Here is a 127,011-nt window from a genome sequence, read left to right on the forward strand (position 1 = left end):
AGATTAATACTTGTAAATATATATTTTAAAGTAGCGCAAAACGTAGATACTCAAGAAAATACTTTAGAAATTGTACTTGAATACAGTACTTGAGTAAATGTAGCTACTTTCCACCACTGCTAGGACCACACTAACAGTTATAAACCCGTTCTGTCATTCAGTGTGTTCCTGAGGGATGTAATGACATTTCTTCTTCAGCTGTTTCTATTGCAGCCGCTGTCACTTTGACCTTTTCAACACAGACACATCAACAGCCTCTTCACCGTCACACACACATTACACACACACTCTCTTCATACCTCTAAACACACTCATCTGTCCTCTCTCACACCAGTGACTGTCGGTCTGGGTCTGTTTCTCCTCGTGGGAGTATGATGATGAAGATGAAAGAAAATCTCATAGATTTAAGTTTAGGTAAACAAATGTCAGTGCCGCGTCATGATGACATCATAGTGTTAGCTGGAGGCAAAACTAAAGAATGACTGTCGTTAGAGTGAAACAGCAGCTCATATTGTAGGTCACTATTGTGGAGGAGCGTGTGTCTCTATATATAAATATAGAGGGAATATTGAGGTGTCTGAGCAGCGACGGGCTTGTTATTCCCTAATGACAGATGGATGGGTGGACAGGTCTGTCAGCACCAGGGCGATTTAGCACAACAGTCATCAGGTTTCCTGCCAGAGGATTTTGAAACAGTCACTCATTGTCCCTGAGTATTGTTTCCTAGCTTGCATACACACACATGTACAGTTAAATTGACCTTGTGTTGAGGAAAGGGAGTGTTATGTGTTTTAAATACTCTCTAAGTCCTGACAGCAATCAATAAATCAAATGCTCGGAAAAAAAACAAGTAGAAAAGACTATTATTAGTTTGTACAATATTTTCATTTGTTCTGAAGTTATTGTGATGACCAGTCTTCCATAACTGCTAGCTTGAAAGTTGTGAGTACCAGTGGTGGAAGAAGTATTCAGAAGCTTTACTTGAGTAAAAGTATACATCGTGTCAAAATACTCCATTAAAGTAAAGGTTCTGCATTCAAAATCGTACTTAAAGGTCCAATGTCATGCTTTTCCGGTTATTACCCGTCTCCTTGTGTGTTATGTAGCTTTTTCTGCATGTAAACGGTCTGCAAAGTCACAAACCCTCAAAGTACACCCTGTAGCGAGTAAAACTCTAACACAGAAAAGACCTGTCTATGCTGCCCCAGAACGCCTCGTTGGAGATTTCTCTTTTTCTTCCTGGGTACAGTGACGTGACCATATCCAAATGGACCCATTGGTCCAAATGGTCCGTGGAGCTCCTCACACACACACACACACACACACTCTCTCAGCGGCGAAACTGTGACGCGCTGGGGGGGGGGTGCTAGTGGAGCCTCGCAGCGCGAAACTGTGGCACGCTTACACTGTAGGTGCGCTGCGTTTGGGGGTGCGGGTGCTAGTGGAGCCTCGCAGATGGGGGTGCTGCAGCCCCCTCAGCAACCCCCCCTTCCCGCGTCCATTCACACTGTCTCGCTGTCTCGCAGACCCCACGCAGCAAGCAGGAAATTAACCCAGCTCACACTGTCCGCTCCTCGCAGCAGCGAGCCGCGCAACGTCCCGCCAACACGGCACCCAGACCCCACGCAGCATTCTCATCTGTTTGTCATTACTGGTGTCATTTTCTGGTTGCTAACAAACGCCATTGTAACACATAATCACTGATGTTCCGCTGTAACGGGCCGTCTCCACGGCAGCGTTAAAAAATCTTGAAACGCTTCTGCCCATTCACTTTGAATGGGGTGACGTCACTTTTTTTCGCTTTCGCCGAAATGCATTGTGGGCAGGCGAGCGGAGATTCTCAGGATTTTCAAGATCCAAAGTTGAACAATGTTCAACTTTTGAAGCTGAGGAGGAAGCGTCAGCCAATCAAATCCCGTGTACGCAAATCTGACAGTTCAAGCTCTAGCCAATCAAACGGCGTGTATGCTGGGAGAGAAATACCGCAGGTCATTTCCTCATATTCCAAAAAATGGAGGAGAAATTAGCGGTAGCGAATCAATCACCCGGTGCTTTATGACCAGACCTACCGGGATATAAACCGGAGGAGCCAGGCATGGAGGGAGGTGGCAGAGACAGTGGTAGGTTTTCGCCTGTTTTGGGGAGTTTATATCCAGTTTACTTCGGGCTTTTTTGCTTCGTATGTCGCGGGCGGGAGATTCATGTGATTGGTTGCTCGCAAAAAATCCTCAAGCTTCAGATACGCCCACCTCCAAGATTTTTTTAACGCTGCTGTGGAGACGGCCCGTAACGGTGGTGGACTCATCAGAACAGAGGGGGCGAGCTGACCAATCAGAGCACAGTGGGCTCACAGGGAGGGGGGGGCAGGAGCTCCAACAAGCCGTTTAGGACAGAGAGTGAATACACATACTATACAGAGATGCTGTATGAGAAACCAATGTGAGTTTGGAACATTGAACAATGTAAATCTATTCTAGTAGACCTCAACAATGGAATTATGATCACTAGAAATGGCCATGACATGGGACCTTTAAGTAAAAGTACAAAAGTGTTATCAGTCAAATGTACTTAAAGTATAAAAAGTTCAAGTTTAAAAAAAGTAATTATATATATGTAATTATATGTATATGTGAGATTTTTAGATAATAATGTTTCGTGAAGAAGCATTTTACTGCTGAAGACAAACAAAGTTCTGATTTAAATGTTGTAATATATTTAAATAATTTGACTCTTTTATCACTTACAGAGTTAGTAGACTAGTGACATTTTTTTTTGTTAAAAGTAGCTGCTAAAGATGTTTAATCAATGTAGTGGAGTAAACATTTATTATTTCCTTTTAAATGTGGTGGAGTAGAAGTATAAAGTACTGTAGCATTAAATGGAATTCTCAAAATGGTACTTAAGTAAAGTACTTGAGTTAATGTAGTTAGTCACTTTCATGTCTGGTTAGTACAAATTGAAGCCATGTTCATTGTTTATGCTCATTATGAAAAGTTAACGTTCATTATGATAGTTTTTTGATGCCCGTGGGGATGGGGCGTTTTAGTCTTAGTTTGAGCGACTCTTGGAGCTAGTGCTGCTAGATTCTTCCATGGGAAAGAGTTGGAAACACTGGGCTTTGTTTTTTGTTTGTATACTTTAGAAAATCTACCTTAGGTGGTTTCCAATGTTGCCCACCTACGCTTTAAGATTTCTTCTTTATACTGTCTATTTAAACTCAACAACCAATGACAAACTGATCACAAGACATTGTTTCATGTGTTTGTTGTGACTAATGCTTATACTAGAAGTGTATAGTCTGGAAAAGGATAGTGGGCTTTTTCTTTTCTTCTTACTGTATATATAAAAGTACAAAAAAGCTTAGAAAATGTGAGTTACAGGAAAGAGGAGAAAACAATTAAATAGTGAAAAAGCTGAAGGAGATATAACTATTTTATGAGTGTGACTGAGGAGGATAAGGAGGAAAATACAAAATTGAGCACAGGGACGACTGATAAGACTGTTAGTACTGAGATAATGATGATGTCACCGGGTGGAGCAATGAGATCATCCACTATACGTCTGTGTGTGTGTGTGTGTGTGTGTGTGTGTGTGTGTGTGTGTGTGTGTGTGTGTGTGTGTGTGTGTGTGTGTGTGTGTGTGTGTGTGTGTGTGTCTGTCTGTGTGTGTGTGTGTGTGTGTGTGTGTGTGTGTGTGTTCACTCCCTTTCTTCCTCCCACACTTACTCAGAAAAGTTAGAAACAACATCTGTTCTTTCCCATCAATCACGTGCTCTCATTTCAGAATAATCGTCACTACTCCGTCAACAAACTGTTGTCTTACCTCTTCAGAGTCACTTTACTGCACAGGAAGCACTGCATTTTGTTTTCAAGCTAAATGACGTGAAGCAGGACATCATTTTCCTGGGAGATTGAATTTTTTTGGTGGAATTTCCTAAAACAGCTGGTCACTGTAGTATTTAACAGACAAACTAGATATAGAGAATTTGTTGGGGACTATCTCTACTCTGGCCACCCCTGGCTCAGTGCTTTCAGGTTAAGTTTAGGGGTGATGTTGGATAATTAAACTCAAAAGTTTTCACACTAGCTTTCACTGGCTTCACCACCCGAAGAAGTTGGTGAAATATTTTATTAATCTAGTTTTTCAGAGTCAAAAATGAAGGTGCAGGTTTTGTATTCACTTTCACTTAATCTAAATTGGCAACAGATTACTTTTCAACCTTTTCCCATCAAGCGTTCACATGTGGTATTGTTGTTTGGGCCAACACAGTCTCACTCCCTGAACATCCAGGAGCGACGCTTGGTCAAGGTCTTACTCTTTGAAAGTCATCACATGAATGCATTGTAATAAATGGTTCGGCTGCATTAAATATTACACATCTGTCGTAGTTCTTTATTTATCTACAGAGATCGGGCCTCAGAATGGACCGGAAACTATTCTTTTACCGTTCTGTTTTAATTTCACAATAAAGTTAGTAGTAATAATTTGTTTTGATATTATTGTTTTTTATTAACTACTAGACCGCTGGGTCATGTTAAGACCATCTTTTCTGTGTTGCTATGGGTTTTTTACATCGCTTTTGTGTTACAAATATCAAAACAATAACAGAATATATCCGTCGTAAACTAAACCAGAAACAGCAGTATATTTGATTTTGTTAACACTGTAAACTTGACAGCTTTTTAACCCGCACCTCCTACTGGTTAAAGCACGTTATTACACGTTTAGAGTAATTGCAATGCAGGTAGATTGTGTTGCTTTTTAATGACTGTTTTAAAATGCCTTTTTCTTAATGTCTTTCATTTTTGTAAAGCACTTTTGAATGTGTTATATGTGTTGTTGATGAAAACATTTAAATATTAAGAGTACACAAGGGTGTAACTTTGGTTTGAGAAGTGGGGGGGACACAAAACAGGGGGTCCTCCGCAATGAAATATTTTCTCAATTTAATTCCATTTCCTGCCTTTCTACAAATATATTAGGGACTATAGTGTTAACAAATCCAAGAAAAATGTGTAGTGTATATAATGAGTGTGCACACTTATCTAGTATCCTATCCATGTGAACCTGTTTTATTTGTGATTACCTGACATCCTCTAGGGGGGTCCGGGGGCATGCACCCCGGGAAGATTTGTTTCTTTAAATTGAAGTTGAATGCATCAATCTGGTGCACTTTGAGGGCAACATTAAGAGATTTATGGATACAGTTCTCAACACTCATATGAAACAGAACTGTATATATTTCAATAATCAAAAAGCCATTAGAATATGCTCACAACCAATAACAAATCATTGATAAACTCCTCTCTCCTATCTTTATCTTACCTAGTCTGCATTTTTTTATTTTATTTATGCATATTTGACTAATCACTCCCCTTTCAAACTGTGTTTTTTATTTTTGTACTGACCTATAGTACACATTGGAAGGATTTCTTAACTTATTTTATATACAACTATATATTACATAGATGGAAATATTTGTTTACATAGATGACCAAACCGTTTGAGACCCACTGAGATAACTAGACTAAAGTTTACAACCTAATCACTCAGAGAGTCCTTTACCTCCCTGAGCTGACGTTATCTCTCTCAGTCCGACAGGAGAGGACTCTCCCTCTCCTTATTGTTGAAACAGCTTCTAATCTCCGTTAGCTCCGAGCTAGCACCAGATGCTAACAACAACCCACGTAACTCTCTCAGTCTCTCTCTCTCTCTCTCTCTCTCTCTCTCTCTCTCTCATCTCTCTCTCCTCTCTCTCTCTCTCTCTCTCTCTCTCTCTCTCTCTCTCTCTCTCTCTCTCTCTCTCTCTCTCTCTCTCTCTCTCTCTCTCTCTCTCTCTCTCTCTCTCTCTCTCTCTCTCAGTCTCTCAAAGTCCGACTGGAAAGAGCTCTCCCTCTCCTTATTGTTGAAACAGCTACTAATCTCCATTAGCTCCGAGCTAGCACCAAATGCTAACAACAACCCCCGTAACTCTCTATGTCTCTCTCTCTCTGTCTCTCTCTCTTTTTATCTCTCTCTCACAAGATGCACTCGTGCCACACACACACACAGACGCTCCTCCGTGACGATGACCGCTTGCGTAAATTAAAAAAAAAAAATAAAATTAATTAATTAATTAAAAAGTGGGGGGGACACAAATGGGATTTTGAAAAGTGGGGGGGACATGTCCCCCCTGTCCCCAGTGGAAATTACGCCCATGAGAGTACATACAAAATAGTGGGAAAGTAGAAGGTCAATGATAGAAATATAGAATAGAAAATATCAAGAAGATACTGTAAATGATCACTAGAATAAGTGCCTGATAGGAGGATGTGCAAAACAGACAAACTAATAAGGCTTTATTTAAACATTAAAGAATACTTTAGGTTAAGGTCTTCTTTTAAATAAGAAAAAAGCTTTGGGGGTATCTACAGATAAATATTAAGCCTGACAAAGTACTTAAAGTCTAATATATTGCATGGTTTGTTTTGGAACTTGACAATCAACTTTCCTGCAATGTTAACTATGTTGAAGCACTTATTTGAACCGATATTATACATATTTATTATACTCTTATAAGATGTACGTAGATAGAATAAGAAATGTGCAGAATATGACAGTTTAATGGTGGAGGTATACACACATATTGATAGATGTCTTGTAATGCACTGTTGAGGAACCTCTGACCCAAGTTTTTCATTCATTGCATAACCACACCGTAGTTGTGTATATGATATGTCAATAAACCTTAGAAAATCTTGAAATCTTGAAAGGGATGTGCAAAATAGCCATTATATACAGTCTTTAATGAACGATTAGAGAATAACGAGTAATGAATATGCTTTATAGGGATCTGCAGATAAATATTTAGTCTTCTCAAGCACCAACTATCAAATATCTCGCCTGATTGTTGGCACTTGACAATCACCTTCACTGAATTTTACTCAGGTGTAACTAAAGTCTGATTTAAGGGTTGTTTATATTTCACATCATTAATCCAAATCTGTAAAGTAACTAAAATAAATGTAGTGGAGTAAAAATACCAGGTTAACCTTAAAGAAAGCCCTCAGGATTATAAAAGACCCCCATCACCCCAGCCACAAACTGTTCTGTCTGCTGCCGTCTGGCAGGCGGTACTGCAGCATCCGGACTAAAACCACCAGACTCAGGGACAGGGTAGGACTCGTTCGATTCCTGTTTTGAATAGTGTGCCGTCGATGGGTTTCATTCCATTTCAAAGTGCTGTTTGACGCTCGGCGTAAACTTCGCGCACTGCCACTCCAACATCCAATCACAGAGCTTGAGGACTAATCACGGGATTTGTCAAGCAAAGCACATGGTGTAGTCCCAAACGATAGCTGAGGATTCTGGGTAGTGTAGTGTCTTCTGCCACCCTAAACTCAGAAAAAATATTTGTTTCTCCGAATCGAAGGGGAAAAACACAAAAGCATTGTACACAATTTAAACCAATCAATGTTGTTTAATTAACAAGGATAATCTGGTGTTTTTGAGTTGATGAGTGGTGCAGATATCACTGTAAAATCAATCGACAGTAAGGAGAATACTTACTTCCTGGTGTAAAATCCTCCGTTATCCAATGGGAATGGACGCTCACATTGCCTTTAACTGCCGCAGACATGGACCGATGCGGTGCTTCCCTGAGCGTCAAATACCGCCGCCGATGGGAATACATTGCAATCAGTTGAAAGCTCTTTGCGTCCGTTTATGAAGCTGAAGGAGACTCGGCGCGTCACAACTGCACGCCAAAGGACCCTGACCAAGCGTCGCTATTGGAGTGAGACTGTGTTGTTTGGGCTGATGTTGCAAAGAAAAACCAAACCACTATCTGTTTCCCTCAGCCCCTACTGGCTACATCTTTTGTAGAACACCATCGACTATTACTGACTTTAAGCGATCTGTGGAGCTATCTATTCTAGCACTAAAATACTTGAAAACATTTTTCTTTTTCATTTAATCGTTTATTTGAATAGGGACAATGCACATTGATGAACACTTTAGACAAATAATGCTTCAAGTGTAAATATGCCGGATTTTAGCTTTGAGCTAATTTCCATCCGTAGTCCCGTCACATACAACATATAAGAACATGACATTTGTAAACATAGCAAAAAATAAATACATGATATGCAGAAAGAGCATGAGCAGCACACACAAGTATTTACCACATGGCAGTACAATATAGCAGCAACGACATATTAAGTGCAAGAGATGATACAAGAGATGCATAAAGTGCGAGAGGAGTTACCCCTGTATTAAAGTGCATTTAGTGGTGATTGCACGTCTGGTTGTTTCTCAACCATTCTTTGAGTTGACCTTTGAAGCTATTGAGAGTGGCACAATCCCGTATCTCAGTTGGGAGGCTGTTCCACAATGAGCTGCCTTTAATGGAAAGTACATTTTGTCCAAAAGTGGTCCGTCTACGGTGGATTTCACAGTCTCCTCTGGTTTCTGACCTAGTGCAGCGTCCAGTGTGTTTTCTGTGGATGAATTCCCCTAAGGGAGGGAGGGGGGGCCAGTCCATGTAAACATTTATAAAAAAAGCACATACTTTTAAAAGACTTAAAATTGTCAAAACTCAAGAAATTGTGTTTTTCTAGGATGGTACAGTGGTGGTATGAATAAGGCTTTCTGTCAAACACCTTGATAGCTCTCTTGTACAGCTGTTCTATGGGTTTCAGGTTTGTGGCACAAGCAAACGACCAGTTTGCAAAACAGTATTCAACGTGGGATAGAATCATACAGTGGAGGTATGACTTTGCAGCATTGCCAGTTAAGAAAGGTCTGATTTGTTTAAAATGTTGCAAGTTGAATTGAAAACAATGCAGAATAAGCACTGCATTTTGTTTTCCGGCTTTGTGCTGCATATCAGGCCTTTATTTTCATTTAGTTTTTGTAATTTCAATACATTTAAAGGGATTAAGTCAAATAGAAAGCAGAATATGTGTGTTCATGTCACCTAGTGGAACAGTGTGGCTTGTTGATGTGTTTATTTGAACATCAATGGAGCTCTATGGCACAGAAGATCAGGTCTTTATACATACCCTCACTACAGTAATAAAAAGTAGATTATCCCCAGACTCATACCTTAAAAAGTCAAACACTTTACACATTTCAATTATGAGATAAGTGTTTCATTATTTTTGACTTATGGAAGAAAATATTTTTTATTTTCATCATTCCAACACTTTATTTTCCTGCTGTACACATATTTTGGACCTTAATTTAGGCTTTTTTCAGGTTCACTTCTGATCTTAGATGTTCTCACTTTAGGTTTCTTATAAAGTAGAAACCTAATGGACTGTACCTCACAGGATCAGAGTTAGCCTCAATAATGATAATAATATTAATAATTATAGTATTAACCTTTGAAAATGAGTTATGAAGTGTTTTACAAAGACATAAAGAGAACAGACAATACAAAACATGTAATGTATTCAGTAATAATGACAAGTGAGGTATGATAAAGAACAGGAAATACAAGAGATTCAAGAGAAAGCTATTCTGAAAAAAGGGTTTTTAAAAGAGAGGTTTGAGAAAACAATGTGTATCATGATGGTGTTTTTGTTTCAGATGTCTATGAAGCAGAGTACAGCAGGGGCAGCCGTCTGCCATGTATGTGAGGCGGGCTGCTCTGGATACCAGCCACATTCCTGGAGGTATACTGCTTTTTATTATATTATAATTTCTCTCTGCCAGGAACCACAAGAGAGAAAAAAAGAATGCTGAACACACTCTTTGTGGTTTCTCTTCGCTCTCTCAACGACTCTCTGCTATTAAAGGAAGTTGTTGGTGGTTTTGCATACTTCTATCCCGTTGAGAGGATGAAGTGAGAGTCTGCTGTTCTGCACCAACAAGCTTAGACTACATGGACAAAAGAAAGATGTCTGTTTTCTTACACCAAAACACTAACTGTCTGTTTCTACAGATGGAAAGACCATGAGGGATGATGTCCCACTTATTTGTTTACTGTTAGCTCCATCAGTGTTGCACCACTTTCTTAAAGTGGACCTATCATGCTATATTTGAATAATATAGTGTAGGACCATACCTATATAAGGCATATTTATACTTTTTTTTTTGCAAAATACCAAACAGATCATGCATTTTAGCCATGTTTGTAAGGGCAGATAAGGGCAGAACAGCACCATCTACAGGCCTGGCATATGTACTACAGCGTCTCCAGCGCTTTCGAACGGCAATGGCCGTGACTGTCTCCTCCTGATTGGTGGAGTTGGCCCAATAGCCGTAGCGCCACTGTCCTGACGTCAGTAAAGTGTTCAAATCTGGATCAGTTTTGATCAGATCCGTTGCAGCCCCTTTTTTAGAGTTTTGGGTATGGAGGAAAATAGAGAGGGTTGTGTTTTCTGACACTTGGTGAGTTCCCTGGAACACCGGGGACACATATTCATGTATAAAAGACGTACAAAAGTGCATTTTGCATGATAGGTCCCCTTTAACTGAAAACATAATTTCCCTATATTAAAGCGATTTGGCTCCCTGACAAACCCCTAAGTTTACGAGTTTATTTCTTGTTACAGAATTTCCAATTTCTTTTTCAGACCTCATTACCTCATCCCTGTTTTTTTAATAAAAACCTACATTGGCTCTTATTCGCTTCCTTAGAAAACCCTTTGCAAGTCGCTGAATTAACATTTTCCTTAAATATCTTTCTCTACTTATTCTTCATTTACCTGTGCAGAAAAGCCTGTATCAGCTGTGGTTGTAGCGCGGTGGACCATGCTCCGGGGAGTGACCTTGAAGATGACCAGCGAATGGGACGCCTGCTCTCAGACTCCCCATGCTCCCACCTGACAGCGAAGGTCAAAGGAGGCGGCGGCCTTCGCATATACAAGAGGAACCGCATGATCGTGACCAATCCAGTGGTGTCGCGTAAAGACCCGACCTTCAACACCACGACGTACGACTGGGCGCCGGCCGGCCTCCACCAAACACTGGTGAGGATCCGTGGGAAGATCAGGAAGTTGGATGCTCTTGTGAAGTTGAGAAAGCTTGTAAAGTCACATTTTCTATAGCAGATTTTCTTTGAGGCTGAGATCTGAGGACTTTGCAGGACAATGCTTTGTGTTTAAAATAAATCAGTTTGTTAAGTAACTTCAGCTACGGATATAACATTATGTGATATTGTAAATCAATTTTGATATAATGTCTCACAAATGAACACACATTTTATGAAACTTATAACATTTAATGCAATAGCAAGGAGTAAAATGTCTATAACCCAACTTCAAAACGGTTGCAGGACTTGCATCCCCACCACTCAGCTAAAGGCACACTCATCTTCCACATGATGACGTTAGGCAGTCTCATAGTTCACTATGGGGTATTTACAGACAGATTTCATGTCGTAGAACAAAACGTTAAAATCTTTTCAGCTTGTTTAACCATAGACCATGTTTCAGGCTGCTAACCAAAAACACTTACTTAAGACAAAGCAACCCGGGGGGCTGAAAATGCCAACTCATTTCAGGTTTTAGGGCTCATTCCTGCACCACTTTATTGGTATTCTAATTACTAATCAGTAACTGGAACAAATGTAAGACCAGTCCTCAGTTCCTTGTCTTTTATGTTTGTTTTTATCCTACTTTGTGCATGCACATGCTCACAAACAAACATAAACAACTTTTTTTTCCCATCCTAGAGGTTTACCAATGGGATGTATCACTATACTCATTAGTATGGTTAGTTTCTGCAGCTCTTCGTGTGTTGAACAGTGTAGGCCGTCTGGTTGTCATTAGATAGACGTTTCATGTTTCACATCTATCATTATAAGGATGACAGTGGTTATTGAGAGCTGCGGTCTGGAAAACCTTCCCCTAAAAACTAAATGTTGTTTGCCTAATGTTTTTCCACTTTAAATGATGCTGCTAGTAAGAAACCTAGTCTAAAAATACTTCTACTTCATCTCCTGCTACTATACTGTATGTCTACTAATTCTCAGAGGCAAATATTTTTAGTTACTTACTTATTATAATACAATATTAGCACCAATGAGTCATTTGACTTTCATACATTTACTAAAGTAAACTTTTAAATGCAGGACTTTATATTTACTTATTTGTAACAGAGTATGTAATTCATAACTGCTTTCTATGTAAGAATGTGTAGTTGCTTGTCCACCTTTGTTGCAGCTGTAGACTGTTAGTCATTATCTTAAGGACAACCCTCAGCTATGTCACTGACAACACCTAAATCTCAAAAAGTATTATGAACATTTCCTCAAGTCAATCTGAAGTCAACAAGCCATGTTGGCAAGGGCTAGGCAGTCATATGTCTTACAGTATGATTTACAGACTGCAATAGAAGTATACATGTCGATAAATTGAACTTGTGAGGTAGAGGTTATTTAGTTTACATATTTCCTTTTTTTCCATGTTCTATATTTATGATACATTTGATGATGAATTTGCCATTGAAAGTTCATCAGACAATTCTTAACTCAACATACTAACAACTAGTGGAACATGCAAGCTGCTGTAAAATGAAAAGCTACAGTAAAACTAACCCAAAGTAAACTGCCCCTGATCCTCTTCAGGCCATGCAGTACATGGAGCTCCTCCCGGAGAGTCTTCGTTCCGTCTCGGGGACAGACGGAGCGTTGGAGCGGCGCAGGCAGCTCCTCGGTCAGCTCCCTGCCTACGATCAGGACCCCATGAAGTGTCAGAGCCTCGCCACCGAAGAGGAGGTACATCACTCCAAACACTATTTATTTCTTAAGCTGTATGTAAACTAACCAATATACCTTAAAGGAATACCTTAACCCTAGGGTGATTAGTTTAGATGGTTTAGGATCATTTAAATTGTTATCCTGGCTTCTCTGACTCCTGCAAACTCAAAACACATCATCATCTTGAGGTGATGAAGCTTCATGGAAAACAATAAAAGTGAAGAGGTACCAGCGTTGTACTTGTTGCTTTTGTGCTTATCTGTGCTAGCACGTCTGTCAATGGCATATTTTTCTTTGCTGCAAACGTCCGCAACGCAATGACACAACATGCAAAACATCATGGAAGTCATCCCTTTAGGATGGTTTGCGATGAATCCACGCTCATTCAACCGCAGTTTGACCTACAGCTAACTAGTTTGACCTACAGCTAACTAGTTTGACATGACTCATGAGCTTCATGTGCCACAGTGCCGTGACGCCAAAAAGCACATGGCTAATTTGGTTTATGAACCAATGATTACAACATATGTATTTGACACCCCTTTCAGCTAATGATTTGTAAAAGTATTAGGTGATGAATATTTGCACACAGCTTCTCTTTTTATTTATTTATAAAAAAAAGAAATTAGTTACTAAAAAGGAGAACCAGAAATCAAACATGTTGGTGTAAGGTATTCCTTTACATGAGATCTCTTACTTTCTGATGTCCTCCTGCAGATTTCCGCCATGCTGCTGTTTGTGCAGAGCTACAAGCAGGAGGTGCTGGGAGTCGGCGAGGTGGCTTTACCTGGCGAGGGTGGAGCTCTGAGGGAAGCGTCCAATCAGAGGATGGCAAAGGAGGCCAAGGACCGCAGCAACAGCGACAAGAAGGATGCTCTGAAGCACCAGGACCACGGCTCAACCAACAAAAACATCTCAGATGACGGCTCCACTAACGGAACAGATGGCAGCAAGAAGACTGGATATGTAAGGAACATATCCAAAGTGTATCATTTTCTTCCATCGGTGTCTGCTTATTACTACAATTAGATAAGACAAGGTTTGGTGACATCTTTAAGTAGCTTGGGATCATGGGAGTTGTTGTTTTCAACACCATCATTGCAGTTAGCTTTTTCCCAGTTTAAAGCCCTTCACTGTTTAATGTTAGGATGTTTTGGTTCTGACCTGGAGCTGAATTATGTACATACGTATCCTCCTCTCAAAAACTAATGTACGCAGTGAATAAAACTGGTAAAATCACGTTAAAATCTGTGTTTTTCAATTGCTTTTTTGCAGACAAAGTACAGAGCATTTTGACTTTAATCCTTCATACAGTTAAAATATATTTTAAACTACCAGAATTTAAAAAAGGAGTGGCCTTAGACATGCAAAGGAGATAGGACACGGACCATGATATAACAAAAACCAACAGATTACTCTAGGTTTAAAAGGTGTTGGAAACATTTGGGATAATGTAAGTACACAACTCACAACAACAACAACGACAAAATACTTACATAAGTCTCGCGTTTTTAGAAAAAGCTTCATTTTGTATATTGAATCATATGTTGTTGCAGTAATGTGCTTCACAACCTTCTCTTCTCACAGCAGTGCACAGGTTGCCAAGGTGACGTTACCATGGAGAGTCCGGCTGTTTACGCTGAGCGAGCTGGTTACCATGACGCCCTGTGGCACCCCACCTGCTTTGTGTGTGCGGAGTGTGGCCAGGGGTTGGCAGACCTGGTGTACTTCTGTTCCAATCAGAAGCTGCTCTGCGGACGACACTACTGTGAGACGGTGTGGCCGCGGTGCTCAGGCTGTGATGAGGTGAGACCCTTCACGTACACTTCCTTTCCCCCTACATAGTCAAAGAAAATTAGATTTTGTATCTGGTTAGATACCTCAAATAAGGTCTGTGGTTAACACAAGAGAAGAGATTTTCACATTTTGCCCTACAACATAAAATGTGTCAGTAAATACCCCACTGGTGAATGTCTGAAGCTTTAATGTCATTAAAACGGCGGTTGCTACCAAATGACTAAAAGAGACTGCTAAAACATCATCACACAGACAGTTAGCCGCCTTTAGCTTAGCAGTGGTGATGTAACGTGGTGATGGTAACGTTAGCCATTTACTTCTGGCGCTTGCATTTACGCTTCAAGAATCATAAAAGTGATGTTATTATGTACAGATTATCCTGCTGAACAAAAATTGTTACCATTATAAATGGGTCTTTAACGCTTTTATCCACAACGACTTATAATTGCTATCAACCACGAGGATACAAATACAGAAAAGCAAGAATTATGCAGCTATTAACTATAAACAGTAGTGGCCCGTGAAAATGCTGATGTCATCGTACGCCTGCTAGATGGCCCTAAGGATTGACCAATCACCATAATGTGATTGGTCAATGCAACAGTTACGTTGCCATTTATTTTAAGCTACAAGGCCCGTCCTGTTGATTCTGAAGGCCTCAGGCTGGTTTATTTGACCCTGCAACACATTCTGACTTATATGTGATTGGATAACAGCTCCAACATTACCAACCATTACTGGACGCAGCCAGGGCCGCCCCTGGCCAACTTGTGGCCCCACGCAAAGTTATATGATGAGGCCCTCTGTGTCGCGAGCGTTGACGGGGGGACGGGGGGACGGGGTGCTAGTGGAGCCTCGCAGCGGCAAATCCGTGGCACGCTTAGACTGTAGGTGCGCCGCATTTGCGCTTCAGATGAGGCTTCCTCCGCAAAATGAAGAACCTTCCGCAAGATGAGGCCCCCTCCGCAAGATGAGGCCCCCTCCGCAAGATGAGGCCCCCTCCGCGAGGTGAAGCCCCACGCAGTCTGCGTGATCGTCCTGTAGGGAGGGGCGGCCCTGGACGCAGCGCAACCGCACGAAACACAGAGAAAAGCCATACAATGAAGAGAATAGACTATTGGAAATCATTAAAAACTTGTTAATGAAAAAACGATATTAAAAGATTAGTTAGTGATTCTGACCGTGTTTAATCCAGGAGAGAAGGCCTTGCTTGCCCTGATGGCCCATTAATATACATTTAAACAGGCTATTGGAACAGCTACAGTTATATATACTGCTCATTAGGAGTCTTAACTCTTTTCTCAAAATGAAAAAACATTTTTTTTTTTTTTTTAAATGTATTTGTTCTTATGCCTGGTTCAAACACTGAAGAATTCAACTGTAATCTTGACCTTAACTTTATTCTCCAATTGCAAAATAAACGTATCTGTTTTGTCCTGTTTCTCCTCCCTCAGTTGATCTTCTCTCAGTCTTTTCACACGGGGAAAGATGGAAGAACTTGGCATCATCAGCATTACTGCTGCTGGAAGTGCGGACAAAACCTGGATACACCCTGTCAGCACTGAGACACAGTGTTAACTCAATATGGTGATTTAAAAGATTTAGCACTGCTCAAAAACAGAATTATAGGGTCAAAAGACAGAAAAAAACTAAACTGTAAATATGATTTCGACTGTGGTGGTTTGCCTGTTATATACAAATACATGAAATGAGTAACACAATAATACAGAATTAGTAACGCTTAAAGTCATTACATTTTATTTTCATTTGACAAGTATTTAAAATACTCCAGATGATGTATCAATGTTTAACATACTTAAGATGTCTAGCTGACGTTTAAGCACTCTCAGTCGAGCCTACTGCTTTAAGTACTTAAGGGAATGTTTAGTTGACACAGAAGTGTTTAAAGTACTTACTGGTGGATTTATTATAGCACTTCAAGAACTGACAGTGACTGGAGCCAGATGGTTTTAGATAAAAACAGAAGCAGAAGCAGATTTGTGTGTCATTTTAGGAATGATCCAATTATTTGACTTAAAACTTAGGGAACTGGACAGGCAGAAGGCAGAGAAATTAACAGAACTGTGCTGGACTGTTTTTATTTGTGTTTATCAGTGTAGATTTTGACCCTTTGTTTGTACAAATAGGAAGTATGGATTTTACTTTTAATTTGCTATTTTATTCATTTTCCTCTCTTTTTTTTGACGTGTTGTTTTAGTCAAGCTTAAGATTCACTTATTATTTTGAGTGAGGTTTTGTATCTCTCATCACTAAACAAGGTTTTGTTTCTGTGAGGTTCACCAAGTATTTTGTTTTCAAAGTTAGAATTCAAAACTAAAAGTCATACAGCATCTAACCTAATATAATAAATACATTTGCTTAGTTTTTATCCTTCAAAAACGTTTTTAAAGCAAAATGCCAATTTTTTAGAAACAAGGAAAATATTGTAGCTAGTAGTGTTACTAGATAAATATGTTGCATATAGAAAAAAATACTGTTGAATACAATGTACAATGAAAATAAAGAATAGATGCAGATTCTTATGGGAACAGCATTTTCAGGTGACAGGGTTGCAAGATGATGCAGTGAAATATAACAAGGAATTTCATATTTAAAGTTTTAATTGTGTGTGTCAGTTTGAAATGTTTAGCCTAGTTTAGCACAAAGACTGGAAGTGTGAGCCTAGCTCGGTAAATTATGAAATAATACAAGTTTTATATGAACACGAAATGAGCTGTTAAACTTTGTCGGGGTAAAATGACAATCAAGGATTTCTATAAGTTTGTGAACAAAAAATCTGTTTTTCTGAAAAGATAAAATAAGGAATTCCCAGATAAATTATGAACGGTGCTGTTAATATAAATTACAGCATTACAAAATTACACTTATAACTGAATTTCACAGTAAAACTGTGAAAAATATGAATTAAATGTTACTGTATTAAAGAGGCCCTATTATACTTTTTTGGTTTCCCTTTCCTGTAGTGTGTTATATAGGTTTGTTGCATGTAAATCGTCTGCAAAGGCTACAATCCCAAAGTTGCCTCCAGGGTGTTACCAATCAGAGCAGACTGGGTGAAAATAGGTGCAGCAGCACAGGCAGTATGAGAACAATAAAGAGCTTTTTGAACATTAAAGCATTGAAACATGTCACAGTAGAGACACTAAATACAATTATGAACATGAAAATGAGCAGAATAGGTCCTCTTTAAATCAGAAGTGATTCTGTTCATGAAATAATTAAATGTCTTCACCCGTAGGGATTAAAGATAATCTCACACCAGGTTATAGTTGCATGGCGTGTTTTGTTTAAAGAGAGAAGAGAAAATGAAGAGATTTTTGCGTATGATCATGTTTTGACAGCTGAATAAAAGCCATTTCTGATTGAACTTCCTGTTATCTGTTACCATTTTTGAAATAGAGTTGAATCTGGAAATCACTAGTTCATGTTGAATGTATTCAGGCGACCCAAACCTGAAGCAGAGCTCTTTTTTAAAGTTTTACAAAGAGTGTGTGTGTGTGTGTGTGTGTGTGTGTGTGTGTGTGTGTGTGTGTGTGTGTGTGTGTGTGTGTGTGTGTGTGTGTGTGTGTGTGTGTGTGTGTGTGTGTGTGTGTGTGTGTGTGTGTGTGTGTGTGTGTGTGCGTGCGTGCGGGTGTGGGTGTGTGTGTGTGTGTGTGTGTGGTGTGTGTAGCAGGTATGTGAAGTATTTCTTGTTTCCCGGCCAGCGTTCCGCTGTAGTTACATCACCCGGCGGACCGTCTGACGGCACTTCTTGAACCATGAATAAAAATCCAGAAAAGGATATTTTGAGTCCCACTATTTGGTCTGCAGAGTCTTATGGCCTTTAATAGCACCCAGCGTCATCAGAGGATATGCAAGACTGAGATCATTTCCTCTGCTTCTATAACCAAGCAGACTTCATTACCTAATCATATTACATATGGTTAATCATGTTATATACATACTCAATTGACATACACCTGCTGATTGTGTTTTATTGCTATGCTTGTTTTAGTTTTAAAGATCCTACATATTGTTATTTCATGTTTAATTTTCTATTTATTTCTGAATTTTTCTATCCTTGAGCCCTGGTGACAAATAACTGTGGCCTCTGAGAACCAATAAAAGTGTCTCAACACTTTGATAATGTTTGTAATGTTCATCTGTTTATTGTTAGACTATAAACAATTTGACAAAGGTAATGAAATATTCGGATATGTTACCAGTTAAAATAGTGATACCACAGTTTAGAAATACTAAACAACTATAAAAGTCCTGAACTTAACTTAACGTAAGAAATATTACAAATCTAATCAAAGTATCAAAAGCACTTATCATGCAGAATTACATAATAAAAATCATATTATTTGACAATGAATCTTGATGCATTTACGTTACTTTAAAGGTGGGGTAGGTAAGTTTGAGAAACCGGCTCGAGATACACTTTTTGTTATATTCCATGGAATGCTCTTAACATCCCGATAGCAATGAATATCTTAAGTGCTTTGACAAAAAATCCATAAAAAAATGTCATCTGTGGAAGCCGTAATACTGTAAAAAGTACAACCAATCATTTTAGCCGGGCCGGCTAATGATTGGATGGCCTACCTGCCTGTCAGCTTTCCATCTGTGCACAAACTTATCTCGTGCCCTCATTGGTCATGTGCACGTTCGTGTGTGTTGGAGGAGGGGCTCTGTAAGGAAGTGGCAGATTTGTTCCGGCTGTGTATTTTCAAATTCTAGCGCACTCGAGCTGGGCTGCAGTCGAATAGTCCATTTAGCTTAGGAACCTTCCTAACCGAGTGAAATGACCCGGAAGTCCCTCAGTGGCAGCCATGATAAGTGCCGTTCGAATTCTCTAGATGATAGGAAAGGAGGTTTCAAACTTCCTTTATAACCTCCTTTAGCTTAGGAACCACTGGACCTCCCTCGCCGAAAGGAGAGGAGAAAATGCTGCCCCACAATGCCTTGCAGCCGCAGTATTTTTGCAGTCGGAGGTTGCGGTCGAATAATCAAAAAATCAGCTCCTAAATTCTAACCCTATCGTCTATTCCTTGACTTCTGAGTGAAACGTCATGGGGTTAAGGGATAGTGGATAGGAGAATTCAAAAGGATTTAGGAGAAGAGACTGCGGTACTTTAGAGAATCCGACTGCACTTTCACTATCCGACGTGTTTATGATGCGCCAGCAGACGTCATAAATGTGCGTCTGCTGCTGTGGGAAAACTATGGAAACTACAGTTTTCTATACAGCGGACTACAACATGGATGTATAATAATAACGACGGACAACTGTAAACTCATCTAGAGACTCTACACCGTGCTCTGATGCTGTTGTTTTATGCTTTATGAACGGGGACAACAGAGAAACATATTCTTCATGTTGAGGTTGTATTGCACCTGGTCTCCTTTCCAGGATGTTTTCAAGTTAAATTATAGTTCACATTTTCTGTGGCTGTACTTAATTTAGAATTTGAAGTTAAAACGATGCAACAAAAGTTCTATGAAAAATTTGACAAGATGCCCAGGTCCCCCCCTAAATGTTATTATTTCATTCCGCTGGATGTTTCAGCAAGAACTGAAGCTTCAACTTTCAAATGTAAATGTGAAGCAGACCTCGAGTCGGAGCCCTCATGTTGAGGCACTCAGTCATTTTTACTTCACTACAATTTCGGGGGAAATATTGTCATTTTTACACCACTGAATTTATTTGACAGCTTTGAAGATTCTAATTAATAATATAAAATAAAACCAACAAATTCTATTTTATGTTTTATTATACATTAAAGGGCCCATGTCATGGCCATTTCCACTGATCATAATTACATTGTTGAGGTATACTAAAATAGATTTATACTGTGCAATTTTCCAAACTCACATTGGTTTCGCATACAGCATCTCTGTCAAGCATGTGTATTCAGCAGTATTCACTTTCTCCACTAAACGACTCGTTGGAGCTCTTGCCCCCCCCTCCCTGTGAGCCTAGTGTGCTCCGATTGGTCAGCTCGGCCACTCGTTCTGATTAGTCAACCACCAGAGAGGCTGCGCCCATGTCAGTGCTTTTCCCGGCTGCTCTCAGCGTAACATCAGTCTTATCATGGCGTCGGTACAGCGGTATATTTTATATACATATATATTTTTAACTGTTGTTATAGAAGAGTGTGACGGCCCCAGGGCCTTTGTCTTACGATGGGGTGGAGCTGAAGAGGCTAATCAGCACGATCACGGACACCTCCGGACACAGTCTCTCTCCAAAGCGTCTGCAGGAAGACTAACTCTGCGATCCTCTCAACCACCTCTCTCTGCATTTACCACAATAAATGTGCCGTGGTTTTGTAAACTCGTGTATGTCTCCTTGTCTTTCCGTTGTGGCCTACGAGCTACTCTCATAACAAAGAGTAAGTTATTTTTACCCGTTATAAACTACTACTGTTTGATGAGAAATCAAATCATGGTTTGCTATATATGAATTCAGGGAAGAAAGGATAGGCCTACTAAGTATTTCCATTAAACTTTATTTTTAGAAATGTACAAAATGAACATAAATATACATATATACACGGTATATCATTCATTCCTCCTCCTCGCATCTTGCCCGTGCACAGTCGGTGCGGTGCCTTTTAGCACGAGCCCTCAGTAGTAGTCGAAGTCCCTTCCCCGTCATGGATTGTCCGCCAGGATCTGGCTGGACGAAATCAAATGCAAATCACAAAATATTAGAGAAACTTAGTTGTTTTAGATTCGTTAGTAGTAGTTGTGTAATGAACAGCTTGCCTGCTAATATGCTAACCTAGCTTTGTTTACCTTGGTAGCTAACACGATATGAACGTTAGCTTGGAGGAAAGGCAACTATAATGCAGTGTAATAAAACTACTATGAACAAAAGCTAGTGGTTCATATTAGGCTAGCAATAACGTGTTTATAATTGCAATCGTATACGGGTATTCTGCTACCATACAATGTAACTTGCATGAATACATTGTTTTGCGCTAGCATACAGCTAGCCTCGTTAGCTACATGCAGTATATGTACGGTCACAATGTACGGTAAATCACAGTACAGTATACTGTATGAGTATTCCGTGTGTGTGACTGCAGACATTCTCCTGCCATGACAAACATGTAAGGCCATCTGCTGACATTGTAGTTGATATATTTAAACGCTAGCAACGTAGCATCACAAAAATGTTTTTCCGACCAAAACTAGCTCTAGCTCCGTGTGTTAGATCGCTACGCCAGCTATAATGTAATTAAGTTTCGCGACTGACCGGCAAATCACCCGGAATATACTGTCAATAGGTATTTTGTGTGTGAATGCAGACATTCTCCTGCTATGAGATACATGTATGCAAGGCCATCTGCTGATATTAGAGTTGATATATGGAAACTCTAGCAACTTAGTTAGCACAGTTAGCACTGTGTCAATGGCTTAGCAGTCCAACACAGTTTACACATTTAAACAGTCTTGTTTGATAAATACACAAATAACAATGCAAACTTACAGGTTGTATACCCAGATCTTCCCCTGCTCCAAACGGTCCAAACAAGCTGTGCATATCCGGCCTCAAACTGGGCAATGTTTTGGAAGCTTTCGTCTGTGAAATGCCGGTTCTTCGAACCTCTGGAGGAGGAACACGCCGCTGCTGGTGTGGCCATAGCTCTTCGGGATTGGTCCATTTCGTTCCGGGTACCGCATGACATCAGGCGGTACCCGGAACTAAATGGAAGACTCAAATGGGCAGTGACGTATCTCCAACGAGGCGTTTTGGGGAGGTATTTTCTGTGTTAGAGTTTTACTCGCTACAGGGTGTACTTTGAGGGTTTTGACTCTGCACACCGTTTACATGCATAAAAACCTTCATAACACACAAGGGGACGGGTAATAACCGGAAAAGCATGACATGGGAGCTTTAAGATAACGTTATGGATCCATTGGAAAAATTCACAAGCTACCCAGCAGTATTGTAATACCTGTTAAAAAGTAAAACACATGCTCCAACGATAAAGTGATGAACACATCAAAACATAAATTATTAAAATTGATATATATAATAATAATACTATATATTTATATATGTGTTGTTCAAATACTATAAATACAAACAGAGAAATGGGTACGCTTTTATAAAGTTTAAAGTTTATACTTTTATAAATGAAGAATATCCAGTTAAAATGGTTAAAATGCAACAGTTGTTCCATGTTAAACAGGTATAATTTAGATGTGTGATATTTCCGACGGTGCCTAAACGCAGCACAGGACTTTCCCTTTAAGTGAGATGATAGGTTGTTGTGTAATGTGGGTGAAAGAGGAGGAGGAGGAGTGCATGGAGGACTTCAGGCGGTGACAGAGCGAAGAGGACTCGGACAGGTACAGTACGGTGCTACTTCCCCTCAGGTGGTATAAACATGCTGTATGATATTAATGTTTCATATGCAGACGCTGGCTGTGTTATTCCTAGTGTTGGTTGAACCTGCATGCTGTGAACCTGTTTGAAATGTGAGGTTTTCAAAAGACACTCATAACCAGGAGACCTGTCAGTTCAAATGTAATATTTGTTGCGGCTTTTCAAAAAGACAATTCATTTCCCCTACCGTCAAACCTTATGTATAAAATATGGAAATATGTATTTTGAAACTTAAAGGAAACCAGCGTTGTTAAAGGGAAGTTCGGTCTTCCGCTACTTTACTGTACACCGCCAGGAAAAAATAACTTTAAATACCGCCGTCTGAGTTCATTTTCAAGTTGAATAAGCAATACAGTAAAACAATCAAAGCAATATATAGGTCAGTATGAATACAACGTGAATAATGCCAGGTTAACATAAAAAAATCCTTTTGGTAAAATCATGAAATTATGAGCAGTCTCTAACAACTATTAAGCTCTTCTCTTTTTGAGATCTAATCTATTCATGCAAGGTTCTCATTTACTAAAGACCAACCTTTTTAGTTTTTTGCTCGTGTTATTGTCTAAATATACATGTCCAGTGTTTTCTTAAAACAAAAAATGGTGATTTCATTTGATTTTTTTTCTAAATGCACAGAGAAGAAACTGCTTCTCGTCTGATTGCATTTAAGCTAATTGTTATCACTTTATAAGAATTCATTTTAGAGTTGATCAAAATGGTGTATACCGTAAGAATGTCACAACATTTGATGTGATAACAACATAGCAAAGAAACCGTAGGGTTTAGTATTGGTGCTTTCACAAAATATTTACCCAATGAGATTTTTGATAAATAAGTATCAGTAATGTGATTTAATGATAAAGTGGGTACAGACAAAAAAATAACAATTGTAAAATGACATCTCCCTTCTGTTTGCAGCCTTTAGAAATCAGAAAAAGACAACAAATATGCCATATTATAGTATTTGGAGATCAAAAATCTAAACGATATCCTGTTTCATATCATATATTGATAGGCTACAATGTAGATATATTGACCAGCCCTTTCTTTAATGGTGTATAACACACACTGGTCAATGTTTATAGAGACAGATTTATGACTTATGAGAGCCAAAATTATAACTTACTGGGTTTACTGAACTCAAATGCTTGTATTGATGATGATGTATTTGTGTGTGTTTTATTTTGAAAGGGTGTGCAGCCATGGAGATGATAATGATATCAGGATGTATTCTGGTTCTCCCAGTCTTCGCGTTCATCTACTCCTTCATGTTCTGGCCTGGATCCCTCCTTAAAGCTTACAACTGGTAAACACACTCACACACACTGGTTAGACTGGTCATTGGTGTAGAGTCTGTTGATTGTTATGTTATGTAACTGCCTAGGGACTGCAGATGGAAATGAGCTAACAGTTAAATCTGACATAACTAAAAAGGTAAATAAGAACATTTACTCATAAAAAAACAGGATACAATTTAGACATAATGCATCACTAAAGATTAAACCAGTGGAATAACTATTTGAGGTAAAACAAAACGGTAAAGTTATCCAATATAAAAAGTTAAGAAAAGAAAATCATAAACATGAATCAAGAGAACTTTGTCTACAACAGTTAAATATTGCTCTGCAACAACATTAATTATTACAAAATAATGTTATATTTATATAATAATTAGGGCTGTCAAGTTAACGCGTTAATAACGCGTTAACGCAAAAAAAGATTAACGCCACTAATTATTTTAACGCGATTAACGCATGTGTATTTTTTGTCCTCGGCCGCCGTAGTTTCAGAGCGCATCGAGTGTAAAATACCATCTACAAGCTGATGCTGACAGCCCCGCTCCTGCCGCCCGCTTGTGGCAGACCACACTTCCACGCTCACTGGCAGGCCCGGACTGGCCATCGGGAGAACCGGGAGGGAGTGTGTATGTGTGGCGCGACTCGCGCGAGCGAGGCACACCTTACGTGTTGTTGTTGTTAGCATCTGGTGCTAGCTAGCTGCGCTAACGGATATAAGGAGCTGTTTCAATGACATTTCGCCGACAACTGCGCCGAGCACTTGACTTGATGCAGCTCGCCAGACAGTGGGACATTGTACGAAAAGTCAGCACACTCAGCACGGATAGTACGCGCAACATGATTGCAGCGTCCAGGCAGCTCCCATTCGAGCATATATGCCTTGAGCTGCACATAGCTCCAACGATCATCCACAGTGTCTCTCTCCACACACACACACACACACACACACACACACACACACACACACACACACACACACACACACACACACACACACACACACACACACACACACACACACACACACACACACACACACACACACACACACACACACAGTATTATTGTATGAGAGAGGTTCCAGGTTGAATTGAGGCGAATATTTGTAATGTTCAGGTTGTTGTGTTTAATATTCATGAGGATATTTGTCATTGTTCAAATGATAATAAACAAACATAAAGCATATTTGTCCACTCGTATGTTGATAAGAGTATTAAAAACTTGAAAGATATCCCTCTAAGGTACATTTAGAACAGATAAAAAATGTGCGATTAATTTGCGATTAATCGCGATTAACTATGGACAATCATGCGATTAATCGCGATTAAATATTTTAATCGACTGACAGCCCTAATAATAATATATTCACATGGTGGCGATTTTTTGTTGTTGCAGAATAAGTCCTTTTACTTGTGATACTATGATCACATGTTGCTGATAATTGTGTACTTATTATATTACCCCAGTGTTTTCAACCATTTCGAAACCTAGGGAAAGCCACACTTATAATCAAAGGAGCCATTTGTTACATTTGGTTGTCTCTAGTGGCAACATATTTTCACGCGTTGTGGTTTTTGTCATAAATTTACTTTTTACACGGTGGTGAGACACAGTCCAGCAATTAGGTCTTGGTTGTTGGATTTTTTCATTAGACATCTAACTTAAAGGGGACCTATCATGCAAAATGCACTTTTGTACGTCTTTTATACATGAATATGTGTCCCCGGTGTTCCAGGGAACTCACCAAGTGTCAGAAAACACAACCCTCTCTATTTTCCTCCATACCCAAATCTCTAAAAAAGGGGCTGCAACGGATCTGATAAAAACTGATCCAGATTTGAACACTGTCCTGACGTCAGGACGGTGGCGCTACGGCTATTGGGCCAACTCCACCAATCAGGAGGAGACAGCCACGGCCATTGCCGTTCGAAAGCGCTGGAGACGCTGTAGTACATATGCCAGGCCTGTAAGTGGCGCTGTAGTCTGCCACAAAAGCAGTGAAGAAGACTTGGTTACCATGGTTACCCTTCTGTTTATTCTCCGCTGTGGCTTTCTTTCTCCCTCCCCGAGGCAAGCGTTTGCTCCCGCTGCAATGCAATCCCTCCCCGTCGAGGCAAGCACTGTAATTCTCTCCGGTTAGTCCACCAGCAGATGACAAACACCCACCTCTCCGCCTCTTCCAAGGAACGAGGGGACCGTGCGGCAGAGTTTCAGTTTCAGTTTGTTTCGCCGGTCAAGATGTCCGTTAAAGTTTAAATCTTCCGGACGAAATTAGAAAAGTGCCGGTCAAAGGTCTTCTTTGTTATTTATTGAGCTTTAAAACAAATGAATAACGACTCTATATAATAAAACACGGAGATCTCCCCCTCTTCTGACAGCCCAGCAGCTGATCAGAGCACGGCTCACCTCTCCTGCAGGGGGGCGTGGTCAGCAGAATCAGACCCATAGACAGCAAACAACACATAGAGCGAAATGAGGCATGGCTAAAATGCATGATCTGTTTGGTATTTTGAAAACAGAAACGTATAAATATACCTTATATAGGTATGGCCCTACAATATATCATTTAAATATAGCATGATAGGTTTCCTTTAAGTTGTCAAAGAAAAAAAGCGGAGCTAATGTTGCAGCCAAACACAGTTGGAGCAAAAAACAACAAGATGAAACTGCTTCATTCCGTATTTTTACAGGTTTTAATCAGGGGTCCTTCCAAGATCTGATAGTAACCTGAGGATTTGTACATTTTTCCAAAACCAGCACCTCTGTGTTCAAGGGTTGCATCATTGGACGCATTATGTTTAAAGGACGACCATCCCATTCTTGTGAACATAATATCTCAGGATTGCCTTCAGGGTATTATTCACATACATCCTCTTGGACTCAAGGACAAACTGATTAGATGTTGGTAGTGAAACGTCAAATGGCAAGGTCACTGTAACATCATAATGTTATTTAGATATAACATCTGAATCAGAAATCATTCATTTGTCCAATAGCGGGGAGGTTGACATTGTTACAGCAATGGGGCAGGGCAAACAAAAAGCAAGTACAATTTATAAAATGAAATAAGTAAACAACCATGGTTAAAAGTAGCCAGTAACAACATAATACATATTTGTAAAGTATATATTGCATATAGCAGTGTTGTTACAGTAAAGTTCATTTTCTATTGTTTTTTTTTCCATTTATTTTATTATATATACATATATATATATATATATCATTTTTTTATATTATTTGTTTTTGTATTTTTCTTCGGGTAAAGAATTTCAATTTGAATGTCTATAACTCAAAGTTCATTTGTTATCAACACATCAGAGCTACAGTATGTGTAAGCATAGGTCAACCACATCTCATCCCGAGGGTAAACGTTTTCTTTCCTTCCTTGCTCAGAGGAGTTTCCAAAATCACCCCAAAGATACAAATTAAAACTTGAATGTTTGTGAATGTACTCTCAAACTTTCAAAATAGTTTCTAAGAAAAGACAGTCTGTTCCTCACTGGGATCCTTCTCATCAACATAGTGACAACACACGCAATAACAATTTACATAAAATATATTAAAATACCTAATATAATAATATATTTTTAAGTTAATATTAACATTTCCCATTTCCAACATAATGGATTTTATATTTAAATAAATAACAATAAGTAAAAAATATTATAATAGGCAAGGCAAGGCAAGTTTATCTATACAGCGGCTTTCAACACAAGGCAATTCAAAGTGCTTTACAAAAATGAAAGACATTAAGAAAATGGCATTTAAATTAAAAGAAAAAATACATGGATAAAAGTTACAGTGCAGTTTAAGATATGAATAGTTCAATTAAAAGCAGCGGCAAAAAGAAAAGTCTTCAGCCACTAGAGTGAATCTGTCCGGATGAAGCCTAAAGAGCAGATATGTTGGTGTGCCTTGGCCTAACGGACTTTGTCAAAGCTGTAAAAAAGGAAACAAAATACTTGTTGGTCGGATTGGCAGTGCTCTTTCACCCAGTTACACACACACACACACACACACACACACACACACACACACACACACACACACACACACACACACACACACACACACACACACACACACACCCACACCCACACCCACACCCACACCCACACCCACACCCACACACACACACACACACACACACACACAGTGCTGAGTCACAGTGATGTAATAGGGGTTTTTGTGACGTGAATAAAATGCTCGGTTACAGAAAACTGTAACATTAAATCAAATGTAATCAGGCTTTAAATTATGTAATCACAATTTGACTAACAGGAAAAACAAAAGATGATACAGGAGAAGTTTAGATTTCCTCAGAGATACTAGGTACTTGTGCATTTATTTATTTATTTCCTTCTCTTTCTTTCTTTCTGTCTTAACTTTTTCTAAACTCTTTGTATTTCATGTGTTCCCCCGTCACTCGTTTTCATGTGTTTTATGAGTGATAATGTAGTTTGCTTTTTAGCTTGTGTCTTGTCCTGTGTTGCTGTTGTTTTCATGCTACATCAGCAGAACTAATCCCCCCTCAGGGACAAATTAAGAACTTGAACTTTGAGTTGCTGTTTACTGCTAGGTCTCTAGCTAGAGGGGCAGATTCAGATGACAGATAATCACTGCCTGTGATCCTCCTCAGGTACATGCGCCGCAGGCTGGGGCTGGTGATCCGGTACTGTAAGAGCGGAAGTTACCGCTTCTGTTACAGCAGCCGCGGGACGCCGGGGGGGGCCACGCCGTCCCTGCTGCTGTTGCACGGCTTCTCCGCCTCCAAGGACATGTGGCTGCCCATCGTCAAGGTATCATACACACATACAGGGACACAGTTCTTCTCTTGCACACACAATAAAAAGGGATCTATTGGCAGAAATGTAATATGACAAACATAACATGCTTTCATGAATGTTTTTGTAATTTGAGTCACTTGGACATAAGCTACTGCCCCCTTTTTTCGGCGGCAGTAGCTCTGTCTATGGGGACTAGGCTCGGTAAATCCGGAAACCTTAACACCCATAAAAAAAACTCAGATTAACCACATAGCCTAGTTTTACCCCCACTTCCTCCAGTAATTCCAGCACAGATTTGTACAATGAATTGTATTGCAGTTAAAAGGCAAAGAAAGCAAATGGCACAAACTACATGTATGGCACGACTGGAGACCACTAGACATCAGTAAGAACCCACACTCCCCCGCTGTAACGGCACACCTGATCCATGACTAATGTTCTGCACTTGTTTGCTTTAGGTGTGGTGAAAACAGGGGAAAGGCATTTTGCTAAAGCATGTGTCAGTTTGTTGAAATGGTTTAGTATAGAAGTGATAGTGGACAGTCACCACTGTAGGAGCAGATGGAGCGAGCACACATTATACAGAGGGCACTCACAGAGGCTCTCCGTAACAGCGGCTTTGTAGACGCTTTAGCTACGTTTTGGAAAATGGTCAGACTTCATGCTAATAATAAAAAAATCTGAAATGTTAAAAATAAAGTAAAAATGTCCCCCAATGTCTTTTACCAGTTTGTCATGCATGACATTATTACACAATGTCTCCACTTGTTTACTTGTATTTTGGGGGGGAGTTAAAACAAATACACGTAATCATGATTAATCACAGATTGTTTGTGTGATAAATGCAATTACATGTTTGAATCGATTGAAATGGGTTTCCCGCGCAGAAGAAAAACCATCTGTTCTCCATGTAAACCCATAAGCATTTATAACGCTGGCCTGGAGGCTAACTCTTCTTCACAGGACGTCAGAGAAACTTACCACGTTCACACTTGGTCAAAGAAGTTCTCTATCTGATTCATGTTAGAGAAGCAGAGATATAAAGAGCATAGCTCCCGGGATAGATATTTATAACCTGGGAATAATCTAATCAAATGATGCATAATGTTTTCCTGATCTTAGTGTTTTAAACACTGCTAAACAATTTAGGAATTGTCTATACGTAATTAATTCAATTTTTTGTATCTTATTTTTACATATTTGATCAATGTTTTGTCCCGTGTGCGTCTTGTTTCTGCACTCTATATTTCATTATATATAAAGTATTATCTTTTCATTTATTTTATAATTGGGTGCGTGTGTGTTCTCTTCCAGCATCTCCCCAGAGGCCTGCATGTGGTGTGTGTGGACATGCCCGGACACGAGGGGACAACTCGCACCGGGGCCCAGGATTACTGCATTCAAGGCCAGGTCGCCAGAATCCACCAGGTGTGTGTGTGTGTGTGTGTGTGTGTGTGTGTGTGTGTGTGTGTGTGTGTGTGTGTGTGTGTGTGTGTGTGTGTGTGTGTGTGGTGTGTGTGTGTGTGTGTGTGTGTGTGTGTGTGTGTGTGTGTGTGTGTGTGTGTGTGTGTGTGTGTGTGTGTGTGTGTGTGTGTGTGTGTGTGTGTGTGTGTGTGTGTGTGTGTGTGTGTGTGTGTGTGGTGAAGATGATTTACGGGAAGTAAAAATAGAATGAGACGTATAGATAGATATCCCTAGTTTGTGCGCCGTAGCTGGAGTCAGGACATACTGTTGTTAGCTTAGCATAACAACTAGAAGATTGGGAACACAGCTAGCCTGGCTCTGTTAAAAAGATACACCTATCAACACTAAAAGTCACTAATAATCAGATGTGGTCTTCCACGTGGTGTTTCCCCATGCTATACTTGTTCATTTGGCTCTTCCTCTTGGATATGTGCTTGCAATCTGGCATCTGATCACAACGTTTTTAAATAGTTTAATGCCCAAAAATGTCCTAAACAAAGCAAAATGGACTACAGGGAATAATAGCTCTTCAAATGGCTTTATAGAATCTTAATCTGTAATAGAAAATACATTATAGTCCATATATTTGTCTTCTAAATTGCACTTTTTACACATGTAAAGTGGCACATTTCTATTGCATTAAAAGAGAAGACAATTAATGATAAGGTATTCTTCTTTATTACTGTTTTCATCCACTGCACACCTGGGCCCACTCTCTGTATTCAGCTGTAGAGGCTGCACAGAGGCACTGAGCAGATAGTGATCCCCTCTGTCTTTGTGTCTCTCCCTGTGCAGTTTGTGAAGAGTATTGGTTTGGACAAAAGACCCTTCCACCTGGTGGGGACGTCGATGGGGGGGAACGTCGCTGGAGTGTACGCTGCCCATCACCCTGCTCACCTGTCCGGCGTCACCCTGATGTGTCCGGCAGGTAAACTCAGCACACATCTGATCTATGTGATTTCTCCAGGATTCAAACCCCATACTGATCGGTGTATGTGAGTGACAGAAGCTCTCCTCCTCTCTGTCCTGCAGGTCTGGTTTTTCCCACAGAGTCTGAGTTCATCGTTCGCCTGAGGGAGATGGAGAAGACTCCGCAGCAGGGGTCCATCCCTCTGATCCCCACTACTACTCAGGAGCTGGAGTCCATGTTGAAGCTCTGCTGCTTCACCCCCATCAGCCTCCCCAAGCAGGTACAGAGACAGCCGTGGTACTAGGGCCTCAGTCCAGATGTGCACAACAACAGTTTCTATATATCTCTGCAGCTACTATTAGTATACTCTACAACTATTACTATTGCTGCTGCAGTATAAAGTGTAAACCAAGAAAGAAAAAGAAGATTGGATTTGAAAGTGTGTTTTGAAAAGTAAACTCTGTGGCAACAAAAGTTGATGATTCTGGCAAATCTTCTTTATCAAGACTTTTATGAAAACCTAACTTGAGGCTGATTGTAATTTGATTTTGCAAGCTTAACTCCTCTACAAAAGCCTTTCATCTTTGTGTGACACATCTACAAGCTGGACAGTTTCAGTAAGAAATGTTTTCAAGAGCTCAGGTCTGAAGGGGCCTATTCTGCAGTTCCTCTACTGTGGCATGTTTCCATGCTTTGATCCTTATTGTTCTCATACTGCCTGTGCTGCAGCACCTCTTTTCACCCTCTGTCTGAAACCAGAGCCCAGTCTGCTCTACGTCTTAGAGATGTCCCGCCCCTTAGTTTATTTAGGAAAATGTGTTGGAATGCTAGCCTATGGAAGTGTCCTCATTATGTTACAGAAGTAAACAAAGGAGTCCAATGGAGGCGTTTCAGGCAGGGGGGGAGTGTGTGTGAGAGAAAGTCCCTCTGGAGGGAACACAGGGATTTGAGCCGTTGCAGACCATTTACATGCACCCAAACCTCTAGAACACTACAGGGAAGGGACAACCCCCAAAAGCATAATAGGGCCCCTTTAAACACAAAAGGGCTGTTAAGTAGAGGAGTCTCTGTCTTCAGCTTTGCGACAGACTTTTCATTTTTTGGTTGCAAACATGCTTTTTCATATCTGGCGTAAAGGAATCATTAGTACAGTGCACTGTGTACCCATTGATGTGTGTGTGTGTTTTAACAGCTCCTGCGAGGTCTCCTTGACAACAGGTTGCCCAACAATGATTTCTACAAAGAAGGTCAGTCTGCTCCTCTCTGAACTCCTTCTCTCCTCCTCCACTAAGCAGTGCACGTTTGAAAAGAGTCCTCAAAAGAGCCTTATTCCAACATAGGAAATGCTTAATTCCCTTCTTTTTGCATTAAAACTACACATATTTGTTTCTGATCTGCTTGTGCAAATTCTGAATACCGTGCTTCTTCCCATTTATTGCTGGTCAAATGAACCATAACACTTCCTGCAAAGGTTGTTTCACATTAAAAGCAGCTCTAGAAAAGAATCCTTCCCATCTCCATGGGGATCCAAATAAAGATCCAAGTTTGGAGTTTTATTGACAACATTTTTTAATTTAATTCCCAGGATTATTTGATGTCTTTAATTATTGTTGTTTCATGTGTTTTTGTAATTTGCTCCTTTTTAATAATTGTGTGTGTGTGTGTGTGTGTGTGTGTGTGTGTGTGTGTGTGTGTGTGTGTGTGTGTGTGTGTGTGTGTGTGTGTGTGTGTGTGTGTGTGTGTGTGTGTGTGTGTGTGTGTGTGTGTGTGTGTGTGTGTGTGTGTGTGTGTGTGTGTGTGTGTGTGTGTGTGTGTGTGTGTGTGTGTGTGTGTGTGTGTGTGTGTGTGTGTGTGTGTGTGTGTGTGTGTGTGTGTGTGTGTGTGTGTGTGTGTGTGTGTGTGTGTGTGTGTGTGTGTGTGTGTGTGTGTGTGTGTGTGTGTGTGTGTGTGTGTGTGTGGTTCAGTGTTCATGGAGATCGTCGGGGAGAAGTCTCGTCACTCGCTGCAGGAAAGCTTGCACCTGATCACATCCCCGGTGCAGGTGATCTGGGGGAAGGAGGATCAGGTACACATGAATCATTTGGAGCCTCGGACTCACCGACTGATCTTAAACCGCTCCTCACTGCCTCTCCATGTGTCCTGTTTTATATGATTTTATTCAACTCTTGGCCCTACATATTTGATCTCTTATGTGTTCTCCTTTAAGCGGTCTATGTTTCTTTGATCTAAAGCGCTCTAATAGAGTTAGCTGTGTTTTTAAGTTTATTTATATATCACTCTGGGTGGCGATAGCTCAGGGACTTGGCGCAGGAACCAGTGGGTCTCTGGTTCAAGTCCCAGAACGGACCAAGGACAGAGAATCTGGTACTTTGCAGGGCACTAGCGGCCCACTGCTCTTTTCCATATGCAAAATATCTACACAGTAGTAGATGGCAATGAAAATGTTAAGGCTCGTCCAACAATGCAACAAACAACTGACTTGAGGTCAGGTGAGGGGTGTCCGGCACACATTTCCAAAAAGCATGTGCTGAGATGTTTAGTTAAACAAAACAAAACAAATGTAAACATCAACTTGACTTTCCAGAAATGTAAATCATAATCCAAATACAACGTCAACTGAATTTGTGATCTAATGTCTAATGATGTGATCGGAGATGAGTTTTTTCTCCGGCATGCAAGCAAACAAAAGCACTCCCTTGTCTATATAAAGCCCATACTGTATATCCGCAGTTCCATTATGAAAACATGATTATAAAAAATGGAATTACAAAAAGTAGATTTCCAGTTATAAATTATCAGACTTTTTAGAATCAAAATACTTTATTTATTAATTCATTTGTTTTCATTAAGATATTTGGTAATTAGTTATTTTATTTATTTATCCCTGGGAAAATTGTGTTTCGTGACAGTTGCTTTTCCTCCAGGTGGTGGACGTGTCGGGGGCAGCGGTGCTGCAGGCGGCGCTGCCAAACTGTCGGGTGGAGTTGATAGAAAACTGTGGTCACTCTGTGGCGTTGGAGCGGCCCAGGAAATCTGCCAATCTCGTCATGGACTTCCTGTCTAAGAAGGAAGTCAATGGTGGAAACGCTAAGAAACTTTCCTGAAGCAAACTTTATAACCCTATGACTTCAGAATGGACGATGAAGGCTGTGAATTTGGTTTGATGCTCTTTTGTAGTTTGGTATAAGAGTTTGGCTATGACAGAGTTTATATCTGTAACATTTTAATATTCCAAATATTCCTGACGTTTTTAGACACGCAGCACCAAGCAGGAAGCTGTAGTCTCTATTTTAGATAAGTGTTGAAAGAAAACATTCTGCTTCGGGATTTTGCACATTTCTCTTTCAGAAACCATGTTTCTCAGTGTCTTGTTTCATGTGAAAATACGTTTTTTTTTGTGCGTGCTGCATAATTTAACCTCATGAAAATCATTCTTTTGGAAATCACAATAAAATTGCACTGAAAGTGAATCGAGTTTGATAGATGAGGTGATGGAGGGATGCCAGCTCATGTACAAATAGATTGGGAATACAGAAATAAATATTCTGCTGGAAAAATATCTTGTTTTATTGAATTTTTGGAAACTCCTCTGCTCTTTTTTGTTTTTGCATGTAACTCAAAATCTGACCGCTGGGGGGCAACACATCTTTACAGCGTTACCATTTCTGTCAAAGAGTAGATAATTTATTCAAGATACCACTCCAGAGCAGAAGTCCCTTTGGTGTGCAAATTATTATATTTGCTGAGAAGAATTACACAAGTAACTTGACATTTGCAACAAAAACATGAAGATAAAATAATTGAAGGATAAATAATACTGATTGTTGATAATTTTCAGATTGTCTTCATGTATATTTTGGCTTGGGGTATATTTCGGTCAAATTAAAGATATTATTGTTGACTCAATTTATGCCTATTGTTAGATTATTGAAATTCTGCACTTTCTGAGATTGAAACATCATATTTGTATTTCTCATGTAAGCATTGTTTTTACATTTCATGTATTTAACACCATGCCGGAATGTTTATTGGTTTTTATCTATATATACAGAGTCTATGGTTTTTATTCGATTTATATCTAGATAGTCATCTCTACTATCCACTTTTCTTTCACAATATCATAAATGGATCGCAAATGTAAAAAAATGAAATGATAGCCATTGTACTTTTGCTTAAACTATCACACTTTTCTTTTAGTATACCTGACATTTATCACCGTTACTGTATATTTTGCGATTCCTGGTATTTTGGACGGAGTGAACCATCTTACTATTGTGTACTCTTTGAGATATCCGTCTGTGATGACTGCGCATGCGCTGACTCCAGGGGCATGCTACACTTCACAACACGCTGAACTCTCAATGTGGATGTAGTTGGTGAGTTAAATGCTTAACAACTGAATTCTTAATAAACATTTATCAAACCAGAAACTGCATTTACTTTACTCTTAGGTGTTTTCAGCTGTCAGTGTAGCAGCTACGAACTAGAGTAGACTTACAAGCCAGTTCACCTAGTTTAGCTACTGTAAGCTAGTTCTAGATTCAGGTTGTTCTTTATACATATTTTTTAAATGTCTATAATTGCATTCATGTTTCTGACATTTTCGTGACGAAAAGGTTGTCTGTCAGACTTTAAATGTAAGGGTTATTTATTATGTCAGATGTTACGTTTAATGTAACAGCAAGTTTTAATTGTGACTTAGAGGTTAGCTGGCTATGTTGTTAGCTAAGTTTATTATTTGCTTGTGTGAAAAAACATGTTTGCTATAAGAGTGCAGGAACACCATTCTAAACGTTTTTTGAAACAATATATTGTGCGCTTTTGTTGCATTACAACTAAAACCGGGGCTTTTATAAATGTCTTTCAGTCTCCTGACCTTCATAACCTAACGTAGGAAAACAGAGATGTACTTAATTGATCCTAAATAGGGAAATGATTGTGTTACAGCATGCATTACACTGGAGTAAAAACTACACAATAAATATATGGAATATCTGATAAACTATATATAAATATAAAGAAATAAGTTGGAATGCACGATACAGTAATATCAAACTAGTACAACTACATTGAGGTAGAGTGTAGGATGGAGCAACACAGAGTAAAGTCTGGTTAAAAAAGAGAGAGGACAAAATATTATGTTATGAGTTTAGTAATAGGGATGCACTGTTTTACCCTTTTCACCTAAATAATACATTTTATTTTATTTTATTTAAATACCTAACTTAAAGGTGGGGTATGTAATTTTGGAGAAACCAAATTCGCTAGAATTTGAAACTACGCAGCCGAAAAAAATCTGCCCCTTCCTTCAGACTTCCTTACAGAGCCCCTCCTCCAACACACACGAACGCGCACATGACCAATGAGGGCACGAGATAAGTTTGTGCACAGATGGAAGGCTGACAGGCAGGTAGGCCATCCAGTTATTTTAGCTGGGCCGGCTCAGATGATTGGTCGTGCTTTTTACAGTACTACGGCTTCCACGGCTTCCACAGATGAATTCAGTGTTTCTGAAATAAATTACATACCCCACCTTTAAGGTACCAGCCAGTATTGATCCTATACCAGTTATCACAAACTTCAATCTGGTGTTACTGGCAAACTTTTTGCAAATATAGTTGAATTTCTTAAAAACAGCATGTCACTGTAGTTGAATCAAACCTTTTTCACACCAGGACGTATAGCTTTAGTTGGGGACTATTTCCAGCTGTGGATTTAACCACACATGGTTCCCTAGTGAGCTTTTCCAGAAGTCACAGTCTACAAAGTGAAATGCATACATTTATTTAAAATAAATCATGTTGAGTTTAGTTGATGACTTTTTAATCTTGAATAATTTGCTTTTATAGTCTGAGCTGATTACTATCTGTTGGAGTTCCCTGATGTTCCCTGATGCTTTAATATAATGAGCTGCGCCGACACAAAAGACAAACCTGCGCTCTACCAACGGGTCGTGTTGAAGAACGCCTCGCCGTACCACTACATGAAGGTCTGCCTGTAAGTCTCTCTATCTCTTTTTTAATACTGTTTATAAATACCGATGTATTGTTTTATTAATTGGCTCTTCATTAACTCTTTAAAGATGATCATATTTATTTTTGTTTTAGGGTGCATTAGGCTCAGGTAAAACAAAAAGTTTACAATTGGAAGCTGGGGGAAAGGGGGTACAATTTACAAGATAACATTTATGAGAAATAAACTCAAATATTATTTGAGATTAAAGTTGTAAATTAATAAGGAAATATTTCAAATGTACAGATAAAAGAAAATTCTGAAATGACAGTCACTAATTTACAAAAGAAACATTGCAAGGTAGGATCAACCTCACCACACTGCGAGCGATTTTATAAAAAAAAAGAATCTGTAAATAAAGAATACATATTTTAAAAAGTGGGGTAGGTAAGTTTGAGAAACCGGCTCGAGATACACTTTTTGTTATATTCCATGGAATGCTCTTAACATCCCGATAGCAATGAATATCTTAAGTGCTTTGACAAAAAATCCATAAAAGAATGTCATCTGTGGAAGCCGTAGCACTGTAAAAAGCACGACCAATCATTTTAGCCGGCCCGGCTAAAATGATTGGATGGCCTACCTGCCTGTCAGCCTTCCATCTGTGCACAAACTTATCTCGTGCCCTCATTGGTCATGTGCGCGTTCGTGTGTGTTGGAGGAGGGGCTCTGTAAGGAAGTGGCAGATTTTTTCCTGTGGGTGTTTCTCAATCTCGAGTAAAGCTGCTTCAGAGCCACTATTTCAAGCATACTACGTCATCGAGTGCCGCCGAAGTACTGTTCCAATCTCCAGCATACTTGGAAATCTACCGAGCCCGGCGTACTCCGTTTGGAGAAATTTCGAGGCTGCACATGAGTAGACTCCGCGGTCTTAAAATCCCCACAATGCTTTGCGCACAGACCAATTTCCCCAAATCTGTGGCGGAAGATGTAAGGCGGGGCCTCTCATATGACGCACACCTGCACACTTGCTAGCCTGTTCCACTTTTTGTTTTCCGAATGGCAGGAAGTATTCTTGCCTCGCTTCTGAAGCAAGATGCTCGGCAGACATGTGCTACCAAGCAAGCGTACTCGCGATTGAGAAACACCCTGTGTATTTTCAAATTCTAGCGCACTCGAGCTGGTTTCTCCAAAATTACCTACCCCACCTTTAAAATAAGATGAAGTGCAATATAAAGGTATAAAACATGTTACCTGTGTCTCTTTTTATAAATTATAAAAACAATATACCACAATTTACTACTTGTATCTTTATGGTTAATTGCACTTATTGTCAGTTGCTTTGGATCAAACGGTGTCTAATATTGTGGTGTCTACAACATGATAATATAGTTGCATCTTTACCCATGACATCTGTACCCTGATCCACATGATGTATTCTGTGTGTAGCGTTCTGGAGGATGAGTCTACCCGACTGAGTGCGGTCGATCTGAAGCAGTTCATCATCTCAGGGCTGGACAGTCTGTATGGAGAGGTGAGCTCACCAACACTGGGTCAACGGTTCAATTCCCACAGCGGGATCTGCTCTGATAATCCATGAAATGCTGGTTCAAGTTTAAATGTACTTGACAAACCTTCTTTATTTGTTGATGACTACCAGTTAACCTCAGGAAATTATAATGGGTGTTTTCACTATTATTTACATTTTAAAATAATCATTTATCAAAAAAAAGTTTTGGAGGTTTGTCTTAATGAAAAATATCTCTGAAGTTATATAATATAATTTATACAGATGTAGAATAAATACAATACTCCGATTTAAGTAGAAGGCCTGCATTCACTTTTTTACTCAAGTAATATTACAAAAAGATATTTATAGTACCAACAAGAGTACTCATTATACAGAATGCCCCATTTCAGAGTCATAAATAATATATATTACTTGATTTATAGTTAGTGATATACACATTTGCATGACTTTCATGTTGTAGCTGATAAAGGTGAAGCTAAACATTTATTTTACATTTTTTAATTAAGATATAACCTGGGCAATAAATACATGTAGTAGAGTAAACAGTGCAATATTGGCTTCCAAAATGTAGTATAAAGTAAAATTAATTACCTCAAAACTGTACTGAAGTGCAGTATTAGAGTAACTATACCTATTTAGCTTTTGTGTATGTGTTCCAGGTGGGAGCAGCGTTGAACTTTGACCTGTTGAAGTACGATAAAGACACCCTCACTGCCTTTCTGCGTGTTTACAGCAAGTGAGTTCAGCAGCAGCACAATGGAAAACACATTTTCACTCCTTCTACACAAGATGTTTTTTATATATGTGTGTGTGTGTGTGTGTGTGTGTGTGTGTGTGTGTGTGTGTGTGTGTGTGTGTGTGTGTGTGTGTGTGTGGTGTGTGTGTGTGTGTGTGTGTGTGTGTGTGTGTGTGTGTGTGTGTGTGTGTGTGTGTGTGTGTGTGTGTGTGTGTGTGTGTGTGTGTGTGTGTGTGTGTGTGTGTGTGTGTGTGTGTGTGTGTGTGTGTGTGTGGTGTGTGTGTGGTGTGTGTGTGTGTGTGTGTGTGTGTGTGTGTGTGTGTGTGTGTGTGTGTGTGTGTGTGTGTGTGTGTTTTTTAGGGGTTTGGTGAAGCTGTGGAGCTCCCTGACTCTGCTGGGCTCGTACCAGAAACAAGCCTGCGCCTTCAGAGTGCTGCAGGTCAGCACATCCACTCCAGATCAGTGTGCAAAAAGGATCTTTATGTTGTGCATTAGCTGCTTAGAGGCAGTTAGATATCTGAGTGGAAGTTAGAATGATACATCTTGGGCTGCACAGTAAGCTCTAGTAGAGAGCTAATAGTACTGAGGCTCCTTATGGCAGTGGATAAGGGTTCAAATCTGATCCGCAAACCTTACCAGTCCCTCTGTAATAAGGGCAAAACAGACAAATAAAACAATAAAAATAAGAGGACGCCGCCTTGGATTCACCTTTATACTGTACACCTTTGTGTATTTTGAATGTTGATTTTTTGTAAGGAAAGGAATTTGCTTGGTGTATAGATGAACACAGTAGGAGACATTCAAATGTTAAAAAATATAAAATACAAAAAAGGTAATATATAATAAGTATATCACAAATGACTGTGTATCGCATACAGTACAATTTGGAAAGGGTAGTATTGCGCAGAAATGTGCTAAATTGTCTTAGATAGATAGATAGATAGATGGATAGATAGATACTTTATTGATCCCAATTTTGGAAATTCTTGCTGTTACTGCTCTGACACCTGAATTTCCCTACAGGTATTAATAGATTTTTATTTAGGGAACCTGTGTTTTAGGACTCATTTCTCAACCTTATTTCTTTTGTTTTGACTCCAGGTGTCTCCGTTCTTGCTGGCGCTGACAGGAAACAGTCGGGAGCTGCAGCTGGACTGACGGAAGATGAGTTTCCTGTGGAGCAGATTCTTTGTTAACCCGAGGCGCTGCCTCTCTCCTCCCTCTTGTCGTCTGCTCCACGTCGGCCAGAAAGCCTCCCTCACCAAAGCGTTCTCTGCCCGAGATGTGCAGCTGTTCGCCGAGCTGACGGGCGACAACAACCCGGTCCACCTGGACCCCGTCTACGCCAGCACCACCGCCTTCGAGGCGCCCATCGTCCACGGCGTCCTTATCAACGGTCTGATCTCGGCCGTGCTCGGAACCAGGATGCCGGGCCGCGGCTGCATCTTCCTGTACCAGGAGATCCGCTTCCCCGCGCCGCTCTACATCGGAGAGGAGGTGCTGGCCGAGGCCGAGATTCGCAAGATCAAGATGTCGTTCGCCTTCATCGCCGTGACGTGCTCTGTGAAGGACAAGGTGGTGATGGAGGGGGAGGTGATGGTGATGATGCCTGAGGAGCAGCAGAAGAAGGAGTGAGAGGAGGAAGAGGAGGAAGAACATTATGTTATTTGCAGTGAATAAATAAAGTCTCCATTGCAGCACAAACAGTGCAGCCCGACTTCCCGAAATATTTTGGTTGCAGCAGTATTTTTTCATGACAGAATCCCCTCCCTTTTGTTTTTGTGTTGTAATTGATGTTCATTTTTTGATCATGTGCACAGCAGGAAGTGCATTTGGATAGAGCAGCTAGAAGAAAGAGGCGTCAGTCGCTTCATTACATTTGTTGATGTTTAATCTGCTCTTTATTTTGTTTAATGTGTGAGATATTCTGTGTGGAATAAAAACAAAATCTTTTTTTATGACAAAGTTATCTTTGAATTTTTGAGTAATTACAACCCCCTTTTTAAAAACAGACTGGGAAAACAATAAACACAAACAATATACTGCACATCACAGAATTAAAACGTTTCAAGAATCATGAAAAACATCAAAGTATTTATATGGTGTCTCAGATATTTTCTGTTTTTTCTCGTTGAGGACCGACACATTTTTTTGTTGTATATATTCAATACTGCTTTATATAAATTAAAAACACTTACACCATAAATAGATGCATAAAGATCACAAATTGGTACAAAATTCTAATTAATTATTTGAAAATAGGTGATTATGTTCCCCCCATAGAAAGCTTATTAAGCAAGACATTTATACAAATAAAAAAAACCGTTTAATCAAACTCCGTGTTTTGTTCAGTTATTGGGGTTAGGGTCAACTTCATGTTGATGATGGGCATTTCCCTTTGCAGTTCTCCCTCCGGACCAGCAGGGGTCACTGACGCTCCGTGACGTTGGTTGCGTAGCAGCGTTTCTTGGTTACGGTAAAGCTAAGCTAACAGCTAGTTTGCATCTCTCTGGCTGTTTCCTGCTCGGCTCAGCGGGGCTCCTCCTCAGTGTCTTCCCGGCGTTTTCAGTCAGTGACACACGGACGTTTACATCAGACTTTCACCGTTTATCCTCCGGGAATGTCTTACCTGGAGAAGCCGGCCCCCGGCAGGCTGCTGCTGGACGACACCGTGCCGCTGTCTGCGGTGATCGAAGCCAGCCAGAACCTGCAGTCCCACACGGTGAGTGTTTACCGGGAATAAAACGGCAGGTAACCGTTAACAACATGTAGGTTTAACGGTAACAGCTTATTTAAATGGTTAATTAGTGGTAGATGTTCATGTCTGGCTATTGGTGAGTTTACAAATATAGCTAAGTTGATTTACAAGTGGGTGTTTGAGCCTCTCGCTGCGTCACCGGTTCCTTTATCGGACACAGACGTGAAAGCTTTATTTCGTATCATTTCCTGTACATCGTTACACTAACCACCAACCGTCGTTCACAAATAAATACATAATAGTTTTAAAACAGAACAATCAACTCAAACAATACGTGTATAGTCAAATTGTAAGCATCAGTGTTGTAACATAGATCCATTATCGGACAGACAGGCAGCTGACCCTGGCTCTGTATCGCTGTCACTGATTAAGCAATTTCCTGGAAACTCTGCAAACTGCTGATATACAGGCTTTTGGAGTGGAGCACTGACAATGACTGACTGGATGAAGGACCAGGAGCTGAGACAGTGCCAGTGAAAGCCCGAGAACAGCCAGTTAAAGTTTTGCGTTGTATAAATTCCTCTTAGTTCTGACCCACAAACACTCTCTAAAACACAAACTATGGTCGGTTCGAATGTGTAATGGTCTGTTGCAACATAACATTTAAATACGTTTGTTACATGATTTATCCCTTTTACATCCTTCTCAGAACATTGCATCAAGACCACACGCCTTGTACAGATGTAAAACATTCATAATTTACAAGTGCCAAATGATGTATGCCATCTATGGTGAATTAAAGATGGAGTGGATTGTATAACTTTTTATAAACAACAAACAATTAAGTATTTTTCTCTAAAGGAGCGTGGCATCTTCAACCAACATTACAATTCCATTATGCTGGGGCTAGCCAATGTTCTGCATTACTTTGAACTGAAATGTGTACTTTAAATTCGTGTGTGCAATAAAAAAAAGACGTTAATAACAATGGAACTAGCCTTGTTAATATTAAAGCAGGACATGTGGTCTGTCCGATAACGGACGCATGTGCGGTGGTTTGTTGTTGTCAGTCCGACAGGGATCAGCTGAGCTAGCCGGTTAACCAGGCGTGCTAATGTCAGGCATCTGATCATTGTTGGTGTTAATGTTAGAGTAAAAGAAAACCATAAACGCATTGGAGAGACTAATAATGTTGGACGTAATCATTATATTCATGTATTTATTTGTATCAAAAACATTGCCTTCTCCTCATTGCTATAGACTTATTGTTTTTTCTATTAATCCTCATTGAAAATCAACCAAAACAGCCACATTTCTGTTATTCAGAATCCAGATTTCCTTGAGGCTGGATCTGTCAGATGACTTCTGAATTTCCCAACATAAGCAGCTGAAATGAATGCAACACTGTGAGGCCAGGCCCCTGCTTACTGTTACACTGTGCTGGGGAAACCCTCATTTAAAGTCGCACACAGACATTTGTATTGACACAAATTGCTAAGTGAGTGCTGGATAATAACCTTGTCGTTAGGTCAACTACATTTTTTCTAGATTGCAAATACAAGCATAATATTATTGTTAAAAGGATAATACTCCAACTCGGTTAATCTGCTGATACTACTGCACTTATTTTCCCCAACTGGGATCATTGACATGTTAAATAACATGAGGGGATTACTACAGTGAGTCTGCAGCTCGGCGGGACTGTGGCAGGGGAAAGGCCACTGAGGGCAGGCTCTCTTTTACTGATTACCCTACATATAAAACAAAAGAAGCACATGACTGTTACAGTAAACATCAACACATTATACAACAATCAGGCGAAGTGCATTAACATAAAGAACATCAACTGAAAGAAAACACATGCATTCACACTGCTCTGTCAGTCAAACGGGATTCAAATTGGTTTAACGGGATTAGCTTGTCTAATTTAACAAGCTTTCGCAGATTGTTTCAATTGTGTGCGGTATAGTATTAAAGGGCTAGTTTCCCCATCTCTGTATTAACATGATTAATTTCAAAGGCCAACTATTTTTGGGAGCTAATTAACTTTGAATTTGATTGATAGTTAAAAAGACCTAGAAGATATTAGGTCATTTGTCAAGAAGAGCTTTGTAAATGTCACCCAATATTTTGTATAAAGTCAGTACTGATGCTGAATCATGTTCCAGCGTATTGCAGCATCCCTATTGTTTAATATTTTAGTTTTTAACAGCTTCCGCAAGCCCAAGATGATTGCAGATTAAAGGTCAGCCTTACAGACTCATGAGTGGAGAGTTATGAGGATAGCAAGAAGGCAGGTTTATTATAACTGCACTATTCAAAAACAAGGCAATTCAAAGTACTTTGCATAAGGGATTTTAGTTCATATCGGCAAGACAAGGCTGGTTTATTTATGTGGCACATTTCAATGTGCTTTACATACAAACACAATAAAAGCATTAAGATAAAGTGTAACAGAAAAGCATTATAAAACAACATCTCAAATACCCGTACCTGTAAAAACATTACATTACATTACATATCATTTAGCTGACGCTTTTATCCAAAGCGACTTACAATAAGTGCATTCGACCAAGAAGATACAAACTTGAAGAAAACAGAATCATATAAGTACATCAGGTTTCATAGAGCCAAAACATTTCAAGTGCTACTCAACTGGCTTTAGATAAGCCAGTCCTTTATTAGTATATAAGTGCTTAGTTAGTATATGAGTGCTTAGTTAGTATATAAGTGCTTTGTTAGTAATTCTATCGCTCGAAGTGGAGTCGAAAGAGATGAGTTTTCAGTCTGCACCGGAAGATGTGTAGGCTTTCTGCTGTCCTGATTTCAATGGGGAGCTCATTCCACCATTTTGGAGCTAGGATAGCAAACCCACGTGTTTTTGCTGATGGGAACTTCCCATTTTACATACATAAAAAAGCCACAAATAAAATAATTAATACAAAGTTGCAGTGCAGGGTAAGATATGGAGAATGATTTGATTTAGTAAAAGGCAGTGGCACATATCTTCTGCATTTAAACAGAAGATATGTGTAAGACTTAGAAAGACATCAGAAAAGTAAAAAAGACATCAGAAAAGTAAAAATATTACACCTAAATATTGTGAAGATGACGTTAGTTATAATAAATACATTTCAAAGTGAACTTTAAATAAATCTATGGTGATATCCATTGAGTAAGTTGTCTTTGTACAAATGCTTTCCCTGATCATTTTTAATGTTAATGCATTTGTTGTTGTTGAAACTCATGGTTGCTGCTATCTTTGAGCCGGGTTGTCTTTATAAAAGAGTTACTTGATCTCAGTGAGACTAATCTCGTTTAACAAAAGTCTATTAAAAGATAAAGAAATGGTTTTGATGACCTATAATAGACACTGTCATGCTGGAAAAACCGTTTTTGTAATGCTAAATTATTGTTTAAAGTCACATTACAAAGCCTGATTTGTGAAGCTGCTCACATGTCATCTCTGCGGCAGAGCCTGGAGTCTGTCAGCAGGAAATGAACTGTACAAAGACTGAGAGGATCAGATTAAAGAAGAACAACAGACTAATACCATGGTTGTTGTTGTCATACTGAAGTTCCTCAGATTCTCCCCTGCACTATGTTATGTAAAGCGTTTATTTGGAAATGAAACAGAAAGTGAACACACGCATGATCTAAAACCTGTTTGATCTACGTGGCATTCTCTGTGCTTGTGACCTGTTGAAACTATGAGTCTATTCATCATAAAATCATGACCTTAATCTAATGATAAAGACTTACTTACATATTACAAATTCATCTTTTAATAATATAATTGCGTAATTAAAATTGTATATATCTTAATGACAATTTTTTTTAATAATACTACAACTTAGTTATTTATACAGAGTTATATATAGAGTTATTTTATGAAGTCATTCTTAAACACTGACTGAACTGTGTATGTATAATGTTATCACTTAAAACTTTCCTAAATTCCATCGTAAAACTTCCTTTCTTTGATAATAATAATGACATTTTTCACATAAATTAAATCCTTGTTTTAATATTCAAATTAAATATTTCCTCTCACTAAAATATCACTTTTTATTTTCTTGAATTACCTTTTAAAATGTGTGCTGAATGTCAGAGACACACACAGACACAGCTGTTTGAAATGTCAAGGTTTATTTCACATTTTTCACCTCTATCCTTCCCCCAGTGTTTCACAAATGTATATTTCTACTGATAGTTCAATTGTTTTATCTTACAATAAAGTGCTATATTTTCTCTCGTCTCTCAGGAGTACATCGTCAGGGTCCAGAGGGGCGTGTCTGCAGAGAACAGCTGGCAGGTAAATTACAATTTACAATCACCTGGGAGTGAATATCACCACTCTAAAAACAGAGTTCTTACGGTCATTAAAAACCTGGAAAAGTCATGGAAATTCAAAATGCTAATTCCAGGCCCTGGAAAAGTTATGGAAAACAATATTTTTCCCAAAGTTTTGGAAATGTAACTAAAGTTGCATCAAATATAATTAATATTTTATTTAATCGCCGAAATAGTAATACTATAACGATAATAAATACTGTATCGTATAGTAATGAAACGTAAAATGGCATTTAACTGACAAGGTATTTTGCTGGTGAGAGATTTGAGTTGCTTTAGCCTGTAGAAGCTAGTAAGCCTATTTGATTTGTTTTAGATAGGCACAACATGTTTCATATGCAGACCTTATTTTCCTGTTCCATGTTAAAATAAACTATTTTCAGTGGTAACACTGAGAAAGAGTACTTTTTTTGGTCATGGAAAATTAGGTAAAGGTCATGGAGAAGTCATGGAAAAGTCATTGAAAATCATTGGTGAAAAAGTGTATGAACCCTGTAAAAAGCCAATTAGGGAATTTGTTTGGCAGTAAAATGAACCTTCAATACTGTCCTTGTTTAATCATAACACCCTAAAATGATGAATGGACTGATATGTGTGTGTGTGTGTTTATTTTGCAGGTTATTCGGCGCTACAGTGACTTTGATGTTCTTAACAGCAACCTGATGGTGAGTTTAACATCTTTAGAGGGGCTATGCTATTGGGGGCTTCCCCTTTCATGTGGTGTGTTATATATGTTTTTGTAAATCTAAATAGTCTGCAAAGGCTAAAATCCATGGGTTCCCTCCAGAAGGAGTTTCTCTCCTACACCCCCCCCATCTGTAAGCCCTTGACCAATCACAACAGAGCCGGGTAGCTAACCAATAAGAACAGACTGGGCTCTGGTTTCAGACAGAGGGTAAACATTGAAAGAAAATGAGCATAATATGTCCCCTTTAAAGTTGACCTGATATTGCAATTGCAATATGATTGAGGATATTGGAAGGAATGATATATTTTACATAATTTATCTCATTATCATTGAAAGGAGTACGAAAAAAAAAATCATCCTCTGGTTCGTTGCCACACACACACCAGGTTCATCTTAGCCAACCTCCTTCCTGTTTGGAAACGCTACATGGCGGTGTGTTACAACATGTTTAAGACTTTGCTGTCGTGTAAAGATTACCCACAAGCCTGACAAACAGTCAGCTCTACTTATGTTGTGTGTCAGATTATCCCGGTTGTGACTTGTCTTCTGTTCAGGTCAAAAGATTCTTGGATAAAAGGAAGTTAGCAGCAGTTTTTTCTGCTGAGGTTTCTCCTGCTCATTTCCTTTCGGGGTCTCAAACTGACCCTGATCCTCAGTCAACCAGCAGAACTGAGCGAACCCTGTTGTCTGCTTCAACGTACACAAAAAGTCTATAGTGGATAACACAAAAGACGTTTAATGTTGATAAGAAAACGCACCTCTCCATCTTTCTCTGCAGGTTTGTGGCATCAGTCTCCCTCTGCCTCCAAAGAAGTTAATTGGGAACATGGACAGGGAGTTCATAGCAGAGAGGCAGAGAGGACTGCAGGCCTTTCTGGACTCCATTACCCAGCATCCCATGCTTTCCTGCTCCTTGACTGTAAAGAAGTTTCTGGACCCAAACAACTATTCTGCCAACTACACAGGTTTGTTTCTTATCTTCTTATTCAGAGGTGGACAGTAATATCAAGTACTTTACTTAAGTACACGTTTAGGTACATTAATGTTGCTTTATTCTACTCACTACACATGTAATGTTGTACTTATTAGCCAACTACATTTACCTCATTAAGTTTAATATAATGACTTCGGACCAGTCGGACCAGTCATTGTTATCAATCACCAGGAAATACCTTTCTATTTTCTAAAGCTAATGTAAGTGTTCTCTCTCTCTCTGTGTGTCTCAGAGATCGCCCTGCAGCAGGTCTCCATGTTCTTCAGGTCGGACCCAAAGTGGGAGGTTCTAGAGCCGCTCAAAGACAACGGTAAGAATCGGACTAATGTCATCTTTTTAACATTAAAACCGTTTGTGGTGCTAATGCTAACCGCAGGTTCCACATGCTGATGCTTGCTTTGTTATCATTGTATTCATATTTGCGTTAAAAAGGCTGCAACTATTGATACTTTTTACTATAATAATTATGTTCTTGATTAATTGATTGTATAGGAACTTAAAGAATAGTGAAAAATGGCTTGATTGAAAAAATGTATACAGAAATACTAAGTTTACTTTAAATCCCAAGATTATCAAACTGCTTTTTTTGTGTAACAGTTCTAAGCTAAATATATGTAGTTTACTTTGATCGATAACAGGAAAAGAAGCAAATCCTCACATTTAGGAGCTGGAACTCGTTTTTGATTCATTATTAAAATAGTTATTATCTTTTCTTTTGATGGACTAACCAACAACTGCCTCAGTGTTTCAGGTCTACTTGATGTATACGTTATGCAGGGGTTTTTCTAGAAAAATATAGTAAAGAGGTTCAATACTGTGTCGATGAGGGAAACACCGTTTACGCTGCGGACGTAAACAACAACGCAAGATCGGAGCTCCGTAAAAACAAAGCTATCGATGCCGTCTGACGATTTTCATATTTTCCGAGTAATTATACAGTTTTTGACTAACCAACATTTTGTTTTCTGGCATCACTTTTACGGGGAGAATCAGCATTTTGGTATGAGGGGGCATGCTGAAAGTAACAGGGTGCATAACCCCTGTTACCCGGTTTAGAAGAAGCCCTGCATTATGTATGTCATGTCAAGTTTTGTCCCCTTTAACCCTTTAACAGTAAACAGACTTTATACAGGAGAAGAGTCATTTTATTTACTAATGACTGTTTCACTCTCTGTACTGATTTAAAATCACATTTTGGACTGTTTTGTAACTCTCCATTCAAGATGAGTTTCATTGAGCCATCACAATGATCCTGAAATAAAAATAAAAGTATAATACAGCACATAAAAAGTTTCCAGTACATTTTGAAGACTGCATTTATTTGATTATGTGCTGTAATGCTTGGATGAGGAAGAGTTGTTGTCATACTTGATGAGTTGAGTGACATGCTGATTGTTTTTCAGGATGGAGGATCAGGAAGAAATACTTTTTAATAAAAAACAAAGAGCAGCCCAAAGAGCGGTATCTGCTGAGCTGGGTGAGTGACAGGAATCAAATCATGTGACACCTTGGTCTCCTTTTGACTTTAATCTTCATTGATCGAATTCACAGATTAAACACACGGTTTAAAACACACATTTGTATACATACTACACAGCCAGAAATGTAATATAAGTGTGCAACAGGAGGTTTTATCTGGGTCTTTACAAAATGAATTTAGAGTTATTTTTTAAATGTTTATGAAGTTCCAAACACTCATGATGCGCATGTAATAACATGCCCCATCATTTTGTAATGCATGCCTTTATGCACTGGGTGTATATAACGTTTTTAGTTTTGGAAATATTTATTTTTTATATCAAATTTAAGTTTTGTTTATTTTGATGATATTTATTGTATTTTGAACCAGATTATGTCGCCTTTTTTTCCAAGTATTGTAAAATCCCAACTTCCTACTGCTTGCACTCTGATGATTTCTTCATGTTGTGGTCCGTCTGTCTGCAAAAATCTGACATGTGTAATAGAAAAGCGTTTAAGGAAGCCGTGAGTTCAGAGATCAAATAGCACGTGGAAAGTTTTACTATATATATTCTTACTTGTCTTTCTCTTTCGAGGGAGAAAGAAGAAAAAGGAAGAGTGTTCCTCTTTCACTTCCATGTATCACATACTCAAAGATTTCCCACAGTCCAGAAGATTGAATTTATGTTGATTTAATCTCAATAAAATGTTATTAAGTGATGTGTAGTTTCAGTCAGAAGCAACAGATATAATTCAGTCTGTAAACAGTCTGTTTGTTCAACAGAAAACGGATTTAAAGGAATTCCTTCAGGGCCTTTTAATGCACTTAAGGATTAAATCTGTGTCTGTGTCTGTGTCTGTGTCTGTGTCTGTGTCTGGCCAAACAAACAAATATTGCTCTGTTTCAGCTATTATTGGCAGCTTAGCCGTGTGGAGAATAAGATGCTATGTGTTCCCCTAAGTGTTCTGTGCTGCTTAGCCCCGATATATTTGATTCCCTGTCTTATGTAATATAATTTGTGGAACCAAATAAAGTATTCAAATGTGTGTGTGTGTGGTAGGTGGACCTGGGTCCTGATAAGTTCCTGTCTGACAAAGACCTGCAGTCAGCCATGAAGCTGCTGACCAGCCTCTTGGTACGTGAACACAGTAACTTCACAACACACACAACTGAAGACCATAATCTGACTTTTTTTTCATGTGCTTTATATTTTGGCATAATAAGCAAACATTAATATGCTATAGAAGTGTATGTAAAATGTGTTTCTGAATTTGCAATAACAACAAAAAGGAGCCAATATGTTGTTACATTACAAGGTTATTAACATGCATCACCATCCTGCAAATTTGACAAAGATTATCTTTAAATTATATTAAAAATGATTAAATACTGAAGACAGTCCTAGCTAGTAATAGAAAATGATACTATTTAGATTTTAATACAATTATTGAATCCAGTGATGGATTTGTTTCTACTTAAATATCTGCTATAAATAATCTTCTCCCCCGCTGCAGGTCCCATACCTCTGTCCACTGCTGTTCTCCAGCACCAGCGAGTCCTCAGCTCTGCTCATCCGGCCGTTCAGTGAGAGAGGCTCCCTGAGAGACCACATCTGCAAGGTGTGTGTGTGACATGTGTGTGTGTGTGTGTGTGTGACATGTGTGTGTGATGTGTGTGTGTGACGTGTGTGTGTGTGTGCAAAGCATCTGATTGTCAGCTCAGAGATATACAGATGTGGTTTGGAGATATCTGGATATTAGTTTTGGTCTCTAACCTAATAAGTGATCTAATTTAATAACTCTCTGTAAAACTAGACGACACACCAAACACAATGTTGACGGTTTTTGTTCAAACTACATTTCCTCTCCTGCAGGGTTTGAAGAAGTACTCGGAGCTTTTACTGAAGTGTAGTGATGGGAATTGCAAATTAGCGTGGGCTCTAAATGCTGTGATGTGTGGCATTATGCTACAAACCTGTTTCTATACTAATGAACATTTAAATAAATTAAATATAGTAGCAATTCCACAGTGTAGAAAAAGTAGATACTTAAAAGTACTCATGCAGAATGAAACGCTTAAAAGTAATTTGTGTCATACTTGTGGTTCATAATTAGTGGCTGCATCATTATGTTGCAGATGGGGATAATTGTACTACTTAAAGTACTGACTGGTTACTTTATCCATAACAAAAAAGGCTATCCCACTGTTCTGAGGCAAGTAACATTTGAAAGTAAATCACCTCACATGGTGATAAAAAAAGGAGAGTTGATGTTGTAAGTAGCTATGGAGGTAACTATCTCACTTCCTTATCTCTGTTCAGAGTTGCTGATGCGGCAGCAAAACTTGATTTTATTACCACTATAAATAAATATATAAAAACATTTTGTCAAGGGTCAAGTATTAATACAATTTGGCCAAGTAGCTTTCTTACTGACTTGTGGAAAAAAAAATACAATCATGTTGAATCCTGCACAATTTATGAGTTGCTTTATGTTTTTTCAAATCAAAAATCTTTTAATTTAGTTTCGACAATCAATAAGCAGTGTTTGTCATATAGTAATGGTAAACATAATATATGCCAATGCAAATGAGCGATTGGTCTGTGCTGATTGTATGTACAAAAGGAAAAATAAAAAACAAAACAAGAAAAACACAGACAAACAATAACAACGACTAAAGTAATCCCCTATCACTGCCAGTGATCCTTATACACACGAATATATGCCAGACATATTGTTGGAGGAGTATATATACATGTAAAACAAATGCATATACACACATGCATATACACACACGCAACCTACACATACACATTTGCTGTATACATACACATACATACATACATACATATGCTGCACTTAAGCTAAACCAATAACAGAATGATTTACAGCGTTTGGATTTATAAAAGGTCCCCAGGCTTCCTGAAATGTGCTGTTTGAGTATAGAAGTGAGTATCTGATCTTTTCAAGTGTCATACAGGACATAACATCTGTCAACCACTGTAGATGAGTGGGCGGGAAACTGTCTATCCATCTAAGCAGGATGGCTCGACGAGCTAAGAGGAGAGCAAAAGACAGAGATCGCTGCCGTTCTGCAGTTAAACGCATCTCCTTTCCTATTACCTCAAATAGGGCAGCCAGAGGCTTTATGTTTTTTATTAACAATCTGAACAGTACCTAGTAACTAATGTACGGAAAAGTAGTCCCAGCAGTGTTGCCTGGTGGAAAATGAGAACTGTTGACCCTCTGTGTGCAGGCGAAGCCCAGAGAGAGCTCCCTGAAGAAGTACTGCAACCCCAAGAAGAGTCAGGGTCTGGAACTGCAGCACATCAAACTGTACGGCCGTCAGATCCTCGAGGTACGCACGCACGCACGCATGCACGCACGCACGCACACACGCACACACGCACACGCACACGCACACGCACACGCACACGCACACGCACACACACCAAAGTGTTTTTCATTATTAAAAAGTAACTGTGTTTGTGTGTCAGGGTCTGAAGCTCCTCCACGATGGCGGCCTGTTTTTCGGACACCTGCACGCGTCCAACGTAATTGTGGATGACGGTGTGTGTCGACTGATGGATGTGGAGAACGGCATGCTGGGAGTTCCCTCAGCGCTGCGACCGGCCTTCATCCAGCTCAGGAAGATCAATGTACGTAAATATTGAACAATTTTAATACATGGGGATTTTTGTTTTAGAAACCTATCCTTATTAATAATTGTAATAAGAGCAAAGACAATTCAAATGCAATACATTTAACAAACAAACAGACAATAATATTAGGCAATGACAAGACAGTAGATGACTAACATTTAAAACGGAGACCATGAAAACTAAAGTCAATTAGAGAATAAGTAAAGAGCATGATGGTATTAATGAAGTAAATTGGTTTTTAACTTCATCTGTAATAGCTTTTGCAAGAGTATTCCATCATTGTTTTGTGTAGTTAAAAAAAAAACCTACTCTGCTTTTTTCTTATCGGATTACATAACATAAAACCATTCCCATCAAAGTAACACACACAAAATCTCTCCTTCATTTTGCTTGTAATTGTTAATTTAATTAGATGATTATTAGCCAGTATATTCTTTTATTGTCTGAAAAATGGACACGATTTAAAAGAATATATATATATATTTGAAGGTGATAAATGGAGAGGAAAGAAATATTGATAAATGAGCCCGCTTTTCTATGAACAACATGGAACAAATCTACATAGGCCAAGTGATCCTGTAATGTAGCATCATACTTAGTGTGGGAGGCTGTGGCTCAGTGGATAGTGAATCAAGGGATAGCAAGTTCGAGTCCCACTGCAGTCAGCATGTCGTTGTGTCCCTGGGCAACACACTTCACCCCAAATTGCTCCTGTGGGGATTGTCCACAGTATTGAGTATGTAAGTCGCTTTGGATAAAAGCGTCTAACATGTAATGTAATGTAATGTGTGTGTGTGTGTGTGTGTTTGTGTGTGTGTGTCTGCAGACCACAGAGAGCATCGACGTCTTCTGCTTTGGACATTTACTCTACGAGATGACGTACGGCCGACCCCCGGACAGCATCCCCGTCGAACAATACCCCGATGTCCCCTACACTGCTGTGGGTGAGTATATTTAAACACACACACACTCGCAGAGATTACAACTTATGCTTACAGATGCTGTCACATGTCAATGTGTACATCCTGACATTTAAACCTGAACCATAGTTTACTCCAATGCCCCATTGAATTTATTCCTATTGTGCTTTGCTGATTTATTTTCTTTGTGTGTGTGTGTGTTCAGTGTCAGTGCTGCAGTCCATTTTGTCCGCAGAGGCCTGTAAGAGCGGGATGCCAACAGTGTCGGCGCTCATGCAGACACCGTGAGTCCACATGTTGTCAGTCTACTCACATGTTGACTTTCTTGTTGAGCAATAACACACATACAGTCTATTTGATTTACATGAATCAACTACATGTTTACAGATCTGCTCGGGAAACAAGTTAGTATCAGTGTAAATGACAGTCTGACGACATCTTGATCCAACACAGGGAATTTAGCCTTTGCAGACCATTTACATGCACAAAAACCTTTATAACACACTACAGGAAAGGGAGAACCCTAAAAGCCAGATAGGGTCTCTTTAAGACAAACACATATCTGGAATTTGTACTATGAAATGAAAAGGAACCTATTCATATTTTCCTTTCTGTTGCTTTTGAGTCACAGTTTTTATGTTTTGCAGGCTGTTCAGTGACGTCCAGCTCCAACACTCAGAAAAACTCCAGATCAAGGTGAGGGGCTCAGTTTGATCTCTCTGAGAGTTTGTCTATGCATACACAAGGTTTCCTTCAGGATATTGGATTTATTTAATTCCCAAATGTATTCATATATCACTAAACATCAACTTCATCTTTCTTTATGAAACAAAACATGGCCAGCTCTCCCTCAGGTTTCAAGGTTTGCAGATAAGAAGTGCTTAAGCAACCTGGTGTTTTAATATTTCTTTATATATATTTATTTTTTCCTGTCTGCTTTTTAATGAATTTAGTTGTGTTTTATTTATTATTATCTTCTGGTTCGTATTTTGCTTTTTTAACCTTCTACTAAATCATGTAAGCATAGTTTTCTCGCCTTATCTTGTTTTTTTCCATTTTTCCCCCCCGTTCTAAGCAAATAAATAAAAAATAGAGATCAATATTTCCTGTGATTAAAACAACAAAGATGAAGATGATCTCTGACCCCCACCCCCCTCCTCCTCCTCCTCTCCTGCAGGTTCCCAGCAGGCTAAAAGAGGCGCTGAAGACGGCGAAGGAGAGTCTGGAGAGGAGGCTGCAGGAGGAGCAGAGAGTGGTTCGTCTCTCATTCATTTGTTTATTTATTTCCCCTCTGCTTTCATACGGCTATGCAGCTTCACTGGAGACATTTTGGAGGTCATGTCCTTCATGTCAAATCTCTATATTTTAAATAAATCGGTGACCTTTGAGATAAGGTGGGAACGATGCCTGAGGGCTCATGGGACATTAAAGACTGGAAAAACATTGCAATATCATTTCCCACAACCTTGTCATGTTGCAAAAACTCTACTGACATTAATGAGGATTATTTCAAGATGAACTTCCCGTTATAGCTAGTGGAACATTTTCTATGTAAAAAATACAGAGTGACTTCATGCAGCCATTTCATATTTTCTAAAGTGAAATTACATTCTGACACATAAGGATTGTTACCCCTGCTCCTAAAAGTAAACTGATATCATTTCTCAGAACTTGTCCATGCATACAGTGTACAAGGTTTCCTTCAGAATATTGAATTCATTTAATTCCAAAAATAATGTATACTATATTGACCTAGTGACCATCTTGGTTCCTTTTTATAAAACAAAATATGGCCAGTTCTTCCTACAAGATTGTTTGTCCTCAGCACGGGTGTCCAAACTACGGCCCAAGGGCCAACTGCAGCCGGTTGTCTATTTCTAATTGGCCCTCAGCAAATTCAAAAAGTAATCTTTTCTTATATTGTACTCCTTAAATACATTTATAAACATATATTACACAGTGGTGTTTATGTGTTAATTAGCCCACTTAATAAGAGAACATTTTCTAACAAATCTTAGTTGAGAAAAAAAGCCCAATAACTTCTGAGGCTTCTGTTTTAAGGAATGAGCTGCCTAGGCTACACTTACATTTTAATTTTAATTTTAATTTAACCAGATAAAAGCATTGAGATAAAATCTCATATACAATGCTGACCTGGCCAAGAAGGCAGCAACGTTACACATAACAGACATATAAAATAAAAAGAACACAACTAAGTAAACAAAAGACAAAAAGCAGTCACTACATTGTGCACATTTGGGACAGTAAGGTACACTACTCATTATAATATATATTATAATGAATAAGTGAAACCCTACGGAGAGCTGTGATGTAGGCTGTTTGTATTCTCAAAGCAGATTCAAGTATCAAGCGTAATGTACCTACATTTGATTGATTTTGCTGACTCATAACTTCACTTATGAGGCAATACACCTCAGCTCTAGTGAGGGGCCCAGGCCTTTGTATGATTTTCTGTATGTGGCCCTCAATAATGTTGTCGTATTTGAATTTGAAGTGCCACCAACACAGAAGGCTGACCAGAGCGAAGTCTCACCACGGCTCAGAGGAGGAGAAGAAGAGGAGGAAGATTCTGGCGAGGAAGGTAGGCAACGAAATGTAGCACCAACTGCACAACAGAATAACATCTGACCATCCACACAATACAACAGCTACAAATACTCTTTACAGTGACTCTGGTGCTAAGAACCATGGGATATGTTGTTTTCTTTTTTCAGAAACCTACAGGAACATGTTTCAACTTTAGAAATGAAAAACATGCATTTTATGTTTGAGTTTAGTGGTTGTACTTTGGAAGTGGAAATGGTGCTTGATAGTGATGTTAAATGAAAAGTGAAATGTAATGTTGTTTTTTTTCTTATTTGCAGAAGTCACGACAGTCGGCTTTTGAAAATGAAGAAGACGTCTCTGTCAGAAACAACAATAACTCTGGTAGATCACTGCTGTTACTAAACTCAACAAATACTCAATTAATGTTTAGGTTTTGAAGGTGCTTGGATGTCCTTTAGTGGACACAAATGTCCGCACGACGTCATACTAAATAAGCCAACAACTTCATTCAAAATATTGATTTGAAAATGCTTTTATTAATTTAAAAATGATCGTATTGCTTCCGATAAGATACAAATGGTCTGTTCCACTGCCAACGGCTGGAACTGCAGCAACTTTAAATGACGATCAAGGTTTTCTGTAACTGTCCAAGTCTGTTCACATTTTATTTTCCATGAACCAGTTTTTAAACATTGCCAAAGCCCATACCGTGTTTCTGTTACCGTTTACTTCCCTTCTGTCTTCTTCTTCTGTTGATTTCTCTGACGTCCGGCGCTCTGTCTTTCCTTCTCTTGCACTGTTTTTCTTTTCTTGACTGGGGACAGTTAAGAATCCAAAGTCCATGCTCTCCACAAATATAAACAAAAGTATTCCACAGTGTTTTCTGACAGATGAAACTAATGTTTGTTGATATGACTGCACATAGTCTCTTTATCCTCCTTAGCAGCGCCTGTTGTAAAAAAATAACAGACCTCTTGAATGTCTGAATTGACCAATCAGATTAGAATATTGACCTAAGCCTTGTAATAATTGGTGTTTACCGTCTGCACAAACCTCGTCATGGATTGAAATGTGGATAGTTATCCATTGTCTGTCTCTTGATCTGTCACGTTAAAGCTTTATCTGTAGATTGAAGGGATCCTTTGTAGTTTTTCTATAAACAAAGTTACATTCAGTGTCGACACACTGTGACCTTAATATCATTTATCTGTGCACACAATTTCTTCTTTTTTTTTTTTCAGATTGTTGCTAAATATAATAATTTGTGTTTTTGTATTCTGTCTCTCTTTAGGTTCTGGAGCCAGTTCACCTCCCACATGCCCCTCCTCGCCCACCCCCCCATCCACCACAGGTAGGCCTGTGTGTCTGTCTGTGTGTCTGTCTGTCTGTCTGTGTGTCTGTGTGTCTGTGTGTCTGTGTGTCTGTCTGTCTGTCTGTCTGTCTGTCTAAGTATTAAACAGACTCCAGCGCCCCCTTGTGGTGAGGACCTGCTGTGATGTGTCAGCATGTTACTCAGAATAATAACGTTTTCTTATTAACCCTGAAATTCCTCCCATTCCTTTTCATGAGAGATGTGCATATGTAAATATGAAGACTTAAAGTTGAGTCTGTCTGTCTGTCTGTCTGTCTGTCTCTTCACCTCTTCTCTCATGATAATCACAGGTATTCTTTTCTTCTATAGTAGGTTGTATTATACACTTTGTGTCTTTAGCTAGCCTCACTCAGGGTAGGAAACACTAATGTTTACATTTATACGTTAAAGTGTGAGTCTGGTGATTAGGGATGTAAGAAAAATATTGACATATGATTTTTTGTCAATAACAATGCATGACTTTTAAATTCATTGTTTGTAAAGGTCAATGTCAGAAAGTGGCTCAGATTGCCCAAAGAGTAGTGCTACGATGCAGCCTATGGCCATCTTTGAAATTGACCTTCATTTAGCCGTCAAGTACACATCAGTAACGCTTGTGACTGCATCCTTCACAGTTGCGAGTCTGTGCACATGCTGACAAGGTTAAACCAAAGGTGGAAATGCGTCCACCAATAGAGGTTTCCATCATTGCATCTATTATTACGGGACTTGTGATTTTTGCAAGATTTTACAATATTGCATATCCAGCTGCAGTGCAAAGCAACACGATTAGGAAAACATGGAGGAGAAGAGTGACACTATAAAATCAAGATGAGGAAGAGCTCTTGTTACACGATTACAAGATTATTGCACTGCAGTGTCAGCTTTTTGAAGGGAAAGATGATACAAATAATGTTTATTGTTATGCCGCCAGCATTAATATAAACTGTTAACCCTAAAACAAGAAACTACATTTTTGTTGTAAGGGACCTTACACCTCATACATTTATTCATTTTTTGTTTTACTGGTTTGAACCTCAAGTGATGCAAAAAATAATCAAATGTGATGAAGTATAGTATTATAAAACACTTTGAAATGTAATTTGTAGACCATTACAATATTGTGATATAAAAGTACATTCACTTAGATTTTGAAATATTTCCACCCCAACGCGGCAACGCCGACAGAATATCACCAGACTCAACATTTACATTTCCACAACAATGACATTAATACGTCATCAGTCTCCTACCCTGATGTTAGTGTCTCCTTTCCTTATTTCCTCTCCTCCTCTCCTTGTTGTCCTGGTGATTCTGTGTAAATGCTGATTGGTTCACTGAACAGATAATTGTCATCTCCCTCTCTTCTTCCCGTGCTGTCTCCACCGTAGAGCATGCTCCATTCTGACCGTGTCGTTGGGTAAAGTAAAGATTTAAAATGTCGCTGCTGCTGATGATGATGATGAAGGTCACTGGTGTTTTTTTTAAAGCCGTCGTACACCCTGGCTTCCCAGCAAGCTCACAGAGGTCTGCCTCATAATTGTGATCTCAAGTTAAAGAAACTCAAGAGTAGAATAGACTTTAAATCTAATTTTAAAGTCGGATAGAGCGGGATCACGAGTGTGGATCTAATGCAGTGAGCAGCAGGTTAAGATCAGAGACTTATAAAGGAAAGCTGAAATCCAGGATTTGTTTGGTCTGGGGAAGTGTTAAAACTTCTTAAAGGTCCCATGTCATGCTTTTCTGGTTGTTACCCGTCCCCTTGTTTGTTATGAAGGTTTTTATGCATATAAACGGTCTGCAGAGTCACAAACCCTCAAAGTACACCCTGTAGCGAGTAAAACTCTAACACAGAAAAGACCTGTCTATGCTGCCCCAGAACGCCTCGTTGGAGATTTCTCTTTTTCCATTTGTTTCTTCCGGGAGCCGCATGACGTCATGCGGCTCCCGGAACCAAAATGGACCAATCCGCGGAGCTCCTCACACACCAGGATCCCCTGGCGTTAGGGCTGCACGATATATCGTGTCGTGACGATAATCGCGATATGCGCATGCGCGATATTCACATCGCAGGAAGTGCGATTTTTTTCAATACATTTGATTTCTTTAATATTTTTTTATTTTTAGGACGTGCGATATTAAGTAGACAAATTAACTCAAACACGTCATGTTACAATTATTTTGCTGCTTGCTACAAAAGGAAAACTCTCATGTCAGGGTTACTTGAGTGAGTGACATGCAGGCTAAGCATGCACAGCAAACCACCAATCAATCAAATCTCCAAAGCAAACGGACCCGGTGATTAAAGGTAAAAACACTGAATAAAGTAGTTTCATGTGTTTCTCCAGGGCAGTTCGGCTCTGCTAACCGAGCTAGCTCAGCTTGTTGCTCTGATAACTTAAGATCCAGACGTCCGTGACTAAAATCCTTCATCCGGTTAAATATATTCAAAGAAATACCAATTGTATAGCATTAAAGTTCAAGAAAAGATGGTTTGCGGACATAAAAACTGCATTTTCTTCAATTCCTGTATTTTTTCATATCGCAATATACATCGCAGGGGAAGAAAATATCGCAATGTCAGTTTTTTCCAATATCGTGCAGCCCTACTTGCCGTCACTATCAAACGCAGTGGGGGGACCTTTAGCGTAAATGTTCAACTAACAGGGAGTCCCATTGACTTGCATAGAGCTCCCTGAACGCTGGTAATAGACGAGTTGGGATCGCGGAGAAATGCTCTCCGCAGACCCATTCTCACAGCGTTATAAACCTTTTTCTTACTCAATATAAAGCCACACTTATTGTTTTTACTTCGGCTGTGAGTGTTGGTGTGTGCTCAGGATGAGTTTCGCGCTGTCTCGCTGTATCGCAGACCCGGAAACCACACCAGTAAGCCAGCTCACTGAGCAGTGAGCCTCGCAACGTCCCGACCAATCAGAGCACAGTGGGCTCACAGGGAGGGGGGGGGCAGGAGCTCCAACAAGCCGTTTAGGACAGAGAGTGAATACACATACTATACAGAGATGCTGTATGAGAAACCAATGTGAGTTTGGAAAATTGAACAATGTAAATCTATTCTAGTAGACCTCAACAATGGAATTATGATCAGTAGAAATGGCCATGACATGGGACCTTTAACACCCGATACTGGGTTTTGTGGCAGATACTAATATTGATAAATCAGATATCATTATTTAAATTAAGCTTTGGTTTCTAAAGAATCTGATTGTTATTTAAATTATCCATGTGATTTAATGGGCTTAGTTAGATTGGGACCACAGTGAAAATAATGTTTTTGGAAGGCTTAATGCCAAACAATGAATACTGAAGCAGATTAGTTTGACAAAAAATCTATCAATCTCCTGACTTTACAACACTGTGAAGTTATTGAAATGTTTACGTGAGTCAATCAATCTAAGTTAGCAACCACTAATTCTACAAATACATTAATACTAATAACATAAGTCTAATCTTTATGTACGATTATGCTCAAGTCCCGGGCTCTGGTTTCCGACAGAGGGTGAAAAGAGGTGCTGCAGCACAGGCAGTATGAAATAGATCAAGCTTTCTGAACATTAAAGCATGGAGACATGTCACAGTAGAGGCACTAAACACTAATATGATCCTGAAATGAGCTTAATAGGGCCCCTTATAGGAATCAGCCAGTAGAAAGGGACCTGATGAGATGAAGTAAAGCATTAATAAAGCATTGCTTGTCTAGAACAGGGTGTACGCACATCTTTATAAAAACTTCACAATCTGCAATGATCTCCAAAGCTCACACACAGTCACCCACTGGTTCAGAAGTTCTCATTGGAGATTGTGATGTGTCAGTTACAGCATGTCCGTCTGTCTCTGTTTCTGTTGTTCTGTTTGCTCGTGTGTCTGTTGGGTACGGGGTGTCACGGTGAATACGGGTCAGAAACATTTGTTTTTGGTCAAAAATGTATTTAAGTTACGATAACTTCTTTGTGCTGCTATTAGCTTTTTCATTTGTTGTGCCCATGCTGCAGGTTGCCTCCCAGTCGTATTGAGCTGCTCTGCAGTTGACCCTTCAGTGAATCTTTTATAAGGATTTTCATTTGTGTTGATTAATATTCAGATAATACTTTGTCCTAAAACATCTTTAACCAGACTATTTTGTATTGTATTTTTTTTTTTACACTGGTAGTTCTTTTTCAATTTTTAGGCACATCAATTACAATGTGAATATTTAACATCCATCTTGAACATTTTGAAGATCTGTGCCCGTATTTATCAAGCCTCTGACAATAGGAAATCAGTCCTGAAGAGTGAAACAAAATCTCAGAGTGACACGCTTTAATCCTACTTTTAGGACTACAAGTAAAAGCATATTATCAACTTCTTAGGCAATGAAAAAGAGTGCAGAGTCTGCCGATATTTAAGAGAGTTCCTAACCCAGGAGTCGCCAGAAGAAGGCTTTCAGGCGATTCAGTTTGGTTAATAAGTTGGTATTAATGTGTGTGACCGACATTGGGCAGTGTAATAACAAATAACATGCAGTAATAAACAAACGTTGGTAACTCTTACAGTGCCACATTTCATACAAAGTATTTTTTATTGATTTATACTTACTTATAACTCTATGTTGACAAGGTATTTAGTTCTAACAGGAATTGGACATAACATTTAATGTTCTCCATCATTATCACTGTATGTGAAATACTGCAAGATATATGTCCCACAGCTCAGAGTCAAACCTCCTGTATGTATTTATGTTGGGTATGGGACTGTGTTACAGCTTACTATGTAAATGGTTGTGGCAAAGCTATGCATCTATTTTCACATTATAATATTGCATATGCATTCTTGGGTATTTTCCCAAACACAAAAACCCTCGCACTAAGATTGTTGCACGACTTTGAAGAGACGCTTGATAAATACGGGACTACTTAACTTGCAGAAATGTAAAACATAATGCAGATAATTTAAAATGTTTGTATACATTTTCAAACCTCCATGGTGGCGTGTACTGAGGACACCGCCTGTATTAGTCTATTGAAACTCTGCCAGCATGTGAACTCAGAGCTGAGGCCAGATTTCATATTAAATCAGATGAATTATGAATTGTTGACACATCTGATCACAGAGGTCTCACTGCAAGTGTAACTGAAGAATCGTCTGAATATTACGTGGGAAAAAACAACACTAAAGGTCACTGTTGCTGCTATATTTAATGAAAGTCAGCTTGGAGATAATCCGCCCCTGCAGGCATTAGTGGGTCTACAATATTTTACCTATTTGTTATGTTGTCGCTCTTCACCACAGCCAAACAACGTATATTCCACTAAAAATATGATCTTACAACATGTTGTCTCCTGCAGTGGCGAGTTTCTCCAGGTGTGGTTAGCATCTGTCTGACTGACAGATGTCCTTTCATTACGCCACAGATCATTCACTGTTTAGTCAAACAGGAAGGTGGGGTCTGTGGACTTAAGACGCAGCTTCAGGCTCTGCTTCACCTCTACATGTTGGAGCGCTCTTTTGATTTGCTTTTTTCTTCCCTGTAATCCCTGGGTTCTGTTTCAGTTTGGGTTATACAAAGGCACAAGTGTAGGAGGATGTACCAAATGTATGTTCAATTTACCATCAGTGCACTGTGTTAATCAAAGCAAGAAAAAGACTGAAAACACAGGGGCAGTACCTACTTTAGGACAACAAGGATATAAAGCCACAACTAGTTTAGAAAAAAACTCCCAGAAGGCATTTATGAAAGAATCATCCAATAAGAAGGCCTCAGACTGTTGCCGTGATGGTGAGGTGAATATTCCAAAAACTATGATTTAATTTAGTCTCCATAGAGAGGCATCCCTCCCCTTTCTGGTGTTCCTTCATGGGATATTATTTTTAAGAACATATGTGCGGTAGTTATGGCAACTCGTCAAAGAACAATCATTTTTAGATTGCGTTTGAATTGTGGCATGAAAACATATGATGTTTGTCAATTCAAAGATAATTTTGCAAGTCAAGTAAGTCTCTGTTTGTTGTAGTATAATGTACTCACTGACACTAGCCAGCTAGATAACTTCGCTTTGTTCCAGAAGTTAATCCAAGTTCAAAACACTCAGACATCGTAGCTTCAGAGCTGGAAAGCTAATGAACTGGGACATATTAGGGTCCCATAGTGGTCCACTGGGAACTGCCGTTTTAGAATGAATATACCCCACAAGAAAGATGAAGCATCTGCAACTGGGAACTTGAACATTACTTAGTATTAGTTCAGGAACCACAGGGCCTTTTGACTCGATTTTCTTGAACAATATTTGTTTGTAACTGACCAGCATCTGTTTGTAGAGTCAAACAATGTTGGATTACCTGGACTGAAGGTTGGGTTTAAACTGATGGTGGATTGAATTCAGCCTGGAATCTGCAGACGCTGGTTACACAAAGATACTCAAATAACAATTACCACTTTGTATTTGGTCTTTATAAAGGGTTCATTGGTTCTATTTAATGATCAATACACATTTTTAGTAATGCTTCATAAATTGGTTAGAAGCCATCAAATATAACAGATGTTTTCAAACTCTGAAACACGCGTCCTCTGAGTGTGACTTTCTGAGGATATCCCTATCTCCAGAGATAGCCTGAGAATCAGAATCAGAGTAATACAGTGATACTTGTCTGTAAAAAAAATAATTTGGAAATGGCTAATTCTGAATACTTTTGTTGCAAGTTTGCCCAAATGTAAACCGATATCAGCTAATGTTAGGGTTTTGAGGTTTTAAAATACCTATTTTCTTCATCACCGATCAGACGGAGCACGCTGGTTGAAAACAGCCTGTAATGTTGAAGCCTACAATTTCTTTAGGCAACCACAGATTAAATGCTAACGTTATTTTATCACAAACCATGAACTGAGATAAAATAGCAAATAAGAAGTCAGGTCATTATTTCATAGACTTGTATACATTCAGACTTATTTATGCAACCTTTGGAGTCACCCCCTGCTGGACATTATAGAGAATGCAGGTTAAAGCCACTTTCACATTGGCTTTACTTTTCAGATTCCGAGACTAAACTAAGATAAACCAGACCAGTTTAAACCAGTTTATTTGATCTCTGTGTAACCAGCCTCTGGGGAAACTAAATGTCAGAAGCTAATCGTTTTGTTTTCTCACGCTCTCTCCCTTCGTTCTCTCCTTTATCCAGGAGCCCTGCCTGCTCCTCCCCCGCCTCCTCCTCCCCCTCCCCCTCCTGCACTGGACTCTCCCTCCTCTCGTCCTCCTCCTCTCTCCTCTGATGGAGCGGGAGGAGGTCGCACCGCCTTGCTGAGCTCCATCCAGGGCTTCAGTAAGGGAAAACTGAAGAAGTCCGAGACCGTCGACCACAGCAAACCCATTACCTGACCCCCCTCGCCTCCATCTCCTGTCCTCCACCAGGAGACCCCCATCACCACGACGCCGCCGTCCCCCTGGTTCTGCACTGTGGTCCAGACCGTCGCTCACTGAGATGTGAAAAGGAATCACTAAAGAAAAAAAATCATATTAGTTTTTATCGCTACTCCTGCTTTTTTTCAGCTTTTACATTTTAAAATCTGTGGTGGGAGAGAGTAGAGGGGAAGTCTGTCCTTTCAGGAACTGAACAATCATCTGAAGGTTTGTCCACTTTGACTGCATTCTCATGAGGAGACACCGGGCTCCAGATAAAAACGCTGGTAAACTGGGTGTAGTTGGGTATTTGCTGCTGCTTCTTTTCTGCTTGTAAAAGTGGTGGGATTTGAACATTTTGGAACCACTATGGATGCTTCATCCCGCTGATCATGACATGAATTTCATGGAGTCGAAACTCTAAATCAGTGCTCTGATACTGTGGCGCTGCACTGCTTCTGTATCTGGTCCAAACACAAGAAAGTTGGTCCAAACCTTTCCTCGTTTGCAGTCATCTCAAAATATCCAAATTCGAGTAGACTGTCTCACTGCAGGAAGTCCGTATGGCTGCACAGCTAAATGTAATTCCTGTCTTTAAATATTTTTTATTTTCCTAAAATAAATGGGGAAAAAAACCTTTTAGTGCAAAATATTCAACTTCTCTATTTTAGATTTTTCTAAAAATGCATGTTTATAAGGGAGGTCGCTGGATTTGAAGTGAGAACAACTGAAAAATATTTACATAAAAGATGATTTTCATCAGAAGCAAGTGGGAAATGAAAGCCCAGATGTATTTCCACTTGTTTTAGGAGTATGAAACGCAAGTTACAGACGGAAATGACTTGATACAAGGATGTTTGCTGCAGTGTGTCTGTCTGGAAGTCGAGCTGGGATCACACCTGGTTTTGTTTGATCTGAATGAGAGTGAGAGATTTGTTTGACTTTGTTGCTTTTTGAGATTCTTACAGTGAGAGCATCTTTGTTAAAACCATGACATGGATCCTCTGCAGTGTTTGTACTTCTAAAGAAACCCCACATCATTCTGTTCAGCTCTAAGAAAGAGATCACCATCATACTGTAACATCTGCCACACGTCACTAAGAGATGTCTGGCCGATAACGTGGCAGAGTATGAAGGTAGTGTGTGCCACTACTATTGCTTGTGCAGCTACAATGTCAAACTTGCACTTTTTGGTGTGAAAGACAGAGACACAGGTCAGACATCTGCTCTGTCCCGTGACAGAGAAACATGGATCCGCAGCTGTGATTGTTTTTAGGGTCTGAAATTAATCTTAAATACTTTTTCTTCACCCAGATCACTAACAATGTGTCATATTTTTATATTATTTTGCTTCTTTGCATGACAATAAATTCCTACTATTTCACATTTCTGACCCATACTGCTGCTTGTCCATTAACTTGACGTCACTGTTGACCTTATCCCAAATGATCCATCATTCTGTAGATGTCCTTCCTTCATGTTTGAGTAATCAATCCAACATCAACTTGCAGAGACTTGCTACTGAGAGAGAATCCACCATAGTCAATATTTACTGACATTTAGTTTGACTTTATCACTTCATAGTCATGTGGTGTTTTAAAGTTGTAATAAAAAGAATAACCCAACTTCAAATTGGGATCTAGCGCATCATCTTTGCTCATCCTGCAGAATTTGGAATTCATATTATTAACTATTAACACATTTTTAAATAAGTAATCAAGCTATAGGTCAAAATTGGGTTTGGAAAATGTTGATTTAGGAAAAGCCTGATTGGTTTATCAGTATCGATTTATTTGATTATTATCTATTGATGCATCACCAAGGAAAGATTTAAAAGCTATAGGTGGATGTTACTTATTTCTTTATAGAAATAACCTGAAGGAAGGAGATCGGTCCTTGTTATCGTTTGATTTGATCATTTGACCTTCACTGTCGGTGCAAATTGTTTTTGTTAATCATCTCTGCTGACAGGATTGTAACCAGAAGAAATGGAACCACCTTTACCTTCATTTGACATTCATTGAGGCTTAATTTCCGACCCTTAAAGTGCTGATTCCTGGTATTCTAAGTCTTTTATTGCATCGGTTTATATTCTGTTGTATTTTATTATGTGTTGTCACGGAGCTGAGATTATTTTATCGTGCCATATGGATCCTTGTGCCTATGGAAATATGAATGTTTTCTTTTAAGATATAAGTGATAATATCCTATACCAGATGATCTGTTTGTACAAAGTTCTGTCTTCAGGTTAGGCGATGTTCATTCAGACGGACGTTGAATTGCATCAGTATGTTTGTCTGCAGCACTTTATCTACGAGGGGTGAGAGACAAGAGGTGTATTCTTTTTATTTTTTGAAACAATTAAAAGCCCCAGAGCGGCCCTGGATTACAAGTAAAATGGTATGAAAACCACTCTTCAATCTCCAGTAGCTAAATGTATCAACTGTTTTGCCTTGTTATCGCCTTCAAAATCAACACATTAAACGCATCTGCAAAATAACCCTCCTCATCATCTATATTTACATTTAAATACAAAATCTAGCAAGCCTGTTGTCATGAAAACGATTTGAATAAAAAATGTTTCAGTAAAATTGAGAGTAAGTTGCAATTTTTGCAAATACTTGTGATGAACTGTGTTTTTAACACACCGAAAAAAGCGTTTTAATAAACAAAGATTCAAGTTTTTATTTAGTTTTTTTTTTTATTACTTAGATTGTGTGCTCAATTTCAATGTTTGAGCAACATGTCCCTCTTATAAACCTGTGCTTGATTTAGATCAGAATGTTTTTCTTCTGAATTAAAGGTGGGGTAGGTAATTTTGGAGAAACCAGCTCGAGATCGCTAGAATTTGAAAATACACAACCGGAGAAAATCTGCCACTTCCTTAGAGAGCCCCTCCTCCATCACACACGAACGCGCACATGACCAATGAGGGCACGAGATAAGTTTGTGCACAGATGGAAGGCTGACAGGCAGGTAGGCCATCCAGTTATTTTAGCCGGGCCGGCTAAAATGATTGGTCGTGCTTTTTACAGTATTACGGCTTCCACAGATGACATTTTTTAATGGATTTTTTGTCAAAGCACTTCAGATATTCATTGCTATCGGGATGTTAAGAGCATTCCATGGAATATAACAAAAAGTGTATCTCGAGCCGGTTTCTCAAACTTACCTACCCCACCTTTAACTCAGAGATTATGGAGTTATGGAGTGCCATAAAAAAAAATAAAACTGAAAAAGAATAACACAAATATAATAAATCCTTAAATATAAAAACAAAGGAAAAGATATAACTAAAATTACTTCTCAGCATTTTAAATGAATTTTCTTCTGTATTTATATATATTTTTAAATAAAAGAATTATATCAAATGTATTACTTTTAAAGAAATAATAATAAAGAAATAAATGTGAATATTAATGACAATTATTATTCTAATTGTAGTTATTTGTCTTTTTCACTCCTGTGACTCCATAAAGTTGCAGCTAAAGAGCTCATGTCATTGCAAGCACACGTGTTAATACAATTAATTATGCTCCCGTTCTGTCGGTATCCAGTTAGGCAGCATGCACATAACACACCCCTAATGAATGTTATTAATTACAGCTGCGTGTGGTAACGCTGCGAAGACCCTGCTGAGGAAAGGTGTGACACATTGACATTGTAATTTGGATTTTAGCCACTCTAAACTGTATTTACAGTGCAGGATCGTTGCCTCAATTATAAATCTATATTTTATGTGCACTATCACTCTACAATCAAAAGCTTTGTGTCTTTTAAAGTCAGGAACAAAGGAATCAATGAAAGGACTCAACCTCGTGTTTGTCTTTAACCCATATTCCCCTTTTGTATGCAAAGAAAGGACACCATAATGAAAGTGATACAGCAGAACAGCACGCCGTTAAGGCCCCAGTTTGAGCTCAGTCTTTGAGTGATTCTATAATTTAGGGTGCATTTCACATCAACAAAACAGTACAAAGAAAGTGTTCTTTCTCAACAGAACAATCAGTGGTTCAAGTTAGTATATTCTTCAGTGTAACATATCCACTAGTTGCAAAGCTTAAACATTTTTTTATTTTATTTTATTTTAAGGGAAAGGATGTTTTCACTACTCAGTTTGTCAACTATGTTACGGACAAACTTGATGTCATTACAATAATTTGATTAAGTCCTGCACTTCAAGTAAAATCAAATTTGAAAGGCTCTTGAGTCTATTCTACCATATATCCAAAGATTTTTTAAAGTTTAAAAGATAATTGTATTAAAGTTTTGTTTTTTCATGTGATATGTTCAGCACTGTCATTAAGTTTAGGGATATTTTGTATTATAAAACTACCATACAGGTCATTTTGATAGTTTTAAGAGATGTCATTATACTATAAAGGATATCAGAAGCACTATTTTAGATATTTTAAATTTGAAAAAATGAGGTGCAACATAGTTGACAATGAAAGTCAAACATTTGACGCAAATAACATAGTTGACTGGACACATTATTAACCATCAGCACTATGTTAATTTCAAGGCAGAAGTGCAAAATTCCATTGATAATGATGTGTAATGACGTCTACATGTCCTACAAATTGTCAACTAGGTTACCTGTCAACTAAGTTACTACAGTTATTACAGTACTGGGTAACTTAGTTGACAGGTAACCTAGTTGACAATTTCCCTATTTTGACCCATCATTTCAATGGTAGGCCTTGCTTGGATGACCACATGTCATTTTCTTGAACAGGTTAACATCACATTTGAACATATAATTGAATTAAAATCATTAAACAATTGTAAACCATAACAATGTACGTAACATTGTTGATGGTCAATTAATATACTCATTGACAATGTGCTATTATACATAAAATATTGTAAAAAATTAGAGGACAATCACCACAGTGTGTTCAAAATGTCTGCCAAAAAGGAACATGGCATCATGTGATGCTGGTGACATGGTATTGGGACAAACCATTTTTGAGTTAAAGGGGGGAGTTCTGTTAGTAACATAGTTGACAGAACTTTTGCGGACATTCATATATTAAGATATTTAAATTATTTAAAGGAGGAAATCAATTAAAAAGATGTTATTATTCTTTAGTATTTAGACTTTTGAAATAAATGAATACTTTTTTTTATTTACTTTAATGGTTTTTATTCATTATTTTGAAACCAAGACACCCTCAACTGAAAAACGGACAGAGCAAAAACTGACAATTTAAGAACATCATGACACATTTCAAGCTAAATAAAGCATAGGATGCACATAATGTTTGTGTGATATTATAACATGCTTTCCAATAATAGGCAAAACATGATATTTTTGAAGAAAATACTTAGAATAATTATAATTATCATCAATGGACATCAATGGACATGGAATGTACCCTAAATTGTAGAATCACTCCTTTACTGTAAGTCTTAAGCTAGGATCTTATAACACTCATGTCCTGATCAAACATAGGAACATATCCCATCACAGGCAGCTGTATGTGAACAAATAAGATCAATATAAAGAGTTGTAAAGCTGAACTGATGTGTGTCTTCAACATTGAATGCTGGATATTAGCTTAGCTTAGCTTAGCTTAGCATAAAGACTGGAAGAAGAGGCAAACAGCTAGCCAGCATGTGTCAAAACACACACATCAACACCTCTAAAGCTTACTATTTCACATGTGTTTTCTTGTTATCTGTTCACAAACTGAAAATGTAAAGCTTGAGGTATGTGCTGGATGTATTTCTTCCCCCAGGACATGGGTCTTCAAAGGTTTTTCCGGCCACGGACATCTTAGCTGGAAGAGAGACGAAGCAGGTACCACCGACCTTCATGTGTAAAAAATTGAGTTGCATATATACTGGCCTACAATAATTTTTCGGGGGGACTGAACAAGTGTTGTATGTATTTAAACACACATATTGTTATGGTGCATGCAATACTAAATATTACACTAGAAAAATTACATTTCTAAAGGAGTTGCAGTGTGAATGTTGTATGCTAAAGAGCTGACGCTACACTGCAATGCTAGCTTGAATGTGTACGAGAAAAGTGGGAAATAAGGAATTGTAGTAAAGTGTAATGGGTTTAAAATGTGTCAAGGTAATTGAAAAGTTGAATAATATCCATTATATTAAAAAGTTGTTTAAAATGTATAGCTAAATAGCTCATGCGATTTGGGGCAAGCGGCTAACTAGCTTCTTTCTATAAATGTCTGATTTTAATTTGTCCCTGCAGATCTTACAAAAGAACAGTCCTCTACAACCAAATGTCTGTTATCCCTCTTCAACATGCCGTGGTTTTGCTTATGCCAAACTATTTCCAGTCTTTATGATAAACAACTTTTCTGCCGATAAGATATTTATTTTATAGACGGTGGTTGTAAATGTGGTAATGTTTAAACAATTAAAAAAGCTTTCTCTTTGTTCAAGTAGTAGTAGAGTGAAATAAGACTTTTAGAATCAGTCCCTCCAGGAAATCTTGTTGTCATAATTCAACAAATGAGCTTTCAATTTAGTCCAAACTTCAAAAAACAGTTAAAAGTTCTTGTAAAATGCAGAGAATCTTCTGTATATATATGTGTTAGGCAACAAAACTGAGAGATGCTAGAGAGAGTGTCAAAAGTGTATTCATTTTTTATGTCATATCAAGAATGTAACCTTCACAAAATAACAATTTATTCTCCGTTAAAGAATCGTTCAGGTATGTTGATGCACTCTTACAGGTTCTGATGTAATGCTCACATTTAAGAGGATTTTGCTTTGGTAATGGCATTTGTTTGTGGTATGTGGCTCAACAGCAATCATAACTGAGCTTAATCTTTTCAGGAGACGATGTTCACAAAGATATTCATGTGTCCAGACTCTTCATCTGGAGGTCTTCACCTTGTCGACAGGTCTGAGTCTCCAACCTGAGAATAAAGCATCCACAGTTGGGAAACGTTTCATTTCTACTCACGAATTGTAAGGTAAGCAGTAAAAAGTGTAAAACATTTGATAAAGTCAACAATTTGACAAAGCATATCATTCGCGCCACCTGACTTCCATATAAGCTCCACTCATTATAACTACAGGTCACCGCCTAAAAATGTAGAACCTCCCTGCAGCATCCTGCTTAGGAATGGATGATAAAGGCCTACTGAACCAACTGGTGTAAGAGCAGGGCCAAACCCTTGTAATATATGCTCCAAAACACAAGTGATAACAGCCATTCAAGGCAGGTGGTGATTCCTTGTTGTTTTTAAGGTTTTTAGTGGAGGTATTTGTGCGACTACATCGTCGCTGGTGCTCTAGTTCATGTGTCTTACCTAAGTACCCCAGGCCATGATGATGATTGAATCGGTTTCACCTTGAAGTTTATTTCTGTAGGATCTGCGTCTCCTAGCAGCTTGGCCGCAACTCTGTTGGTTAAAGTGAAAGAGGAAGTTTAAGGGTTCAATCAATCCAGGCTTTAGAAACAACACTGATCCAGATATATGTGGACTGCAACCCAAAGCATCAGAGGGATGAAGGTGCAGCATAGAGTGATATTTAAATGATTTTTTTGTGTTAATTATGCATTTTAATCTGACATTTTTAATGAATGTTATTTCTGGTGGACCTCAGAAAAACTGCTGTAGTGCAGTGTTTAGATAGGTCTGTTTTTCTGCAAAAGCAAACTATGATATTTTATTAGAAAGTGTCCTCTGATTTTAGGGAACAACCTTGCCTGGTTTAATATGATTATTGACTGGCACAAAACAAGCTCTATAAAGATGTTTTTTTTTTTGTTTGTTGTGGAAGAACTTGAACAACAAATTTAAGCCGGACTTTATCACCAGCATCCATAGTTGGAAGATTTATTGAGATCCCTGCATTGAACATGTTACATGTATTACTTGAACCATACTTATCTATCATGTATGATTAGATACGTATGGTTCAAGTCATACATGTAACTACCCAATGCAGATAGAGAGATCCGATCAGAATAAGAAATACATAATAAAAATACACCCAAAACATGCAAAATGACTTTAAAAAAAAAGTAGAAAAATACTTAAATGTTTATAGATTCATAACACATGCTTTCTTAATCTTTCAAAAAGCTCTTGATGTAGAAACTGTTGGTTTGTGTATTTTATAACAAAACATCATATTTTATAAACTCTTAAAACATTGTGTTTTATAAAGGATTTGTTTCATGCAAAAATCCTAATTTCTAGAGTATATAAAGCTATAAGTAAAATGCTGATGTGAAACTGATGTGCTAGGGTGACACTTGCAGGACGAAGAGTTAGCTTCTGTGTATTTGTGTCTCTGAGTCTTTTTGTGAACGTACCCGGGTGCAGGAATTGTCACTTTTGAGACACAGGTTCATCCTGCAGTGCAGGTAAATGTCTTTAGAGTTCCCTTTGAACTGGAACATGTTGAAGGAGAAGTAGTTGGTCAGTCCCTGTCCGTTGCTCTCAATTACAATAGTGTTGTCAGAAGGGTTTGCACAGCTGTTTAGAAACAGGGAAACACATAAAACATCAGGGGTCATTTATTGTTTCATAGCCTTTATAGGATCTGAATCCAGCATCAAATCCTCCCATGAAACCAGAATACATTCAGATTCAAACAAATGAACTGAATGAATAAATAACCAAGTGTGTAAACAACTAATTGTGTGAACAACACACCTTATTGTTCACAGGTGACTTGGTGAAGTATTAATTTAATAAAAGCTAAACTGCTGAGAGACGCGATTACCAAATATTACGCAATTACGTAATGCAGTCTGTCAGACAAGTTTGTAGGAAAATCAAATCTATTTGGAATAATGTGGACTGTATACAAGAAGTAAAAGTAACCAAAAACCCATTGGTTTTATGAAGCCTCAAGTTTGGCATGTTAGTCATCTGTATTGTTTTGACCAATAGTGACAGAAGTTAAGTTTGACTAAATACTGAATAACACACTTTTAGCAACCAAAATATTAAAATAAACTATAAAAAAGCTTAAAGTTAAATAAACAACGTCAAAGTAGCAGTCGTCACTCACAAGGTGGCCCCGCCCTTAAAGCAAATCTATTTATCTATCAACAATTGAGACCTTAAACCCAAAATGTTTACTGACATAATAAATCAAGTAAGTGTAGGGTCATTTCCTCAGAGATTCCTGTACAACATTCAAACCGGTGGATTGTGTAACTTTGGGTCAGAGATTAGCTAAACTATCAAAATGTACAGATCTATCAAAACTCCAGTTCTGTACTTTTTCTTATCTAAAAAGAGAGTAAGATATTATTTGAATACCTCTTATGATATGATTTAAGGTTACTCTGCATAGGTGAGGCAGAGAAGTTGTAATTTTAAAATAAGCTTCAACAAAGTATAAAGTATATAACTCCCTATAGAACCACTACCTCCAGTAAATCAAAATCTTGTTATTCAAATATTTTAATTTCCCTATTTTATTTTAAAATGGAGCACGAAATCCAAATGCCTCCCCTGGAATAAATACATTATTTTTGAATATATTAGCCTCCAATTTACAGCATCAGAAAAAAAAATGTCCATGGCTCTTCAAATAAAGCTGTTCCTCCTTGTGTCTCTTACCCGTTTCTGATGAGGTCGTACTTTAGGTGCGTACTAGGCGACGGGTCGCTGGTTGCATAGCAGGACTCCGTCAACAAAGAAACCTTTTTCCCATCCACGTCGTCTGCCTTCAGCTCAAACCAGACCTTCTGGTTCACTCTGAGCTCGGTGTTTGGAGTCACAGACAGCGTACGACGGGCGTCCATGAAAGCCTTCATGGTCAGAGTGTAGTTCCAGATTCCAGATGTAACATACGCCACTGTAGCAGGGCTGAAAACACACCAACATCTCAGCTCTCTTATACTCACAGACTACTGAAACCTTGGAGCACTTCTGATTCCCTGTTATTTGAAAGTCTTCACAGAGCCCACATCTCCACATTTTAAGCCAGAGTTGGAAGAAATACTGAGACATTTACTAAAGTAAATGTAGCAATACTACAGTGTAAAAATACTCAGTTACGACTCAAATTCCCGCATTTAAAATCGTACCCAAGCAAAATAAACCTCAAGGACCAAAAATTGAATTTCTCATTGTTCAGTATGGCCTATTCAGAATCATGTATAACATTATTGTTATATCATTATTGATGCATTATTGCATTCATCACTTTAATTTTGCAGGTGGTAAAGATAAGGTTTACTTTATTACAAATATATCAGAATTTACAAGTTAATTTAAATATTGTATATGTGTATGTATGTTTGTCAGATAAATCTGCAAAATACCTACAAATTTAAGCTGCAAAATCAATGTAGTGGGAAATTAGTATAAATTAGAATAATGTGAAAATACTCTATTGAAGTACTAGTTGCTTGTCCACTACAGTACAGTACTATATGTACTAAGTGACATTCCACCACTGTTTAAATCCACAGTAGTATTTTCTTGTGCCTTTTTACTGTGTGTATTCAAAACCAAGCCAGTTAAACCAGTTGGCACTTAAAAACCGAGTATAGGCAAATCTTCTACTCTTTTCTAAAATATGCTGTTAGTCACTGACGTGGCTGTGCACTGCAGGCTGTCATGTGACTGCCTCTAAGATATACTTTATTGTGAAGGCACTTAAAGAGTTAACCCCTTTGAAACGCATCAGCATTTCCAATGGTTTGGATTATTTCCGGCATCCAGTCGCAAGACCCTGAACGTAGTGAACACAGCTGAAAGGATGATTGGTGCCTCACTCCCATCACTCCTGGACATTTACAACACCCGCCTCACCCGCAGAGCACTCAGCATTGTGGGTGACCCCACCCATCCCTCCACCTGCCTCTTCACCCTCCTGCCTTCAGGGAGGAGGTTCTGCAGCCTGAGGTCGAGCAGAACCAGACTAAAGAACAGTTTTTTACACCAGGCTGTCAGGAGGCTGAACTCTCTCCCCTCTCTCCCCTCCCTCCCTCTCTCCCCCCTCTCCCCACTGGACTATAACTCCCCACACACTCACTCCAATCCAGCACCAGACACTTTTTTACGCTGCTATGGACAATCTTGCACTAATGTACATTCCCAAAGATATTGAAGTGACTGTTATTTTGTATATATTGATTGTTGTGTTTTTCTATCTTAATGTGTGCATATGCATAAATGTGTCTGTGGATTGTATAGGATATACATATTTGTATTTTTGTATTCGGGATTGTGGGAAATGGTATTTTGATCTCTCTGTCTGTACACACAAACTGAAAGATTCACAATAAAGTTGACTTATGACCTTTTTTTTGTTTTTATATATATCTGCATTTTTCTAGTTTTTTTTTTTAAAGCACGTTTGTATCTTTATAGTTTAATGATTTTCTGTAAGTAGCTTCGACTAAAAGCGTCTGCTGAATGAAAATGATTGCTTTTAGTCGATGAAGCCCTTGCAATGCTATCCTCCAGGTCGGCCTAAATGTAAAGGTTTTTTATTTACACAAATTATTTTTATATACATTTGCTCTTATTTTTCCATTGAAATGTCCCTTATTTATGTTTGCATTATTATATATGTGTTGTGTCCCGTCAAAAGTGTTGAGTCTAGTCATGTTTCATGTTTTTGTTTAGTCCATTTTTGTATTGTCTCCCACTTCCTGTTTTGTTTTGACACTCACCTGTTACGTTTCATTCCAGGTTCCTTGACTCCCAACCCTGGTGTGTGTCTCCCGCTCTCAACAGCGCCAGCCCCGCCCCTGATTGTTTCCACCTGTGCCAGTTACCTCTTGTTTAAATTCCCCAGTCTCCCCTTGTTTCGTGTCAGTTCGTCTTGTCCTGTCCTATGCAAGTAGTCAGCGTACCAGCGATTACTCACCTTGTCTCAAGCCTGATTTATGCTCTCAAGTTATTTTGTAAGTTTGTTCCTCACTTAGTGAGCGATTTTCTTTTGTGCCTTTTTTGAACCTTTTTTGTAACCTCATCAAGAGTGTCAATCCTTATTTATATCCTGATTTTTGGAATAAAGTATCTTACTCATACTTTACCTCTGTCTCCTGGGTCGTGCATTTGAGTTCAATACCTTGTGTTTCCAAGTTCGGGACAATATGAAAGCTTTTTCTAATTCTTAAGATGTTAAACAAGCGGCTCAAGTTACTAAGTAAATCTAGAATAAACACACTTTGCATCAATAATTATAAGCTAATAATATGATATAAATAGTATTCTCAAATGTTCAACTCTGCATAATAAGAACTTTTACTTTTGGTACAGTTTGATGATAATGCTTTTTTGCATTTACTTAATTAACATGTTGTATGTAGGACTTGTTAGAGTATTTCCACACTGTGGTATTACTACCTTTACTTTAGTGCAAGATATGAGTATTTCTTCCACCACTGACATCCCTTCTCTCAAGAGTGTAAACTAAAATTCAACTAACAGTATTAAATCAATTCAACAAGTTAAAAGTTGTTGAATTGTCTTACATTCTTTTCTTTGTATAACTTATCCATATCAATAAAATATATTTGACATTTTTTTTTAAGGGAATAGTTGTGATCATTTGACTGTGCACGATGCATTGTGGAACATACTTGCTGAAGCCACTCTTCACTTTGATGTTCACTGAGAAATCGATGGATATCTCTGGAAAAGTGAAGGGGCAGGTGAAGTCAAAAATGTCCTCGCCGGTGGTTTCCAGCATGACGCCATTCTTGTTGATAACCTCGCCTTCGTTGTTCATCTGCAACGTCACAGGGCGTCAGACATTGTTACTGAAGACAATCCACACAAGTTCATTCAACCTTCAGCTCTTGTTTCTTATATATGACCTTTTTATGTCTCACTTGTAAAATTGTTTCTCTAATGTCCTTTTCAGAAAACTGCCAAAACAACGTTATCCTAATCATAACTAACATATATATTCATTTCATTTAATACAATTGCTTTCTGCATACCAAACGCAAGAGCGATATTTTTATTCATACTTTTCTATTTTTTAATATTGATTTTGATTAATTAAAGGAAAAAATAAGTACGTCATACCTTGGAGGACAATTGAACCCTTCCTAAAACTGCTTAAAAAATTATATAATAAATAATTATATAAAGGTGTTATGCGATTTTTTCCTTTCAGGTTTTAGCAACTGTTTTGCACATAATGTTTGTAGTATTGTATTTACATATTTATTTTAGTAGTAGGCTGGTCTATTATAGTGTGTTGTGTACTTATTCTGTATATTATAAATTGTGTATTCTGTATACATATATATTTTTTGTGCTTCGTTAACAGGCTGCTCCAACAAAACCATTTCCCAATTTGAGATCAATAAGGTACATCTAAATGAATCTAATCCTATTAGTGTCTGTATTTTGGCTACATACTTCTTATAGGAGCTGAGGTTAAACTTTCAAAATTAAAAATTAAAAATTACACCCTTGCCATAATTCATACTAAATGTGCTAACAGCCAAAATGATCGAAAAAGAGTCGGAATGGTCCCTAGTTGCACTTTATTTTTATTTTATTTCTATTTCTACCAGCACTATTTTCATGTCTTAAGAGGGCCCTGTTATCCTCATTTTCATGTTTATATTTAGCTCCTCTACTGTGACATGTTTACATGCTTTAATGTTCAAAAGGGTCCCGCCCCCTAGGCTTTCACATACAATGTGTTGGAGCGCCAGTCAATAGAAGCATGAGTGTTACAAAGTGATGTCACTATGCTATGGAAGCAAACGAAGGAGTCCAATCAAGGTTTTTCAGGCAGGGGGGGAGTGTGTGGGAGAGAAACTCCCTCTGGAGGAAACTTTGTGATTTTAGCCTTTGCAGACCATTTACATGCACACAAACCTTTGTAATACACTACAGGAATGGGGAAACCCCAAACATCATAATAGGACCTCTTTAAGTATATTTTTTGTTGCCTTTAAATCTTTGAGTCTTGAATCTTTAATTGACATCACATGTCAGAGCCACAATTAGGGAATGAATAAAACCTACAGAGGACGTCTGGCTGCTTGTTGAGAGTCAAAAATCGGAAGAGAGGCACCCACCTTGATAAGTGTCCCACATGGTTTGGTCTGGAAGTTGAAGGATAAGGAAACCATGTGGGTCACATTGTCCATTACACCTATGCAGGTCGAGTCAAAGAGGTGCAGATCTGAGTAGCTGATGCCCTTGTCCTCCAGGAGACAACCGTACAGAGTGACCAGCTGTGAATCGCAGGTTAGGGCCTCACCTGAACACCGTGAAACAGATTTAAATTACACTGCATTCAAAAGGTAGAATCAGCCCTTTATCTGACCTTTACCCTGACCTCTTAAAGCTGTCAATTTCTCCACTGTGGGACGAATAAAGGAATTCTGTAAAAATGTCATTGTAATGTGTCAAAAAGTTATGTTTTAAAAAGAAATTACATTTATGTTGGTCAATACAGGCGAAAGAAGCGTAGAGGTATATATTCTTCTCTCATTAAAGGTAATAGACTCAGGATGCATTCAAATTGTGTTAGTTGTTTCGGAAAAATTATAAATGAGTGAAATTGCTCCAAGTAACTAGGGGTCAGCGATGATAAGAGCTGTTCGGATTCTCTAGATAAAAGAAATTGTTCCTTAGTTATTTTCATTTAGCATAGAATACACCATCCTTTCGGAAAGAAACGGAGAAAATGCATCCAAACATTCCTTAAAGTTTGAGTGGTTCACCATTTTTACGTTTACAAAAACCTCTGATCTCGACTGACAAATTGGTATCATGTAAGTTACAGGTTGTTATTAAGAATCGTGTATCTACCGTCCATTTGTTTTTCTTTATTAAACAAGTAAACGGAAGAGCGTCTGAGAGGCCTTTTTGTATTTTGCTTTATACCTTACTAAATGGTCAAATGGTCCTTTTTAGACATAGGCTTATTATATTTACAGCCCTTAATAACATCCATTTTCTGGGCTCAATATGTGTCTTGGCCCTTTTCGTTGTGATCGCTAAATTCCCCTTGTTTATAATAATCACCGTTCCATCAGCAGGATACTGTAGCGATTCAAAGTGTGATTTTAGCAAATGAGTGCTTTTGTTTTGAAATCACTTCCGTGAGTTTCGCCCCGCCCCTCGCTCCAAGGACCATTTGACCATTTAGTAAGGTATAAAGCAAAATGCAAAAAGGCCTCTCAGACGCTCTTCCGTTTACGTGTTTAATAAAGAAAAACAAATGGACGGTAGATACACGGATTATTAAGCATTAAAGAATATGCTTTTTATTATTAAGCATAGAATAAGTAATATGTTTCACATGATAAGAAGGCACGGGGTGAACTATCTAGATGCGCTTTAAGTAGTCCATCTATGGATAATTGTAGTTTCACTACTGCAATAACATCCACTGTCGCACCATATTTACGTCATGCAGAGTACGCGCGTTCAGATTCTCTTTCCTAAGTCTTGAGGAACTCTCCTTCACATCTGTCCTCTGCCCCATGATGTTTTTTCATTAGGCGCTTTCACACCGCAGTACTTTCCCACTTTAGTTCCGATATATTTCCGAAATGTTGCGTTCACACCAAAAAAATCCGGTACTAAAATTAGTTCATGAGAACCTTTTTACCCCCTTTTCCGTCCCTGCTAGAGAGCAGGGACTTTCGTGGGAGAAAAAGGTTCCTATTTCTGATTGGCTGGGCGGATTGCAAACCACGCCCCGTAAAACTCCCAAAAAGTTTTGTGAAGCCGCCATTTTATTATCCTCGCATTAGCATTATTAGCATTAGCATTAGCCCAGTGCACAAACGCAGAGAGACTAACTTATAGCAACACAAATGAAAACATGGGAGCGGTGGAGATGAGGAGGTGTCGGCGTTCTGGCAATTTACTCGGAAGGCTTCAGTAGAAGCTGCTGGGAGTCCCAGCAGCTTCTACTGAAGCCAGTCCCCAACTCCGGGGACTTCTGGCCGGGGACTCCGGGTGGCAGTATATGCCAGTAAACCCAAAGCAGAAGAAGAAGAAGTGACGTCAGCGGCTTCATTTGCCTAATCCTCCCCCAGGGACTTATTCTGGTGTGAACGCGATCTGTACTTAGTTCATGAGAACTAAAGAGTTCTCATGAACTAAGTTCTGATGAACCTTTGTGGGAAAAGTACTGCGGTGTGAAAGCGCCTATTGGTAGGGTGCATTCACACCTAATAGTCCGCTTCTCTGGTGCGCACCAGACCACAGTTTGTTACATTGTTTCATTTTTCAGAAGGTTCGGTTTGCGTTCACACGGGCAAAACTCAAACGGACTATAAACTTTAAACACAAGTCATGTGCTCGGAAATGCTGTTCAACCATTGATTGGTCAGACATTAAGGGGGTAAAAACGCAAATCCCGGCAATTTCTACCGGAGCCTCCGCCATGGAGCATCGGCACTTTCGGCAGGTTATTCTCATGCTGCTGTTAATCTGGAGATCAACAGACACTAGCGGCCCGCGCATATGATTATATAATCAGACAACGTCCGTTAAAAAACATTATAACACATATAATGAGAGACGTTCTGCAGTAAGGAGGGGTGTTTCACCGACGACAGGGGTTCTTAATTTTGTGTAGTTGACGGAGCATTTTTTGTCATTTTCACGACACTGTTCAATACTTAATTCTGCTTCACTCTTTAACTAAACAACCGCGGATGTCTTGAAAGACTCTTTCGCTAAAGATTTTTTGAAGACATCCACGTTCTTGTGACACGTAAATACTACGCTTCCTATGTTTTGGTGCGGACTGCGTTCACACCAGCAATGAACCGCTCCAGAGTTCGCAAGCAAGCGTTCCGAGACCACCTATTTTAGCGGACCAGAGTCCGGTTGTTTAGTTCACTTAAGAGGTCTCGGACTGTGTTCACACCGACCCAAATGAACCGCACCAAGCGGCTAAACGCACCAGGGTTCGATTCAACCGGACTATAAAAGGCTGGTGTGAATGCACCCAAGAAAAAGTGGTTTGGTAAAGAAAAAGGACCTGCCATTAATAGGCTGGGCAATGGAGAAACATTTGACACTGATACAGGACATTTCTCCTTTTTAAATCGTCTATGAACATACTTTGCTTCAGTAGGACAAAGCACAGGGGATTATTGTGAATCTTTTTTTTGTAACAGCCTTCTCACCAAAAGGTTTATCTGATGTGACTGTTGAGGCAAATACAGCGCGGCAGAAGCACCGGGTTCCCCCGCTGGTCTCTCCGCAGAACTCATGAGAGCTGCAGAACCGGCCTTGACAGAAGGCCTGAGGCTCCGCGGCTGCAGAGACACAAAGAGAAAGGAGAGTTTATTTAGAGAGCACATTTCAACAGCAAGGCTATGTAAAGTGCTTTACAAAAAAACATTATAAGAATCATGAAAGACATATTTTTGAAGAAGTTTTTTAGAACAAACTGAATGCTGCTTCTCCATTTGTGTGTCTGGGGACAGAAGCTGACCCCTACCAGACAACCTTTGAGCTTTCGAGTTTTGTTGTTTTAAATGAAGCCCCCATCTAACCGATTCAGTTATTTAATTCTTCGATCCTTCTTTGGATCATGTGTCAAACAATTTCAAGTGGACTAAAGTGTAATTTATAAAGATATTTTCTAATCACGGTGCAGTGATTTGGCACAGGTTAGCTTGCTCACGTGATTGGACAAGGATTGATGGCTATTTTCAGATGATGTACATTTTAACAGTGATAAAAACGGTATAATTAGGACAGCAAATGAATTAGTATTTTAGCGTTACAGAAATTAGCCAACGTGCCAAAAACGAAAGTACTGGATCTCTAAAGACGACACATCACAAAATGGGCCAGTAATATGATATGGTTAAAGGTGGGGTAGGTAATTTTGGAGAAACCAGCTCGAGTGCGCTAGAATTTGAAAATACACAGCCGGAAAAAATCTGCCACTTCCTTACAGAGCCCCTCCTCCAACACACACGAACGCGCACATGACCAATGAGGGCACGAGATAAGTTTGTGCACAGATGGAAGGCTGACAGGCAGGTAGGCCATCCAGTTATTTTAGCCGGGCCGGCTAAAATGATTGGTCGTGCTTTTTACAGTACTACGGCTTCCACAGATTAAAAATTGTTATGGATTTTTTGTCAAAGCACTTAAGATATTCATTGCTATCGGGATGTTAAGAGCATTCCATGGAATATAACAAAAAGTGTATCTCGAGCCGGTTTCTCAAACTTACCTACTCCACCTTTAACACTTTAAGCTAACTGTATTAGTTTAGTTTAAAGCAATAATACTAAGTTTAAATAAACAAGATTTGGTTTGACTTATTATTATTGCTTTCAACTAATGTGTTGACACAATACATTTAATTACAGTCTACGTCTCAGTTTCTTTTTTCACGTTCAGTGCTCCAACATTACTATTCAAACAGCTAGCTAACAAATATATTAATTGTATTATACATTTTATTATTGGTTGATGATTTCACTAAGATTACAGAAATTAGCCAACATAAACAAATTAACTTCCTGTCTTGAGTGGGCGTGGTCTAATTAATGAATATTTGAATGAGCTAACTTTAACTATTCTTGCAGCTATTGAATATATATAATTGTTATAAAATATAAAAAACGATTTGGGGAACCCGTACAGTGACTCGGAGGACCCGATGTTTACAACCTGCCGCCTTTGATACAGTGGACCACAAAATATTACTGGACAGACTAGAAAACTGTGTTGGTTTATCTGGCAAAGCACTTAATTGGTTCAAATCGTATCTGCAGGACAGGGACTTCTTTGTGTCTGTTGGTTCTTTTAAATCGCAACAAACAGCAATGACTTGTGGAGTTCCCCAAGGGTCGATTCTTGGTCCAATTCTATTCAACATATACATGCTTCCACTAGCCCAGATCCTAAAAGTAAACTAAATGTCGTACCACAATTATGCGGATGACACTCAGTTATACATTACAATAAAGCCTGGCGACTACAGACCACTACAATCCCTCACCAACTGCATGGAACAAATCAGTAGCTGGATGAGCAACAATTTCCTACAATTAAACAAAAACAAAACAGAGACAATTATCTTTGGTGCCAAAAGGGAGGAACGGGCTGAAGTAAGCGCTAAACTAGAAGCCCTACTGCTAAATACATCGGAAAAGGTGAGAAATCTAGGTGTAGTTCTGGACCCCGACCTCAATTTCAAATCCCATATCAACACAGTTACTAAATCAGCAAACTATCACCTGAAAAACATAGCCAGACTTAGAACATTCATGTCTCAACAAGACCTTGAAAAACTAGTTGACGCATTTGTTTTTAGCAGGCTTGATTACTGTAATAGTGTAAATCGGTTAAAAAACTACAACTAATCCAGAACGCCGCTGCCAGAGTCCTGACCATAACAAAAAGAGTAGAACACATCACCCCAGTACTCATATCTCTGCACTGGCTACCAGTAGCCTACAGAATCGATTTAAAAATTATATTGCTAACTTATAAAGCATTAAATGGTTTGGGACCCCAATATATGTCTGACATGCTGCCCTGTTACGAGCCCCCCAGAGCTCTGAGATCATCGGGGGCGGGCTTATTCATTGTTCCCCGGCTCAGAACCAAACATGCCGAAGCTGCTTTTAGTTTTTATGCTCCCCACAAATGGAACAAACTTCCAGAAAACCTGAGGTCTTCACCAACGCTGAGTTCTTTTAAGTCGAGGCTAAAAACACTACTTTTTAGAGCCGCTTACCCAGAAGCCTTTTAACTTGTTTTTAAACTATTTTGTATCTCATTAATGCATTATCTTTATGAATCTGTTATTCCATTATGTTTATTTATTGTGTTCTTCTCTGTTGTCTAACTATTATGTGTTAATGATCATGTACTGTAAAGCACTTTGAATTGCCTCTGCGTCTGAAATGTGCTATATAAATAAACGTACCTTACCTTACTTTACCTGAGTTTTGAATCGTCTCACTTTGCATAACGCAACATTTAGCCCCCCGAGTTTGAATAATCTACAAACCTTTGCTACATTCCGCTCCTGTCTTAAAAAAGTAACTTTAAAGATCGACTTACAGCAGTTGACCTTTGACCTCCAGCCATCGATAGCGTCTGCGCTGTACAGGCTGCAGGCTTTGGCGTAGGCCTCAAAGAACTGACAGTTGAGGCCGTCTCCGGAGGGATATTTGCTCAAAGTGTCGTGGCAGGCGGTGACGTGGGGCTCCGGGTCGACGTGGCTGTGGCCGGCCGTGAAGGGCGCCCCCTTCAGGAGATTACAGCTGTAAGACGATAAAATAAAGTCTAGTCAGCAGGGAAAATGTTTACCAGCATGGACTACAAGACATTGAAATGTACGTAATGTAATACAAACAGAAACCTTCTAATTTCGAATGAATGGTTTGGCTTATTTGAATCTAATGTACTCGTAGGATTGATTCTGGATTTCGCTTACTGTAATTGGCTTTGAATAAAAGCATTAGCTAAATGTAAATAAAAGTATTTGAAAACGTGTTACGTAGTTAGATAGTTTTCTAATAATACAAATAATACAAAATGAATATGATTTTTTTGTAAATATTAATAATAATAATCATATACCTACTATCAGCTTCTCCAGAGTTTTTACATTTTATTGGACTTTATAATCTGCACATCAGGAGTAATAAACAGTCTCACACAATCACACACCATTGAACTGCTGACAGAGAACACTATGAAAATGTCTTTCTTTAAAACGTTTTTAAGGCAGCATGTTGTTAAGCATATGTCAAAGATCGAATAAACTCAATGGCTGGGGAAGTTTACTATCTTCTCTTGTAATGTGTCTGCTTATTATATCTTACCTATTTTAACTGATTCAATTCATTATTGTGGGACCATTTCGTTTTTATGTGTAGAGTTTAAGGGTGTTTGGTTAGTGTCAGGTGTTGTAGTTGTAGCTTGTTATGTTTCTGTATGAATATTCTCAATTTCTAGAAATGTTAGTAATATATATTGTAAATTCTTTCTGCTTAGGGTCTGGGCCCCTATTCTCAAGCTTCAGATAGCTTATGGGTTTCCCCTTTTACATGTCTCCATTATGTCTCATCATTGCACTTGGATTTGTTAAACTATTTGTGAAAAAATTATTGAATTAGACCGATGAGTGTGTGCTTGTCTTGCTCACTGTTCAGTCGTTGCGACGCTGTTGATCGTGCTGTCCGCTGTGTCTTCGTACTTCACATCACAGCTAGGAGGGTGACAAACAGAAAAAACACACTATTGTTTTATACAAGGACCCCACAGTAAATGGGACATTTTACACCAGAAGTGGCAGGTCTTACCCTGTTGTATTGAGATCAGTGAGCTCTGATATCCTGAAACTGCTGGAGTTGCCACATAAACCCGTCACATTTGGAGAAGATCCAGTCGGTCCTGATTAGTTTCAAGCGAAAGAGATAAATAACCCAGCAGCACACTAAAGAAAAGCATTCATTCGCTAAAACATGCTCACTTTTGAGGATACAGAGCAAGGTTGGAGGGTTCGCGTCGGGCCGAACCACGCCCCTTAGCTGTGACATACTGAGCATATACCAAGGCCTGTCGTGAGCTATTGCTTAAACATATAATTCATAAATGGGTGAAAATTGCTTGTGTCCATAATGGGCAGCATTAATATATACCCACATGACAGCTAAGGTCAGAAGAGCTTTATTTAACAGCTGGTCTTATGTCTGTGACCCCTCCTGTTGTTAATTGATAAGCCTTGAAACATGCACTTGTCAAGGTTCAGAGGCACATTTAGCAAATATGGCAGTAGCCATCGATCGTCTTAAGATAAGATAAGATAAGATAAGATAAGATAAGATAAGATATACTTTATTGATCCCAAGTAATGCACAGCAGCATGTAAAACATGCAATGTATTGTTACTTTGTAATTCTACTCCACTACAATTCAGAGGTTAACCTGGTTTTACTCCACTAAATGTATTTGGGTTACTTTGCAGATTCTGATTAATGATGTGAAATATAAACAACCCTTAAAGCAGACTTTAGTTACACCTGAGTAAAATTCAGGGAAGGTGATTGTCAAGTGCCAAAATAAACTATGCAATATATTAGACGTTAAGTACTTTGTCAGGCTTAATATTTATCTGTAGATACCCCCAACGTTTTTTTCTTATTCAAAAGAAGACCTTAACTTCAAGTATTCTTTAATGTTTAAATAAAGCCTTATTAGTTTGTCTGTTTTGCACATCCTCCTATTAATATCTTTGGACGTCCTGCACTAAACTGTTGATATTTTCTATTCTATATTTCTATCATTGACCTTCTACTTTCCCCCTATTTTGTATGTATGCTACTCTTAATATTTAAATGTTTTCATCAAATATAAGATATTCAATAAAAAAACTCAATAACGTGCTTTAACCACTAGGCCGTGCGGGTTAAAAAACGGTCAAGTTTACAGTGTTAACACAATAAATTATACTTTATGAAGATGTTACAAATAACACACAGCATACAATGCCATAATAAGTTTGTATTATTAGTGTAGGACACTTATGTAGGTAGATGAAGATGTGTAGTTTTATTCATGTTTTCACATCATTTTACAGGATATTGCTATATTATTTCACATATTGTAGTTCTACACATTAATATCTGAGGTATATCCGTCATTTAATGGTAAACTATTGAAATTGTGATTCCATAGATGTGTCTCCCATTACCCAAAACCCCTGACTATTCTCTCAACTCAGTATTTACATTCTTTAATTCAAAGAAAATCAGTAATATCTTTAAAAACTACAAGTCCCTTTCTATCAGCTGTGCACCGTTATGGTGTAAATAACCTATCTACCAATTGGATCAAATATAAAAGTCAGCCGAATTAATGTTGATACTGCAAGGAGACGTATTGTGTGAAAAGAAATGGAAGATGTTGTTTAATTGCTGATATATTTATGATCCACGTCACATATTCAGTTTCGGCGGCACTTCTTCCAGTTTGTCCAAAGGTCTTCTAATCAGGGCTCTATAAATACAGAACTACGGCAGATGTGTAATATTTAATGCAGCCGAACCGTGTATTACAATGCCGTTATGTGATGACTTCCAAAGAGAAAAGCAAGCACACTCGGAATAAAGTATTATTATTATTTTAAATGTTTTCGGATTTCACAACGCATAAACACCATATCCCAACGTGCATTGCGGCTAAAACATCCAATCACCGAGCTTCAACGATAGCTGAGGATTATGGGTAGTTCGATGTTTTAGCCTATCAAAACCTCTGAAAAAAGAAATGTGTCTCTCAGAATCGAAAGGGTAAAATCTATGGGAAAAACACAAAAGCAGTGTACACAATTTAAACCAATCAATATTGTGTAATTAACAAGGATAAACTGATGTGTTTTAGTGGATGAGTAGTGCAGATATCACTGTGAAATCATTTGACAGTGAGGGGAATACGGTTTTATTATGAAAACTTCGAGACCGGAAATATTGTTTTCACCCCGTGAGGGTTTACGCTAACTTTACATTGGGGGAAAGACATACACATTCTCCTGGCGAGACCTCAAATCATCTTCGTGATATCTATCAAACCATAGATCCTATACATCCACTGGACATGGATTCTAAAAGTACAATATACACTTCTCGCTAGAAATCAAATCAAAAAGCATTTTAATGGCCAAACTATTCTACAATTTAGGATTTTCGTTGCGTTTGCAATTGCCGCAAATTGTTGTTTCTTACACGACCACTAGTGGTGCTAAACTTTAAAACATGACTATAGATCGTAATAAGCTGCTGAACAATCGACCTATTTGGTCGTATGAGTTGGAGGACTTGTTGGAAGAACTTGTATTATCACACTCATGTAAACCTGGACATGCAAAATAGCTGTGTAAAAAAGGATGCATTTTTCTGTACCTTCAATGTGTATTAGTGCAGTGTAGCCATCAAAGAAGACGGTCAGGTTGTTGTTCAGGTGGGAAGTCTTGGCGGTCACCCCACTCTTGTCCTTAGAGAGCTCCACGCCGTGAACAACCGTCGCCGTGGCATCCAGCATCAGTGTTTGGTCGTTCAGCTGCGACAGAAGGAGAGGGAACTTTACTCCAATAATTAATAAATGTTATACAATCAAAATTATACTCCTATAATGTAATGCAGCCTTCAGAAGCGGGAAGAGACAACACTCCTGTTATTACAATATCCAAGGCGATATGTATCTTGTTAGGGAATAATTTGCTTAGGTATTCAACCTTTGACACAGTTCATTGTTCCCTGGCGCATATTACAGCTCTAGTTAGATTCAGGGTCCATATTTGTTTAGTCTCGCTGATAAAGAATGTTGATTATTACACTCCGAACTAGTTAAAACCTGGAACTACAGAAGAGTTGAGAATTGATTTGGCATCACAACCGTGTGGTCAGATCGTGGCCCGTGACATGTCTTGTGAATTCTCCGGCCGAAGCTCCAAATAAACCATCAGTGTTTGCCATCAAAGCTCCAGCTCTCCTCGTGTCTCTCTGAGTCCTGTTTCCAACTGCTTCAGAAGTTTCCCCCACAGTGTCCATTACCCAGAGCTCAAAGTGAACCCTATGTTTTACCTTCACTTCTCCGCCTTGTTCCAGATAAATATGAACACCTGGATCTTGCACATAGAGGATCACACGGTCCAGAAAGCTGACGTCTCTACGGCGTCGCTCCTGGAATGATGCCTGCACCTGGACACCTGGGTTAGTCTGGGAGTCCATCAGAGAATAAGCACACCGATCCTGGACAGAGTCCACCTGGCCCTGGATGTCGACAACAGTGGGGCCGGTCACCGTGCACAGGTGGCATCTGGAGGAGGGAAGGACAGACGAACAGGAATATAATAAAATCGTCAGAATAAGCACATATTTGCTAAAGACCCACATCTGTGCTCATGCATTCATCCTGCATCCAGGACAAATACCATCGCCTGATGACCTTCAAAGATGTTCAATTATCCTGAGGGGTGAATTTACACTTCAAATAATATTGTGAAATACTCAACATTTTACTTTCATTTGTCAACCCATCGCAAACTAAAATAATTGGGAAAAACACATACAATTCCTGTGTAAAAGCTACGCCTATATATTTACTGAGTGTCTCCCTGGCAAAGATCCGTAGCCGAGCCAAAGCTACAAAGATGGAGGACAGCAGTCAGGTGGAGCAGCAGGCGAATCATTTTGGAGGATGCCAGTCACAGAGCTGGAAGAGAAAGTAGAATTACTGTTATTGTGGACATCTTTTAGATGTTTTAATAGCACTTTAGAAAAGGACATATTATTATAGCAAGGAAATCTGTTTGAATGTACTTATGAGCATCTGATTATTGTTTTAAAAAGGTAAATCCAGATGCTAACATTGATCTGCTTAAATTGAAATGCTGCTTACACATACTTCATCAGTATTAATACTCCGAAAGTATAACATACTGTTTATGATAATAGGACACTGACTCATAACTACTTCAATTTTATGATACTTTTTGTATTTTACAAAGAAAAGCTCCAGAAATTATATACATATTTTAAATAATTGACAAAGCAGTAAGCACACAACTTTTTTTAAATATTAATAAATAAAAACAAATAAAGTAATGAAATAAATAGTGGGGCTATTGGGGGTTTAAATTTGCTTAAATAATCAATAAAAATGTAAATGCATGTGGTTTGTCTGAAAATAATATATGGTCAGACAATTAGAGTTAACCACTGCATTAGAAAATAGAAAGAAGGAACATCACTTTTCCAAAGGAAACAGATTACCGAGCTCCCTTTTTATAAACGGCAAATTATTTTCCTTTAAAATCTTCTTAAGATGAAAAATATTTCAGCAGCCCCTTTTAAGAGAAGCTTAAAGTACTTTTAAATAGACATTTCTTCTTTGGTCCTCTGACATAAAGCATAACATTTTCTGGTAGTACTCATTTATTTAACTCAACTAAATCATCATGTTACAAAAGTCCTGACCTAATAAACAGTCTATTTCTTTCCTAAAATCCACTTTATGAATATTTGTTGTTGCTTTTTACTATATTATAGAGAATTGATTTGTATTGCTCATGCACTTCTTACCACAAAGTAGCTAAAAAAGTGAAGAGTATGAATTTTCATTAACTTGTAATCTAACATATTTTCCATTGCTCAAAACTGCAATATTCATTTTATTGTTATTTGTTTTTACATGTGCTATACGTGAATTATATGACATTTTTCCATAATCACACACATAAACTTAAACATTCTTTTAATTAAAACTCCATCTATTGACAGTGAATCATCCTTTATGTAATTGATGCTAAACCAATCACATACTGTACTGTCAAGCCAGTGAAGCAGGAAGGTTCAGAGGAATGATTAGAAGAGTAAAAAACTGTGGAATAAACAGAGGTTTGAATACTGTGACATCAAGTGTCTGCTGTGGAAAAAGGCCTAAAGCATGTTCCTCTTTTCTTTTGTTCACAGCCATAATTACTGTGGCATGTTTTCATTTTTTACCTTTTTTTCTTGAGACACGTCAGCGTAAAAACACTGATGCAAATGTTATAAGGTATATGCAAATACTGAGCAGATTCAAAATTATTTCTACTCTGCATCTTGTGAAACCTACATTTCAACTTGACAGCACCTTTTGGTCCTTTAGAGACTATTTAAAATGTATTTATTTTTAACTCAAGGCGTTATATTTTAATTTTAAATCTATATAGTATATAGTGCGGATGGTATGGCATATTTTTCACCAGGAAGTTAGCATTTTGGCCTTTATAAAATATACTTATTTTCTTTTCTCAATTATGTTAAACGGAATATCTCTCTGGATTGACATTTAAAGACATGTCTTTTGACTTTCAGTAACTTGAATGAATATTTTTCACTATTTTTTGGCATTTCATGTATAATCAATTATACATGAAATCAGGTAATCACTAATGAAAATGACCAATAATGTCAGCCCTTATACTAAACTGAAAGTTGTTCCTCTAACTTTATCCATCTGAATCTTATCTTATTAAAGGTGGGGTAGGTAATTTTGGAGAAACCAGCTCGAGTGCGCTAGAATTTGAAAATACACAGCCGGAAAAAATCTCCCACTTCCTTACAGAGCCCCTCCTCCAACACACACGAACGCGCACATGACCAATGAGGGCACGAGATAAGTTTGTGCACAGATGGAAGGCTGACAGGCAGGCAGGCCATCCAGTTATTTTAGCCGGGCCGGCTAAAATGATTGGTCGTGCTTTTTACAGTATTACGGCTTCCACAGATGACATTTTTTTATGGATTTTTTGTCAAAGCACTTGAGATATTCATTGCTATCGGGATGTTAAGAGCATTCCATGGAATATAACAAAAAGTGTATCTCGAGCCGGTTTCTCAAACTTACCTACCCCACCTTTAAATATGAGAGAACAAATATGGAAATCCGTGAGTATTTTTGGTGAAATGTGAGGCCCTGGGATTATGAAAGGTGCTATATTATACAATTATACTTATATATATTATTATTATTACTATTATTATTAACACCTTTTCAGTGAGCACTTAATTAGAATCAGACAAAACCAAACATTGTTACTTTATCTAAGGATCATCTAGTGATCTGCTGATTGACATCAGTTGATTTACAAGCCTTGGTTCAACAGTGGGCTTCGATTGGTTCAAACAGAGATAAAACAAGTATATTGCTCGGATTTCCTTATTTTGTGAAGGCAAAAAGTATATATTTTTCCTTTCTGTCAGTCATTTAGCTTTGCTTCTTCAGTATTTGCTACTGAATGAGAATAACACATAACGGCTTTTTACATGTATGTAGGTCTTATTTTTCACAAATGTAAGTCTGTTTAGGTAGTTTTTAAGTTTGCCTTTTGCCAACTGCCCTGCTGTGTGTTTAAAGAGGCAGAGGAATAATACAAATGTGCAGAAAGAGATGGTTGTCTTACCTTCAGGAATATGAAGTCTGATGATAAACTCTCATTCAAATGGTCCTTTTGTCTCTGAGGTCTCTGCTCTGACTTTTTGGTTTGTGCGTGTGTCACACTGTACAGTATGTCTGGCTGGCTGATGACGTTTTCAGATTTATCCTTTTTTGACACTCTGCCCCAACTAGTTTTGTCACATATTCTCAGCAAATTATACGAGAATGTGAGAGTCAGGGTGGTGCTTCAATGTGGTGTGGTCTGCAAAGTGCATATTTTAAACTTATGACAGAGCCAGGCCTTAACGTTTGTACTTATATTCACTAAAACTGATGTATTATAATTAATCTATAACCCATGTCATTGTCATGAGTCAAGGTGACTAAATATAAAGAAAAGTCAACGTTGACTTATTTGTTACATTAAATCATATCTTTACCCAAATCTCAATCTTTCTCAAAACCTAAAACAAGTAGTTTACTAACTTATAGCCATCACTATTTTTTAAATATTTATTCCATTATTTGTTTGCCCTTATAATAGAAATGTTCTGCTTATTTCTTTCTTTATAATGTTGAAATCATTATATTCACTTAAACACAGCCACAGCTAAACAAACAGTGTGTGTATAAGTTGTGAACAATTGTCTTGAATGTAACTGAACAGGAAGAACTTGACTTAAACATTGCTGTAAAAAAAATATCCCTCCCTCCCTTCCCCCTAAAATAAAATTAAATGTCTAAATGTATTTTCTACTTTCTTAGGCCCTGTCCACACGGAGATGAAAATTAAAACGAACCTTAGTCGATATCAAAAAAGTCTTCCGTCCACACGGAATCGGCTCAAGAAACGTGTCCGTCCACACGAGACCGCTCGACCCGCTGGAGGCGCTGTAGTACATATGCCGGGCCTGTAAGTGGCGCTGTACTTCCGCCACAAAATACACCAAAAGCAGCGAAGAAGACCCCCTGAGCATGGTTGCAATGGTTGCCTGGTTGTTCAACATGCAACATGTAGTTCTCCATGTCCACTTGTTGCTGATGGTTGTGGTAGAGGAGCTGTAGATTTTGCACTAACATCTGTATCATGGTCAGTAGCGCCTGGAGCAAGAACACAACCCTGTGATCCGCCATTGTTGTTGTTGTTGGCGAAACGCATCAGCAATGACGCGGGTGACGCGGGGGTGAGCAGGAGAGGTGAGGAGAGGCGGGGCTATGATCGTTTAGGGCGTACACACGGTGCCGCAAGCATTACGTTAGCAGACCTTCCCACTTTGGGATGCGTTATCGTTTGAGGGCTCCGTTTCCGTGGTTCCGTTACGGCCTCGTGTGGACGAACCGTCCATACGATAAAGAACTATAGCGGATAACACCCGTTTCGTCTCCTTGTGGACGGGGCCTAACATGGGTACCAAGTACGTCATTTCCGGAATGCCCGCCGCCATCTTTGTGACAGACTCCGACAGTTTGTTTACGTCATGGCAGCAAACACAGCGCATTTAAACGGGACAGAGAGAGAGAGAGAGATTTGGTAAAGACGGCGATTATTGGTTGCGATCCCTATTTGCTACCCCCAACTGTATTTTTGTTTTATTATAGTTGTATTTATGTCTAAAGTGATGATGTTAGCTTGCTAGCCAGTTGCTAGCAAATGGTATTTCTAGCTAACATCATCTCTCCAGCTGGCAGCTAGCTATATATATTGTTTTAAAGCAACGTACTCTTCTTACAATGACAAATGTATTCTTATTTTTACAGATACAGTACATTTTGCTCTGGTAATCCACTGGAAATCCACCCCTCTGGTGGGATCAAGATAATCCAGTTTTTTGGGATCAAACTGATCCCAATCCTGTGTTGTCGGTTTGAACTACCCGTTTTGAAGATTTGATCCAGATTAAAGCTTGGATTTGATGTCCTGATCTGATTGGATATCAAAGTGATCCTAATCCTGTTTTTTGGTTTTGAACTACCCAAAATCCAAATCTGATCCGATCAGATAGGGATTCAAAGTTTTGAACTACTGGGCCCTGGTGATCATTTCTCAAGATATGAGCAGTTTATGTAATGTACTTGTCGCTTGTGCATCCCCCCTAGCCCTTTGACACAAAGGATGTAACACCCTGTGGTGTTATATGAATTAGATATTTGACAGTGTTGTGGTGCTTGTAATAGGAGTATGTTTGTGCACGTGCCCTTAAATTATTTGGCTTCTCTACAAACATTTCAAAACAGTCAATGATGGAAGTGCAGTTGCTAAAATTATCCCTGAATCACATGGGCAGACTAACCTGAATTTGATCTTTTGAGGGCGAAAATATAAGTGGTGACAGTCTGACAAACATGACATCTAAAGTATTGTTGAACATTCTGACAACACTTCTCTTAGACATATGAAAAAGATAAATAAAAAAATATAAAGGTAAGTTAAGCCTCATTCTCATCAATGTTAATAAAAAGGGAATCAGTCTTGGACCGGCTTTCACAAACCCAGACAGGAAACCAAAAACAACCATAATTTTAGCATAGCTTGGTAGGCCTGTTAGTTCCTGTACCATCTCATCATTTCCTTTGAAGGCTTCTTCATTGAAAGACAGCACATTAACTTTGTCCTTAAGACAATTAACCTCAGCTCTTGATCGTGCACACTCGTTTGTCAATGCCTTGACTGTAGCTTGGCAGGCTGCATTTGAGCATGGTTCCACAATACCTGAGCTAAGAATGGCTTGAGAGTAATTGTGGTAATCTTTCACACATTCTACCTGTTCAACTAGGGCGGGTCATACTCAGGTGCCAACATGAATCTGAAGGAAATCCTAACATGAGGGGTGTCTAAATTATGTGTTTTTTTATGGGGAATTCAAATATGAGCTTATTCTTTGGATAGGATAACTCTAACCTACATCGTTTTGTATTTCGAAATCGGCAATTTTACCCTTTCGAACCTCTATTTAAGATAGTAAAAGATATAAGGGAAATCATTTATATTGACAAAGCCAAATCCTTTTTACATATTTATTAACAGGTGAACTGCATATATATAACTGGATAAGATTTCAAAGATCAATCTTCTGACTTCTTGAACTTTGCAAGGTTGCACAAGTCCTGCTTTGACTCATTATTGGACATCAGTCTCCTGCTGGTCTCTTGAGCTCTGATCCCTCCATCCCTCTTTTCCTGTGAGAAGTACTTAGCAGAAGCCTCGGTCACCATTTTAACAACCCTCTCAATGCTTTGAGTATGGCAAGGCCAGTTGAGTACCTCCATGGGGGTTTTGATGACGTTTTTCACCTCCGAGGTGCTTAGCAAGCAGGTGAGAGGTGGCTCTGACACACCTTCTGACCAGCTGATCAAGTCCCCAATGCTGGAAGCATCACAATTGATGTCAGGTGTCCTTCTGGTCCTGACAGAGGAGTCCCCCAGCTGAGTGTCTGGGTCCCCCTCTCCCCTAATGGCCAGGATCACCCACTCAATTATCTCCTTCTGATCCTCAGAGCACAGCAGTGTTTGGAGGATCTTCTCACAGTTGGCATCACAAGGTCCAGCACCTCCTTCCTCTGGGACTTGAGGCAGTCCAGCTGAAACAGGATGTGACTAGGCTCACTAGCGACACTATAGTGTTCTTCTTTGATCTTTGCAGGAAAAGATTGGTCACTGCCCTCAGCTTCCATCATCACATTTGTCAGGTCAATCCGCCCATCAAAGAGGATGCAGGAGATCCCCCCATCTCTCTGCACTTCTCCTCAAACTCTTCTCCCAGCTCTCTCATCAACTTTTCCTGTGCTCTCTTGACCTTGTTTTTATCAATCACTTTACTTGTGTTGTCTTCTGTGATGATTCCTGCATCAATCAGAGCTGCAGTTGGTCTCAGCCCTATGCCATACCTTACACTAGCAAGCGTAATATTTGGAATATCATCATAGTTTTTCTGTACTTTTGTTGAAGCTGTAGGCTCAGGTTCAGTTTCAGGGAAGAGCTCAACTTCAGGGACAAACTCATCTTCAGCACCACTCTCCAATTCCAGATCCTCATCACCATCTGCCAAAAATCTCTTAACATCCTTCCTGGCTGCTTTGTCTGCTGCTGCAGCATTTTCCTCCTTGCTCCTTCTCCTTTCCTCAGCCATGTTTTCCATCCCCTGCCTTCCCCCATTTGGTGGGGTCCTTTACTTCCAACCCTCTTTTTCTGTCCCTTGATGTATGCAAGATCTTTTAAAGGAATCCTTGTGTCTCTGCTGCAGGAACAGTGAATGTGGGCTTGGATCACACAGCCATCACAGCCTCCCCCCTCACAACTGGTAATCCGACACTTGCAAGTCAAAATATCAAATAATTAGTCTAACTTGACACTGAACCTCTCTTTGGCATCAAGTTTGCCCTTCCCAAGGGAAAACTTCACTGCTTGATTCCAGACCTCCTTGAGCTTGGACATGATGGTCACCTTTTCATTAATAACAGGTGGCTTGAAAAGAGCATTGGCTTTGCTCCACTGACCAATCAGACCAGGGAAGATGTCACCCACCAGCTGGTCCACTGGGCAGTTCCTCCTATCATCTTTACTTTGATCCCTCAAGTAAATGCCATACCTCAGGATATCCCTCACAGTTGGCAGTTCAGACACCAACAGCTCTCGCCCAGTGCCAACAAGATTACTCAAATGAGAAGTAGATTTTGCCCTTGTTTTGACTTGAGCCATTTCAACTAGTTCACACTGAAAACACTGATACACAAGTAAGTTTCAATTCCTGTAAGTTTCACTTCAGACAGGAACATAAAAGCCCTGACTTCTAAATAAAAGCCCCCCAACTTAGTCTCTTTTTTCCAGAAGAATAGCAAAATAATCAAAAAATAGATAATAATCAACTGCAAATTGATGTAGGTTAGGTTTATCAGAATTGAAAAATGTCTTCAGATTTGTGTTCTACACGCCAAAATACATAATTTGAACACCCCTCTCGATCGATTTACAAAAAAAAAATAGTATGGCCCGCCCTACTGTTCAACTAAGGTGATGTCACACCCAGTGGCATCACTGGTGCTGGAAGGTGCCACAGTTTCATGGTCACTATCAGGAACCAACGTCTCAGTCCATTTCCTTTTCATCTGCTGAGTATGCTCAAATCTGCTGGTGGCATAGATGCTTCTCTGCCGCTGTCCAGCTGACGTGTGTGCAAACAGGCTGGGGATGTAGTCAGGGCTCATGGGGTTGTCATTTTTCCTTCCTAAGCAGACAGACTGTTACGTTCCCTACTGGGCTAGGGGAACCAAAGGGAAGTAACAAAATATAAAACTAGAGAATGCAATTCCTGAAGAAATTGCTAGTGGGAATGCTTTATGCTGAAAAGCTGATGCTAAACTGCTACGCTGAAATGTAATAGAAGAAAGAAGAAAGTGAAGAATTTAGATTTAAATGATACATGAACACTGGGGGCTTGAATGTGTGATGAGAGAAGAAAAGAAAGTAAAAAGGCCTGGAAAAGCAGCAGAATATTTGAACTGCAAACTTTTGAACTAACGAATCTGTCGCCATGCCAACGGCATTTGATGACATCCCATAATACGCTTAGATGCGTTGATGGCTGCATCGTTACCAAACCTGTGACGTTTTGGGCCGTTTGGAGCATTTTCACTGAAGTTATGAGAAAACCGTGTTTCATTACATTACATTACATTTCATTTAGCCAACGTTTTATCCAAAGCGACTTACAATTACCAATTACAGGGACAATCTCCCTGGAGTAACTAAGGACTAAGTGCCTTACTCAAGGGCACACTAGTGGTGGTGTTCCTGGCGGGATTTGAACTCACAACCTTCCGATCTTCAGCCCACCTCACTATCCATTAGACCACCACTATCCCCCTTCATGGCGAGCATTGTGTTGCCATGGCAATGGCATTTGAAGAAATCTCAAAACTGTCCCGTAGATGTCTTCACGGCTGGACTGTTAAGCACACATGTGAAGTTTGAGCACTTTTTGAACATTTTCATAGGAGTTATAGCGACATCTTCTTTTATGGCGAGGGATGCTTTTCCCGATGCGATTTGACGTAGAGCTGTTGAGGCATGGAGAGGTGATATACAGGTGAAGATTGTGGGGCGACCGGACCGTGTCCATTGGAGCTACAGCGACATCGTGTATTATGGCGAGGGATGCGTTTCCATGGCAACAGCCTATGGTGAGATCTCAGATTTGGCGTAAAGCTGTTGAGGCATGGACCGGTGATATACAAGCAAAGTTTGGGGGACGATCGGACCTTGTCCATTGGAGTTACAGCGACATCGTGTTTTATGGCGAGGGATGCGTTGAAACGGCATATGATGACACCCCATAATTGACGTAGAGCTGTTGAGGGCAGGACCATTAACCATTATCTGAAGTCTGCTGCTCTGAGCATGTCAGTTGGAGTTATGACATCATCGTGTTCCATGACACAGGTGTTTATATTTGAGCTAACGACGTGTCCAGAGATCAAAGGTTTCCATGGTGATGTGCAGTAATCAGTGAGAGAGCATTTTCATTGTTCTGAATGAGAGATAAACCTCTTACATGTGAACGTTTTGTTGAAGAACCGTAACAGATATCGGTGAAATTTCAAAGTGTGAAGCATGTCAAGGAACTTGAGCATCTGAAGTGTACTTTTTGTGTACTTTCGGGTTAATAATGTGGCCTTTTTGGCAGATTAACTAAAGGTGTGCGGCTGCTGTGGTGGGGAAAGATGAGGCTGAACTTACAATGGACAATGTAACAACAATGGACATGTTGAAAGTCTTTGTCACTTCATGCCCTCAAGAGGCATTTTGTTTAATTATTTTTCTTAAATCTTTTACATTTTTTAAGCTACGAGATGTTTTCCTACGTTTCTCATGGAAAATTATGTCTCAGGAATGTAGGGTTTGGGAATTATGGCAGGTTTAAAAGAAAATATGAAGGCAAAATTAAATCTGTCCTCCACTCTAGCTGTGACATCACGCACTCTAAAATCTGAAGAAGGCCTCTTTACCAAGGTCTGAAGGCAAGGCAAGGCAAGGCAAGGCAAGTTTATTTATATAGCACCTTTCAACACAAGGCAATTCAAAGTGCTTTACAAAAATGGAAGACATTATGAAAATGGCATTTAAAATCAGTCATTAAAAAGAAAAGATAATAAAATAAACATTAAAAGAAAAAATACATGGATAAAAGTTAAAAGTTACAGTGCAGTTTAAGATGTGAATAGTTCAATTAAAAGCAGCGGCAAAAAGAAAAGTCTTCAGCCTGGATTTAAAAGTAGTAAGAGTTGCAGCGGACCTGCAGGTTTCTGGGAGTTTGTTCCAGATATTTGGAGCATAATAACTGAATGCTGCTTCTCCATGTTTAGTTCTGACTCTGGGGACAGAAAGCTGACCAGTCCCTGAAGACCTGAGAGATCTGGATGGTTCATAATTTAGCAGTAGGTCAGACATGTATTTTGGGCCTAAACCATTCAAAGCTTTATAAACCAGCAGCAGTATTTTGAAATCTATTCTTTGACACACAGGAAGCCAGTGTAAGGACTTCAGAACAGGAGTGATGTGATCCACTTTCTTAGTGTTAGTGAGGACTCGAGCAGCGGCGTTCTGAATTAGCTGCAGCTTTCCAATAGATTTTTTAGTGAGACCTGTAAAGACACCATTACAGTAGTCGAGTCTACTGAAGATAAAAGCATGGACAAGTTTTTCCAAATCCTGCTGTGACATTAGTCTTTTAATCCTAGATGTGTTCTTTAGGTGATAGTAGGCTGATTTAGTAACTGTTTTAATGTGACTGTTGAAACTCAGGTCAGAGTCCATGACTACACCTAGATTTCTGGCTTTATCTGTTGTTTTGAACATTGCAGACTGAAGCTCAGCGCTAACTTTTATACGTTCTGCCTTGGCTCCAAAAACCATTACCTCAGTTTTATCTTTGTTTAATTGGAGAAAGTTCTGACACATCCAGTCATTGATTTGTTCAATGCACTTACTCAGTGTTTGAATTGGAGCATAATCTCCTGGTGAAATTGTTACGTAAATTTGTGTGTCATCCGCATAGCTATGGTAACTTATTTTGTTGTTTTTCATTATCTGAGCCAGTGGTAGCATGTAGATGTTAAAGAGAAGAGGCCCCAAGATGGAGCCTTGAGGTACCCCACATGTCATATTTGTCAACTCAGATGTGTATTTACCTATAGAAACAAAGTTTTTTCTGTCCTTTAAGTAGGACTCAAACCAATTTAGAACTGTTGCCGAAAGTCCCACCCAGTTTTCTAGTCGGTCTAGTAATATGTTGTGGTCAACAGTGTCAAACGCAGCACTGAGATCTAATAATACTAACACTGAAGTTCTGCCACTGTCTGTGTTTAAGTGGATGTCATTGAAGACCTTTACAAGAGCAGTCTCAGTGCTGTGGTTTGGACGAAATCCTGACTGGAACACATCCAAACAGTTATTTAAATGCAAGAAGTTACTCAACTGTTGAAATACAACTTTTTCAATGATTTTACCTAGAAATGGCAGGTTTGATATTGGCCTGTAATTGTTCATTACTGAAGCATCTAGATTATTCTTTTTTAAGAGCGGTTTAATGACTGCAGTTTTCAGGGCCTCTGGAAAAATACCTGAGTGAAGAGATGTGTTTACTATATGAAGTAGATCTGAGGCCATGCAAGGAAAAACATCTTTGAAAAATCCTGTTGGAATAATATCAAGGCAGCAGGAGGAGGATTTCAGAAGTTGAATAATGTCCTCTAAGTTTTTACCATTAATCTGATGGAATTGTGTCATGGTGTTTGAATTGATATTAGGTGGACATAGGGACAACACATTTGCTGTACCTGATGCAGAGGCACTGACTGCTTGTCTAATTTTCTGAATTTTGTCAGTGAAGAAGTAGGCAAAATCATTGCACGCCCTGGTGGATAGAAATTCAGAGGCTACTGACACTGGGGGGTTAGTTAGTCTGTCGACGGTAGCAAACAAGGCACGTGCGTTGTTTTTGTTTTTGGTAATGATGTCAGAGAAGAAAGACTGTCGTGCGTTTTTCAATTCCAAATTATAAAGGCCAAGTCTCTCTTTATAGATTTCAAAGTGAACCTGGAGATTTGTTTTTCGCCACCTACGTTCAGCTTTTCGACACTCTTTTTTCTGTTCTCACAGTCATGGCCTTTCTCCATGGAGATATTTTCTTGCCAATCACTTCCTTTACCGTATTTGGAGCAATGGTATCTATAACATTTTTAATTTTTGAATTAAAATGATCTACTAGCTCATTTACTGAGATGTTAGCAAGGGAGAGTGTGGATGAAAAATTATGAGTAAACATTTCCCTAGTATTTTCAGTTAAATATCGCTTTGTGGTTACCTCTTTCTGAACATTTTTGTGAACAGAAATAGAGCTCTCAAAGAAAACACAGGAATGATCAGAGAGTGCAACATCAGTCACCACAACCTTTGAGATATTCAGACCCTTTGAGATAATTAAGTCCAGAGTGTGCCCCTTATTGTGCGTGGGCTCTGCCACATGCTGAGTCAGTCCATAGTTATCAAGAACACAAAACAGTTCTTTAGCCCCTCTGTCCTGGGGGTTGTCAACATGGATGTTAAAATCACCAACAATGACTAGACGGTCAAAGTAAATACACACTATAGACAGCAGTTCAGTAAAATCATCAAAAAAGCTTGCACAGTATTTGGGTGGTCTATAGATATTTAGGAACAGAGCTCGAGAGGAGCATTTCAGCTGAAGGGCCACATATTCAAAAGAAGCAAAGTCCCCATAAGATGTCTTCCTGCATTGAATGGAATCATTGAACAAAATAGCAACTCCACCCCCTTTCTTAAGCATTCTTTCCTGACTCATAAAACTAAAGTTGGGAGGGGTTGATTCGATAAGAACAGCTGCACTGTTATTTTGTTCAATCCAAGTTTCCGTTAAAAACATAAAATCGAGATTGTGCTCAGTGATAAAATCATTGATTAAAAATGTTTTTCCTGCCAAAGACCTGACATTTAATAAAGCTAGTTTAAGTTTGTTAAATACACTATCAGTAAAAACATTTGTGACAAGCTGTGGCTGACATGGAATCACTGCTAAATTTGATAACCTCACACAAACGTTTGAGCACTTCCTGTTTCTAAGCTGATTTACCGCTCTTAATCTATTACCTATCAACACAGATATCGGCAAAGCTACTGGCAGGCAGGGCCCCGGCATGTGCTGGAAAGAGTTGAGAGTGCCATATGCCCTTGAGCCTGGACCCAGCACATATCAGAAATAGTTTGTTGCGTTTTGTACACACACATCCTTATCAGGCTTCGGAGACTGCAGATGCTTTCTTGAAGGGAGGGGAGGTGGTTGACGTAGGCACGGTGATGAAGACGGGGGAGATGGTGCGCGTCTCTGCTTCGGTGATTTTGGTGGGCGTTGTGGAAGGGCGGGGGTAAAGGACATGCTGCCAGGGGGGGGAGGTGGTTGACGTAGGCTTGTCTTCGGTGATTTTGGTGGGCGTCGTTGAGGGGCGGGGGTAAAGGACATGCTGCCAACCCTGCATATCGCCTTCATGCGGTCATCAAACTCCAGGGGGGAGGGCGAGGGTGAAAGGGTGAGCGGAGAGTAGAGAGAGCTGGGGGATGAATGAAGAGTATCCTCAAAGGCGTTGACAGGGGGGGTGACGGGCAGTGGAGACTCCTCCATTTGTGTCATAGGTCTCTCATAATCAGAACATTCCTCAGGCGGGTGCAGTGATACTTCTTCAGGGTTTTCTGCGCGATGTGTTGTGTCCTGTTTTTCCTGTTTTGATTCCTCTTGCCGCTTGTCCTTGGCAGAGGGAACAGATTGCTGATGCAGGCAGTTGAATATGTTAGAGATAAACAATTTCACTCCTGACTTGTTCAGGCAAACCCCATCTGCCTTAAAAAGATGTCTGCGATCCCAGAAAAAGTTAAAATTGTCAATAAAATGGACAGAATGGTCAGTACAGGCAACTGAAAGCCACGTGTTCAGTGCAAACAGTCTGCTGAATCTCTCCACTCCTCTTCTGACTGGCGGTAGAGGGCCACTGATGAACACCTCCGCATTTAGAGAGCTGACAGTTTCCAACAGACATTTAAAGTCTTCTTTCAGCGCTTCTGACTGTTGTTTCACAACATCATTTGTTCCAATATGTAGTACCACATTCTTCACAGTCGGATGTTCAGCCCCAATATGCAGGATCTTCTCAGCCAAGTCGGAGACCATATCCTTGGGAAAACAGAGTACTTTGGTGTTGTTCTTACTACACAGACCTTTTACATCTCTTACAGTAGAGTCACCCACAATCAGAGTTTCAGGCCCAGTCGTTAGCTTTCCCTCTAGCCTTTTACTTTTGGAGTAGCTATTGGTCCTTACCCTGCCGTGTGAAGAGGACAGGTTATCCAGGTCATCAGAAAGAGATCTCCGGTTCTCGGTCAGCGGAGCGTATCTGTTCTGGATTGGCACACTTGGTGGTTTAGGAGGATTGTTTGTAGTTCTCCCTTTAGCGGCTGTCCACGGCTGTTTCCTAGTATGAATAGGGGTTGAAGAGGCACTCTTCCTGGGTGATAACAATGCAGGCCAGCCGGTCGCATCACAGATTTCAGAGCGCTGGGCTCTGCCTGTTATTCGTCCTCCCAAATCCCATGGAAATGATTTACTCTTAGGCTTAGCACCCAGAGAGTTCCAGGGAGGACTACCACTTGTAGATTTATTACCCAGTACACAGCCCTCCTGTTCCTTGGAAACCTTGTAGCTGCTAACTAGCTGCGAGTTAGCATACCCTTTTCCATTATTTTGCAACACTGGTAAAGTGGTGTTATTCCCACAACATAGTCCATTCACTTCCACGTTAACTTCCAACCGTTGCATTTTCATTTCCAACACAGCCATCTTCTGTAGAAGTCATCTGTAGAGAACGGAGGCATTTTGCTACCAACTAGCTTAAGCTAAATAGCATGCAGTAGCCTACCAGGCTTTAGCTGTTGCTAGGCCACGCTACTGTAAGACTGAGGTCGTCGTAAAAATGTTGAAATATGGCTGAAACCCGCCGTCTATTTACGATGAATAACTGTCCCAGTGATAAGTTAATGTCCAGGAGCCGCTGCTCGAAGTTTTCAGAGAATAAGAATAGGAAAATCAGCATTAAAAGTAAGCAGAGGCAAGAGCAAGCGGAAAAGCGTCTGCACTGTAAGAAAGATAAGGGAGTGTGAACAACGTTTAATATCTCTAAAAGTACGAATCAGATTTAAAAGTTGTGTTACACGAATAATGTCAGAAAGATGTGTAACATTTTAAAGTTGGAATGAGGTTTCTGAGTGAAAGTATGAATGAACAGTTAGCAGTTGAAGTCGCATGAACATTTGTTGAAGTCTGAAGAATTTCTCCATTGACTTCAATGGTTAAAAATGTGATGTATCTCTGGAATTATGAAAGTTATGAATGATAAAAGTAATAGCCATCGATTCCCGACAGAGCTGAACGTTTTGATGTTTGAAAGGAGTTTCTGCGATGTTGAATGTGGGAGGAGAAGAGGGCCAAAATAAGCCGGCGGAATAATACACTTTTTGTCCGTAGCATAACATATAGTTGGAATGCTGTTATCAGCATTCCCACTAAATAAACTAGAACACAAATATACACTGGAGCGCATCTCCTAATAATGAACAGAACACAGGTTTCACACCGAGACAGAGACACCATGCTGCACACATGCAGCCAGAGGAGAAGGAGAGAGCCACTGCAGCCTTCCTCAGGTCCTTTATGGAGGCCCTGATTGGGGATTGGGAGCACCTGAGGGAGAGGCTGCACCTGGACACAATCAGGGGGAGAGAAAGAGAAACACCCAAACAATTTTAGAACATTAAGAAAAAATGCCTTTCATCATTCAAGAATTAACATTAATAGGACGTTATATCGATAATGTACTCACTAAACTTACAATTAATTTAACTTATTTTCTTCCAAAAGTTAAATATCCAAAGCTCTGGGGCGGCAACAAAAAGCGGGGAGGCGAGACGAGGGGTATGAATAATAAAGACGTTTATTATTAATAAACAAAATGAGGACGCGGCACCAGCAACAGATCCCCGAGGCTGGCCCGGAGAGAGTGCCCAGAGGAGTGAGAGAGAGCGACGTATCCGGCTTGGCTCCTCTTGTAGGCTTCCAGCAGGTGTAGCTCATCAGGCAGGTGCAGCTCATCAGGCACTGGAACCTGCAATCACCCACAAACACGAACAGATGGCACCCCACGTGGTGTGGAGGGGTCGTCACAAATGTAAGCTTCGTTGATACTTTGCCACTTAATCCCAAATAATGTAGAGGTGTATTGTAGGTGCCTTAAATAACCCCTTATTTTCTAGTGAGATGTATTTTTATGTTCATATACAGTGATTTCAATGCCACCCCAAAATGATCACTGGTTCCATCCTGGCCACCCCACTGAAAATGTCCTGGCTCCGCCACTGGGAATCACACTGAAAAAAAACGCTTTTGTGTATAAGTGCAAACTCATCTGCTAGAGTGGCAGCCTGCTGAAGGGTAGATACTTTTTGCTCATTCAGATAGACTACACTACGCTCGGGTACACAGTTTTTAAACTCCTCCAACATCATTAGCTCACACATTGAGGTAATATCAGCTTTACAAGCTCTACACCACCTGTCAAAGAGGATTTTCTTCTCCCTCGCGAAGTCCACATAAGTCTGGCCAGAAGTTTTCTTCAGGCCGCGGAAACGCTGCCTGTAGGCCTCAGGCACAAGCTCATATGCCCTGAGAACAGCACCTTTCACATTGTCCTACACCAAACTATACTCGACAGAAAGAGAAGAGCAGGCCTCCTGAGCCTTGCCGACTAGCTTGCGCTGTACAAGTATGGCCCACACATCTTCTGGCCAGCGTAGAGCAGCAGCAATGCGCTCAAATGCACCAAAGTAGGTTTCCACTTCTGACTCACGAAAAACAGGGACCAAAGAAATGTGTCTACTCGCGTCGAAGGAAGCAGCAGGACCAGACTGTGTAACAGCAGGGTCACCCACCACAGCTGCTTGGAGCTCTAGCTCACGCATCCGGACAGCAGTGTCTGCCTCCAACTTCCTGATCTCCAGCTCCCTCCCGAGCTGAAAATCCCTATCACGCTCCTCCTCCCACTGGAGACGAGCCATACGCACTTTTATTCTGGCATCTAACCTAGAGCCTGTAGGAGAGGACTGGGAAGAAAGCGGGTCAAAGTGAGGCATGGTAAAGGGTTTTGCCTGTGCACTAGCACTCTGAATACCAGGAGTATCAACGTGGCCTTCACTAGGAGATACTGCTGCAACAGCCCCGGCCACCGTGCCAGGAGATTCCACTGAATCAGGCAGACTCAAAACCCCCTGCTCAACTAGCCCATTTACCAAAGTAGCCTTGAGATCACTTTTAGCGAGAGCAGTGGAGACAAAAACATTATAGTGGTCAGCAATTAACCGCAAGTCAACCTTCCTAAACCAGTCTAGCTGACACACAGTAGGATTGGCCACAAACTGCTCCAAAACAAAAACCATACTCAACGGCCAATTTTTTTTGTTGAAATGCTGTGACACAACAACCTACCACTAATGCCTCACAAACATTGACGTCAGTCTTCCAAATAACGAGCTTCCCCAGATCCTGCCTACCACAACTTACCAAACTATCTTCTGGAGCGTGCCGGGCTCGAGGCGACTTTAAAGGCAAACATCAGTGGCCGAAACCCTGAAACGCCTTCCCCCAACAGGGACTAAATCCCCACCCAGGATTACCCCGAAAATAAAAAAGGCAAAATAATAAATGAGTGCCTGAAGGAAGGACTGATTCAGCCCAGCTAGACACTCCCCTATCTAAACTGAGGAAGCTGTTCAACAGTAGAGACTTCAGCCAACAGAGACACCATGCTGCACACATGCTGCCAGAGAAGAAGGAGAGAGCCACTGCAGCCTTCCTCAGGTCCTTTATGGAGGCCCTGATTGGGGATTGGGAGCACCTGAGGGAGAGGCTGCACCTGGAGACAATCAGGGGGAGAGAGAGAGAGACACACAAACACCCACGGACACAAGCACCCACTACGGCACGTAACACAGACGCAAACATGGTAGAATATTAATGTGTGTATAGGCCTCCTAATAAGATAATGACAGGGGTGGAAGAAGTATTACGATCCTTAACTTAAGTAAAAGTAGCAATAATACATGTAATATAAATAACTAATGCAGTCCTTTCAAAGCTGGGAATATTTTCATAGTGATAAGTTACCATTACACTGCTAACGGTAATTATTATTCGGCAACTGAATTATCTATGTTGAAGTATTTTGAAAACGTTTTTCTGACAAAAGAAGCTAAAAGATAACAATAAGCGAAGAGCTTACCGGAAACAAAGTGTTGACTGCACAATCTGGAGTTAGACGTCGGCTGCCAGTGGTCCCTTCTGATGGCGACCAGCCATTTATTACGACGGTCTAAGTCTTTGGGGATCGATACAAACTGTAGTCCGGGGTTCCTCTGGCGACTGTTGTCACAGACCACAGCACAACAAATCCCAGGCATATCCACAAACTTTATTATTCACGATGTATCTTCGTCTGCTGCTTCCTCCGTGTTCTCTGTTGTTGTAATGACTTGCTGTGACCGGACACAAAAATGGCGGCGCTAGAATACAGTGACGTCACGTGGTACCCATGAATTTGCTGCCCTAGGCAAGTCTTTAGCTAGAGATTTTAAAAAACAAACATTTGAATGTAAAATGCTTCAATCTGGTTCATTTTATTAGTGTTGTTCATTTATATCGGTGAGCGTGCAGGTCCTCTACCACCGGTCTTAAAGCCTCTCCCCCGTATATGTTACATTTGTATTTTTAGTCATACATATTTTACTAATCAGTGCCCTTTTCAATTGAATTTTTTTGTAACTGTCCTATAGTATAAATTGGAATGATTTCACGTCTGATTTTTTACAACTATATTAAATAGATAGAGGTGTCCCTTGGAAATACTTGTTTACTTTAATGGTGACCAAAAGGTTTGAGACCCACTGACAGGGGCGGACTGGCCATCAAGACGTTCGGGACGAATCCCGATGGGCCGGTACTGAAGTGGGCCGGTCGGACGATGTGGGCCGGTCGGATAAGTCACTAGCACCCCCCCCGTCGACAATTTACTTGCGGTACCGAGGTGGGCCGGCGGTACCGAAGTGGGCCGGTCGAGAGTCCCGGGCTGATTTGTAGTCCGCCCCTGCCCACTGAGATAACTTAGACTAAAGTTAACTATCTAAACACTCAGTCCTTCACCTCACTGTAGTTATCAGAGTCTCTCAGTCTGACAGAAGAGTCTGACACCTATCTCCACCTTCCTGTAGAAAAGGCTTCTTATATCTGTTAGCGCAGCTAGCTAGCAGCACCAGATGCTAACAACAATCCCCGTAACCAGTGCGCTCTCTCTCTTTCTCCTGAGGCCTGTACTACGAAGCTGGTTCAACCTAACCTGGATATGTTTGAGTTAGCCGGTTGGCCCAATCCAAAACATACGCGCTCTGGCTAAACTGTACTACGACGCTGGTTATCAAGTGGATCGCTCAAGCCAGCCGTGTCCTATCTAGTTAGGTGCGCGTTCACATGAAAGGGGTGGTATTTGGAGCATTCGACCAATCTCAAACACGGACAAGCGTACTGACAGCGCAGCGTCATACTTCCTGAATGAAAAGTGAACTTTAATATTAGTCAAATATGAAGAAGTTAAACTTTAAACATCCATGACTTAAACACTTTATCCAGGATAAAAGCCACATAGCTGCACCTGCAAGGTGAATACAGCTGGTAAAAGAAAAAGTGTTTGAATGCGTACATTAACAGGTTTATGAAATCACTGCCCCGTCCAAGACACGAGTGGATCTGACTTTAATTAGGAGAATTTGACTCGAGTGTTTCGTCAACTTAATGTGTTGCTTAAAATAATACTTCTGCATACAGTATGTGACACTGTGAGTGTTGCACGGCCAGATACGGCTCAAGAAGCTGACTCAAATAAGGAAATATATGATACATTATGATGTGATATGCAGTGGCGACTGGTCATTAGGGGCAGGTGGGGCACAGCCCCACCTAGTGTCAGCAGAAAGTATTACAAATAATGATTACAAAAATGCAAAAAAATAAATAAAAAAATATATAAAATATATTTTAAGATCATGTTTAATCATCTGATTCGTCTGCACATTTCTGTTTTAGTCTGTGTTCTTCTAATTAGTGTGTCTACAGTCACAGTGTGTGCCTATTGAGCTGTTTAGAGCCATGTGGGACAAAACCTGATTATGCCCCTTCCTCTCGCTGTGAAGTGAACGTGACTGTAAAAACTACACTGCGCATGCTCAGAGTATTTTGTAATGTAATGTGTGTGGCAAAAAAATAATGACCAGAGGGGCACGGAGCTACCATCCCCACCATACGTCATCTCAAATCATTCAGAGCTGATTGGCTGTAAGTACGTGTGCCGCATCCTAAAACCAGGAAGTAAGCACAAAAAAGCAATGAGATTTCTCCAGAGGATTTTAGAAAATAGCTCGAAATAAGATCTGTGGGAAACGTACCTGTTAGATAAATGCACGTTTTGATTAGCCGGATAACATCCACATGTCTACCCTACTTTTATAATTTTTTTATCATAAATCTATGGATTAGATTTATGATAGACTTTTGAAACTACAAGAACATAAGGAGGACTTTTACAAAAAAGTAATAGAAATGTTTGTCCAGAAGGATAGGCAAATGGACTTCATCTTCAAGTCAAGGTAAGACCGCCATTTTATTGAAAATGGGATCTTACTAAGAGAGAATAATTCAATATTTAAATGATAAAATTACATTTTTTGGGTATCCTTTTGTTGAACTGTCTGTTTAAAATTAATCGAAGCATCAGACAAAAAAAGCTTTTGAAAATAATATTATATTTTGGTTTAGGTCAAAATATAATATTTGTAAACCTGAAGAGTCAGTGCCAGTGCCTCACCAGCCATGAACCTCACTGCACGTCACTGCAGAAGCTTATATATAGACATCTAAGTTTTTTGTGCCCCACCACTTTTGTACATATAAAAACGCCACTGGTGATATGATATGAATGATAATGGGACACATCGACGTCTGCACTCACAGTGCCGCGGACTGTACTTAATGTTACTCTGATCCGGTTACTTATGTCGTGGCAGATATTTAAGTAAGCTTTCTTAACGCTAATATTATAATAGTCAGATTGCTCTGAAGATGGGAGGGGATATTCTATTAATTTTCACGTTCACACAGTCAGTTGATTTTGGCCGGCCGTCTTTCCTGCAACGGCAGTTTTTCTGTATTTCCTCTATCCTGTAATATGAATTGATCGTTTTAAACTCCGCACACGGAGCTCTGATTGGTCAGCAGGCGGTGCTTTCACTGAGTTGATCTCTTATGCCCCTTTCACACCAACGCAACTCCGGTTCAAGCTCCGTGCTAGAGCTTTTCTGGTTCAGAACCGGTTCTTCGGTTTAGCGCCGGCTCTTTTCACACCGCTCAGAGCCCGACTGGTGCTGCCGCTGCTGCGTCATGACGTCACAGTTTACGTCGCTGAGTTTCTCCCCAACGCCGGAGCTCACCTCACAACAACGGGCCGGGGACTGCGTTGCTTTTAATCATACGAAGCCAGATTAAATTAAATAACGACTTCTCCAACCTTATACTTTTCTCCAGAGTGCCGTGGTTCATTGTTTATTAATGTGTTTCAGCGGCATTTACCGACCGCTGCAGTGCTGGCCGGCTGCTCTTCAACGGGAGTGTATTCTCCCGTTAGCTCCGGGTTAGCTCACACGGCTCTAAAGTATTCACTGTCTGACTGTCACACAAGCAGCTGTTACATATCCCAGTTCCCCTTAAGTGAATGTGTGTCAGTCTGAATTGACGCTGTTTGGCATCACAACGCTGTTATGAAAGTTTCTCTGGTATAACATGGGTGATGTTAGCATAGCAACTGAAGCTAAACTGACTACTTGCTAAGCAGTTTTCTACAGGCACTTTTTACCGACGTATTTTTCATTATGATTCTACTTGTGATAGTCGGACATGACAACCTGTGCAGCCCATGTATTGATTCCATCCGATAGCTGCTATAATAACAAACAAAACGTCTGCCTGCTCTCCACAATGATCAATAACAGCGAACGGATGGTCAAAGTAAGGTACAAATAAACAGAATCACACGAAGCCTGGTTAGTGTTGCCTGACTTTATAAAGTGTGTTTTTTTTTTAACAAGTGTGTGGTTGCGTTCTAGTCACTTTGCTCAGCACTACTGCTTGTTACAACTTTTATTTGCCGTACTCGCCTTAACTGTTATCTCAGGTTAATCTCGCCCCCCTCCGACGTAAGCGTGACGTATGCGGTTCTTGCTTCTAGACGGACAACTTTTTGGTGCTCGAAACGAACCGGATTCCGGAGCTATGACGCTGCTCCGCTGCGGTGTGAACAGGAAAACCCGGTGCTTTTCAAGCACCAGCACCGAACCGGCCCTGAAACACCGTTGGTGTGAAAGGGGTATTAGCCTGCCACCTAACCTGCTCCGGAGCAGGTTTGCTGCTCAGCATAAGTTACCATGGAAATCTAGCCTGATAAAAAGAGAACCCGCGTCGTAGGACCGGAAAGCCCGAGATTTCCCTGAAGTTAGCCGGCTAAGCGAAAATCCAGCTTCGTAGTACAGGCCTCTGCTCTCCTACTGCCTATGCCACAGTCCAGTAATCAGGGCCTTTCCGGGGACATCAATCTCTGACCTAATATTTAGATTGTCAATTTATCAATACATGCTGTGTGCAAACATTAATGTATTTTATCCATAACAACATTTATTAAAGAAAAGCGACCGTTCTGGATTGGTCATTTAATTTTTCCAAAGCTCGATCTTCTTTTTCTTTATTATTGTGTCACGATTGGCCTTCCATACATCATGACAGCACAGTGTCCTTGGATGTCTTTTTATTTTTTTCCACTCTTGAAGTTTCCCCCGCCTCCTTCTCCTCTGACCCGCTGTGATTGGCTCTTTGTTATTGCAAATCCCTCCCAACACGTAATCTGCTGTTCTGATTGGCCGAAACCTCCTGACCTACGTGGAGTCCCCGCCTTGTCTCCGACAGAGGACAGGTTCAACATGGCGGCTTCAGTGAGATGCTTTCTCCGCTCAGGAAAGGTATGAAATAACTACCAAAATACTGTTCTGTGTGTTTTAATGATGTGTGACAGTAACGGCGTCTCTTTGTTTTCTCTTCTCCAGAATGCCGTGTCGGCTCTGGGACAGCGAGGGTTCCATAAAAGCGCTCCGGCCGCCGTACAGGTCAGTGTTAGCAGCTAGCATGCTAACTGTAGCTACAGCTGTTGTCAGGTGTTATTTGTTTTAAAGGCACAATCTTAATGACAAACTACAGCTGACCGTTGTCATTGTCAGTAGTAACAAAGTCGGACCATGTTTCACCTCCAACTACTATAAATGTAATGGTTTCTGCCGTTGTCCGGTCACTGAGCAGAGATGTCACATCATGTCAAACAACCATAGCAAAAATAGCTTTCATCTTGAATTCATCATCAATATGCAATATTTGAAATATATCCATCTAAATGATATTGTGTTGTACGACATTTTACTATAGTATATAATGCTGTTTTCCTATTTGATTCTCTTGTATTCACTATCCTATGTCATATTGCTGTACTATGCTATATGTTATATTATATCGCTACTTATGCCACACAGCACATCATACAGACTTTGACCTTGCAATGTTTTAATCCATATGCTCTTAAATATTCTTAATATATTTTTACTATATTCTTATACACTACTTATTTATTTATTTTACTCCCTCTGTTTATCTTAATTCGTGTCATTATGCTGCTGCGGCAACAAATACATTTATTTTATGGTGATCAATAAAGTTAAAGGTATAAAAACTGTATACACATGGAATGGAATATGTGTTGCTGTAGTGGTTAAAAATACAAAATTGGAAGTAACTACTACTACTTTTCTTACTTTGATTGCATTTCTGTAGAATTTTCTTTTCAGAGGGTTTAAATGCATCTTGTAGAAATGTGTGAATAAATATTGCCGAAAACTGAAAAACAGCTTAGGCCTCATTTACTGGATGGCTTGGCATTTGAGAGACACGAGAATAAACGCTGTCCTCTGGCTGACGGCGTTGTTGTTGTTTCATCTAATTTCAGATGATGGTCCGTGATGCGCTGAACCAGGCGATGGACGAGGAGCTGGAGAGGGACGAGCGGGTGTTCCTGTTGGGTGAGGAGGTGGCGCAGTACGACGGAGCCTACAAGGTAATTGATGCAGGAATCAGCGGATGAGTTTTATAAAGCAGGGCTCGTGCAAAATGTTTAAAGTTTGAAACGTTATTTTTACCATAATCTGGTGTTTCATCCACTCAGTCAATTGTAAACAAAAAATCTTTTAATATTTGAAATGTCAAATGTTGTTACAGGCTGTTGTTATGTCCATCATTTTGATTAATAATACAATTTTACTCACTTAGTAATTGTAAGGGTAATACTATGTGTGTGTGTGTGTGTGTGTGTGTGTGTGTGTGTGTGTAGGTGAGCAGGGGTTTGTGGAAGAAGTACGGAGACAAACGTATCATCGACACTCCGATCACGGAGGTGAGACTCTTTAACATTTGCCCTTCACAAATGTTCTCCTTTGTGCACTAAATGGAATCAGCTCTTGGAGTCATTTAAACAGTCCTTCCTAAAGACATTTCTTCACTGGCTAACATCCCTCTCCCTCTCTCTATTGCAGATGGGGTTTGCTGGCATTGCAATAGGAGCTGCTTTTGTGAGTTTCCTTTTGTTTTTATCCATGGAAACACTTCACTTAGCACACACAACTCTCTGACAGACAATAGCATTATTCCACTAGGTGTATTTATAACCATTTTAACTTAACTTACCCTTTTAATCGTCTCTCACAACTACTTTACGTCTTGTTTTGTGAATCACACAACTCCGAAATCTGGTTATTGCCTATTTAGTCTAGCAAAGGAAGACCTACTCCCTCAGTGCTGATCTCCGGCTCCACATATTTATCATTTTGGTGAGGGAATTAAAGTAACATTTCTTTACTCCAATCACAACCGTCTTGTGATGCGCAGCATGCAGTGACCTTGCCCTTGCAAAATAAATAATGGAGGTAGTAGAAGTGGAAGAGGTTGGCTGGTTTTATCCAGCACTGTACATCCTGTTGTCTGGTAAATCGTCCTTTTTTGAAGGGATCATTCAGACTTCATGAAGTGGGGATGTGTGTGGTACTTATATTGTAGCCTTTATTTATCCAGGTGAAATCCCATTGAGATCAACGATCTCTTTTTCAAGGGAGATCTGCACTCCGACTATACAGTATATAGTCAGAGTTTGACCTAGAGTATTCTGAGCACCAGCACAGAAGTAAATACATGTACTGCTGTGGATGGAGGCAGCAGCAAATACATGTAAGCTACCTGAATAAATCAACATCAGTTTAAATGTATGTCATATTTAGATTTTCTTTTTTACTGCTTTAACGTTCCCTCATACAGCCTTTTCTGGCAGGGAACTGAAGCCATTATCAGTTAACCTTCAAATTCACCAGAGTGTTTTGACAAAAGAAATCAACAAAATAATTCAGATGCTGTATAGAGTAGTTCAGATTCACCACACAGTGGAGAAGTGATCCTGTAGTATATCATTTTATGATCACAGCAAGATATACATTCATACATTATCATAAAACAAATCAAATGCAAAATATGATAAATTATTACATTTGAAATATTTTACATTTTAATGAAGGTCGTCAACAACATCATGCCTGATTATCTTCAGGAACTCTAACAATTACTACTTTTCTTTTCTTTACTCTTTAACTAATATTCAACCTCTGTCCCCTGCAGGCTGGCCTGAGACCGATCTGTGAGTTCATGACCTTCAACTTCTCCATGCAAGCCATCGACCAGGTCATCAACTCAGCAGCCAAGACGTACTACATGTCAGCCGGGCAGCAGTCGGTGCCCATCGTGTTCAGAGGCCCCAACGGAGCGTCAGCCGGCGTCGCTGCGCAGCACTCGCAGTGCTTTGCTGCATGGTGCGTTCACTTACACCCAGTACTGAAATGTAACAAAGGACATTTACTTAAGTATTGTTCTTCAGTACTATTTTGACTTGCCCTTCACTTGTGTTCTTTTTATCTCTACTCTATTCATACAACGCTATTGCACTTTTACTCCACCACTCTACCTGCAACTACGATTTTACACTCATAGTTGCAAGGTACTTTTTTGCAAATGATATGCTTAATAACATGATGATGTACTGTACTACTTATGTACACAGTATTTTTCAAGTATTAACAATAAGCGAAACATGACAAACTATAAGATTAAAATACTCTTTAATGTATTAGTTGGTGATAAATACAAAAAATACTTTCTCTATAAAGAGAACTTTTAATTCTGATACTTTAAGTACATTTCAATGATAACATGTCTGTACTTCCACTTTATTATCATTTTGAATTCAGGACTTCTCATTGAGTATTTTTAGACTCTAGTATTTTTACTTTTACATAAGTAAGGAATTTGAGCACTTTTTCCACAACTGCTTGCACCTGATACTATTTTCGTTTGGCTTTTAATACTATGTCCGTAGTTATTTATAGCTTTACTAAAACCTTCTAATACCTGTTGTGTCATTGTTAATACATTTTACTCACCCCCGAATTAGTTGCTGAAAAACATGGGGAAAGAACTCTAGCAGTCAAACCATCAAATTGATGAAAAGGTGAATGTAATTCCCAAAGGATTATTTATCTTTTACCGGTAGTAGAAGCATTTTAAGTAACAGTAGGCGTTCTGGGTCAGTATTTTTAAATATTAAAGCTTCTATTGGGGTTTTTAAATCAACATCTTTTTTTTTCATGACATCTCCCCAAATAATCCTCATAAAAGTTCCACTATTTAAATTAAAGTGATTTATTTTTTAATTAAATAAATGTATTTTCTTATCAAACTAACTTTTTTAAATGTATATAACTAGAACCAGTGTGTTGGTGTATATTTGTTAAGAGAGAAATAGTGACAGTAGGTGGACTATTGCACAATATTTCTATAAGGTTATTAATAGCCCCGGGTCAACACAAAGGACGCATCGATCAAAACGAAGCATCCATCACTGGAATCTAAATCTGTAAATACTCTTATACTAATATTCATGTTGTAGCCATGTCCTTTACTGCAACCGTCCAGAAATACCAGCTTTAAACAGAATCAATTGACAATTCTTTTTTAAAACGTGCAGAGTGTTCAAACTTGTATTCAGCCATAAAATGTGTAGATTAAGAATGAATCTTCGAACTAGTAGTCAGTGTGGTTGTTTTGATCATCCTGCAGGTATGGCCACTGTCCCGGTCTGAAGGTCGTGAGTCCCTGGAGCGCAGAAGATGCTAAAGGCCTCCTGAAGTCTGCCATCAGAGACAACAACCCTGGTGAGACAACAGAGAGAATCACCACTAATTTGAAGTAACGGGGGTTCATGTTTGTTTACTGAACACTGCCTTAATGTGTGTTTGTGTGTGTGTTGCAGTTGTGTTCTTGGAGAACGAGCTGATGTACGGCGTTTCCTTCGAGATGTCAGAGGAGTCGCAGTCCAAAGATTTCACCATTCCTTTCGGCAAGGCCAAGGTCGAGAGACAAGGTGAGACTCGATGTTTAACCAAACTGGCAACCTCACTGTGATGAATCATCATAATGGCTCATTATAACAAATATCTCCAGCATGTAGATCAATATCAACCTCTTTGTTTTGTGTTTTTGTATCTTGTACGGTGACCTTGAGAGTCTTGAAATCATTATCATTTATTATTATACTTTATTAGGATCACCATAATAAGGATAAGGTATTCTTTCTGGGAACGACACACATACAGTAGAACACACTGTAGCCAAATAAACATCCTAACAACCAATAAACCGCTCACTTCAAAAAATGTAAATATACTGATTTATAAAACACATTTATAAGTAAGTTCGATGCGAGCTGGTCGTGAGAGATCTGTCAGAAAGAGCTGTGTTTCTAAATCCTCTTTTTTTCTCCTCCCTGTGTTTCAGGCACTAGTATCACTCTGGTCACTCACTCTCGGTATGTCAGTCACTGCCTGGACGCTGCTGCTGTCCTCGCCAAGGAGGGAATCGAGTGCGAGGTAAAAGAAAGAGACACATCTGATGTTATCTGACTCAGATGAGCTTTGCGCAGCGGCCTGATAACTACTTCCTGTCTGTCTGTGTGTCAGGTGATCAACCTGCGGTCAATCCGCCCTCTGGATGTGGAGTGTATCGAGACCAGCGTGATGAAGACCAACCACCTAGTGACGGTGGAGGGAGGCTGGCCTCAGTTTGGGGTCGGGGCCGAGATCTGCGCCAGGGTCATGGAAGGTAACGGATGGATAGATAGATGAAATGTATTCATCCCAAATTGAGAACATTTAATTAAAACGGCACCAGCAGGATTTCAGGCATTGCACATGATTTCAAAATAGAAATAATATGTATAAATATGAACACTAGAAAGATGTATATATGTATACACAGTATAAAATATAAAGAAGTAAGCTGGATTACAGTTGAATGGATCGAACTACTACAACTAAAATATACATACATAGTATCATAAGACGATATTATTATACATTCGACAAGTGTGCAACGTAGTAGCTTTTCTTTTAATATTTGAATTTAAATGCAATCAGTATGATTTTATTACATACACATATTCACAGCTGTTGCACTTCATTGGAGCCATTTAAAGATTTGGAGTATGTTAGGTGTCTCATAATTTAAAACTATATTGTAAAAGGATCGAAGTCGAAAGCAGGCTTAGCGATTCCCCATCATCTTTTTTCCACTTAACTGTTAAGCTAACAACACAACATAGTGTGAGCTGCTTTTGGTTTCCTACTGTTGAAAGTCCTTTTTTCTGTTCAATTATGCTGAAAGCACAGTCTCCCTTTCAAAGCTATTACTTAACTTAAAGTCCTAAAGCGCCCTCCGCTGATGATGTGAAATATCAACAGTGAGTGTGGAGAACATTTAAGGGCAAAGGATAAAATAACATATTTTAAACCTCCTATGTGTGTTTTTAAGGTCCCGCCTTCAACTTCCTGGACTCTCCGGCCACCAGGGTGACGGGCGTCGACATCCCCATGCCGTACGCCAAAATCCTGGAGGACAACAGTCTGCCGCAGATCAAAGACATCATATTCTCTGTCAAAAAGACCCTCAATGTCTGAAACACACAAGACAAACCCACCTGAACCCTCTATGTCTTGTTCACACAGATGATGGAAACATCGCCTGGTAAAACGTTTGAACCATGTGTAAATACAGCCAAACGGTCCCCTTTTAAAAATGCTCCAGATTGTAATGTTTTTTTCGCCAGGTGTTGGTCAATGAAGCGCACAATTATCTTTCTGCACCTGCAGCAGTGGACACACAGGGTCGGTCAAATGGTCGTCTGTTAGTCGCTCACACATTTGACTGAACTCTGTGTGTGGCTCTGGCTGCTCTCTCCACTTCTCCTTCAAAATAAAAGTTGCTATATCCTGTAGGGTTTCTGTGTTTCTGAGAAAGTTTGGTAACAACAAAACTGCTGAATTTGAACCTGCAAGCTTTCAAAATGTAGACTTGCGGACTGATGAAAACTTCCTTCTCTTGTAGTTCTGTTGTTATTAAACTCCATTATATTTCTAACTACCAAAACATGTCATATTCAGTCTATTAACTGAACTTCCTCACACTGACTCGAGTTTGTCTCTAAAGAATCAAGTGCGGAAAGAGCCAGCCTCAGTGCTGGAATATTTATTGTAGCTGCAGCAGCTCTGTGGATGTTTGTGTAGCTGTAAATGAATCTGTTACAGAAATAAAAACCTTTCAACCCTTCATGCTGCTTCATTCTTTCTGGTTTTCATGCATTCATCTTTAAGATTGCATAAAGTGTTTTAGAGCAGTATTTTTCTTTTTTAGCAACGTCACATTGTTCACAAATTTATTGTATTAACTAGGCAACATTTATTTATTATAACTGACAGATAGTATGATGGCAAAAGTACAGAAAATAAGACTCAAAAGGGAAATAAACAATTTTTTTCTAGAAACCGCACAAGAGTTTGGTGTTGGGAATACCTGAAGTTGTTTCCCTGATAACTAAAGATCTAAAAAGAATAAGTGGATAAAAAATACATCTGTTACACTAACGTATGTGCAAAGTGGTAGGCCTACCTACCTATTAACTCTGCTGCAGAAACTCTCCTCTCTACTCTTTCATCCTCTCTGGACTCTCTCTGTTCTCTCACATCTCGGCAGGCTCGTCAGTCCCCTCCTGCTCCCTGGCTAAATGACGCACTGCGTGCTAATAGAACCATCCTTCGGGCAGCTGAGCGGAAAGGATGGAAATCCAAACACCCTGACAACCTCCTACTCTATCAATCTCTCCTCTCCTCTTTCTCGGCTTCGATCTCTCAGGCAAAAAGCACTTTCTTTCAAGATAAGATCCATTCTTCCTATTCCAACCCCAAAAAACTATTCTCTATCTTCTCCACCCTCATTGACCCCCCCAAAGCCCCTTCCCCCTCCTCCCTTCTTCCAAGCGACTTTGTTAACTACTTTGAAGAAAAGGTTGATGACATTCGCTCTTCATTTTCCGACTCACCTTTACTCACCGCTGGGTCTCCAGACCCACCTTTACTCACCGCTGGGTCACCAGACCCACCTTTACTCACCGCTGGGTCTCCAGACCCACCTTTACTCACCGCTGGGTCACCAGACCCACCTTTACTCACCACTGGGTCACCAGACCCAGCTTTCACCCACACACTAACCTCCTTTTCCCCTCTCTCTCCAAGTGAGGTTCTTACCCTCATTACCTCTGCCCGTCCTACCACCTGTCCTCTGGACCCTATCCCCTCAAACCTCCTTCAGACTATCGCTCCTGATATTCTACCGTTTCTCACCCATCTCATCAACACTTCTCTAACTTCTGGTCACTTTCCAAACAGTCTCAAGGAGGCAAGAGTAAACCCTCTCCTAAAGAAACCCACTCTCAACCCGTCCGATGTTATAGACTACAGGCCTGTCTCTCTCCTCCCGTTCCTGTCTAAAACGCGCTGTCTTTAAACAACTCTCCTGTTATCTCCATCAGAACAACCTTCTTGATCCGCACCAGTCTGGTTTCAAGGCTGGTCACTCCACAGAAACTGCTCTCCTCGCTGTCTCTGAGGAACTGCACACGGCTAAAGCAGCCTCCCTCTCCTCTGTCATCATCCTTTTGGACCCGTCTGCTGGATTCGACACGGTGAACCATCAGATCCTCCTTCGCACTCTCCAAGAACTTTGAGTTTCAGGCTCTGCACTTTCCCTCCTCACCTCCTACCTCAAAGACAACACCTACAGGGTAACTTGGAGAGGGTCCAAGTCCGACCCTTGTCAATTATCTACACGGGTCCCTCAGGGCTCTGTCCTCAGTCCCCTCCTCTTCTCTCTGTACACAAACTCGCTCGGATCTGTCATTAGCCCGCATGGTTTTTCATACCATTGCTACGCTGACGACACTCAATTCATTTAGTCTTTTCCCCGTTCTGAAACCCAGGTCGTCGCACGCATCTCTGCTTGTCTAGCAGACATCTCTCAGTGGATGTCTCACCACCTCAAGCTCAACCTTGACAAGACTGAACTGCTTTTTCTTCCGGGAAAAGATTGTCCCACTCTTGACCTAACAATCAACATCGGCCCCTCTGTTGTTTCCCCGACTCAGACTGCAAGGAATCTGGGTTTGACCCTAGATAACAAACTGTCCTTCACTGCAAACATTGCTGCAACAACCCGCTGCTACAGATACACAACATCAGGAGGATACGTCCCCTCCTGACCCAGAAAGCGACGCAACTTCTGGTCCAGGCTCTCGTCAACTCCCTCCTGGCTGGTCTACCTGCATGTGCCATCCGACCTCTGCCGCTCATTACATTACATTTAACTTGTTAGATGCTTTTATCCAAAGCGACTTACATACATTCAGTACTGTGGGCAATCCCCACAGGAGCAATTTGGGGTGAAGTGTCTTGCCCAGGGACACAACGACATGCTGACTGCAGTGGGACTCGAACTTGTTATCCTCTGATTCTGAGATCAGCGCACTAATCCACTGAGCCACAGCTCATCCAGAATGCAGCAGCTCGTCTGGTCTTCAACCTTCCAACATTTTCCCACACCACACCGCTCCTCCGCTCCCTTCACTGGCTTCCAGTAACTGCTAGAATCCACTTCAAGACACTGGTACTTGCGTACCATGCTGCGAATGGATCTGGCCCTTCCTACATCCAGGACATGGTTAAACTGTACACCCCAGCACGTGCACTCCGCTCTGCATCAGCCAAACGGCTCGCTGCACCAGCACTGCGAGGGGGACCCAAGTTCCCATCAGCAAAAACACGTCGGTTTGCTATCCTGGCTCCAAAATGGTGGAATGAGCTCCCCATTGACATCAGGACAGCAGAAAGCTTACACATCTTCCGGCGCAGACTGAAAACTCATCTCTTTCGACTCCACTTCGAGCGATAGAATTACTAACAAAGCACTTATATACTAACTAAGCACTCATATACTAACTAAGCACTTATATACTAATAAAGGACTGGCTTATCTAAAGCCAGTTGAGTAGCACTTGAAATGTTTTAGCTCTATGAAACCTGATGTACTTATATGATTCTGTTTTCTTCAAGTTTGTATCTTCTTGGTCGAATGCACTTATTGTAAGTCGCTTTGGATAAAAGCGTCAGCTAAATGAAATGTAATGTAATGTATTACATGAGATCAAATTAAACATTACCTTAATTAAAAATACACGTCTCTTATCGTTTTAGACACAAAAAAATTGTATATACATTTTTAAATGGAGTAAATGTATTATTATACCGGCAATTCCTTAAATTATTCATAACACTCTTAGAATGGCACCAAAACGTACTTGAATCACTTAAAGTGTCTCATGTGAGAATGATAATGATTATCTCCATAATGAAGTTTACTCGACTTCTGCAACAAAGATGCCGTGAACAACAAAAAAGAAGAAATATTTAAGTGCAAAACTGCTGTAACTAGCAACTCCAATATCATACAAAAAAATTAATATTGAAGCCCTTAGAACGATTTATAAAAGAGCAGTAACACTAAGTTCTGCATTTTAATGAAAGTGCAACATGAGTAAAAGAGGAAAAAGAAAGTCATAATTATTCAAATGTAAAATTGAAGGCAAACTAACTTTTGCAAAACAATACAATACCGTTTATTTTAATTTTTAAACCTGTCATGTTAAAAATAGATTTCAGCATGTCAACGTCCTGTGTTATGCCGACTAATCCCAGCATCATGGAACAAGTCCTGCCCTTGGTACTTTAACCCTGCCAGGGAAAACATTCTCCACAAGCACACGTGTCTTTTGACAACAAAATACACAGTGAAACTTTTACCAAAAACTTTGCAGCTAAATTGTTTCTCCCCGGTGTGCTGAACCAGTTGTTGGGTCAGATTTAGATTTATCGTTAATCTTTTATTACAAACCGAACAACTTAATACCTTCAACCCCGCGTGGATCATCAAGATTTATCAGATAATGCTTCTGTGGGAATCTTTTACTACGAAGCGAAAACAACTCAATTGTTTCTCACCAGTGTATTCCATTGAGTGTTTTTTCCGATTTCCAGGCGTTGTGAAAGCTTTGCTACAAACTTAACAGCTAAATGTTTTCTCCTCCGGTTGGTCCCTCATGTGCATCACAACATCTCCTTTGGATTTAAAAGCAGCTGAAGGGTCTCCATTTTAATGAACTTTTCATTGTCAGTTCAAAGCAAACTGTTTTGCAAATGATTTAACCACAAAAGTAACAACCAAAGGGTTTCTCCCGTGTGGATTCCAGTTTGTTTGTGTCATCATGTTCAAATCTGAGAGCACATTCAGAGATAGCTGATGTTTTTCAATCGTTACATGGTTTGCAGAAGCTCTGAGCCTGACTGACTTGTTTCTGTTGCCACCCAATCTGTCGTCAGTCTCTAACCCAGTCTCACAATCCTCTCCATCAGCTTCTGTTTTCAAACGCTCTGCCTCTCTGTTCTCCTCCGTTTGGACTTTGAACTGTGAGGATAGAGCTTTGTCTTCTTCCTCGCCCTCAGTTTTCACAGAAGTCATTTTAATATCAGCTTCTTCTGTCCCTTTTAGCTGTTCTCCACCCTGCATGCTCCATGGTTCTTCCTCTTGAATGTGCAGGGGGAGAATTATGAAATTACGACTGGGCGATATGCAGAAAAATCTAATATCATATTTTGGTTCAAATACCTTGCTATCGATATTGTGAGGATGTTGCATACGTGTGTGTATATTGTCTAGGCCTGGGCAATATATCAAAATTATATTTATGCGACTAAATCATTTCTTAGATTATGGATATCAGAATATCCTATTGTGTCGTCTCATGGTTTTAAAAGCTGCATTATTAAATGTATGTCATTCTCTGAATTTATCAGACTATTTGTCATGACCCTAGTTTTTAGTTTAACTGTTTCCTTTTTTATTTTTGAAATGTTCCCAGTCTGTGTCATGTCTGTTTTTACTTTATGTCTTTTTGTGCTTTCCCGCCTGTTAGGATTGTCCTTTCCTGGGGCCTCATTTATAAAGGGATATACGCTCAAAAAATGGCGTACGCCAGTTTCTACGCAATGTTTGCGATTTATAAAATACTAACTTGACGGGAAAATGTGCTGTCCTCCACGCAAACTCTAACCCATGCGTACGCACTAAGCACACAAACGGGAGAGACGAGAAACTGCGACACCGTTGGCAGAAGGAAGAATGGAGAGAAATATGTGGAAATAATACCATAAATAAAATGTTACCTCTCATTTATCAAATATGAAGAATTCATTTTCAAACATTGATTAAAGCCAATCTTAAAATGATTAAACAAACGCCTGTTTGAGACTCCTCAGTGCACAAAAAAACATAACTTGGAGAAATAAATAAATACGGATATGCTATTTAAAACCACCTCGAATATGTTGTGTTAATGTTATGAAATGTTTTCTCATACATGATGCGGTAAGCAGGAGGACAGAATAACGTCTAAACTGACGCCGTTTTGCATTTCTATAGGTTGTAGATACGAGCATGGTTTTATATACTATCACGTTTAATCGTGTATGCCGTTTGCCAAGACTTGATAAGTCGCTCGTAAAACACAGGAGGTATGGAAACTAAGAACACCGTGGTAAATTGTGCAGCTAATATAACACAACACATTGTATTTCCTTTAACTGGTGGATTATGGATATATAGTTGCTGATCGACAGCTGGAACACAAACCACCAAATACAACAAAATAATTCAGATCCAGTCGTCATGACTCCACTCCGGAGGGATTCCCCGATCATTTCTTAGTTTCTCATCAAGGGGGTGTCTCCTGTCCCCGGTACAAACACACTGCCTGAGGAAGGTTATGTGTATTTTTTTTGTCATTAACTTTTTTCGGACCACTTATTTATTTATTTTGGTGACGATCCGACCTCCATGCTGCTACTCTGGTTCAAACTGCATCCACCAAACAATATGATTTATCTCCACCTCCCCAAAATAACCAAAATCTGACACGGTGCGAGATGTCTTTTTTAGCTGTTCTATCGTAATTTCCTGCGATCTTCTTCATGCAGTCAGTCAGAATGAATGAATGAATGGGCGTTTCTTTGACTATGTATAGGCAAATATGGGCGTTACGAGTCGATTGTGATTTATAAAGGGAAACAGGCGTAGGGAGTGCCGTACGCACTTCCCTCGCCGGTACGCAATGTTTTGTGAATCGGAAAATGGCGGAACATTTATGTACCTATTTTTGTGCTTTGTACTACGTAAGCAACCTTCCTACGTCAATCCTACGCAAGGCGTTATAAATGAGGCCCCTGGCCTCATAAATTCCACCTTGTTTCCCATTAGTCCTGAAACCACCTGACCTCCCGTGTTCCTGCACTATTCCTGCTTTTCTGTTTAGTCATTGTTGAATGCTTGTATGTCGTGTAACGTAAATTCTGTTCTGTTTCTCTTGCCTGGATTACATTTGAAAACTAATGAATTATGTTAAAAGCTCCTGTTCCCTGCACACCCATGCATTAAGGTCCACCTTGCTTCCCTTCACGTGACAGAAGAGTTTATCCAAGATATGAAAACAGCAGATGATCAATGTGGACTTTCTGGGCTATACTGTATATGGGCTTCTTAAAGGATCAGGAGTAGAAGTGAAAAGTAGAAATACAATGAAAGTACTCAAGGCACAAGTACATCTAGATTCTATATGTACTGTATACGTCAGTCTAGTATTAATATGTTAACTAAAGTAAAGGAATTGA

At 39.5% G+C, this 127,011-nt stretch overlaps 6 protein-coding genes across 9 annotated transcripts in view; 5 read left to right on the forward strand and 1 right to left on the reverse strand.

The window, feature by feature from the left end:
• lmcd1 (LIM and cysteine-rich domains 1) overlaps positions 1-17,870 on the forward strand; it is a 22,612-nt gene extending 4,742 nt beyond the window's left edge. The window contains exons 2-7 of the mRNA XM_034149920.1: positions 9,571-9,656; positions 10,700-10,955; positions 12,554-12,703; positions 13,403-13,651; positions 14,273-14,491; positions 15,937-17,870. Of these exons, the coding sequence (XP_034005811.1) occupies positions 9,571-9,656; positions 10,700-10,955; positions 12,554-12,703; positions 13,403-13,651; positions 14,273-14,491; positions 15,937-16,047 (1,071 nt within the window). The 3' untranslated portion in view covers positions 16,048-17,870. The remainder of the gene's footprint in view (positions 1-9,570; positions 9,657-10,699; positions 10,956-12,553; positions 12,704-13,402; positions 13,652-14,272; positions 14,492-15,936) is intronic.
• A 4,916-nt stretch (positions 17,871-22,786) lies between these two features.
• Positions 22,787-34,904, forward strand: LOC117497888 (monoacylglycerol lipase abhd6-A-like). Its single transcript, XM_034149921.1, has 9 exons — positions 22,787-22,849; positions 24,078-24,192; positions 28,824-28,983; positions 30,286-30,399; positions 31,231-31,363; positions 31,468-31,625; positions 32,538-32,592; positions 33,310-33,410; positions 34,270-34,904. The coding sequence occupies exons 2-9, from the start codon at positions 24,089-24,091 to the stop codon at positions 34,447-34,449; spliced, it is 1,005 nt and encodes a 334-aa protein (XP_034005812.1). The 5' UTR covers positions 22,787-22,849; positions 24,078-24,088; the 3' UTR covers positions 34,450-34,904.
• A 715-nt stretch (positions 34,905-35,619) lies between these two features.
• Positions 35,620-41,364, forward strand: rpp14 (ribonuclease P/MRP 14 subunit). Of its 2 annotated transcripts, XM_034149923.1 has the most exons (6): positions 35,620-35,721; positions 37,195-37,342; positions 38,747-38,831; positions 39,488-39,564; positions 39,925-40,003; positions 40,666-40,982. In XM_034149923.1, exons 2-6 carry the CDS (start codon positions 37,251-37,253, stop codon positions 40,720-40,722), a joined length of 390 nt encoding a protein of 129 aa, XP_034005814.1. In that variant the 5' UTR covers positions 35,620-35,721; positions 37,195-37,250; the 3' UTR covers positions 40,723-40,982. The 2 variants fall into 2 exon arrangements, with proteins under 2 accessions (XP_034005814.1, XP_034005813.1); XM_034149922.1 differs by lacking the exon at positions 35,620-35,721 and having other exon boundaries at positions 37,248-37,334; positions 40,666-41,364.
• A 620-nt stretch (positions 41,365-41,984) lies between these two features.
• Positions 41,985-68,147, forward strand: pxk (PX domain containing serine/threonine kinase). 3 transcript variants are annotated; one of them, XM_034149869.1, is made up of 19 exons: positions 41,985-42,286; positions 46,527-46,577; positions 47,233-47,280; positions 48,082-48,268; positions 48,530-48,607; positions 49,701-49,774; positions 50,817-50,891; positions 51,271-51,375; positions 53,012-53,113; positions 53,253-53,414; positions 54,244-54,361; positions 54,543-54,621; positions 54,985-55,033; positions 55,515-55,592; positions 56,853-56,939; positions 57,223-57,286; positions 58,197-58,256; positions 59,648-59,676; positions 65,430-65,619. In XM_034149869.1, exons 1-18 carry the CDS (start codon positions 42,185-42,187, stop codon positions 59,662-59,664), a joined length of 1,536 nt encoding a protein of 511 aa, XP_034005760.1. In that variant the 5' UTR covers positions 41,985-42,184; the 3' UTR covers positions 59,665-59,676; positions 65,430-65,619. The 3 variants fall into 3 exon arrangements, with proteins under 3 accessions (XP_034005760.1, XP_034005758.1, XP_034005759.1); XM_034149867.1 differs by lacking the exon at positions 59,648-59,676 and having other exon boundaries at positions 65,430-68,147; XM_034149868.1 differs by lacking the exon at positions 65,430-65,619 and having other exon boundaries at positions 59,648-60,057.
• Positions 68,148-73,818: 5,671 nt separating this feature from the next.
• LOC117497873 lies at positions 73,819-97,636 on the reverse strand. Its single transcript, XM_034149903.1, has 12 exons — positions 97,327-97,636; positions 96,587-97,088; positions 90,171-90,405; positions 89,490-89,646; positions 86,892-86,982; positions 86,735-86,797; positions 85,645-85,847; positions 82,737-82,868; positions 79,659-79,843; positions 78,198-78,346; positions 75,217-75,492; positions 73,819-74,118 (listed from the first exon to the last, which is right to left on the reverse strand). The coding sequence occupies exons 1-12, from the start codon at positions 97,634-97,636 to the stop codon at positions 73,911-73,913; spliced, it is 2,511 nt and encodes an 836-aa protein (XP_034005794.1). The 3' UTR covers positions 73,819-73,910.
• A 15,978-nt stretch (positions 97,637-113,614) lies between these two features.
• Positions 113,615-120,511, forward strand: pdhb (pyruvate dehydrogenase E1 subunit beta). The gene is made up of 11 exons (XM_034149919.1): positions 113,615-113,730; positions 113,815-113,874; positions 114,762-114,869; positions 115,143-115,205; positions 115,345-115,380; positions 116,474-116,664; positions 117,968-118,062; positions 118,161-118,271; positions 118,685-118,776; positions 118,867-119,008; positions 119,717-120,511. Exons 1-11 carry the CDS (start codon positions 113,692-113,694, stop codon positions 119,860-119,862), a joined length of 1,083 nt encoding a protein of 360 aa, XP_034005810.1. The 5' UTR covers positions 113,615-113,691; the 3' UTR covers positions 119,863-120,511.
• The last annotated feature ends 6,500 nt before the right edge of the window (positions 120,512-127,011 follow it).

Source organism: Trematomus bernacchii, unplaced genomic scaffold, assembly GCF_902827165.1.
Source record: "Trematomus bernacchii unplaced genomic scaffold, fTreBer1.1, whole genome shotgun sequence".
NCBI classification, from domain to species: domain Eukaryota; kingdom Metazoa; phylum Chordata; class Actinopteri; order Perciformes; family Nototheniidae; genus Trematomus; species Trematomus bernacchii.

Coding starts and splice junctions, on each gene's coding strand:
- LOC117497888 (XM_034149921.1), top strand. CDS start 24,089: ATGGAGATGATAATGATATCAGGATGTATTCTGGTTCTCCCAGTCTTC. Junction 31,626..32,537: donor CCATCAGCCTCCCCAAGCAG/GTACAGAGACAG, acceptor GTGTTTTAACAG/CTCCTGCGAGGTCTCCTTGA. Junction 32,593..33,309: donor CAATGATTTCTACAAAGAAG/GTCAGTCTGCTC, acceptor TGTGTGGTTCAG/TGTTCATGGAGATCGTCGGG.
- pdhb (XM_034149919.1), top strand. CDS start 113,692: ATGGCGGCTTCAGTGAGATGCTTTCTCCGCTCAGGAAAG. Junction 114,870..115,142: donor AGTACGACGGAGCCTACAAG/GTAATTGATGCA, acceptor GTGTGTGTGTAG/GTGAGCAGGGGTTTGTGGAA. Junction 116,665..117,967: donor TCGCAGTGCTTTGCTGCATG/GTGCGTTCACTT, acceptor ATCATCCTGCAG/GTATGGCCACTGTCCCGGTC.
- pxk (XM_034149867.1), top strand. CDS start 42,185: ATGTCTTACCTGGAGAAGCCGGCCCCCGGCAGGCTGCTGCTGGACGAC. Junction 55,034..55,514: donor CAGAAAAACTCCAGATCAAG/GTGAGGGGCTCA, acceptor CCTCTCCTGCAG/GTTCCCAGCAGGCTAAAAGA. Junction 57,287..58,196: donor CAGAAACAACAATAACTCTG/GTAGATCACTGC, acceptor GTCTCTCTTTAG/GTTCTGGAGCCAGTTCACCT.
- LOC117497873 (XM_034149903.1), bottom strand. CDS start 97,636: ATGGCTGAGGAAAGGAGAAGGAGCAAGGAGGAAAATGCTGCAGCAGCA. Junction 86,798..86,891: donor ACTGATCTCAATACAACAGG/GTAAGACCTGCC, acceptor TCACCCTCCTAG/CTGTGATGTGAAGTACGAAG. Junction 74,119..75,216: donor TACGACCTCATCAGAAACGG/GTAAGAGACACA, acceptor GTTTCTAAACAG/CTGTGCAAACCCTTCTGACA.
- rpp14 (XM_034149922.1), top strand. CDS start 40,729: ATGAGTTTCCTGTGGAGCAGATTCTTTGTTAACCCGAGGCGCTGCCTC.